Here is a 109,603-nt window from a genome sequence, read left to right on the forward strand (position 1 = left end):
ACATAAGCTGCAACAATGGGCTCAGCCATTTCTCCCAGCCATCGTTCTACATGTGCATATGTTTTGGTTGAGTTTACCCACAATGCCCTGCGTTGTTGTCTGCTTTCTGCTTTTGATACAAACTGAAACCCATGTTTGTAGGAAGACCAGAGTTCACTTCTTTGGTGCGCATCAGAGTTCAGTTGCGCATTAACACCTCCCCAAAGGAACTACGGTTCGATTAAGAAGAGGTGATGTGAATGCACCCTTAGTCAGACTAAGACAATAATCCGGTTTTCTTAATGTCATGTAAACATGTTAGTCCAACACAAGTGAGCTAGTCTTAGTTGGACTAAATATACCTGGATAATGTGATTCATAGTCCGATTACTCCTGCATCTACAGCCTTAGCTTGATTAAACTGTGCATGTAAACACATTTTGGCATTTAAAACATGTTACTGTAATCCCAGTTCACAACATTTATACCCAGCATTACACTGTGTTCTTGCACATACATGACTCTCCCAACATCTGTTTTATTTAATATGCACTGAAACTTTTTTGGCATGACAAAAATAAGCATGAGCAAAAAATCAGCTCAAATGCAATTTTTGTGCATTTTTAAACACTTTCAATTGACAATTCATGCAGTGGGCCACATAACAAAATGAATATGAAAATATGAAAAACAAAAACTACTTGTCTTTTAAAGGGGACCTTTACCGAGTCAGAGAACAAAGGGACAGGTGCTGGTCTAATCTGTGCACATCCATGTCCTTTTATAATTATGTTGATCCTTTAGACAACACCAAATTAATGATATTGTTATTTATGCTAAATGTTTTATTCACAAACAATCCTTTAAATCACTTCATCGACTCGCTTTCACTCACTAAAAAAACAACTCTATATCAGATCTCTAGATCTAATAGACAACAAAATCTAATGATCTAATGAGTTAAAATTGCTTTTGTAATAATCCAGTGCATCATGTCTGTTAATCTTGTTTTGTTTGGTACACCTTCCTTTATATTATATTTATTTTCACTATTGCAGTTTATTCACTACTCCCCATTTCTGTTTTCAAACTGGTATATTATTTATACTCAGGGCTCTCAAACTGTGGTACGCGTGCTTCCTCTTCTGGTATTCTGAAAAATTATTACATGGAAAATCACATGGAAAATCAGAAATACTGTTCTACTGTATAGACCAGGGTATGTGGTCAGAGCGGAGCTGAGGATTGCATATAAAATGAAACAAATAACAAAAATAAATAAATACATTAAATAATGATAATTCATTATTTTTTTATCTCTTGCTCCATCTTAATCTAATTCCACTATACCATTGTGTGAAGTATATATGAGGAAGAGGAGGGGGGTGAGGAGAGATGTATGTATGCATGTATGCATGTATAAAAATATATATATATGTATGTATGTACAGTATATATATATACATATATATGTATGTATGTGTACATAATCTATCTTTATTGGAGTTACTGACCAAATAAAACTAGCAGACAGACCATCAACATTTATTGCAGTTCAAGCTGTCTTTGTGATGTATATACTGTATAGTGTTTGCCAATATGTACATTGCACATGTTCATATTATGGTGGCAATAAATGCTTGATATATTGTGCATTCCCAGACAATGATGGAGCTTGTTTTCCATTGTGATATCACACAGGCTTGTTGAAGGTACCAGATAATCTTTAGATACACCCAGAGGCAGAACAAAGCACAATAATGTTCCTCTTTAAAGTCTCTGGTCTGACACACCTCATAAATAAATAAGGCTAAGCTAAATGGGGGTTGATACATATGAACTCAATTCATTTCATAATAAAAGCTCTGATTCATCCCAAGAATGTGTGACAGTAGCCAGCAGGTACCTCTGCATGCGTTGGCAGAAATATAACATTTTAGTGACTATGATAAATGTGCTCTTTTACTTTTGGACAGCCTTGGCCAGAATAATCCCAGAAACACTAACAAGGGCTTGTCAAAAATGTACGACTGTGCTGAATTCAGCAATATGTGATATGTAACTGTAACCAGTATGGTCAGTGCTCAGCATTCATAAATGTATGGTGTGTTCCAAGCAAAACAAATGTGTTTAAACAGGGTGGTTCTATTTAATGTTGAAGTACTCGGTGGATCATGGCAGCATAACTCATGGGATGGTTCAGGTTCACCTCTCACTGTGTGATTTATCAAAGCATGGGCTTCTGAATGTGTGGATCGTGGGGAAAAAAGGCAGAGAAACGGTAGCCAAAATTCTCACTTCTATTACAGACAACATCTTCCAGTGTCTTGGAGACAGAACTTGGCAGCTGTGTTTTACAGCAGTTGGCATCTGTAACGCTGCACTACTGCATTCTTCTGGATTTAATCAGCCAACAATTCTTCTGTTTCCTCTCCATCTTCTCTCAGCGTGTGTCTTCTTCTCTGGGGGCCAGAGCTTTGATGAGAAGGCTCTGTTATGAAAACTAAACTCGCTCTAATACATATTTGGGAGAATAAACTGTTTGCCAAAAACAAATAGAATAAAATAAACATGTGAGATGGGTCAATATTATTTGAAACAATATTTTGTTTGACTTCCACTCACAATGTCAGAGTTTATTGCAGGACAAGGTTTTTATATTACACATTTTTGATTGAATAATTGATCATACTACATACCTAAATTGTATTATTTAGCCTAATAGTAAATTCCTTGGGATTTAAATAGGCATTCGGTGAAATTAAAAATGTGAATGTAACACCCTCAATTACACATCAGAGGTCGCTGTTGGACACTCAGCGCCAAATGTCACGCACGTGTTCCCATTATCTGTCCAATGTCGCCCTCTAGCGTTCACCTGTCCTCGGTGAACAGGTGACGTTGCTGCTCCTACAGGTTTGTCTCTGTGTTGAATACAAACAAGTGCAGCACCAACGGTTATTGCACACATGTGACACAGGGACTGGTACCAATCCTCAGGCCATACAAACACACTGTGAGACACACTGACACACTGACACAGCAGGAAAAGGTCACCACATATTACTGCTGACCTTTTCCTGCTGTTTGACCTTTTAATGTTGGCGAATATTTAGTCCTTTACATTATATTTGCAAATTATACTGTAGTAGATATATTCAAGTGTAAATGTGAGGCAGTACTTATTATTATTATTATTATATTTACTACTATATTATGTATTACAATATATAAAGTTATTATTTACTACTTGCTAGATTTCACAAATAAATACTGTTGTTTTATAATAAATAGGGGTACATGAACTACTTAACAACACAACAGATCTCACACAGAAAAGAATAACACATATTTGCATAGAATAAACACAATGCAGGTATGATATATGATATAAGGTGAGGAGTTGATGTGAGAAATATAATAACTGTTGTATATCATGTAGTCTGCTGTACACTGTACTTATATCTAGTACATTAGGGAACACAAAAAAGACCATCATTATGATTGCCTACTTATTGCATTTGACTAACTACAAACCATTTAATATGGGTTAAGTAATGAGTGACTAGCATGATTAGTTAATGATTACTTAATGATCATGTGTCATTTTTGCCTTTCCCACACTGTATTGTTATATGGACAATTATAACTGAGACAATGGTCACATATTTGTATGGGTGTGTGTGTGTGTGCGCGCATGTGTTCTTGGAAGGGTATCTTTGTGAGGACCAAAACGCTTATAAACCTAAGGGAGTGGGGACATTTTGGGAGAGTGGGGACATTTTGGCTGGTCCTCACATCTGGTCACCATTTTAAAGACTTTTTGGTGGTTAAGAATTGGGTATAGCTTCGTTACAGTTAGAGTTAGGGTTAGCCATTTAGTTGTGGTTAAGGTGTGTGTGTATGTGTGTTCTCCTTTTTGCTCTTTTCTCTCCTTTTCTGTACAAACACAGACTTTTTCTGGGCCAAATAAGTCAGAACCTCTTTCTGAACTTTCTGGATAACTGATGAAGTGACTGGGTTAATCATTATTAACTAGTTATGGTTAACGGCAGGGATAATGCTTTTTGTTTCGGCGGTTGAAACTAAATGGAGTCCCTAAAAGGATAGATGCGCGCGCGCGCGCGTGTGTGTGTGTGTGTGTGAGAGAGAGAGAGAGAGAGTGTGTCACTCGCACCTTTCCTCCCACAACACGAGAGACTCCACTTCCACTGTTTCGCGGTCACCTGCTGTACTGTAGCGTTCACTCGTGTTTTTAGTCGCTTTTTTTAAAACGAGTTTGGACGGATACTTTATCCCTGTGCGCGTGGGTGTGTGTGTGTGTGTGTGTGTGAACTCAGCCGAACTTTGTGTGTGTGTGTGTGTGTGTGTGTGCGTGCGTCACTGAGCCTCACGACTCTTCTCTCCCGGTCACACTTCTCCAACAGCGCTCGTGCGGGTCGTCGCGCGGTGGTGAATGTAAGTAAACAAGACTTTTTACATTTTAATGAGCGTGTGTGTGTTCGCGTGTGTGTAGCGTAGTGTCTGCTTTCACGCCGGTGATATTTGTTGTCGTTGTAAACTTTACTCGTTTCTTCCTTCATCTTGGCTGTTGTGTGGTGAACGTGCGCAGTCAACAGCTCTGTGGATCAACACTGAATTAAAACTCACATGGAGGGAAAATAGGAATAAACGTGATATTGTAGTAGTGGTAGCTCTCTACCGAAGACAATCCGCAAACCAACACCAGGGCTGCATCCAATGATTACTTCCATCATCGATTATGTTCTCGATTAACCGTTGTTTTGAGCACACAACGTCACAGTAAGTATATCATTGTCAGTCTGTGTTTTCTAATCTTTTAAAATACGGTGTCCTCAAGGAAAGCAAATGTAAATGTGTGTGGTTTGTTTGGCAGCAAAGGAAGACAGAAAATATACACATTTAAGAAGTTGGAACATCGGAGACCATGTTTATTATTTAATAACTTGGTGATTCATGCAGCAGTCTGTTAATAACAGAACAATAACTGTACATAACAGTACATTTGGGGTAAATAAAGTTTGTCATTGTGACAGATATTGAATTATGATCTTATAAGTGAGATAATGTTGTTTGTAGTAGATGATAAAATGTCAAATTTGCAGCATTTGCGTTTTGCTAATTGCATTGTTTCAAATTGCGATTTTATCTGGAAAACTATGAATTATTCAGTCAGAGACAGAAGAGCTAAAAACCAGGTGCACTGTCTGTTTGACTCCACACTGTTGGGACAGCACATTACACATGTTTAGTCATTGTTCACCCACTGACCACACACATGTGAATGAATGCAGGTTACACTGTAAGTTTGTCAGTAAGTCTGCTTAGCCAAATGACCATTTTCACCCCGATCAAATCCCCTTTCAGGAGATTATGGGGTGAGTCTGTGCCCAGTCTGCTTTATTTTGTGTATTGACACGTTTCTGCTTTTTTTCTTTTTCTCCCAGAGGCTTGAGAAGCGAACGGTGTGAAAAGTGTTGGAATGCAACAGGATTATCATCTGACCTTAACTCAGAGGAGGTGAACCGACCAGACCATTAGATCACACTCTTTTTTCCTCCTCCTGATCTTTGCACTACCATGCCTTTGAGGTTACGATGTCTACGCTGAACCACATCATTCTGACGGACAAGGACGACGACGTCGACAAGAAACTGGACTGGAGTTACATTGAATGGGCTGAAAATGAAGTTGTCACCACAGGTGTGGCACACGCACAGACACAAACAGACTGGGGACCCGTCGAGCACAAGGGGAGTCAGACCACCAACCCGGTATTAATGCACATAGACCTGATACGGACTCACTCCAAGCAGAGACACTCGTCTCTGCCGGATGGCGACGGTTTGGTAGCGCCTTTGTTCCAGTTCGACCGACAGGCCCCGGCCCGCATCTCCACATCTCCCACTCTGAGGAGGATGAGGAGCACCAGACGTCCACTGATGGAGTCCGTGGACCAGCTGATGATCACACAGGAGGAGCCTTCGCCTGCATGCACGGCGTCCTCCACAAGCACTGTGTCCCCGTTACGCAGAGTCATATCTCCCCTCGTGGAAAACCCTCCCTTTGACGGAGAGATCTGTCACCATCATCAGTCTGTTTCATCATGTGGCCGACAGAGAACCAGATCACATAGATCAAAGGCGTTTGAAAATGGTACTGCTTTCCCAAGGCAAGAATGTTGCAGTGCTCATCCTATTCTTACTAAAGAGTTTGGATTTCCTGACGTGGAAGTGCAGGTGAGCGCTTACTTGTGGAGTATAATAAAAATGGCCATAGTCTGATATTAAACAAATACGTCTATTTTTCTCTAAACGGGGACATATTTAAACATATAAAACGGGTAATATAAAATTGGTTATTTTGAAAAAGATGTGAAAACAAATGATTGAGACTATTTACTTCCATTCAAACTGAGTTTTGCCAACCTAACCCTACGGTTCACATTTCTAACTAGTATTAGCATCATAATTACAGATCATGGATCTGATCCAGTGATTTTAGGCGGTATCAGACCAATATGTCAAGGTGAGACCACGAGTCATGCGTTGTGGCTTGGTGTGGAATTTTTATCCAGACTCTCAAAAAATTAAATGGTTCCACATTCCTCCCTTTCCTCGTGGAATCTTTCTCTCCCTCATTCTGCGTTGCCTCCCGCGGTGGTCACTCACAATGCAGGCTTTTGACAGCAAATGAATCAGCAGTTACATGCACTGACAGCTCAGGCCAAGCCCACTGCCTGGAGAACCCTGGGAAGTGCTCTCCTCGGGCCCCCATTCACCACAGTCAGCAGTCACCCAATAATAGAGGGGTCAGTGAGCGATGGGAAAAGATAATGGGGAGATCTATTCATCATGGTGGTATTCAAGCCAGCACATTCTCTATAGAGTCCTGACATTCTCCTCAGATATCAGAGGCTTTTGATTCCAAGCGGCCACTTAAAACAAGGATTGAAATTTGAATGTCTTTGAAAATGATATAGTGGTGTTGTTAGCAAGAGGAGGTGCTTTCACTCTCTCTGTTATATACCCTCTATATACAACGCTGAGTGTACAGTAAAACACCTCTAGTCAGTGATTTAACTAGTATAATTAGAGTTTTGGAACTTGAGGATACCAAACAAAGTGTAATGGTATGTGTTTATCTTATTAAAGAATATTTTTTTATAATATAATCAAATATTAGTTACAGTTAATCTGAGGCCGGATGATTTGGGGAAAATATCTAACAGATTTTTTTTCTGCCAAATATTGCAACTTTTGCAAGTTTTTAGAAGTCCAATGTCAGTTCAGTATGTACCATTCAATTAAAAATGTGATGGCGCAATTAAAATATTAGCCACTATAATGCAAGAATCCTTCCATTGTCTCCCGCTTTATCCTCCACATGAGGGTCACGGGTCACTGGAGCCAATCTCAGCTGACACAAGGCGAAAGGCGGGGTACACAGGCCCATCACACAGAGACAAACAAGCATTCACGCTCACATTCACACCTACAGGAAATACAGGAGTGTCCAATTAACCTCTGCATGGTTTTGGACTGTGGGAGGAAACAGGAGAACTCCATGCAGAAACACCCTTGTTCCGAACTTCAAATTAAAGATATGAATTGCTCACAATATGTATATGTTACATAAGACAATAACTTTTAATTGACATTATAGTATAAACTCTGAGCCGGCTGCACTAGACATTGTAGTATTGCCATAATTGGCAGTTTCATATTGTGATTCTTACGATTTTCAGCCTTAATTCAAACAACTGTCAATTGGGTCCACACGACGCTGAGCTCCACATGGCTCTCTCTGTGTTTAGCAGCGTAGTAGTGTTTCACACACAACAAACCATCCCTCAGTCAGGTCTGATAGTATTGCTTATATGGTATCGGTTCGATATTGGTCAAAATCACAGGATTAGATATCAGACAGATAAAAATCTAAAATCCAGTACAATCAAAAAGTCTTATGTATTGCATCCTTCACGATGCACAGGCTGTAAAAATGTAAATAAAAATCAGCGAAGGCATTTTAACTTGAGTCATGTTTGGGCTGTTTATTTCTTCTCTTTGGCAAAACAATATTTGATACACATTTGGAGAATGATGTCTTTGAAAATGACTCAGTCAGCACAAATGTGTTGTTCACAGCGTCATAGTTCACACAAATGGTCTTAAATGACTGATGTATCGGACTAATATCGGTATCGGTAGATATTCAAGTTTGTGATATCGGTACCAGGCACAAAAACGTGGTATCGTCCCACCCCCCCTAGCATTACATGACAGAGCCTGTTTTTAGATGAAGAAAGCAACACATAAATAATGTTACATCCTTTCTCAGACGCTGAATAATAACATCAACACCAAAAACTCCACTGCACCGTCTCCAGCAGCTGTGCTGTAATTCACTGAACAGTGATGTTCAGTGAATTAGTTTGAATTAGTTTTCCTATGACTGATGCAGTGTTTTCATCTCTCTACAGGAAAAAGACAACTGCTATACACGGTAAGTGTACCCTGGACTGATTTGCATGTTGTCTGTGAAACAGCCCGACTACTGTGAACATGTTTGCATGACGTGACTCTGGCTGATGTTTCCTGTATCTGATAGGCGCTCACATTTGTATTTTTGGCCACGTGATTAGAAATAAAGTGTCAGTAAAATCCTTTCACTGAACACAAAGATCCGCACTGTAACGCCTCATCTTCAGCATCGTGTGCCTCTGCCTCGTGTGCCCGCTGGACACTCGGGAACCCCATTGTTCATTCATCGTCATTCATGCCTTTGTTAATGGAGCATAAACATGGTGTGTTAAGTTTTCAGAGTCCCATGGTTATGAACATGCTAGACAAACTCTCATTAAGGGTGTTTTCTCGTACTGCCAGCCATACCCCGCCTAATGGGCTGCCTGGGCTCTTCCCTCCGCTGGATAATTAGGCAGCTATTGTCCCAGTAATTACATCCTGGCAACGTGGCTCCTACAGTGACCAGGCCCTGTAAGCCTGTGGTTGGGAGAGTTTTGTTTTGGAGCATCATTATTTCTCTTCTTATGCGGGGAACAAAGCACCCATTTTTTTACAAGTGCTCTCCGTAGCAGAGAGGCTGACACAGATAAAGCTTCCTGAGGGACCACAAAGCGACGGGATTGTTATTGTGAAGATGCTGTGGACTGAACCTGCAAGGAAGCACTGACCTGGTTTAGACGAGTACCTCTCTCATTCCCTGTTCCCATCAGTCAATAAAACAGTTCAAACCTGCCATAAAATGGGGTTTTGACCACCAGTGTGTCAGAATCGTTCATACAAACAGTCCAGAGTTCAAAGCCCTTGAATGGTTTTTAAAATCTCAGTTGGCGCTTTCAACAAACCCACCAGGTTTCTCCTGTTCACCAGATAAACTCGCCGTGTGGCCTGTGGGAGAACTCCTGTGCTGACATGCAGGATGAGAGGCTTTATCATTCAGGCAGACAAAAGCACTGGCTGACCTTTACCTTGGTCCTCTTGCTTGTTCTTGAGCTGTGGTTTATTGTATTGTTTGGTCAATATAAACAGGGATGTTAGCTGTGAAGCCAAACTTCCTTATGATCCCCTTTCATGTCCTGATAACTTTAATCAGTCAGACAGTGTTGTCATCTACTGTAAAGACAATCATTTAAACAATCATTTACTGTCATGGTTTATCTCTCCTGTCTGGCTCTTTCCGCTTCCCAACTTTTACTTTTTAAAAGCAAAGACCCGTCAAACTGCAGCGCATGACGGCGCGGGTCACCCATCAAGCTGTCAGTCGTTGCCAGTGTGCAGAAAGTGAATTTTATCTTTTGATCATGTCCACACAAAAGTGTCTGTTTGAGCTTTACCTGGGGCCAAAAGGCAGGTCTGTGTTTTTGTAGCCGCAGCAATGCCTTGGTCACAAACTATGAAAAGGACACCGAGAGGATTAGAACCGGCAAACTGTTGATAACGCCTTCACACAAACCGAACGATCCATTAATCAGCAGCTATTCCCCCGTAAGCCCGACACATAACACTTATCCTTTTTCATTTCTGCCACTCGTGTTAATCACCAATTTGCTGCACAATGCAGATGATATTTCAGTGGCATTTCAGCCACGTAACGTGACAAAAGAAATGATGTTGTTTCCAGTGGCTTCTGTTCCATTTGTGCCGTTTTACAAAAGACTTTCACCTGTCTGCTTCTCTCCCATCAGGCTTCAGGAAAGACGACGCAGTTCTGTGGTCGTCAGTTTGCCAGGACTGGATGTTTCACCGGGAGACTTGTTTGTATCTAATGGAGCAGCTGGAATATTAAATGGTATAAACTTTTTATTATCCCATGTAAAAATAGATATAAACTCTAACTTTCTGTGATATACTTTAATTAAAATAAAGACATCTTACACAGCAACATCCTTGTGTGCCACAGGAACAAAAAAACGTGGCTTCTTACAGGGTGCAAAATGGTCGACTGTTATCAGGCAAAACATTTTGATAAACTTCTATTCTTTCATTGTCTACCACTTTATCCTCCACATGAGAGTCAGTCCCATTAGACGCGGGGCGGAAGACGGGTTCACACAGCACCAACACACACAGACAATTAACCTCTGCATGTTTTTGGACTGTGGGAGGAAACTGGTGTACCCGGAGAAAACCAGCGCACACCCACACACGGGGTGAACACGTCAAACTCCACCTGCACTACATTTCCCCTCCAAATGTATTAAATCGCTCTATATTCTGTGTTTCCAAGAAACCTTTCCTCAACACCTTATCTAATCAGGAGCCAGAACTCCAACTCTCTTAAATAAATGTCCCTTATTCACAGAATACGTTTTGCAAGTGTATGTAGTGAGGAGGGCGGGGAATGCCTACAGTAACAACAAGTGAGCTGTAACCCGCCCTGAAGTGTAACTATGGCAATCCAAGCAGCAGGTGCACAACATAGTGACTACTATTCATTCTGGGGAAAACGGCTGTAAAGAGTTCAATGATCATGATGTTTTGTATAAACACATAAGCCTGTTGTGAGTCTGTAGTGATGCCATTTTCATCACAAACTTCTTAGAAACTGTCAGTTGTTGGGCACTCGAGCAAAGGACCCTATCATGAAAGCATGTATTTTCCAACTTCAGACTTTTTGTTATGCTTTTAGACACGAGACTGGAGGACTCAAATGCACGACTCAGAGTCAATGTAAAGTTTTAACAAAAGGTTTACTTAATAAGAATATAAAAAATAAACACTCTCAAGGAGGATCAAAAGACATTAACAAAAGGCACTCTTCAGGAGGATCACAACAAATCTCATTTCAAGTAAACTAAACCAGGAACACACAAACGACTTGACAACGTAGCTAATAGACCAAACAATACAACTGGTGACATGACAGGGGAAGACCAGGACTATTTATACAGGAAGTAAGTGGTAACAGGTGAAAGCAATCAGGGGCGGGGCAGACAATCACAGTGAGGGGAAATCACACAAGGGGAGGAAGTCATGGTCTGAAACGAGAAGGAAAGGTGAATACAAAATAAAACAGGAAGTGCATATGAAAACAAGACTTGAGTGCCTAAACTTAACAAACTTGACGTGATATTACACTTTTATATGATTTTCTGGGCAAAGCCATGAATATTTTGAATGTAAATGCACTTATTTATTTTATTTAACATATGTTTGACAGCTATGACTACTTTTAAAAGTATAACTTGAAAACGTACATGTTTGTCTTTTAGGCTCAGATAAATGGGAATTAAAGTTTAAACTTAAAACCACCAAATACATCGAAGAATTTGCAGTATCCTTGTGTCTATTTGTTATTCCGAAACAAAGTTAACACATGGACAAGTCATACACTGTTTGTGTTCTTATTTTGTGTTTAGCCAGCGATGTTTTTCAAAAATAACTGAATTACTTCCTTGTCTATCACAGTTTTTATCCCAACACACTTTTGTTTGTTTGATTTCAAAACTTTCCCCCCTTACCTTTGTTATTAATCGCCATTATATGTTTGATTTCGGCAGATAATAAGAAGACCAAGTGGCCTTTTTCTCGGCGAAATACGGTAGGTGTGCTGGTTCTTTTCCGTTAGAGGAGGATGTTGTGTGATCGCCGCTGTTATGCTTGCATTTTGTGATGCACTTTGTTCTAGCAGGGAGAGCAGTTGGTGTGGACATTGTTCCCTGACCCACTTCTCAAAGCAGATTAATGTGGTTCCTCTTATCCCTTTTGGCCCTTTTGTAATTGGTCAACACTTGAATTGCGGAACTTCAGCCAAATCCAGTTGGTTTAAGTTATTGAGAATGTGAGACTGTTACATGTTACATAATAAAAACCACAACAACGTGTTTAAAAATCCATTTGCCTGAATCAGCCAATGTCATTATGCATTATTTTCTTTGATGTTTTAGACTAAAGGGAAGTCGCAGACGGGCACAGTGTCAGATATTGAAAAATATCTGTCAACAGCACAGATTCAAGACTGGAGGAACAATGAACTTCAGAAGTATAAGGTGAGAAAAGACCTCTGTCAACAGCGAAAGCCCTTAAGCATCCTTTCAGTTTCTTATGTAAATCTTCATGTTGGTTTAATCTACAGAGTGGAGTTTGAACAAATACTGTACGATATCCAGATTTCCTGTTCAAATAGCTCAGTGTTTAACGAGTGACTCAGAAATAACAGGACGACAGTCGGAGGGACGATGTGCAAAAACCAGATTTTCTGGGGCGAAATGTTTCAGGTCAACTCTGAGCACAGATATAAACAAACACTGACACACAGCATGTGATGACGACTTTTCTCAAGACTTGATGAAAAGACACTCCGAACTCAAAAGGTGCTTGACTGTGAAGTTAGTTCCAAGCTTCATCACGGTCTTTGTGAGGGAGGAAAAAAAGCGTCAGTGTTCCTGCCAAAACCTACACAACACACAATTACATTTTACATTACAGATATAATAGGAAATCGTGACAGAGCCACTCCCTTAACCCCATTTCTGACTGAAGGAAATGCAGCAACACACACATCTGCTGCTGGTTTTGTGACAAAAAGAGATCTGGAACTGATCTGAGACAAATCACGTCCCAAGTTACTTTTAAATCACGTTTTTTTTGTTATCGAAGCTTACGGGAATATTTGATTTGCTCATATCGATCATGTCAAAGGTCAAAGGAAGCACAGCCTGCAGCAACCTAAAATAAATAAAAATAGACACAAACAACAATTACAATGATAGAAACACGACAGGCAACGACAGAAATTATTCAACGACAAAACAATTGTTGTGTCTGTACCCCGGCAGTCATCTGCCACAGGATGTCTGGGGTTGAGCAAGAATTGACCTGTCCTTCTTTAAACCCTGGACTTGTACATGTGAGAGATAATTCAAGGTTGAGCGTCTGTCACTTTGCAGCACACCTTTACAATGCCATCTAAACTGGTCCTGTTCTTCTGGTTCAAGAGGCCGTACCAACAGATAAAAGTGAAAGTTAAAGCCGATTTAATAAAACACCAATAAAACATTTCAATTCAAGTTCTGTCAACACCAGTGTGGCAAAACTTGCAAAGAAAATACAAAAACCAAACGTGAAAATCATGTCATTTTCATGTTTCTTCATGTATTTTCTTCAATTTAAATTTTTTATTTTGACACATTTTCATTGTGCCCCATGTCCTTTGAGTCAGAAAATGTGCACTTAATTTGTGATTAATTGTGAGCTAACTCTGGACAGTGAGTCATGCGATTAAATATTTGATTAACGACTGACAGGTCTGAGTGCCCTAGGTCACGTACTTTGTTTTCTTCTTGCCGCCAGATGAGTGATTTGTTTTTGTGTCCAGGACTTCTCTCTGGCAGAGTTCCTGCGGGACCAGTCTTCCCAGGTGAGCGCCACCTCTGATCCACAGGGCTTCAAGACACACGAGGCCATCTGGGAACTCTTCACCAGTGAGTGTGTCTACTTCCTGGATCAGCTCATGGTTCTCAAAGAGGTGACTCAAAATACACACACTCACACGCACACACGTAAATAAATAGACCAAAACCCAAAATGAAAGCCAACACCCTCTGCTTTGTGTTTGTCGTCCTGTCATTGAGGTTCATGTAAAAAGTCCTTCGAGGCTTTTTCTTTTCTTGCAGTGGGTTAAGAAATGTGATGCTTGCACACAACACATAGCCTCAGCCCATTCTGTCTATGACCTCTTTTGTTGCCCTCAGGTGTTTTTGGCTACGCTCACAAACCTGCAGATAAGGAACTCCCTGGCTGACGTTGAGACCTGGAGATTGTTTGCAAACCTCAATGAGCTTTGTCTGGTGAGACACAAGAGTTTCTAATCAGCAGCACGAGCCCTGTCGTTTGTTGATTCACTCACTCACTGTGTATGAATTAAGGCCGTTGAGTAACTTGGAGATAAATGTTGATACACCCAAACATCAACTGATTATGCAGAAACATTGGAGCATTACATGGAGTTAGCATCTAGCAATGAGGAGCAGGTCATTGTACTCAATAAGAAGAAGAAGAGAGGAGCTTAAATTTAACCACCTCAGGAAGGAGGAACATTTGGAGTCGGAACCCGGACACAGTAAATCAATCACACTGATTCAGTATTGATTCATCTCAACTGGTATTGCTAACAACAGCTAGCGAGGGATACGTTTCCTACTTCTCAAGTGGAACGTGGTGAACCTGCCACGTCCAGTTCTGACTTCGGCGTTTTGAAGTAAATGGAACGCAGCACATACCACTTAGCCCTACCCCTCCATTTTGTGTGTTCGTGTGTAGGTGTAGGGTGTCCTGATATTGGATAGATTGGTAGGTTGTGTAAGTGTAAGCGCTAGCTAGCCTTTGAAAAGGAAACCTTTCAGGAGAACACGTTCCCAGATTAGCCGAGTCCAAAGAAACAAACACTACCATCATTAAGTTAACATTGTCTATCATTTTGTGTTGCTATTCTAACCACAACACAACACATAAACTGGTCCACAAATATTCCCAGGTGTTGAAGACATGTTCTGACATGTCTCTGTTTTGATGCACACGAGCGCATAACAACAGCTGTAGTCCAAGGTGGAGAAATAGCAACAGCTGTCAATGGTGTTTTTGTTTATCTTTTGTTTGTTTGTTTGTTTGACAACAGCGTCTTGAATCGCCAGCAAAAAACACTGGCTGCTTACGTGTCGACATCACGTATTTGAAGGGGTGTCCTATTTCGTCAGGGTGGATTTAAACTTGCTTGTAACTTGAGCTCCAAGGGGAAGCCTGGGTAAAAATGAGACATGGGATTTTGGGGCCTTTTGAAGTTTTTGTAAGAGAGTTAAAGATTTAAAGGAAGGTCACAGACTGAGCTGTGTGTGTTTGATAACATTTTAATGTCGTGTCGTCAACGGCGCACATTCTGATTGGTTACAGAAGCAAACGCTGTTATTATTGTGCGAAAAAAAAAACAAAAATGCCTTTAGTGACATCTAATGGTGAGACTGCAGATTGCACCCAGGTCTGTCAGGAACCTACGGTGTCCTACGCACGAGTTGTCTGTCAGCTTATGAGTTTCCCATAGACACAGTGGTTTTAAAGTTTAAAGTTTAGGAACATGGCAGTACGAAGTTTGCTTAAGCCACATATGAAATCTTTTTTTTAAGGCTATACATACAATTACACACTTATGGGAAATAGATTACGTCTCAGCCAATAAACACGCTGGACCTTTACTGTACCGTTTTACAGCTGTCTGCTCACCTCTGCTCTTTTACATAAGGGTTTTTTTTCCACTGAAAGTGTGTGAGGTATGTTAAGTGTCTCGTGACTCAGCCTGTGACACTTGACACTGAGTGTTGTCTGCTGCAGGTGAGCTTTGGTTTCCTGAACAACCTCCTCCGCCTCATAAAGGACACGTTGGTGATGTCAGAGGGCGGCGGGTCCACCCTGCCCCAGCTGCTGAGCAAGGCAAGTGTGACATGTGAACACACACACACACATACACTGACACTTAAAGCACTTCTAAGTATTTGCTGTAGAGGTGCACACATAGTGTAGTAATGCGGAGATTACAGATTAAACTGGATTGTATTTTAATCAAACTCTATTCACTTACAGTCATGCTCAATACTAATAACTTATTTATGAATTTGTAGTGTAAACATAAGTCTTATTAATTGATATGTGTTGGGTTTTTGACAATACAATATGAATGGTTGAATGTTAATTAAGTGGTGCATTTATTCATTTGTTATATGATTTGATTAAAACGTAGTTTCAGATGTATTAATGTACTGTTTTCTTGGTTGTGTACTTGTCACAGAAAGTAAATATGAATCTTAAGAAATTGCGCGCATTATTTTAAGTCCTTGAAGAGTTTGTTCTTCCTTTGTCCCTTCTCTACAGTCCTCGTTTAATGTTTTATCCTTGGATAATAAATCATTCATAACTACAAGTTTCAGCAATACAAGAAATCTCCTGAATGAAAGAATTAAAGCATCATGACAAAAAACATAAATGCCACACACAGGTGTTTTTTTGTGTGTGTGTGTTTTCATTCCGAATAGCATCGTCTTGTTTCCAAGTGAAGTGACTCAGCATTCTGCCCCGTGTGTGTAAACTGCAACTGTGCACCTCTGCTTTGTGTTGGCAGGCCTTCCAGGAGAGCATATGTCACTGTCTGCAGAAATACTGCCTCAACTACTCCACTGCTCTGCTTTATCTGGACAGCCTGAAGCCCAGAGAGGACTTTAGATCTTACGTGAAGGTACAGGAGGGCAAATGACCTGTGCGTGTGTGAGTCAGTGTGAGTGGTGGCAAGGACACTGTGTACCTTGACAACAAGGAAGGCAACTTTAAGCCAAGAGTGAGAGAGGACACGCGGCAATATTATAAACAACAACCAATTCAGAGGCACCAAGGTTTGAGAGAGGAATGTGACCATTTGTCCCTCTTATGTAACCATCTGATGTCACACTTATTTACAGTGGTGAGGACAACAATGTGAACCCTGTGGAAACACCTGGTTTTCTGCATTGGTTATTGACAGAGTGCTTAAATCAGTGATGCAGAAACAACTAGAAAAAGCATTAGAGCGCAAACCTCTGCCAAGGTTGCTCAGTTTCCCACGGTGTCAGCGCTCCACTATCTCATGACAAAGTTTACAAATGTTTTAAAAGAATCCTCGTATCTCGGGGATTTCTATCACCACAAAGAACCCTTTTCCTTATGCTGCTCACAGACACACAAACTCAGACAAAGACAATAACCTCCTTGGTGTGGTTGTGTATTGAGCACCAGCTTCCACAGCTTTTTTTTTTTTTGCTGCATCACCCAGAATGTACTGCATGAGCTGGCAGAGAGCCATCCTGACATCACTGTCTCCACCAAGGACGTGCGTGTGTGTGTGTGTGTGTGTGACTTTTAGAAGGATAACTCAAAAGGAAAGAGCATATTTGGATGAATATTCCTTGGGATGTAAATACTGATAAGAAATACTGATTCAACTGGTGAACAGAACGACTGTTAACTTTGTGGCATCTTTGGAAGTCAAGTCAAAGTTTATTTCTAAAACAGCCAACACAAATAAAGGAATTAACCGAAAATAAGTAAAATATATACAATGAGATAAATAGAAGAAAATAAACAATAGAAATCTGTCGAGAACACAACAACCAGGAAAAACAAGTGTGTAATAAATACACTTAGAACATAGAGCATAGTTAACAAGGTGCAGGTGCAACAGGAAACTGAAGAGAAAACAAACAATGACAGGAAGTTTAACGCTCAATAAATGGGAAGAATGATTTCAAAATAAAAGAAGAAGTCCACTCTAAAGACTTTCTAATTTTGTGTGTGTTTAAGTTGAAGTTGTTCCAACCTCCAGCTCCAATCTTGTTTCATTAACTTTACAAATCCAATAAGAATTGAGGTTCAAATATTTGTTTTTTAATCGACAGTGAATATTTAAATGATTTAATATGAATAAGAACAATAGGTGATTTTTGTGTTATTAGTTAAACTAGTTTAGTTTAGTTAAGATGTGATTGTGTTTTGGTCTTGGGCGTCATTTCTCTTTGCTCTCATTTCACCGCCCATCCCCCCAACTCCCCTCTGTCTCAAAAAATACACCGTGACGAGCTCTTTCACCCCTTTGACCTCTCACCCTCTTTTTTTGCCTTTCTCCCCCTCTTTAAGTGGTGTGAGAGGAACCAACATTGCCGGAGGCTGCAGCTGCGCGACCTGTTGGTGGCGCCTTTGCAGAGGCTCACTCGATACCCGCTGCTGCTGCGGAACATCGCCAAGAGATACGAGACGGAGGACGAGACCAGAGGCCTGCAGACTGTAGCCGAGCAAGTGGACACGTCGATATGTGAGCAGCACACGGCACAGCCTCTACCTGAAGTGTGTGAATGTGTTCCCTCACTACTACTGCGTTTAAACCAGGAGAAACTAGTGAGCAGCGAGGAGGAAAATCCCTTTATGTCCAGGCACTGGTGGCGATGGTGGTTGGTGGCGAGACTGATAGAGAATGATATAGGTGCAGGTGCAGGGTGTGTGAGACAGCAGAGTGAGAGAATTAAGGCATAGAAAAGACAACAATGAGATAATCATCTAATGACGCAGGCAGGTTGACACACTATTGTGACAGACAAGACTAGCTGATAAACAGCCGATTGCAGTATTGGCACCCTGGGAAATAACAGCTAGGAAATGTTGATGCTTGAGGAGATGAATACAGGAAGTACTAAGAGACTATGATCAACACATATGATCAGCAGACAGAGCTGGTGAAATTACTTCCATTCTCTACTTAAATGCAGATTAAAAAAAAGAGATGCAGGTAAAAGTAAACACTTCAGTGATCCATGATATCCTTTTAGTTTAAAGCAGCAGTGTGGGACTTTGAGTGTTGTTTTTGTTGTTGATGTTATTCTGCATGTTGAATGATGTTGATGATAAGACCTGACTGAGGGAGCATTCTGGTGTATACAGCAACAGGTTCATGTTTACTGCTGACAACATTTGGGTGTTTTTGAGTAGCAGAATTGACTTGTTGCAATTTCTTTGGTGGGTGCTGTGTTTTCAGTCATGCTCCAACCTGTTTGCAGTGATGCTGAATGTTACCTCTGCCGTATCAGCGGCAGAATCACAGTCACAGTGAGTGAGCGTGTGTTGTTGCACGGACAGTTGTATGACTTGAACCACTTCACACAGGTCGCGTCAGCTAACTGAAGTCTGCAGGTGCCTTTTCACACTCATTGCGATCCTGGCACGGTGTTTAACGCATGTCAAGAGAGACCATCTCTGTCAAATGAAAACACAGCAGCTTCATGCCTTGGACGAGTGCCTGCAACCCTGACGGTTTACTCACTGCACCGCAGCCTGTCTCTGCTTGAACACCTGTTTACTCTGGACAGGCAGGCGGGCTGTGGGAAGCTGCGCTGAACCGATAACGAAACTGAACAGCCGTCAGAAATTATTAATCACGCCCCGGTTTTTTCCTATCACCGTCAACAAAAGGCGTGGCAGTGCAGCAGAGGTGACAGAGCACAGAGATGAATGGGCCAATGTCCCCTGGGTGTGGAGTTAAAGACTTCTTGTGAAAGCTGCGATCGGTAACGGTACAATCACACCCCGTGTTTGGCAAAGCACCATCGTTATACAGGGAAAGACAGATAAAGCCGGGTTTTATGAGCTTCATTATCACACTGAATAATCAGTCAATAAAAATGTGTCATTTTATGATTCACGTCTGTAAATATACCCAGGTACAGAGCAACTTCACCTTAAAGGGATATTCTTCCATTGTTTAGTAAGTTACCGCACGCTTGTTTTCACTCGGGGTGCCATAGAGAAATGGTGGAGCAAGATGACGGTCTCTACAAAGCAAGGCACCTGCTTCAAATACATATAAAACTCTTATTCTAATGCTGCAATGGCCAAAGTAATTATATACTTAAACATATCATGGGTAGTATGATCACTCTCACTCGTTGCAAACTCCACACAGAAAGACCGGGATTCAAACCGATGACCTTCTTCCTATTAAGGCAACAGTACAAGCTTTTAATCCGCGCTGTGACCCTCAGTATAATCGATTTCGGACTAAAAGGATCCTCCAAACAGCCAAATCATGTGTGTAGTAGGGCTTTAATGACTTGTCATTTTTTTAGGATCGACTTATCTGTCAATGACTTTGAAGTTGAGCTGACTCGTCGTTTGACGGCGTCATCGCGTAGACACAGGGGAGGAGCACAGCTGTACAACCATGAGCAACTTTTATTAAAGTTCTCTGTAACATTAACTGTCAACATGTAGCGTAAAACTAAAAAAGAACACGACCTTCCCAAAGACATTCAAACAAAATACCTTGAATTTTCAGGTCATTTTAAGTGCACAATGGCTCTAGTCTGAGCTACATTCACACCATCCAAGGTGTGCTCGATCCGCTTGTCCAAAACCCCCGTCCAAAGCTCATCATCCCTGGTCCCTAACCCTGGGGACACACCCCCACTAACCCCAGCGCAGTGTCGCCTTGTTTCACCGACGTCAACACATCAGCTTTTCTCTTAAAGCCCTCGTACTGTAGTGAATGCGCCAAAGCGTTGCTGAGCTGCATTGTGGGTCCGGTTTTTGCTCACGTTGTGTGCTGCAGAAGTTGTGACATTTTTATTTGAACAAAGTGCAGCTAACGGTTGGCGACATCACCTCACCATCACTATGGCAACTGTTGCTGTGCTCTCCTCGTACACCACCATCAAGTGTTAACCGTGAATGTTACACACTAGACCTTTAAAACCTCACATTCCTCTTGTCCCTCATGTTCCAAATCATCCCTCTCTTTTCCAGGTGATTTAGAGGGAAAGGTCAAATGGTTGGATAACTACCAGAAGGTGAAACAGCTGCGAGACGCCCTGGTGTGGCTGCCTGTGTGGGAGAGAGACAAGCGCTCCTTCGTCCCTGAGGTCTGTCTGCTTATCAATTATCCATTGATGCAGCTGGTTTCAGATCAGTCTAAGCATACGTCACATTTTTCACAAAAGTTAGGACTCAAATGCAGGTTCAAACACAAAAATGCCTCGAAACAAGGGAAGAGAAACAGTGAACAGGACCAGGAAAGCATGAACAAGTCAGGAACTAAACCAGATGAACCCACGGAGACACTGGGAAGCACAGAGACTAAATGCACGAGGGAGGCAGGTGAAACTAATCACACACAGGTGAAACACATCACAGAGGGAAAACAGGACAGGAAGTAAAACTTACAAAATAAAACAGGAAAACAAGGAACAGAAAAGCAGACGCTTAAAGGAAACAGAACAACAAGGAGGTCACGGGGTTCAAATCCCAGTTGGACTGTGTGTCCTCCTTCTTCCTCTCACAGTACAAAGACATGCAGATTCATTAAATTGACACTTGTTTGTCTCTGTGTTGCAGTGGTGACTTTGCCTTTTGCCCGACATATTTGTGCAGTGCTGAGTCATTTTATTGATATATGCTGCTCTTAAACCAATTAAGATCAAGTGATATTTCATTTGTTATTGCTGTGGGGAATTTTTATTTCACTTGTATTTTACCAGGAAGTCAGACAGGGTCAGTGTCCGTCAGAAACTGGCTACTAATAGTTAAGATGCAAGGGTAACACATATTTCAAAATACGAATAAAATACTTTATTAGTAAATATTAAGCACGTATTAACATCTTTTTTAGGAAAATTCTTATCTTATCCAATCTCACGTAGAATAAGGTGTAGAATAATACGTGCTAGTTAATAGTGAATATGTGTTCCCTGATATAAAGTGTTACCGGTGCGAGATCTTTGTTTACAGAGCAGATTAAATACCTTCTATGTTAAGTAAGCTGATCCCATCTTTAATCTCCATGTAAAATCACATCTTAAGAAAGCACTTGTTACTTCAGGATCACAAAGTCACATCACGTATCACCAGGTGAAAGTGTTTTTGTTCTCTGTTTTTATAGAATCTCAAGCATCTGTTAAAGACGGTCACTCTGGACAATCTGATCTCTCACAGAAGTCTGCTGCATGAAGGGAAGCTGCTGCTCATAGGTACAGTGTGTGCTCAGCACACGGTGCTTGTCATTCTTCTACTAATGGGTTTATCTTTTTATATGTTTGGACTAAATAACAATAAAATAACTCACTCACTCACTATGTTTTATGTGCTCGCTGATACGATCTGAATGAAATCTGAAGTCTCCTCTCTTGAATTCCTCACCAGAGAACACAAAGCTGATCGATGTTTATCTCTTCCTGTTTGACGAATTCTTGTTGATCACGAGGCTAAAGAGAAGCAAAAAGGTGCGTCACATTTTCTTACTTCTTACGTCCTGCTTCCACAAAAAAAATCTGCATTTGTCATATCCGCACATCCAGATCATTCTCTAAAATCTCTATAATTCTAACTCTATAATGCTCAGTTGACTGGACTGTCAACCACGCCACACTCAAAGTGAGTTAAATCGCTGTGTTTGAACTTCAGCAGGTTGTCTTCACTGTGTCTTCGTGCCTTGAGTGGCTGACATGCGATTGACTCATTAGATATTTGCTTTGACAAGCAGTTGGACGGGTGTACCTAATAAAGTGGCCAGTTTATTGTTCAGGAAGTGACATGGCACACTTCCATTTTCCTCCATCCACTTTTCTTTGCTTATTTTAACCATAAAAGGACCAGAAAATGTCCTGTGAGTAAGTGCTTTTGCCCATTTGTCCACATTAACTTTGAATATCTGCATGTTTGACTGCATGTTAAAATAGTTTACTAACAATTTGAAATAAAAAAAACCAAAACACCAGATTTTGTGTTTAGTGTTAAATATAAATAATAATAATAATAATAATAATAGTAAATATTTAAAATAACATTTGTTTGAGTTTTTGTTTCAATTTCCAAAAATGGGCGTTTTTCCAAAGACGCTGATTCTCAGGCTTCCTGTAACAGCACGAGTCAAATCACCGTAATAAGCAACTTCTCAGCTTTCACAAACCGTCGCATCATCACAGTAATGCAAACGTGTCGTCAGCGATGAGCTCGGTGTTAAAGGTTCTGAACCAAACCACAGACGGACAGTGTCCGAGACTCTTAAAGGATTGTCGCTCATCTTCCCGTACAGAAGTCCACTGGTCCAGAACAGAATCCTCTGAGGCTGCCACAGAACCTGGAGCTGGATCAGCTGCTGAAGGAAGGATGCACGTTCACGGTTCTTGACCAGCCCGTCTCTCTGGACCGACTCCAGCTCAAGAACATCGATCAGCTAAATGCCTCAAGTAAGTAGAACACATCTTATTTACTCTGACACTGGTCGTGCCTCCGTCTCAGATAAGACCAGAGTGTTGAGTTTGATGTGAGTTGAATCCACAGCGTGTTCTCTCGTGTTTGATGTGTTTTTAACCGAGTTGTTATTCTGTGCAGCATCGGGGCTCCCTCACTCTTTCATAATCATGCACCAGAACCGCTACCAGCAGTGTATCGGTGCGTTCATCCTCCAAGCCGCGTCAGAGTCTGTCAAGGTAGATCAAATCAAATCCATCACAGCGAGACTTTCTGAGAAGCTTCTCACACACGTGTTATGGAACATCATATGTGGATATGTTCAATACGATAATTCAAATATGCAGGTGATATGGTATCAGGTTTTGGGTCCAAGAACTTCTTCAGACAACAATAAAAGTTATTGTTTTCTTAATAATATATAATATAATATCTGTGAGAGAAGTTTGTTTGTGTGAGTTAATGAATTTATATGAAAATAAGGTTTTATATCCGAAAGTTATTTCCACATAAATTAAGATTTGTGTTAAATGCTCAGTTACACCAAATCCCATTGAAAATGTGTCATTTTTCTTTTCTCGTAAAATGTTTTCTATCATCAAAAATAGTGTGACTTTTAATGTTCAATGTCTTAAGTTCATTGACTTGTACATATAGATTTATTTTGAATGCTAAATTGCACCAAATCCCATTGTACTACATAATACTGTAATATTTTAAATGTTTTATATCATAAATGCATTTATGCACAAATTTAGATTTAGTTATGCTCAGTTCCACCAAAACCCATTAAAAATGTTTTATCTCTTAAATTCAGTACAGGAGTTTATATCTTACCTGTCATTTAAAATCTTGTAAATATTCCATTATAATGAGATTTCTGTCTTTAAAGTCACATCTTTACAGAAACAAATAATAAACAGCTGCTTTTAACCTTTGACCTGTGTGTTTTGCAGAGAGTGTGGGTGACAAAGATAGAGGAGGCTGTGATGGCTCTGCTGAAGCTGGACTCTCAGCCACCGCGAGTAAACAGCGCCTCACTGTGGCTGGAGTCGTCACAGATATGAGTCCACGTCCACGTCCTCCCTGTCAACTGTGCACTTCATCATCATCGTCATCATCGTTGTGGTCTACCGGAGTCTCGTCACTGACTGTAGAAGCACTTGGATCGTTTTGTAAACTCAACGTTTGCCTTTGAGGCAACTGCCGCATTAGTGTACATTAATTGAATTAAATGAATTGTAAAAGAAAGTGTTTTTGTTTAAGAACGCACATCAGTCTCAACACAAGGACACACGGTCAGTCAAATAAAATAAAATAAAATACACATCCATTTGCTTCATTAAATGCCAATTAAACACAATTATCACAAGCCTGGAAATAACATCAGGAAGATTCATTTATTTAATATTATTTGTCATTTATTTAGGTTCTTGCTTTGGTTTACTGCTCTGTATTAGTTTCTATAATCAGTCGATCATATATTTAAGACATTGTGGGCAAGAAGTCCTTCAGTTGAACAAAAAGGTTTGTCTCCATCTGCTGACAAAGATCATGTGACGTGACTTTAACAACTTTAAAGGTCAAGGGTGTAAAAATGAGTGACACCTAATGGTGACAGTGTAGATTGCAACTCCTGCGCTCAACCCTCCCTTTCCTGAAGTACATCAGAGAACTGTGGTGGATTTGTGCACTTGTGGTTCCAAGTGTGTTGGAGAATGTATGTAACCTTTAGTTAGCATCAAAACTTGTTTATCGTGGGCTGTTGTGAAAACATGATGGTCCAATCCCGGATTCATGAAAAACAACAATTTATACAATCTGATTATTGTACAGAAAAGTATATTTAAAATAGAATAATTCTATTTTATAAAGTCTTATTATAAGCAAATACTTTTTTTTTATTATTATTTTTATTTTAAAGCAATTAGACACTTTAACAGGGCTGAACAATTTTGGGGAAATATCAATTTGTGATTTTTTTGGACAGATATTATGATTTGCATTTTTTTAATAACAATAGATGAACAACATGATGGAGCGTTACCACACTCAACTCGAGTAGTATATACAGGGAAGGCCCAAGCTTTTATAGGGCCCTAAGCTAGTTTGATGGGGAGTGGCTGGTGCTTGACTATTATTGATACAAATGTAACTTGTGTTATTTACCTAACTATTGTCACTCATTTACATTGAGGGCAGTAAAATCACAACAGTGGCCAAATATAAATTTGCACTCGGGTATTCAAAGTGAAGCACTGAGTGTGGTGATACTGAAGTGGAATTAAACAAGTAATCCACTTTAATGTCTTTGCTTTTTAAAACAGAAAAGTCATCAACTCCAAAATAAAACCCCTTAACTTAAGCTCAACCAAGCTCTTTCCATTACACAGTTCGAACACTACTCGACTCGACTTTTGTTCAGGCTGAACTGATACTAAAATGCGACATTGACAAGCTGCGGACCACCGATCGGTCAGAGAGTGTCGTCACTGGAGGAGTCATCGTATCTGGAGAGCTCTAGGGCCATCTCTGAGTGTACAATATATACTTTGTGCTAATAAACCCTGCTCAATGCCACACAATGGACTTTTAAATACTCTTTCTTGAAATACACACAAAATACACTCAAGAATAGAAACATACTGTGGGTTTTATTTAGGTTTTGTCATGACAATATTAGAAAATCAACTGGTACATGTGAACATAAATAAAGATGATCTCGTCCCTTCAGGTGAACTGAACTCACCGCCACTCGCCGGTAAATACGCCAGCGGAGCGGCGACGTCCACGATGTCGGCCTAAGGCACGCCTTCACAATCACCACATCTGACTCCAAAACATGGAGAGAACACGAGCCAGTAAAAGTCATCATGCACGATAACTGAAAACGACGCCAAGCGAAGCCACGGTTCACCGTCTACATGTCTGCAGAGATGAGTTAAGACGCCGGAGAATCCAACACACGCACCGTGGTATAGATTTCAGTTTTTCTCTTTCATTACAAACATTTACAAAGATCATTTTGACAGACTTTGTGTGGATGCCAAGTTAAAGAGATGAGGGGTAGAAAAGCTCAAGCCTGAATAAAATTGGTGGTCCTACATTTGAGGCTGGGTTCCCATAGGGAGGAGCCCAGATTAGATTAAGGTGCAAATCATCTCTACAGATTTAAGCGACTGTACAACTTCAAATTCTTGATCAAATGCAGGTGATTTTCTTTTTTCTTTTTTTTACAACGCATGTGACATCTAAGGTTTGGTAATAGTGCTTTTCCTGTGCCAATCTGAGGTAGACATAACAAAACTAATGCAGTGGAAAAACAAACAAACACGGCTGCATCTGCAAGTTTGCAACAGAGATGGTGAAGCATAATCAAGCTACTTTGGTTTAGCCCGAGTCTGAAACAAGCTCGCAAAAGAAAAGTGTCAGAACAGCACTGCACTGTCACCTGGCTTTCAGTGTTAACCCCTCGCTCCAGTCTGGAGACGATTGCACAAAAGATCTTACCAATATCCCTCAACTAGTAGAAACTTAAACAAAGCAGGAATGAGGTTTTACAGCAGTGTTTCTCAGTCCCTGGTCCTCAAGACTCACTACCCTGCATGTTGCAGATGTTTCAGCTCATCATCGAGCTCATCCGTTTGAATCAGGTGTGTTGGAGCATGGAAAAACGTCTAAAACACCGTCTCAAGCTCATGTGTAGTCTGGTTTTTGGGAAATAAAAACAGCTGTCCAGTGGGGGGGACATTCCGTCATGTAATGTATTCCACATCATTTCACAATAAAAGTGTTTGTTTTGATGTTTCTTACGATAAAAACAACAATCTAGGATGCAAATGAATCTATAAAAATCATAACGATACTGAGCGGCAGGTTTGAGACATCTGCTCTAAAACATGCAGGACAGTGAGTCCTGACCCAGACTGAGGGACCCAGTGTTCTCAGCTGCAGGCAGAGAGGAGACATGAACGGCTGCACCTGAACGCAGCACTAACATCCTCGCACACGTCCAAACACACACACACACACACACACGTGCAGCTCAGCAGACGCGTGCACGTGCACACACACACACACACACACACACACACACACAGACACAGAGAGTATGAGCAGCAGTCAGTGCTTTTGTATGGATGATAAAAGCAGCAATGGGAAAAAACAAAACACAGACACAGTCAATGACGCATCGACAGGCCGCAGAAAGCACCAAAATTAAAAAACAAAAACAAACATCAACAAAAATCTTGATATAAAACAAGCCTCTCAGATCGTCACACGTCTGTTCCAGGTAAAAATGTGTGACCCTGTGATGATTTAAAACTCGAACAGCCATCAAAAGAGACGCTTAGAAAAATACTGAAATATGAAAAAACAAAGCCAGGGGCGTTCGTCTGGTCTGTTATTCCTGCTGCAGACATTCTTTGGTCATGAAATAGGCTGAACACGTTCACATGAACACGCTGCCGCACAAAGGAAACATGCAGTAACTGACGTACAAATCAACTGAAGGATGAAGTGAAATGTTAAAATCGTTCTTTTTTTTTTTTACAGTTGGAGATTCATAATCCAAAAATAAAAACCGCTCCATTAGGTGAGTTCTTCCCACAAACACGACATTAACGACATGGAACCACGTTAAGTTACACAACAGAATGCAGCTCTAAGAAATCCTAACTCTAAAGTGACAGGTTCTGGTCGTGAGTCTTAAAGTTTCAGAAACACAACTGCATCCACACGACAGGCTTTAAACGCAGTCTATCAGCTAAAGAGCTAAAAGCTGAGGAATTTACAAAAATATTTTTAATACTAAGTTTCTCTTCCTTGGTTATAAAAAACTTTTCCTTTCTTTTTTTTTTAGATCTATTTGATGTATACACTGAGTTATGGAGAGGAAAAAATGTGTTGTTATGTTGGATTTACAGATGGGGGGAAAATAAGTTACCTGCATTTAACCTTTGTTAGGCAGCAGTGATTTTCAACATCACTGACCACGTTCAGACCTGGTACTAACACCTCACCCATCCCATAATGATCACATCTGCACATTATTGTCCTCATGTGTCCACATTCCTGAGCTCAGGACAGATTAGAGACCGCTTCTTCAGCTGATCTGAAGTCTGACCTGTGGCAGCTTCATGTATGAACTCTGACTATTATATGATTAATCGAAGGGTTAAAACGCAAACAGAGCTTTGATTCACACAACGCTCTTCTCACTCACACACACACACACACACACCAGGGTTCCCGCAACTTTGGTTGACATCAAATTCAAGGACTTTCCAGAACCGACTGCTTCAAATTCAAGGACGGAATGTGCCGACAAAGCTCAAGATGGGAGGGAAACTTGTAAGAGCCGCCTCGCCACTTTTCTTTGTCCAATTTCATCGAGTTGCTCTGCATCTGGACAAGTGCTTGTCCTGGGAGTCAGTTTTGGTGAGACAGAGATCTTGCTCAACTTTACTCGCTCACTGTTCTACATGGAATCTCACGTCAGCGGGCGGAGGGAGAGAGAGTGGACAGTGCCTCGTCTACTTACATCAAGCAACGCAGGGCGTGAAACAGTAGGTGGCGCTGCGACAAACAAGGGAGTCCTTGTTTACCTAAATATCAACTGGAGTACTTTCTTGCTTTCAAGGGCTTTGAAATTTCAAACTTTCACGTATTTCAAGGACCTGTGGGAACCCTGAGACACACAAACACATCTGTATCGTCATTCACTGTCCAACACTTTATCCTCCACATGAGGGTCGCAGGGAGCTGGAGTCAATCCCAGCTGACAGAGGGTCAAATGCGGGTACACCCAGGACAGGTCGCCATCAACAAACCCATCGCTCACATGAAGAGTAATGACATCTATGAAGGGACGTGAGAAGCCAAATCTAATCTCACGTGGTCACTGCAAACACATCCAGGACACATTTCACTGCCAGCTGTGAACAGTCGTACTTAGCGCTACCCACATGGGATCAGATCAGGACGGACACTAAGACCAGGTCTGAACGGGGCCACTATCAAAAAAGGTTACTTCCCCATCCTTCACTCACACCGACCTTCTTCTTCTTCTTTTGACAACAGACACCAAACGTTTCACAAAGCAGCCACTGAATGACACCAAATTATGATAAGAGATGTGAACACAAACTCAGAGATAGATGGTGCGTGGTTCTCACTGTCTCTGCTCTCTGGCAGTCCACAGGAGCAGCAAAGGCACAAAAACAGATACAGACAATCCTGACCAATCCCCAACCACCTCCTCCTCTCCTCTCCTCCTCCTCCTCCTCCTCCTCCTGTCACGTGGGCTCTCTGTGTCTCTGCCATTATTTCCCTCCACACCAGAGCCACTGGCTGGACTGGGGTCTGTCCTTTATAGTGCACATTAAATATGACAAAGACGCTCCTTCTGCTCGCTGGAGTAGGAGGGGGGGGGAGCATTGGGGGAGGTGGGAGTGTTGGGTTTAGGAGAAGGGAGGAGTGGGAAGTCAGCCTTGGAGCTCCTCGAAGCATGTCTCACACACCCGCACTGGTTTTTTGGAGGACGGCGTTAGGGCGTTCCTTGACGAACACTCGGCACAGAAGATATTTCCACAATGTCTGCAGTGGTGCTGAGTGATCACAGAGGAGAGCAGATGTCAATCAATCAATCAAACATGCGGAGGTAAAAGCAAGATGGCTGAAAGAGGCTGGAGTACGTCTGTGGATGCCGAAAAGCTTCTATGAAAAGTTTCAGATATTATTCTACTCTGGAATACACACCTGTAGCAACTTGAAGGGGCTGCGCTCAAAATAAATAGACTTGAATATGCGTGTATCGATTCATACGTCAATGAAGAAAAATGTCAGCAAATGCTGTGAAGGTAGTCTTGAGACATTAAGGTACAGCGTGAGGTCGACTGACATGACGCAGAGCACATAGTCTCCTTTACTCCTGGCATTAAAATGTGTCTTCGGGAGGTGTTCGGTCACTCACTGTGACCACACTGAACAGAAGTGTAAATGCAGCGCGTCTCCGATGTGTCTCCGCTCCACCAGCAACATCTATGTGAGTGGAAATACTCCACACAGCTGACACACGTGTCAGTTTTCCACTTGTTCTTCCTTTGCCTCGAAAAGCAGAGTCAATACAATAGCATGTGTCGCTAACGTTGTTGATACGGAGGCACAAAGGATGTGACGCTGTAGTCTGCTGCTGGAAGATTACGGGGGATAGCCGTGATCGGATAGCAATCGGCAGTTAATGTGGACACGGGAGACGCATGTTAATGCCCGGTGTAAAGGTAGCCAATGACAAGACACTTGTCATAGTGTCACTTGAAGTCTGAATTTTATTTCCGTGTTATTGATTTAATTTAATTTAATTTAATTTAATTTATTAACATATTAATTCTGATATTAAAAGAGAATATGTATTCAAATGTTTAAAGCATTGCCCTTGCTGTTAAATATTAATAACGGCTGTTGTAGTAAATTCAGTGTAGCATATGGCGATTATTAAAAATAAGTGTGTATGGCAGTGTGCATCATATCATGGCTTCTGTGTGGTAATAAATATCACATTTCAGGGTTGTAAGAAATACTGTCAGAGCACTTAAAAGCACAGAGGTTTAAAAAGAAATACATTTTCAAGAATGTTTTATATTTACCTTCCTGACAGTGACAGTAAAACCTTTCCCACACGCCATGCAGTTCTGCACTTCGTTGTCCTCAGTCCACTTCCTGGTCAGACTCTGCGACTGCTTGATCTAAACGCACCAACAGAGACAAACTGACTTCACACTGAGGAAATCAGCACCGTCTTCCACACGTGTACAAGTTTGTTTTTTATGTCTTTCTGTATAACGTGCGATATACTCGTGTTTGGTGACCGACCTGGAGCGACTGGTTCTCTCTGCCCAGCTCCTGCATGGCTGCTGTCGTATCGTCCAGCTTCCTCCTCAGCTCCACCATCTTGGCCTGCAGTTTCTCCATCTCACCCTCACCCTTCACACACCTGAGACAAACCACACGGTGCTGATTATGTCTGTGCTCTTTATCTACGGCAAATTACTCCATTACTTCACTTTTAATATGTTATATGACAAGTTAATGTAAGGAACAAGCTTAATATTTCTAGAATGAGATAAACAATGAAAAATGCCCTGAAACATGACGACATAACAGGTTTGCTAAGTAATACTTTTCAAGGCTCAGCGCTATGAGGAATAATAATGATTTTTATTCACCACAACGCTCTTTCAAGGGGTTTCAACATCAATTCAATTGCATTTTACACAGAATGAAACAACGTTCTTCAAAAACAAGATTATAAATGAGTGAATTCAACGTTGCAGGCGATATATACACATATGTATGTATATAATAACAAGCTCAGACACACATCAGAACAAATACCAAGTCACCTTTCCAAAAGAGCGCGTCTCTCATCCTGGTTGTTCTGTACTGTGGCCTCCAGCACAGCGATTTCTCCTCTCAGCTCATCCGTCTGCTTCTCCAGCTCACCCACTCTCCTCTGGCTGCCCTGCCACTCTCGCTTCAGCGTGGCCACATTCTCGTTCAGAGCCGTCACCTGCAAACCCAGCTTAGCTTCAGCCTCCTCCCCGAGCTTCACCTGCTCCTCTTTGGCTCTTTTCTCTGCTGCCTTTAGGAGGAAACGCAGAACAGAAACACAAAACACAAAACAAGAGTCACGACGGTGAGTGAATGACATTGAATCGGTTTATTTCAACTAGATTTGGTTGGTGAGTGAGTGAATGAGTGAGTCTACCAGCTGATCGTGGACTTTCTTGTTTTGGGCGTGGAGCTGCTCCTCTCTGTGGCTCCTGCTGTCCCTGGTGGCCTGGTGCTCTTTCTGCTCTTTGTCCAGTGCAGCCTGAGCAGCTTCCACCTGACCCTGCAGCTCCAGCTTCTGCTGGATCAACATTTGTTTGGCTTCCTGCAGCTCACCCAGCTCCTGAAAGAAACCGATAATAACCACAAGCATAACAGTTGGTTTTGGACCAAGAAAGAGGCAGCGCCTCACGTTTTTAAGATTAGACTGTAACGATTTTACACAGCGTAGTCAGATCTTCACATGGAGTTTAAGATTTGTGCTCAGTGCTCAACTCAAGCGTGCTCAGTTATGCTCCTGAAGAATGTGGCCTCAATGACCTGCGGTGTCCCTGCATTAATCTGTTTATGTCAGACACAATCATGGGAAGCAGGCCATGTCAGTATGACAAACACAAGTGGAAAGATCCAGTGTGTAACATTTACGAGGCAGAGATTGGCAGAGATTTAACATGCTACACATTAGCCTGTTTGTATAAGTGTATAATCACTTTCATAGTCTTAGAATAAGACTTTTGGGAGACTTCCGGTTGATGATGTAAGAGAGCAGACGTCGGCTTCGGATCTCCCGATCACATTTGCTTCATTTTTTACTTAGTCATCGGACTTTTTTCTATCAAACTGTCACGGCGCGTTACAAAGTCATTTTGATACATTTGACGCTAAAATGAGCTTCTCTAAACACAAGAAAAGTGGCACTCAAACTCCAGTTGTGACACGAGCCACCACTAGCATAGCTAGCAAACTCTCGGCCATGGCCGCTAGCGCAGCCCCTGTTAACGTTACCAGCGAAGGTGCTAACGCTAATGCTGACGCTGGCCTACCTGTCCGAGGGGACGCTACTGACACAATCTCCATGTCGCAGCTGGTGGCCGAGCTGGCGAAGCAGAGAGCTGGTTTGAAGAATGATGTCTCTGGGCTGATTCAAGAGTCCTTAAAGCCACTTCAGACAACCATGGATGCCCTCAGGGATACGGTCGGCTCGTTCCAGACCCGCCTCGCAGCCACGGAAACCATCGCCGGAGAAAACTTTGAGCGACTGACAACAGCCGAAGCCACAATTCAATCTCTCCAAACCCAGAATCAAACTCTGTTGGACCGTGTTGACGACATGGAAAATAGATCACGCAGATCCAACCTGAGAATAGTGAACATCCCGGAGGGCAGCGAGAATGGTAAGGACCCGGTCAAGTTTATTTCTGAGCTCCTGGAGGAGTGTATGGGTCCTGACGTGTTTACCAGTCCGCCTGAACTGGAGAGGGCTCACCGGTCACTGGGTTCAAAACCGAAAGAGGGGAAACCAGCAAGACCATTCGTCGTGTGCTTTCTTCGCTTTCAGCAGAGGGAGACAGCCCTACGGTGGTCCAGGAACCATGCGGTGAACTATCAAGGGACAACTTTGAGGTTTTACCCCGACCTGAGCCCCGCACTGGCGAGAAAACGAGCAGCCTATAACGGTGTGAAACACGCACTCTTCCAGAAGGGAGTCCGGTTCCGTATGATGTACCCGGCTCGCCTGGTGGTAACCTTTGAGGCGCAGACGTTCACCTTCGAGTCACCTGAAGACGCCCAGGAATTCTACAACCACCGAGTAATTAAGGAGTGATAAAAACGTCCGTGACTGTTGGCGCTTACTATTGAGAAGAATGGCCTCTATACAGGCACTGGACTTAACTGGACTTCACACAAACAATACTTTCACTCACTCTCATTGGTGGACTCAGGTATCCTTTTCCCTCCAATTTCCTTATTTTCTGTCTCTTTTATTGCCTGTTTATGGTTGTTTTAGGCATATGTGTTGAGACATTCAATGTGGCATGTAAATATTATTACTTAGGAATTCCCCCTAAAGTAAGCAATTTAATACCTGATGCTGGGTTAATGCCCTTTTATATTTGTTTTTGCTCGAAGTGTCATGTGCGCTTAATATAATCATTATGATTATTATTATTTTTCACCTTTCTTCTCTTTACCCTGACAACTTCATCAGCCATACGTTCATATAGCGATGTTATTACTTTTGCACAAAATGATCGGGAGTACCTAGAGCGAAAATAGAGTTAATTAGGATGCACTCCCGGAAGAACAGGGGAGATTTGGCGAGCCTGCAGTTTTCCTCAGTTGGGGAGGCAAACATAGGCATTGATTTTTGGTTTTATTATGTTTTGTTGTCATCATGGGTAATTTGGGGTTCTGTTAGAGTTGTAAGGGTGTTGGGTGTGTGCATCCCTGGATTTCAAATCCATTTCAACAGTTTTATTAGCTTGTTTCCATCATTTTACTATATACTTTTATGTGGAGGCACTCTCTCTATTCTTCAGAGTGGATGCTGGGCTGTGGTGCGGCGAATCGTGTATACAAATACAAATATTACTGATCGATCTAGTAGACCATGAACGGGACACAGGAAAGTAACCAGGTTACAGGTGGGACAAATATAAGATTTATTTCATGGAACGTCAAGGGTTTGAATGGACCTGTAAAGCGAGCTAGAATATTTGCACACCTTAAACTTTTAAAGTGTGAAGTTGCCTTTCTGCAAGAAACGCATTTAATGGTCAAAGACCACTTCAGATTAAAAAAACCGTGGGTTGGCCAAATTTTTCATTCAAGTTTCAATTCCAGGTCACGTGGCGCAGCAATTATAATTCATAAAAAAACAATCTTTAATGCCACAAACATTATTTCTGACCCACATGGCCGTTTTGTTATCGTTTCAGGGTCCCTCTATCACAAACCTGTCCTACTGGTAAACGTGTACGCGCCCAACTGGGACGATGACAAATTCATAGAAAAATTAATCTCATCCATACCTGACTTAAACTCACGCTCTCTAATTTTTGGAGGGGACCTAAACTGTACAATTAACCCTTCTCTGGACCGTTCCAGCCCAAAGTCTAAAATTCCCTCCAAGATGGCTAAGACACTATCATCATTTATGAACCAAACTGGATGTTTCGACCCCTGGCGGTTTCGCTTTCCTCATAGTAAGGTATTCTCTTTTTTTTCACATGTTCACCATTCGTATAGCAGAATTGATTATTTTTTCATAGACAGCGTATTACTCCCCTTTGTTAAAAACATAGAATATTCCACCATAATTGAATCCGACCATGCCCCAGTAATATTAGATTTCTCCTTTCCACTTAACTCCTCTGACCGGCCTCCATGGAGATTTGATACTGCACTACTGACAGACGAAGGATTCTGCCAAATGATTTCAACAGCCATTGATAACTTCCTAGAAACCAACAACATAGATAATATCTCCCCCTCCTTGCTGTGGCAGACTCTTAAAGTGGTAATAAGGGGGGATATTATCTCTTACACTTCTAGGGTGAATAAAACTAGGAAGCAAGAACAAGAGCGACTTCTCAGTTCAATATTTGACATAGACCGTCAATACTCTGCCTCTCCTACTCCGGAACTCTATAAAAATAAGCTGGATCTTCAAACCAAATATGATTTATTATCCTCCGAAAAGACGGAACGTATGTTGCTGAAATCGCGAGGTTTTGTCTATGAACATGGCGAGAAGGCTGGTAGACTGTTAGCGCGTCAATTAAAATGCAAGTCCTCCGATCAACTGATCACACAAATTCAAAAAGAAAACGGGGAGCTTACCACAGACCCCCTTGAAATCAACAATACCTTCAAGGCATTTTATTCAAAACTCTATACCTCGGAAGCACCTAATGACAATACCGATATGCTAAACTTTTTTAAGAATTTAAACACCCCTGTTATCAGTCCCACCTATAAAGCAGATCTAGAACTACCCTTTCGTTTAACAGAAATCTCAAATGCGATTTCGGCGATGCAGAGTGGCAAGGCCCCGGGTCCCGATGGATATCCTATTGAATTCTACAAAAAATTTTCAACCAAATTAGCGCCACTTATTCTTGAAATGCTTAATGATTCGGTGGGTACTGGGGCCTTGCCGCGGACGCTAACTGAAGCATCCATAACACTTATACCAAAGCCCGGGAAGGACAAAACACAATGTGGATCATATCGGCCCATCTCATTGTTAAACAGCGACATTAAAATTTTAGCTAAGATACTTGCTCGACGTCTGGAATCGGTTACAGGTGAGGTGATCTCCCCTGATCAGACCGGTTTTATGTCTGGTCGTCACTCCTTCTCTAACATCCGGAGCCTTCTTAATATCATATATTCTCCTGCATCCGGGGGGATACCAGAAGTGGTTATCTCCCTGGATGCAGAGAAGGCTTTTGACAGAGTGGAGTGGGCGTATTTATTTGAATGTCTGCGGGCCTTTGGTTTTGGACCAACTTTTATAGCCTGGATTGAACTCCTTTATGCCTCACCAAAGGCATCAGTGGTCACGAACGGGAAACGATCTGAATTTTTTTCTTTATCAAGAGGGACACGTCAAGGGTGCCCACTAAGTCCACTCCTGTTTGCATTTGCCATTGAGCCCCTGTCTATCATGCTAAAATCATCCCCGGAAATAAGTGGAATCTCTAGATGGGGGAGGGAACACAAGGTGGCTCTATATGCCGACGACCTTCTGTTGTACGTGTCTGACCCGGTGCGGTGTGTTCCCCACATAGTCCAGGTGTTGCATAGATTTGGTGTTTTTTCAGGATATAAGACTAACCTCATGAAAAGCGAGTGCTTCCCAGTGAACAATTTAGCACTTGAAATTCTACAAGAGGACCTGCCATTCCATCTGTCTAAATCTGGTTTTAGATATTTAGGAATCAATATTACACGGACTTTTCCTAAATTATTCAAAGATAACTTCACACCCCTCGTTGATAAAATAAGAAACGATTTACAGAACTGGAGGTCCATTAATCTCTCATTGGCTGGAAAGATCAATTGTATTAAAATGAATGTGTTGCCCCGTTTCCTCTATCTTTTTCAATGTCTCCCTATATTTCTTCCAAAATCCTTTTTTCAGTCCGTTGATAAAATTATATCATCATTCATTTGGGGAGGTAAAGTTCCTAAAATACAGAAAAGGTTTTTGCAGCGACATCGATCCCAGGGCGGATTAGGTTTACCAAATTTGCTTCACTATCATTGGGCGGCTAATATTCAGAAAATCATATACTGGCTTCATGCCCCAAAGCTGTCGTGGTGTGAAATAGAAAATGAGTCATGCATTTTGACATCCCTCCCTGCCTTGGTTACCTCGAGTCTCCCTTTGCCTACTCCATCTCATACCTCTAACCCTGTTGTTATCAATACTTTACGAATTTGGTCTCAGTTTCGAAGACACTTTGGTCTAACAGATTTTTCTCTTCTGGCTCCTATCTGTGATAATCATCTATTTGTCCCGCCTAGATTAGACAACGCCTTTGCCCTGTGGAAGAGACTTGGCCTCTCCAAATTTAAAGATCTCTACAGCGAAGGCGTATTCTCTTCCTTTACTAATCTCTCTCAAAAATTCAACCTCCCCGGCTCAAGTCGTTTCCGATATTTCCAGATCCGACACTTTATGCAAAACCTAGATTTAAACTTTCCCAATGTACCTCAATCTACCGCTATGGATGGCATCCTCCAAATTCCGTCCAATTTAAAAGGCTTTATTGCGAGAATCTATTCACACATATCATCTCTCGGAGACACCTCTCTCAATAAAATTAAAGGGGAATGGGAGGAGGAGCTTGGGGATGTAATTCCTGAGGAATCCTGGACCGAAGCTCTGAAGAGAGTTAATGGAACTACTTCATGTGCTAGGCTGGGTGTAATTCAGTTTAAAGTCTTGCACCGTTCCCACCTCTCCAAGTCTAGGTTGGCCAGAATTTATCCTGAGGTGGATGAAAACTGTAGTAGATGTCATGTTGCCTCGGCTACACTAACACATATGTTCTGGTCATGTTCTTCCCTCTCAGATTATTGGTCAGATGTCTTCAGAATCCTTTCAAAGGCTCTATCCTTAAATTTGCAACCTAGCGCCTACTCTGCCATCTTTGGTATAGTGTCAGCTGACCAACAGATTAGCAATAAGCATAAGAACATTATTGCATTTACAACTCTATTGGCCCGCCGAAGGATTTTGCTGCTCTGGAAATCCCCCAAACCACCAAGCACCTCCTCATGGATGAGTGACCTTATGCTGCATTTAAGTCTTGAGAAGATCAAATACACACTTAGAGGGTCAAAAGACCTCTTTTATTCCACCTGGAACCCAGTAATATCTTTCATAAACAAACTTAAAACCCTTCCTGATAATTCATGAATACACAAGTACTAGATCCTGAGGAGTGATGCATGATGTCGCACGGCGAGCTCGGCCTCCTCTCCTACTTTCAAGATTTACTTTCAAACAAGCTGCCTCCACTCTGTTCTCTTTCTTCTTATTATTATTATTTATTTATTTATTTATTTTTCTCTTTGTCCAATTCTTTATACATGTTGAATGATACCTTTACCTATCAATATCATAACCTTTATTTATTTATCCATTTATTTGATCTCCATAGACCGGGATGCACTAGATGTTGTAGGGTGGGTGGGTGGGGGGTGGGCATTTGTGTATTTGTTTGTTTGCATATGTGTTCTGCAAAAAACTCAAAAGCTTTGTCCTTTTATATAACTGTCTTTATGTAACTTGTCCTTAATAAAAAGATCTATAAAAAAAAAAGAATAAGACTTTTGTGTGCACTGTAGACAGGGGACCTAGCATTATAGAGGACACGGTCAGCAGCCTGCACAGACAAATACTACAGAGCGTTTATGTTATGTTTTGAAGCAGAAGCTTAGTACAAAAACAAAGAAGAACGACATCCTTTCTGGTATGTGACGGACACTGTAGCTCAACGACACTCTTGGGAGAGTGAGCAGGGAAGCAGAGGAGTCAGAGTCTCACCATTTCACACCTTTAACAGTTGGATTATTAAGACTTTTGAGGTAGAATTTAAATTGTGTCCCCTCTTTTCTCCCTGAATGAAAGGGAACCTGGCGTGACTGACCTTTTCACTCTTCTCTGTCCGTGCTTTTAAATCCGATGTTAACTTGTTGTTATTCTTTTCCAGGACACTCTTGGCTGTGTTCAGCTCTTCCACTTTGCTCTTCTCCTTCCCCAGCTCCTCCTTAATGTGATTCTGTTCAGCACAATTGAAAATGAGTGATCCTAATCACATTATGTCAAATGCATGTGTGTGTGTTCTTTCTGACCTGTTGCTTCTGTAGCTCTTTCAGTGTTTGCTCCTGCTGCTGGTGCTTCTGCTCTCGTTTAGTGAGCTTCTGCTCCAATGAGCCGAGGCTCGTCTTCAGTTCCTGGATCTGAGCCTCCAAACTTGTCTGATGGGTGTGGTTAGCAGCCAACTCCTCCTGTGCTAAGCTCAGCTTTTCTTCTGAAGCCTTCAGTTAAACAAAGTTCAAAAGAGTCACTTAAGAGTAAGAAAATAAACCTTCGTGCTCCAAAGAGTTTTATATCAAGGACAGAATGGCACTGGGCAATTTAGCAGCTTTTAATGTTTCAGACTGAGGTTGAGTTTTGCTTCTGACAGGTACACCTCTAATCAAAGTGCATGTTGTTGGTGATATGGTGTTAAAAATATTCAAAAACGCAAATGTTTTCAACACACAGGGTCTTTCCTGAAACAGAAAAGTGGAAAAGTTTTACTGGGCATTTACAAACCTTGAGGTCTTGACGCAGAGCAGAAACTTCTGACTCTTTCCCGTAGAAGTCAGACTGAAGCTTAGTGAAATTTTCCTGACTTTGCACCAAGGTCTTCTGCAGCTCTGCAGTCTGGGTCTTTTCAGAGCTCAGCTCCTTGCTGAGCTCAGACATCTGGGCCCTCAGTTTACTCTCCTCCTCTGCCTGAAGACAGATGTGCACATTTACTAAATGTATACACAAATACATCTGAGCCTAGATGATTATCTTCATTATCAAGCCTTTAAAAAGGATGGGCACAGTATTTACATAGTCAAGTAAACTGAAAATGAACGTGGTCTACAAATGGCTATTTACCTTCTTGACACCGACTTCCTGTAACTCTGTCACTTGTCCCTTCAGTTTCTTCTGCTCCTCTTCAAAGGACCCCTGAGTTGTCTTCAGCTGTGCCTGCAGCTTCTCCAACTCATTCTCCCTTTCCTTTAGTGCCTCCTGAGTCTTTGAGTGCTTCTGCTCTAATGAGCTCAGCTGTCCTTTCAGCTTCTTCTCCACCTGGACATTCAATAGTTGTAGAGGGGTTACATTCAAAACAAAAATACACGGTGTTTTATTTTTAGGAGCTCACCTCTCTAATCTGCTTTAACTGCTGTTTTGTATCTTCCAGTGATTTTGTACTGGTCTCATTATTCTTTTGAAGTTCCTGTCGGGCCTTCTCGTTGGACTTTTCCTGAAGATTTCAGACAAAACAATGTGCCAGTGATGTTATTTTGTATTCCAGAAAATCTTCACAAGTTCTATTTATCTCTGTCTTAATTTTCAAACCTACCTTTTCCTCCATGGCTGACTTATGGCTCTTCCTTTCTGTGTCCAGTTGACTCTGATTCTCTTTCAGTGCCTTGTTAGCCTTTCCCAGGCTCTCCTGAGTCGAGATAAGCTCCTTCTTTTGAGCTTCTTTCTCCTGCTGAGTCTTTTTTAGGTCTGCTGCCAGACTCTGGGCTTTCCTGTCCAGCTCTGCATGCTGAGTCTTCCCCTCTTGAGTCACCTTGTCCAGATTCACCTTCAGAACAGCTTTATCTTGCTCGCAGTGCTCCAACTGCTGCTGGATGTCATTTAAAGCCGCCGTCTTCTTCTTTAAGTCCTCCTGTAGTGCTGCAGACCTTGACAACAAACAAAATGTTTGCTACATTAGGAATTGTAGTTATAAATATAGCCTAATTGAATGAAGACAGTCATGAAAGAAGCACACCAATTCGAAAGATTAATCCGTTCGATATACAGAGCATGTTTGACGGGTGTATTTAGCAGCTTAGCTTACTGAAAATCTATCAAAGTCCATTTACTTTTGAGTCATTTACGTGTCCAGTTTTTTAGTAGTAGCAACAGTGCCAGGTATTGTAACTCAGAAAGACAGTGTATAAGCATAATGCTTCTGGCCACTAGCTGCCACCAGCATTAAGGCATAAAAAGAGTGCACACTTTATCTTACCCGGTTTTCTCCGTTTCTAGCGAACGATGCAGCTCCTTAGCTTTCCGTTTAACCTCGGCCCCTTCCTTCTGCAACTTCTGCACCTCCTGCTGCACCTGGTCTCGAGCGGCCTGCAATTCCCCAACCTGCGACTCCAGTTTCTGTCCATTTGAAATGTCAAATTAAATCAGTAAGTTTGCACAACTAACAAACCTGAAGAAACACAACACAAACAAGGTGTGGATACTGTGTTCTTAAGAGGGTTAACTGGCAGAAGTTAAATGTTTGTAAAAATACTGCATTAGGGGTGCAAAACCGAACTGTAAAAAGGCTAACCGTTCAATACACAATTCACGATTGTGTGATCTTTAGTCCTAGCTCAGCTGGTATACAGCAGCTCCTTAATGTGTGTTCTGTGTATGGGGAACAACATAATATAAAGTACAATGAGTCAAAAAGTGTGATAATGATTTGCAGAACCGTGGAAGATAGACATATGACTTTTCCTGACTTTAAACTCTCAGGCAAGGTTCTAAATATCTGCAGTGAAGTGAAATATCTTGGTCATGTGATCACAGACCAACTGACAGATGATGAGGACATTTTCCGTCAGTGTCGTATGTCGTATGTGCGAGCAAATGTATTGGTATGTAAATTCGGTTGGTGCACTGTTGGTGTGAAGCTGACTGTTCAAAGCGTACTATTCACCTATGTACACTGCACATCTGTGGTTGAAATATAAAAAAGCCAGCCTTCAGAAGGAAGCATTGAGGATACTTTTAAAAAGGCCCAGATGGACCAGTGCGAGTGAGCTGTTTGTGAGCACTGGAGTGAATACACTGCAAACGGTTCTGAGAAATGTAATGCACAGGTTCATCTGCCGGTTAAATGATTCTGAGAATCGAAATGTTGTGGCAATGGTGAACATTATGTATAGTGACACGCGCTGCACGTCTCAGTTTTGGGGGCATTGGTATAAGTGTCTTTTAAAAATGAGTCATTAGATTATTATGTTTTTTGTTTTTTTAATTATTATTATTATTATTATTATTATTATTCTATTGTGTGATTCTTATTCCTTTTGTACTGTGTGTCTTGTTGTTTTACTTTTTGTATGGACCTCAAGTCTGAAAATAAAGCTCATCTATCTATCTATCTATCTATCTATCTATCTATCACAGTTCGCTGTGGGGGAGTAAATAGATTCAGCATGGATTGGATTGTGTGCCCAACTGTGTTTTATCCCACATTTATGAACGCAACACGAGCAATTACCGAGCAATTACCGAGCAATTAACTGTCACAATAGGAATGACACGTCACACAATGTTAGGGGCGATGGAAACGAAGCAGAAGCCAAAACAATATAGTGTTAGTGTCAGCAGAGAACGGCAAATGGAGGAGAAAATCAAACGTTTGAGGAACCGCCGTCTATTAAATCCGCTGTGTGGCTCCATTAACGTCAACTGTGGCAGTGACGGAGAGAAAGCTTGTCAATAAAACACAGACCCTCTGCAGGAATTGTTTAACGCGAGTCAAGTCTCAGAGTCTGCTCAGGAAATGCCTGGGTAATGCCCATTTATGCCGGCGTCACCCAGACATTTACGTGACAAGGAAGGAGTTGGACTGAAAGAAACAAGTTCACTTTCCCACAAATTCAGACAAAGAAATAACAAAAGCTGTTGGGCTGCTCATGGCCAAATATTTAAAGAGATTAGCAGAGTTGCAATTACAGTTAAGTCATTTAAGACAGAATGTACAGTGTATTGTGAAAAATGCAGCCATACTGGAGGTATTTTTGTTTGGAATGAACAATAAACAATGTGACTTTTTTATTTACAAGTAATGCCATTACTGGCTGAATTTATTCAGCTTTTTATGTTGCAAAAACAGGTGGAAGTATTGCCGAGTCATCATGTCTGAATAGAACATGTTATGTTTGTGCAGAACTTTTCAAAAGATGTCACTAATTGTCACTAACCTTATTAAGACCTTCGACCTGCTCAACGCGCTGCTCTGAGGCCAGCAGTTTGTCTTTGCATTCCTTCAGACAGGTTTCCAGCTGTGTGCACTGCTCGTGTCTCTCCTTGAGCCTTTGAGCTTGCTCGTCCACCTTCTTCTGAACTTTGTTCAGCTCCTACACAAGAAGAGGATACACAAAGACGTTAAGGCTCGAGTGATGTGACGGGTGAAGGAAATGTGATATATTCCACGCAGCGGGGATCACCTGCTGCTTGTCCTGCAGTGCATGCTGGGCAGTCTCCAGGCTGTTCTCCAGGTTGGCCTTCTGTGCAGCCTTTGCTGCCTCTGCAGAGAGCAGCATCTCTGTCTTTGCCTTCAGCTGCAGGAAACCAGGCACAAATTATCACCATCAAAATGTAATACTCTTACTATATTCAACATATTTTATGCCCGGTATACATTGTGTGACTTAGGTCTGTCCCAGATAGAGCTGAAACAACTAATCGATGAATCGATTACTAAATTAATCGACAACTATTTTGATAATCGATTAATCAGTTCAAAGCTTTTTTCATGATTAAAACAATATTTCCGAATCGTTTTGGTTTGTGGACAAAACAAGACATTTGAGAACATCATCATTTCAAGGTTTGACGGCAGCTTAAAAAAATTGTCCGACAGCATTTATGATGACCATCTCACAGTGTGTACTTCTACGACATATATACTGACGAGCCAATAGAAATGCAACCTGATATTACCAACTGATCAACACAACATGGTGTAGGCGCTAACAATTTGTGCTTTAGCTGTTACTACATCATTAAAAATACTATATGGAAGCAATTAGCAGCCAAATTGCAGCTGCCGGGTTTTAGCACTAGCTTATGCTAATGACATTTAATCTTAGGTGTCATCATCATGATCCTTATACATTCTTCACACATCATACTTGACATCCAAGTTATTAGATTGATGTCACGCATGAGTGATTTATATAGAATGGCTTGACACAAACATGGTTGTGTTCTCCTCTCCTCTCCCCACACACACACGCTTATTTACAGGCTTACCTGAGTGTCGAGCTGGCCAACTTTCTCCTTGCTGTCTGTGAGCTGAGTAGTGAGTTCAGAGACTGACGTCTCCAGGGTGAGGGCTCGGTCCTGGGCCGAACGCAGCAGCGTCTTCTGCTCCTGTACCTGCTCATGTAGATTATCCTGAGCTTGCTTGTTGCTCTCCGACTGGTTCCTTAGTTTGTCTGTCAACTGTGTCACCTTTATGATGCAGAAAAAGTAGGGAATTGGTGTGTGTTATTTTTTTTTGTTTCACGTCTGCACTAGAGACATGCAGACGTTTTAAGTTACCTGTTCTTGTAGTGCATGGTTTTTCTCTTTAAGCTGTTTAAGTACAGCCGTCTCCCCCTCGCCGGCTTGGATCTTTGCACACAAGTCTTCTCTCTCGGCTTCCAGTTGGCTCACAATGTCTTTGCTCTTCTGCAACAGAGCCTCCAGGTTCTGGATCTTCTGGTCCTTATCACCAATCTGACGCAGCACTTGCTCCAGGTCATTCTACAGCATGACGACAAGCCAATAAGAGAGAATGGTTAAAATATGTACCCCACCATAGTTTACTGCACTGGGTTCAATCTATTAAAGCACTGGCACACACAAACAAGCACTGCATAAGGAGAATCTTACTGCAGAGCAAAGCTTCTACTGGCTTCATGCTACTGTTGTTACTAATGCCTCTGATGTGTGGAACAGACCTGTGCCTCGCGGAGTTTGCCATTGGTGTTTTGCTGCAGCGCCTGAAGCTCCTGGTGCTGCTGCTTTGCTTTCTCGAGCTGGTGCTGCAAGTCTGCGCTCTTACTGGTGCCCTCCTTCAACTGGAAATGAAAACCATGTTTGTAGTTTATATACAGTATATTTGAAACCCATCCAGTTGGACCATCTACAATCCTGTTTCCAGTCTCTCCTTTAATGTCTATATGCAAATACAGACAAAATAAGGCAAAAAAAAAAATACTTTAACTGTTCATTGTAAAACTTTTTTGTGCAAATGTTGTGACTCTTCCGTAGCATTAACTCCCCTTGCAGCGATGAGTCATATCCTCTGATGCCTACCTGTTCTTCTGCGCGTGACAGTTTTAGCTGCAGGTCGGCCGCCTGCTGTTCGCGATCTTTGAGTTTCTCCCCAGAGAGCTGCCTCTGTTCTTTCAGACGACCTTGCACTTCTCCCAGCTGTCTCTCAGCCTCCAGTAGTTTGGCATGAAGCTGGAAAGAGTGCATTTATATAATTTGTTATGCTGTGCTGCATACAATAGTCATCATTTGTGTCAGTCTTACTCACCTGACTGATCTCAGACTGCTGCTGAGCGCCCTTGCTCTCTTTTTCTTCCCTTTGCTGTTCAAGTTGTTTCCTCTCGACCTTCAGCTCTGCGTGTTTCACCTCAAGCTCGTTAATCTCGCTCCTCAGCTTTGCTACCTCCTCAGTCCTCTCTCCGAGCTCTGACTGTCTCTTTTGCAGGGAAGTCTCTGTCCCTGAGACCCGAGCTTGGAGCTCCTGGACTTCCAGCTCCCTCTCCCTCAGGCTGTCTTGAACTTCCTTCTTGGCAGCTTTCTCAGCACCCAGACTCTCCTCCAGCACCTGATATTCCTTTTCCTTACGCAACAGTTTTTCGGACAGGCTCTGACAGAAAAAGGAGAGGACAACATCTGTCAGATGAGCACCGTCTGCTTGAAATACGGGTAAAAAGTTTTGTGAGAAAAGACTGATAGGGGGAAGGGAATTAATTAATCCACACTGGGAAAGGGAGCAAGGAGTGTTCTAAATTAAAACAGTTGGCATGGTAGAATCTGCCACAAGGCACAGACACTCTCACCTCATGCGATATAAGCTATGGAAAAGAACAGACGCCTGTCAAGAGTCAAGAATAAAGTGAGGTGTGGCATTTCTAATGGGAACTTGATGACAGAGGAATACAGTGGTATGTATGCAGCACTTGTCCTGATGTCAGCTCTGGCAGTAAACTTGGCAACTAGGTGATAAAGAACAAAATGTTGTTCATAGTAGAGCATGCTGCTAACTAAGGAGTATGACAGTTCACCCTGCAGGCCATCGGAGCAGCTGGACAACATTAGAAACCCTTACTCTAGACTTTGTTCACTCATATCCTCATCTTCCTTCTATTGTGTTAACATGAAATGCCCAAAGGTGGAAAATGACAGATTACATTTATTTGCTTTACTACATTTAAGTATTTTGTTTGTGTAAAATCTGTAATATTTCTTTTACTTCTCCTCTAACTTGTTAGTGAATAAAGGTAAAATGGTCTACACCAGTGTGACAATTCTTCATGACCCAATTAATCAAATATTTTCTAAGAGATATAAGTTCAATAAAAAAATAATAATCACAAATTGTATTATATAAATAAAACACAAATGTTTTGTGGGATGATCTCCACTAAAAATGACATATTATACCTCCCTAAATGTTTTAAGTAAAAGTTCATCAAAGAAATAGTTCTTTGACTTGAGGAGATTTTAGTCCTCCCAGTCTAAGGGTATCCTGTTGCAGGGGGTAGTGTGGAGTGGGAGGGGTAATGCACTTGAGATTCCTTCCTGTAACACCTACACCCCCATCCAGTAAATTACTTGTGTGCCTCCATTCTCCAGTTCCAATTGCAGGGTGCAGGTACCTATATTTATATTTCACCCTAACTGACATATTGGCACAATCTCCCTCCTGCTGGTTTAATTATAGCTGCCTGTAATTTTTAATTTTAACACGTTGAGAAGGCTGGTGACGGCAATGCATTGTGATCAAGCCACATGCTGAGCATCAGAAAACTAACCCTGTGCTTAAAGCTCCTGTATGAAACATTTAAGAGGGAAATTGACAGAAATGCCTCTAAGTGTATTTGTATATGTGCATAATCTCTATCAAATAAAAATAATTTAGGTTTTGTAGCCCTGCAATAAGCCTTATCATATAAGGGCATATGTACTTTGGGAAGGGCCTTGCATTAGCCAGAGTTTGCTTTATGGGGCACCTGATGAGACTTACACATTTACAAATTAAAGTAAACACTGCACAATACTCATAACAGACATGTTTGTGCCTGCAGTGATCTGTTCAGAGTCATTTAATTGTCACATGATCATTGGCAGTGTAAGCTTGTCCTTTTAAGGTTGTGAGGAAATTCTGACCAGTCCTCTCAACTTCAATGGATTTATACAGGATGAAGACTTAAAGTTTTAGGGTTAATGATGGTTAGGGTTATATCTAGAAGTGGCCTCAGCTTTAGAAACTGTGTGTGTGTGTGTGTGTGTGTGTGTGTGTGTATATGAGTTACCTGGCTTTGCTGCTGCAAATTATTCAGATTGCTCTGCAGCTGGTGGATCTCTTGGGTGTAGACAGCTGCTTCTTGAGGACCCTTCTCCAGCTCTGCTTTCAGTTGTGATATGGTCATCTGCAATACAACAGACAGGAACATTAGACTCTTTGGTAAAAAGATTGCTTTACAATCATGGAACAGAAGAATCACTGTGAAGGACTGAGATTAAAGTAAAGCAAAATCAATCAAAACAACATGGATTAGTAATGAAGAAGTATGTATCAAACAAAAAAACAACAAAAGCAGGATTGTACACTACTACAGCAAAAAACAAAAAATTATGTCAATTTGGGGACAACTTGAATTTTACCTCCAGTTTACGGATCTTGAAGAGGGATAGAATATGTGAGATGCAGAAGAGGAAGAGGAGGGAAAGAGACACATGACCAGGGGTAAGTCACCACATAACAACAAGAGGCAAGTCTACAACACAAGTCTTTACACCCACTACTTAATAAGGGGACATGATGCAGAATATTTTACAGAGAAGAAAGGTTGCTGTGTTAAGTTTCTTGTGTATTGCTGCAGGGACAGAAAATTCACATTTCAGAAGTCTACTGCTGTAGTTGTTGTTCTTGGTGTTTCACAGCAGTTGGCATCTGTAATAGTGCATTACTGCATTCTCCTCTTTCATTTCGACCAGAAGACTTGCTAGGTCATTTTAAAATGTGCTCAAAAAAGTGCAGGAAAAGAGAAGAAAGCTATGCCGAGTGAGAGGTTCTGGTTCTTTAGCTGTATGATGAAACACAATAAAAAACAAAAACACAAGAAATTAAGCCGAATTATACCTCAAACATATACTAATAGAAATTTGGCACATTGACATCAGATATGACATGAATACAGTCAATTATTAACAAACTATTCCATACATTTTGAATAAGAATCTAAAACTCTTAAAAACAATGCAGTGTAAGGTCTGTGTAAATGACAAGCAAAATGGACAGATGCTAAAATCAGACCTAAGCTATATTTCTATTCAGCAATATGTTGTAGATGATTATTTAAACTGTGGTTAGTAACGAGCCAATCGATGTGCAACAGGAAAATCAGGAGAACTACATTTGACCTTCTGCAAGACATAACACGGTGAGCAGCCTCACCTCTGCGGTGGTGTAATTGGCCTGCAGTTGCTCATAGTGGTTCCTGAGGCATTCAGACTCATCCTCCCTCTCACGTGTCATCTGATCCATCAACGTCTGCACCTGCACCAGCTCTGTCTTCAGGACGTCCACATCCTCCACTCCTGGTCGCTGCAGCTAGAGGGCAGTGCAGAGGTACTTTGTTGAGGACATGGAGACCAGTGTTGAGCAACAGATGCTGTGATACTACTATATATCAATTATATTACAGAATAAATCAAAAGTCCAGACAGTTTTGGGAACTAGCCCGTCCAGTGTAAAATGTCAGACATCACCAGCTGCTCCCCTCTACTACAAACTACAAACCTGAAGGAAGCTTTTTTAAACCAGACAAGTTTACAGGTCAACAATAGCTTAAATGCTATTCTTAAAGCACATCATTCAGTTATGTAAATCTCAAGCCGAGTAAGAAGAGAATAAATACCAAGAGATACTTAAGTATGGATTGTACCAGCTCTGTTTGGAGTCTCTCATTCTCCTGCTTCTCATTCTGCAGTTGTTCAGTCAGTTTTGTCAGCCTCTGCCCAGCTGCCTCCCTTAAGCTCTTCTCCTCATCATATCGGGACTTTAAATCTGTCAGATTCAATAATAATAATAATGATAAGACATCCTTTAATAACAATTCAAAACAGATATGCCTCTAATCCAATTTTCCCAAACAGATCAAAGGAGTTCAGTTTGAAATAAATGAAAAAGAAAGAAAAAGGAAAACACTCTCTAACACACAGTGGGTGGATTGAGCTCAACAGTTCATTGTTCACTGTGTTAAATGATGTAGACAAAGATTTTAATGTTTCCTGGCCCAACACTAACCTACTATCTCTGTGGCCAGCTGAGCAGCCTTCTGCTCAAACAGGTCTTTCATCTGTTTGATGTTGAACTTTTCTGTCTCTGCTTCATTTAACTTCTTTTCAAGGGCTGAGAGATGGAGAGAGAGAAAAAACACATTTACAGACATTGACATTTTTGTCTCAGATACTCTTAAATCAAAATGTCACTGACCTGAATCCTCTGAGCTCTGCCCATCATTCTGAGAACACAAAGAAAAGACAGGTACATGTACAGTAAGAGGAGGCATCACCATTGTGTTTTGTTAAACAGTGTTACATTTAGAAACTCTTCGCAATTAATCGAGTTAAGTAACTTGAGGGAATTACTTGCTTCAGATGTCCTTGGACTTTGTCCAACTCCTTCTTGAGTTCTCCAGAGAACCACCTTTCCTCCTACATGAAGTGAAAACACAAATGTGCACACACAGAGTGAAGTCACTGAATGAACCTTCCATTTTAACAGCCACAGAATTAAATCTCAACTACACCTTTAGAGAGGCATGCAGGTCCTGAACTTCTTGCCGCAGCATTGTGAGGTCTTCCCTAAAAAAGGAAGACAGCATGCAAAGACAAAAATGAATGAGTAAAAAGAGGTCAGAGGTCAGACTCTATGTCATAATTGATGTAACTTTAACAGCAGTATCACCGAGTGGGCGCCATGTGAGCTGGGAGGTCTCCAGTATCATGGAACAGCTCATAGTGCTTGAAGAGCTCCTCTGCAGAGTTATGAGACTTCATGCACTGAGGACAGATGAAGCCCTGAACATGGAAACACACTAGGAGAGTCAACCATGTGACAAACACTTATCAGACAGCTTCAATTCAGCACCTCTGCATACAGAGTACAATCAGGTGCAAGTTATCAATACACAAAATGGAAAGTTGCTTGTTACCTCAGACGTCTGGTCGTGGTTAAGGTCTGTGCTTGGCTGCTCCGACTCTGCATTCTGGGAGCCTCCCTTTCCAGGAGTCTTAAAAGGAGAATATAAATTGAAATATAATGAATGTATGTACGTACTCAGCATATCCAATTATGCTTGCACTCTTTCTCTGTAGAGTTTGCAATGATTAAAAGTGGGTAATCACACTCAGAAAAAACACTTCATAGATCCCTGCAGGGAAATTTCATTCAAGTTGAAAAGTACCACAGTCTCTGCAGAGCTGACATGGCTCCTGCTATATGAAATATAAAAGGCTCATTCAGGGGTAATGAAACTCATATAATCAGATGAGTGCACTAGGGCTGCAACTATTATTCAATTATTAATTGATTACTAAATCAATTGTAAACTATTTTGATAATTGATTAATCTGAGTGTTTTTTCAATAATTAAATCAAGTTCTCCGATTTTTCAGTGAATATTTTCTGGGTTTTTTTGCTCCATATAACATAAAAATCATTAAAACTGGATCATTTTGGTTTGAGGAGGACATGATAATTTTTCAGGTTTGGTAAACACTGATTGATCGAGGAAATAATTGACAGATGAATTGGTTATGAAAATAATGGTTAGTTGTAGGCGTAGACTTTACGCATTGGACCTTTAATTCTTCTCCATCAGCACATCCCCAGGGCTATGTATGAAGATGAGCTACTAAGCTTCATAAATCCTATACATATTTATGTATAGGACACATGACTTCATGATTTCAATTAATTGAAATAAAAATGGATAATTACAACATTAAATGTGCAAAACCTGGCGTGTGATGTAGAACCCACTAGCGTCATTAGCTGGATCATTTGAAAGATTGGTCTTTTTTTCCAAAAACCACAATGATGCAACTGGTGAAACACCTAAACATAAGTCTGTACAGTGTCTCCCATCCACGTAGTAACCAGTCGTAAGGTCACCCGTAACAATCTGAACTCCCAATTTGAGATCGATATGAGCTCACTCGAGATAGATGCATACCATATTTGAAGACACTGTAATCAGATGTGCACATCTGTGCCATGCATTTTTATAATACTCACTACACTACTTCCCCTGATCTCTTCAACTCTGTGACTGAACAGTCTGTGACATTTGAATTTAATAGGCAGCATTTCAGTACGTAGTCTTTGGCATAGAGTTTACTGCAGCACTCCAGAAGCTGTTTAGTCATAAAAGAGGCCGTTGGCAAGACAGGCTATATTAAACAGCACGCCCAGGCATTGAAAAGGGAGAAGGTAGAAGTAATCTCTTAGCGGCTCAGGAAGAGGTTGAGAAGTGGTCACTAGAGATCAGCTCAGTCCATTGGACAGAAACACACAGACTGAGTGGATGTGGAAAAAAAGGGGTGTTTGGGCTGACAGTTGTCTGCATGAATGAACTAGGTCAAAATACAGGAGTGAGTGTGTATGTGTGTGTGTGTGTGTGTGTGTGTATGCGCGTGTGTAATAAGATAAGGACTTTGAACCAGTCAATCTACGAGCATATTGGAGGGCTGATCACACCACTTTAAAAGAACACTGAACATTCACATCATGGAACAAAGTTACACTATTCAAACAAACATAATGCATAATCCAGCACTGCACTGATTTTCCCACAATGAAAATATTACTAACCTTTAAATAAGCTACGGTTCTACTATATAAACCTTAGCACAGCACCTATATATAACTGAGCTATTAACACTATCAAAGGATTTACTATACACCCTTGAAAGAAGTCTATCTAAAATATATAAAGCTTCAGTTTGGAAATAAATATCATTGGGAACAAGCAAATGTTAAACAAACGTATAGCTCCAACTAAGCATTATAAATCCGAACCAATATAATTGCGTTTCATGTAGTCAACAATTGCATAGATGCATTTTAATTATATGACTATGTAGTTATCTTTCAAATAATTGAGATAGACCGTTCAATAAAGTTATAGCCGTGTTTTTTCCTCTGGAATTTGTGGTTTAAAGGGTTTTTGGTCTTAATGCAAACTGCTCGAATGTGGATTTCCCTGGTTTACAGGCCGAGACGTCAAATATGCGGCCAATAATGCACCGTGGGAAATGTAGTTCCACTCAGAAGCTAGCCAAGAAGCTAACATCTGTTAGAGTCACTTTTCACTTGAATGTCAGGCAATGTATTAATCCCTACAAAAACGCAACTGCTCAAATTGATATGACCCCGTTTGAATAAAGCATGTAGTGTAATATTACATGTTTTTGTTGACAGTGGACTTCACAACAGTCAGTGGCTAATGTCAGTATTAGCACATGATAACTGGATGATGTATTAACCTACAACATAGCTAGCACACGGCAACCACAAAAACGAAACGATTCTCGAACAAATGTATTTAGCTGGGTAAACCAATTTTTCCTTCGTTAACCATGAACGACGACACATTAGCCAAGCATGTACTAATGTGTTATTCAATCGTTACATCTCGGTAGAAGGTGGCAACCATTAGAAACAAGCTAGCTTATCGTGGCTAGCTGTGTCAATCCCACGTAAAGGAGCGTTTGATATGTCCACTAAAACCTGGCGGGGTGGCGGGACTACGCCAATGGAGCGAGCCTTTCGCTTACCAATAAGAACCCCGCCCACCAAGGACACTCTGTAGCTTTAAAACGTACATCCCCAACATGGAAACAGACAAGGATAGGCCCCGTGTTTCCAAGGAAAACGACTGAGTGAAACTAAACAGCAGCGATACGGTTACATTTGTCGCCTTAAAAGCTTACCATTTGAAGTATCCGCCTGAGCATGGCCGCGGCTGTATCTGTCCGCTCACTAAATACAGTCAATTCCACAAATACAAAGCGCCCGTAGCTGCAAGACTAACACCTGACCTAGCTGAGGGAGCAGCGGCGAATGGGCGGGTCAGGGACAGAATGGCAGAGCGGTGTCTACAGTCAAGATAATACTTAACAAGTGCTCCCCCTGTTCTGGAGCACTAAATAAAATACAGATAATGGTCAATAAACAGTTTATTTAAAAGGAATTATATACAACACAGTGATGGACAGTAGAATATTACAGCCACGTGCACAAATAGAAATCAATGCATGATACTCCCCATGCTCCACAGAACAAGAAGCACTCTGAGTAAATAAACTGGAATTATAAATTGTTGACCATAAAATGTTTGACCAAATAAGGATCAGGCTTTGTAACTGACAGTTCATTGTTTCTAACAATAGGAGAGGATATTATCCCATGAAACGTGAATTAATTATTTGTTGGTATGTACTAAATTATAACATGAAATGTCCTTAAATAAACTTAAATAGTTCACACTTATCCAATGCTGAAAAATAAAATAGGGTTGGTTTCAACATTGTACACTGCTTCCGGTCAGTGCTGCAGGATGTATACTGTACATAAAACCTAACTATTGTGTTTGAAGGCACTTAGAAGAATTATATTGTAGCACAACACATTATAACCCTCCTCTAAAACCTGAGGATCCTTTACTTTTTTGAGTTAAGCTGCTAAACAGACAAGCATAGCTGAAAATAAAACTGGGCAGAGTTCATAATTATAGCATCTGCAGAAGACACATATTTTTTTTATTTAATATGTCCTTTCAACTGTGATTTTTTGTTTTGATTACTTGACTGAGGCTCTGTTCTACTCTGCACAAGCTGTCATTTAAGTCTCAAGCTAAATGTAAAAGTCAGCCTGACAACATTAACAATATGAACAAACAAAAAGATAATGAAGCAGGACTATCTAAGGCTTTGTTTCCGGTCAGTGGCTACAAACATTCCTCAAATCTTTATTACAGTGTTACTAGTACTTCATGATGATACTGTAAACTGACAGTGGTGAAGTGACAGTCAACTTTGCGTCCCAGGCTTCATAACAGTTCACAAAAAAAATATTAATGTACATAAAGCTCATCCTCAGGACCGATAGGAGTCCCTCTCCCCCTGCGACACCACTTACAAGTACTGGCCTCCAGGAAACCAAACCATCATTGTGTGTACTGCCAGTCAATTATTCAGCGTGTAAGACATCTTCACAGTCCATAAGCAGTACACAGAGAAAAATCCATCTAAAGCTAATAGATTTGGGACCAGAGACAGTTGGTAAAAATATACATATAAAATCTTAAATATACTTATAAACCTTTGGCACTCTTTAAGCCCACTTCAATGTGGTTTCACATCAACTTTAAGAAGTCTTTGCTGTGCATATTAAGAGGCTCCATTAGTGTTTTTCAGAGCATACGTCTTCCAGATATCCTTTCAGAAGAACGGCTGCTGACGATCCTATCTGTTCACTTGATCTGTGCTCTCTGTGGAGCAATCACAGTGAGGAGGGTTGTTGTCAGTAATTTGGGAGCTCAGGTTGTTGTTGTTAGTGGGGTCACACACGGAACTGCAGGTTGGACTGCAGGTGTTTGGGAGTTGGCGTAGGTATTCTGCATGGACAGGCTTGTGGCGCTGCAGAACTTTGAGGGCCTCATCAACCGGGAACCACTTCCTCTTTCTTCCTGCAAGAACAGCAAAGAGCAGGACAAAGTGTAAATTGTCTGCATTCGGGGAAGATGAATGAACAAGTTCTTTCCAGCTAACCGTCGGATGAAAGTTTGACCTCATCCTATTCATCTCCAAACAGCATTCGCTGTGGCCTCCTGTGATAATCAGAGGGTGGTGTGCGAGAACAGGATCTGTCCGCTTTATGTCGGCACACTCAAGTGCACCCTAGCTGGCCTTGCAGCAGAGGGAGGGAGCAAATTAAATGAGGGGTCCTGAACTCTTCCTGCTCAGTGTCAGCAATAGTGCTGGGAAAAAGAGGACAAGTGAGGAGGGGGCTGTGGTGAGTGGAGACAACTGGAGAAACAAGTGATCACAGCAAACTTCCCTGCCCCGTCTGAACAAGCTCAACTCTATCTAACACTATTTCTGTGGGAGAAGGGAATACATTTAATGATCATGACAACTATTTTCTATTCCATTTAGAAATACATAACAAATAATGGTCATCATTTGTGGACTTCAAATACCTCACTTCATGCCAATAAATACACAGTGAAAGCGAAATTTGAAATGCAGCGGCATATGGTATGAGACACTGGAATACTAATTAACAATTCATTTTGTCAGAGTTTATCTGCTGATCTTTTCATCTTTAAATGGCTGAACAACAGTGCAAAATGTTTAGATTTTAGTAATAAACAAAAGTGTTGCATATTCCTCATAACTAAGAAGTTAAAATCTATACACACACACACAATTATGCACTTCAAGATATTTGACAGAACAAAAACTGGATAACGTCATCAATGTGGAGCATTATGATAAAGAGCACAGGTGGAGTAATACCTAACTCAAACAGGTAGTTCAATTATTAACTTGTGTTTAAGGGAGGAAAACAAAACACCATGGGTCAGGTGGTTTGACTTCATTGATAAGACTGTGCGCCAGTTTCCTATACTACAGAGGCCCAAATATTAATATATTATATTAATAATTAAAATAAATCGTCAGCAGGAATTATGTACTGATTTCAAATATGCGTGTTATGATACACAAATAAAGCAAAAACCATTAAATTTACACTGTGAAGTTGCTTCTTACACACACGCCTTGTTTTATGCAGAAATGCTTTAAACATAGCGGCATACCAATGTTGACTGAATCCTCCCAGTCCTCCAGTGTCTCTGTCACTATGAGGGTGTAGACGTATGTCCTGTGCTTTCTGTCCTGATTATACTGCAAAGATTTAGATGAGGAAATAAGAAATGAGTCAAAGCATAACACATTTAATATATTTTTTAAACAGTTTACTCATGGTTTCTTTTTAAACTATATGAACAAAAGGACTTCCCACTCTCAGGAGTGGTGTATGATAAGACAATAGCAGGTTTAGCAGCTCAGTTGACACAGGATTTCGAACGGTTAATACCATTGTTAATACCATTTGAGAATCTTTATTACCTTTTTATGGCAGTATGACTATCTTACCTCAAAAATCCCAAGCAGTCTGCCAAGCTTCCCCTTAACACCCGCCTGTATACACATAGAAAACATACAAAGAATAATTTAACATATTTACAAACCAGATACAGGGTTGTATAAACAGTTAGGCAGAAATTGAACATACTGTGTGTATATGTAAAGCCTTTTAAATGTACTTTGCTTTATGGAGGGCACCATAGTGCGACGCAACATTTCGACAGCAGCCTTTTTCTTGCCGTTGTAGTTCATAGGGAAGGATACATTTGTCCTTCCAAAACAAGCAATGCAACATTTTCATACAGCTAGAACAACACAGCAAGAGCTTATGACCTGTTATTCGGACCATGCACATTCTCAAATAAATATTTTAGAAGCCTAAAGAGTATTAATTTGGTCCAAATTAAGAAAGTAAATTGAATGTTGTAGGTCTATTTGTAAAGGAGCAAACATGTCTGCTTACCTGTCCCTGTGCAGGGGATACAATGCATAATCATATAATCTTATTCAGGTGCACGAATTGAAACTATCACATGGATGTAATGTTGATGAATGTGTTCGATTTTCAAACACCACGTTTTGACTGAGTGTCTTGCTACAGTCTCTGGTTTACAGCTCATCTATATTGAGACACATGTCTGGTCTGGGGAGCACAGCAGGTGGGTAACAAGAAACCCTTCCCAAATGTCACTGCCATGCTTCAAAGCTGTCAGCACACAGGGCAGAAGCACACACTCCACTGTAGACACTACAGGCCAACTACCAGTGACTCCTTTACTACACCACAGGACAATTACGCGGCCTTTTATGCATTACTGCCAAATATTTTTAGCCCTCATCAGGATGTGGCTCGCAAAACATTGTATGTTTCCACACACAGTTAAGCTACAGTTGCAGCTGGACCACGCCATCTATTAACAAACAAACAAACAAACAAACAATTATTTAAGCTGAAAAAGCATAAAACTGGTCTCCTCAAAATGTAGTGGCCTGAATTGTGCAATGTTGTCTTATTCTTCTGTGGACCAGCTTCTTCTGCTTACTATAATGAGTCCTACTGAAGGTATACAGTATGTGCAGTAGTAGCTCAAATTCCAATCACAATTCAGTGATTGGATTTCAGTCAAACAAACAAGTTTATGTGTATTTTACGTGAAACTCTGCTTTTCTAATGTCAACATTAGAACTGTGAATCTGTGGCTACGACAATTAATTTTTGTGCCGAGAACCAATATATGTTTGTTTATATTTGGTCAGAATGTGCAATCATGGTTTGTAAATGATGTCACATAAAACAAATGGTCAAGTAACAAGACCAAATAATCATACCAGTGTTTGCTTCTATGTGAAGGTTGTAATCACATGGCGATGCAGTCCTGAGAAATACATTCTTTAAAAAATGATTAATGCATTCACATGGTTGTGGGAGTTTTCACCATGAGAACAACTGCCACACCACATTTTCCCGCTAGAAAAATAGCGATAACAGAATGAGAGGAATGACGGCGGTGTTGTGGGTATGGTAACTGTGCAAATAAGGAAGCTAATTTCGTGACTCCGTGTTATGAAGTGGTATTAAGTCCATAGACGAGACGCCAGTCGAGTTAAGTAGCGGACCAGAGTGTGCCTGCTTGGGTGTCGCAGAGGATCGGTGAGAGATCGGTTTGTGTTTTATTACCTCCGTGCCGAGAGTGGATGCAATACGGCAGCGGGTCAGCGTAAGTCACTGAGAATATGTATTTGAAATGATTGGGATCGTTCTGTCGTCAGGCATTGTTTAATTCATAAAACTGTTTATTTTGTTTGATCTACCTCACAGGTAGTCTCATTCATGATTTGGCCACGTGTATGTGCTTTAGGCAAAGGCCTTGCTGTATAAATGCTGCCATCTTGCACTGCCATATTTGTTTCTACAGCAGCCCAAACCAGCCATAGTGAATGATTTGCTTATATGCACATTAAGAAATAAATCATCCTTCCCACTATGCTAAGGCCATTGAAGCTCCATGAGGTGTCTGTGAGTTCTCAATTGTCCTAGTCAGCAGTCTAGATTATTAGATAACACTTATTGTTACACACTGGACCTTTGAACAGAAGAAGAACTCCACTCAACTCAAAGTCAATCTAAAGTGTGCTTCTGAAACCAACCAGTCGTGATGTGAAATATGTAGTAAAGCATGCAAATACATCACTGTGTAATTACAGACTTAACTAAATATTTGTAATTGGTGCCAACCACAAAGAGGGAACCGTGCATGCCAACACTTTGTAATGGTGCACGATGAGCTCACCTCCTCAAACACCTCCCTGACAGCAGTCCCACACGGCTCCTCCTCTGGCTCCATTCCCCCTCCAGGCACGATCCATTGGTCTGGATGTCGACTGCTGCTCACCAGCAGCACCTGCCAAGTAGGAAGGCGTTTTGTCAGGTATCTGTGGCGGAGTTCAGGGTTTCAAAGAGTTTATCATCACTACAGGTGTCTGGTGGCAGTGGAGCATGATGTTATTCATTGGCAGCACATGTATTGAATGGCTCACATATCATTCACTTCATTTACTTAATGCAACATGAGTGTGGTGTGAATTGGTTCTGTGGTGCCTGTCACACTCTTCACCCCATAATTAAAATAAGTGAATGTGAGAAACTAGTGTGATTTTTTTAACCTATTAACTTGCTGTTGCATGTTCCCATATCATAAGCACTGACTGACGACGCGTTTAGCCGCCTTTGCTATTACTGCGAGTGAAAACACTATATTTGATGTTATTTTAACTCAAAGATAGGATCATTAGTAGCTACAGCAAAGGCAATGTTTTAGGCCAACCTTAAGCATAACAATTACATTTCAAAATGAAACAAGAGATAACACGCCCCACAGCGTAAAGATATAATAACATTTCTACATTAAACTATCTATAAAAAGACAAGACTAATGTTATATACATTACTTTTTTGAGTAGTGTACTTGCATAGCAACTTATTACACTACAAATTTCATACTATGGAATATAAAGGTGCTAAATATACAGAATTTATAAGCAAACCTAAAAGACAGGGGCAATAAACTGTTGTCTGTGTCACCAGTACATAGTCCTTCAGGGCTGGAGAAACGCTGGCCACACTCTTATGGGCAATTTTACACAAACACCATGTGAAACACGTAGGCACTAGCAAATACACAAGTACTCAGAGCCAAAAGGCTTTTCAAAAACCACTGGATCAGCAGCTGCCTTTCTGTATGAAAACAACAGAGCTTAGCAGAGAAGGTTAATGACCCCAACAGGCATCACACACTTCGGGCATGTCCACATCCGCTTTTAGTGATGGCACTGATCACAGTCCAGATAAAACACTGTTGACAGACATTATTCTCACACAAAGTAATTAGGTATTGTGGTGTAAGAAAGGTAAACGGAAACCTGTATGAAAGTTGTTGGGGTTTTTTTCCACATTATTATTGTCAATTCTGACATGAGTGCTTGCAACCACTGATAAACACCTGCACAATATAATGCAACATGATAGAAATACTCAAAGTACAATTTTAGTGGAGTACAAGTACAAGATGTTTTATATCTAAATGTAGTAGTTTTTGTAAATGTTCTATGGAACAGTTACACAACACTTTATTCTCCAACTCCAACATGTGTCAATAAAGAACTTGAGCAATGTTATTCTGAAAAATGTTATATGCTGGTAAGTGAACTAAAACTTTTTTTCATCCATAAGTGTTTAGTTGCATTTAGTTTAGATATAATTACTGCTTTTATTTATAAATTATTTTATATAATTATTTTTATTTTATTATTATTAAAATACTTGTTATTAAAGTATTATTAAAGTACACTGATGTGTAAACACAAAATGCAGAATGGAGAGACATACTAAAAGTGTTGGTGAACCGTTGTTAAAGGAGTTCACACAGTAATGATTAAGTCTATCAGCTCCACACAATTGTCCGTGTTTCTCTCTATAACGGTGTTTAGATCTTGTGTCACCTTGTGACATTCCCACAGTGCACACAGGAGGTGATTCGTTTTATGTCAACACAAGCACAAGTAACATGAGATAACACTCTAGTCAGGTCTGATAGTATTGCTTGACAGAGCCTGTTTTTAGATAAAGGACACATCATTCAAATAATGTTTTGATGTTTATGTTCACAAGAACCAAACAGAGGCAGAACAATAACATCAACAAAAATTACCATAAGTTTAATAATAACATTTGTTATTATTAAACTGGAAAATAATTTCATCATCCCTCAGCCCCGATTTCTAAAGATTAGAGTCAGCCAAAGAAAAAGCTATACGTGTCCAGCTCTAAACATAAGCTGTAAGGTGAGAACAGACAGATGACATCTTTTTCTTCAGACATGTTCCTGTCCTCCTAAACTCCAGCTGACATGATGAGGAAGTGACAGTAAAGCAGGTATGCAGACTGGGTGGATCGTTGACCACATAAAGCCTGTCTCACACACACAAATAAAGACAGTGAGAATGAAGGAAATCAGTGTTGTATACGACACAGGAACCTTTCCATTTCCAGTCTGACCAACAATAATCAAAAGGTACCGTTTAGTATATGTCAGCACATATATCACACATGGATTGCACAGAGAGAGAGAGAGAAAGAGAGAGTAGAGCAGTGTATGGGAAGGAGGAGCAGGAAAGCATATCTGTCAGGGGACAGCAAGTGCCTGCACCTTGTTTCTATAAATTGCAGCTAATAGGTCACTTGGTGTTTAGCACTCAGTGTAACACTCAACCCTTACGACCCCACTCCCCTATCACATGTGATCCTGAGATGGGCTGCCGTCACTAGGCAGACACGTCGTGATCTAGGACACCCCTGTGCCCCCCATGCACTCTGTCACTGCATGTTGTATGCAGTGGGCATGGGACGACACAAACAATTACCAGATAAATGTGATTCTTAAATATAAAAATGTACAAAACGTCCCGAAACTATCTTAATCGTATCCGTAAGCTTTCTGAGAATGGGCACAAAAGAAAGATCAAAGGAATTGATGTAACCAATGTTACAAACTTCACCCTAACATTGTGTTACCAAAAATATAACAAAAACATGTTTCACCTTAAAAGAGATCATGAAGTCCTGGAATGACTGAAACAAACATAGGTGCCCCCTTATGGCACTTCAAAATAGATTCACTAGGACTGTATGTTTACAAGCTAGACAGCATTTACAAGTCACTCACTGATGAAATACAGTACTGATGATAGTCTCCATTCATGATTATTGTAATAATGAAAATTCTCGGCAATCAACTTATTGTAAGGGCTTTTTATCATGATGCACGATAAAATCGCATGTGTCCCATTCCTCGTATGTAGCAGCAGAAGAGTGCAGGAGTTGCAGAGGAGTGGTGATCCCAAAGGCATGTGTAGATATTGAAATAATCTTGTAATTGCATTTTCCACATCAGCTCATGTCAGTGCAAGTGTGAGTGAGTTAGTGAATGTCGATGGATTTTTTAATGACAGGTAGTAATTACAGGCCAAGGTGTGTTACATTAATGCAACTGTGCACCTGTAATACTTAAAGGGGACATATTATGCAAAATCAACTTTTTAACCATTTTAATAGTTATATTTGGGACTCCGGAGGCCCTACCAGTCGCCAAAGTGTGGAAAAAGAATACTCAGTCATGTTTTCGTGGTCCCCCTTAGTGTAAGTATAGGCGATAAAACACTCGATGTTGCGAGAGTGCAGGCGAGGGAGGAATAGCAGAATTATGACAACACGGAGGGACAAGTGTGCTGTTGGTGGCTGCACAGTGGAGCACAGTGTTTTACAGAGGATTTTATATATGAAGCTAATGTGCCGGATAAAGTCAGCAAATGTGTGTTCGTGTGTTCGCACCACTTAACATCAGACTGCGGCCAGCGGTCACCGTATTTAGTCAGCGACTGTATTTCACAGACGTACAAACACACACATTTTTAACAAAAGGTCACATAGAGCTTATAACTGACCATTCTGACACATCCTAATTAAAAATATTTGTTCAGTACGTCCTCCATGACCGGAGCAGACTCAGTCTGATACAGTCACATACAGCAGCAGTTTATGCAACTTGCCGTACTGTCCCTAAGTATCCATGTGTCGGAGGTCTCTTCCTGTGACGGCACTCTCTCTGAAAATCAGTTAAAAAGACATAGGGACAGCACCGCTGATCGCCACTGCTGATCGCCAGCAGCGAGCTGCCTAAACTGCCGCTGTGTGTGACTGATCACCAGCATACAGTCACCGGTCTGATACAGTCACATACAGCGGCAGTTTATTCAGCTCGCCGCGCGCTGCTGGTGATCAGCGGTGGCGGTCAGTGGTGCTGTTCCTAAGTGTTTTTAACTGATTTACAGTTCGGCAGCATTCGGCTCGATCCTTATGTAGGACGTCTCTTCCTGTGACGGCACTCTCGCTGTTTTCTGCGCACGCTGCCATGTTAATATTGTCAGAGAACTAGTGGAGGGAGGGGGAGACGAATAGAGCTGTAAAGCACTGTAAAGAGGACAAATCAGCAACCCCCTGGAAGAAGTGGCTGTGTGTTTGCCTGTGTCTCATTTGCATATAAAGGGACCATGCACGAAAACCGAGCGTTCTGAAAGGGGCGGGTTTAGCAGGGTTATTGAACTGCTATGATGCTTCATCCTTATGGTATTTTGACCAAAGCATGTCACTGACATGTTCATAAGGACACCGGGGAACTATTTTAATGGGGGAAATAGGGTATAATATGTCCCCTTTAACTTATAAAATGCATCAGAAATCAACTACAAAATGACGATTGTTGTCATTGGCATTGCACAGTTAATACCGGAGGATGCCTAGTCTTTAGGTGTTATGAGCCATCTGGATAGGAAATGAACATGATGGTGTCCTGCAGCGAGATCTGGTTACAGTGGGTGCAAGACCTCATGTAGTTTAATAGGTCGAATATTTGGCACTTTAGCTGGGCCCGGCGCCATGAAGGGGCATTAGGGGGCTTAGCCCTCGTCAGTTGTATCTCCTGTTCCCTCTGTTCAAGCCTACTGCATCTACAGCAAACTACAACAACAAACAACAAAATGATTGAATGAGAAATGTGTGACAACAGGAAGGGAATTGGGCTTGTTACCTGGAGGGTCAGTGGTTCAAATTCCGGGACAAGTCAAGGGTTGTTGACTTGCTCCTGCATCTGGTTTGTGTGTGTGTGTTCACTACTGGTGTGTAAAAATGGATTGATTAAATCCAGAGGTCAAATTCACAAACAGTGCCTCTCCCCCTGCTAATTTTGACTGATTAAATTCACAAATAATAAAAGAATATTAAGTGCTGGGCAGGGACATTGGAGGAAGATTTTAAGGACCCAGCACTGAGAGGGGCCCACCTTCTTATCAGTAATGATGTCATAGTGAAACATGGCTGTTGTTTGTTTTGCTCGTTTTTTTACAAAGATGCAATGATCACCCTTTTTCTTGACCTCTCTGTACTCACATTTAATAGTTCAGTCTTGGTTTGCTTTCTGTCACAGAGCAAATCCTAGCTTCACAGGGATGTTATTATATGCTTAAAGAATCAATAATTTGAATGATAAATTTACTCTGTCATCCTTAATTAATTCAAACTATCTAAAAAAAACATGGCAAAAAGCTGGGGGGCAGTTGGTTATCTATTTTTTAGAAAGAAAAAAATGGCTATTTGCAAACCCTTATTTAATAGCTGGCTAGATGAACCACTCCTTAGACTTTAGTAGTGCTTCTACAAAGAAGTTGTAAAATTGGGAATTGGATATATTTAGATTTGGGTGTTTCTATTTTCTAGCAACGCCCCTGGTGCTGCGCTACGTTTTTGTTCTTTCGTAGGTTGTCTCCTCTACTTGGTGTTTAATTAACTCTGAAACTATAGGTTGATGTTGTTTAACCTTTCTCAATCTGTTGTATGGTTGAATTAATTAATTTAAGTTGACTGAAAACACAATTTTAAATTCCTCTCCGCCAGGACAGCCTTCCACCTCTGCCCAAAATGTGACACGTGAACGCACCATGTTGCACACATAACCGGTGAATGTGTGTGACTGAGGTACACAACTGTATGATGGTCAGCGAAAATTGATAGCATAAGAAGCTAAAAAGAAAACAAATGCCTTCTTGGTAAATGTCATCAAACCTCAGCCGTAGACAGACTCACAGTCGGACAGTAACGGTCAGACACACTCGGCTCACCTCGTCCTCTTTTTCGTTTCTGAAGCACAAACACGCCGCTCTTCTCTTGAATCCCTCGCCGTCGTACGTCCTGGTCTGGTTGGGCTTATATTTCATCATGAATGTGTCCTCAGTCGTCCAGTGCAAGGAAATATCCCGAGGAAAAGCGAAAAATCTTCTTCAAACAACTGGCAGGAGCAGTTAAGTCTGCTTTACACTACGTCGCGCGACACTTTTAAAAACGTTAAAGTAACTGACATGGACAGAAAAAAAAACCCGTCCCTCACATTTCCCTTTCATGTCGCGCACCGGTGGAATTTTCTTGTACCGCGGACACCGTCACATTTTGTGGTCGGCAGTCGACGTGTGGAGACGTTACATCTTCAACTGTCCGACCAAAACATATTGTCCCTGCTGCTCTCCTGACGGATCCAGTGACGCAATGACCACCTCTCACTGAAGACCTCTCCCTCTTTAATGATATCAATATCTTCATCATACTCATCCACTATCAAAACAAAGAAAAAGTAACATCTACCTGAATGTACAACTAAAACATTAACAGTGTTTACTGTTTACACATACAAGTATTGCTGTTATTTATGACTGCATTTTATGGGGAAATTGCACGTTCTATATACCAATTAGTGTCACTCAGTCATGTTGCACCTGTGCAAGTATAAAGGGTCCTCAAGTTACATACTAAATATTTATTTTGTTACCTTTTGTGCTAAATGTCTTTGCAGAGTTTATATAAAGTTATTATAAAACGTAAATCAGTTACTGGGACTATTCGTGCTATATTCAAAAACAAATGAACAAATGTTTTATCACTGATTGTATTTAAAAGCTTTCACTTATACTTCAACACCCACTTAATTTGTTGTGCGCCTATTATCACAGGGTGGCAGGTTTACAGAAGTGAGGACATATAAGAGATTTCTTGAAGACATTTTAAAGCTGCTCCTCTAAGCTCAACACTGAAGATCACACATGTGCAAAATACGGCACTGGGGCCGGCAGCAGCCCACAAACCAGGTTTTTCCGGCCCAGGGCTCCCTTCCAACATTGTGATATTAGCAGCTGTGATGACTTTCCATTGTACAGTTCTAGCACGGCTTTACTCAGTTTGGAGTTTGGTATCAGGCACATAATTTTCCGCAGTCACTGAAATCAAAGCACTGGCTTTCAGCAGTGCTGTCGCTAAAAACACCAAACTCCTCTGTTAAATGTTGAGATTTTAGAAATGTCCCTGCTAACTGTTTTTTTAAAGTCTTTTTAACTGATCTACAGTTCAGCATTGTTCAGTTTGATTCTTGTGTTGGACGTCGTGCTCAAGACTCTTCCAGTGATGACACTCTGACCAATCAGTGGCCAGCAGTCGTCGCATTTTAGTATCAGCTCAGCTCGCTATGAACCTTGCCTGAGCAGGTACAAGCACAGGTTCTATCACTAATTGAAAAGCCAGACATTTATTTTGAAAAGATGGGTTTAATGATTATTATTTCTTTAAAACCTTGTATTTGTGGCCCTTCTCTTGCTTAATGTATGTCCATGTGGCCCTGTGGAATTATTTTTTTCGCCTAGCCTCCCCCTGCTTTAGATCCTGCAGAAGTGATGACATTTACCAGGGTCTTTGAATGCATCTCATTACTTGCTCCCATTAGGTCAACTCACTGTGAACCCTGCATTACTGTTACTAGCTCTCATGTACTGGAGTTCAGATTATTCTGCTGAGCCACAGTTTATATTATGTTATATCTTGATAAACTGTATTGTAAAATGTAGCTAATTCTGCCTCTTGTTTCTTCAGGCATGAATCAGGATGCTCTTCAAGCAGGAAGTATCAGCAAAAAACATAAATCTGTATGTTTATATTGACATCAATAAATTGAGAAGGTTCATTATGGGCATATAAATTGTCATCACATTCTGTCATGCCCAGCTCATCCTGAATACCTCACCCATCATTATCAGCAGAAACTCATACATTAGTTTACAATAATGTTAAAAAGCTCAACAAGGACTCCCTCTAGTGGATGACAACCGACATCGACTGACCAGCTGGCAGTCGTGATCTTTGAAGACTGATTGAACACCATTAATTTGATTACAGTGAACACAGAAGGTAGTCTAAAATTACTGTTATTATTGTTATTTCTATTATTTATTTCTCAGCCTATATTTAACTATATATGTATTTGTACATATATAGTTCTATTTGTCAAAAATGCTTTATTAGAATGATAATTCTCTAATATGTTTGATATTTTTCCTCTTTTTGTTTCAGTCTATTCTCATTTCCTTCACCATTCTATTTTCACATGTTTTCGGAACAATCTTTTCCTTTTCATTCCAGGACCTCTCCATTGAAACTATGTACCTTCTCATATTAGAAATTCGACCAGTCTGATGTTATGCATCTTTTTGTTCCAATATATTTGTATGTATTATGAAGCCATTAATTAAGAGGGCCTCATATGAAGTTTTGTTTGGTACTATGTGCATTTATGTTCCTTTTATTCCTTTAATCTTTCATAAAAAACTATGATGGAGGTGATGCTGACCTTGATCCAAACAGGGTTACATTAATTACCTCAATACAATTTAATGTATTAGCAATATAACAAAGTTCAATATCTAGCACTATGCTATTTTACATAATACTAACACCTGTGAGACACTTAAACACATGGTTTGACTAAGGAAAAAATATACTCCATTAGATCTTTTTAACTGAACCTTGAACGAAGAACTTTAACTACTCAATTATTTCTTAATAAAAGTACTTATAACAAAACAAATTTTTCTTATGGGCATTCATACCGTGGTCTTAAAAGCCCACCTGCCACCAACCTTATCCAAATACCAACACGCATCAGCAGTACTTGTCACATCAAGATTTACAAACAGCAAGTTATTAATCAATATATTTTATTTACACAGCATGAAAATATGCGGGTGAACTGTTCCAAAGCAATCTGAGAGCAGCACATCATTTCCTCCCCGGATTTATAGAAATAATTTACAAATAGTGAACTGTACACAGACTTTTCGGCAAAAGACCAGTTTACACCATCGAGTCTCACAGCCTTCATTGAACTTTTGAGCGTTTGTTAACTTTATGTATTTTGCCTCAACTCCCCTGACACCCAATGTTATCATAAAACAACCAACAGCTTACATACTCCTCACTTTGTGAAGTTAATGACAAAGGAAAAAGTAAAACCTCTGTCTTAGAATTAGACTGTGATGATGACAATGGGGAAACAAGCAGTTAGTATAGCAACAGTAAGATTTATTCACCTATAAAAGACTGGATATGGCCATAAAACATACACTAGGTGCTAAAAGTAAAGGTCCAAAATGTCTATCTAAACCCTCCACATCTTTGCAGGAGAAAAAAAACCCTAGCCCAACTTCAGGTGAGTGTCTACATACGGTGGGTTAGAAGTAGCAGTTAGCTCCGTTTCATAAACAAACAGCAAGACAATAAAACAAAGTTAAAAAAAACAGTCAAACAAACAAGATATATACCATATTCACCACGTCTCAACAGTCTCCCACACACAGGATACAGGCCCTTCCCTGTGAACGTATCTGTTCAAGCACAAGTGATAAAAGCCTTCCAATAATCAATGGACAGAGAAAGCCAGGTGAGAAAATCTAAAACCTCGGCCCCATGCATTTTTCAACAGTAGCGGGTTAAGGACAAAGACAAGCTATTTCATTACTTAAGTGCATTTAAATCACCAGCTGTCAACAGTTGTGTTTTCTTTTACAATATACTCAAGTTGAATGTTTCATAAGTGTGTGTATACCGTATAAGAATGTGTCCTTTAAATGCAAATGGAGTAGGAAGAACATGAGGAGTTGTGTTCACACACTTGACTTCCATTTTGCGTCTCATTGCACTTGGGCTGCTCTATATTTCATTTTTGCTTCCAGCGTAAAGCCTGGTCCATGACTTGGCTGTGGAGAGACAGAATAACAACATGAGTCCAATTTAGCAGCAATACTGCTTAGCTTGCACTGTGAAAAATTTACTAAAAAGACTTAATACACAAACACTCAACAACAGCAACAATCCTCATGACATTATTTTAAAGGTCCAGTGTGTACAATTTAGGTGAAATTATTTCCATTCAGTTAAGATAAAATATTTATATTAGTGCACAATTACCTGATTGTATGAGTTGCCGTTTTTTATTACGCTAGAATGAGCCTTTTATGTTTAAAGTAGAAGCCGTACGGAGGCTGCCATATGTTTTTACAATAGCCCACAATGGACAAACTAAATATTTTAGATTTCTGACGCTAACTGAAGGCTACATAAATTGTTCAACACATTTGAGCCATGTTTCCACTGAGTGGAATGGTTCGGTAGATAGTTTTTTGCTATTGCATTAGGGATAGTAACAAAATAACCGGCCTGTAACGGTTCCATTTTTCTGTACCCTACCCTTGGGGTACTAGAGTAATGGTGCAGTACAGGTGGAGCTAGACCCACAACACTCAGCTGATTAGGCGACAGAAAAGTGTCAATTCTTATTCAAAGCTTGACGTCTTGTTGAAAAAAACAACAACAGCAACAAACCGAGCAGGAAAAAATTAGCTGCTGGATGTCCTCCACTGTTGTCTGTTGTGACAGATTTGATGTTGTTCATTGACGGCGCAACGTCGCTCAATGTATATCGCTGACACGGCCATTGAGCACAGCGCACACTCTGCCTACTAAGTATGTATGTACGGTTCGCAGTTAAAACGCAAGCCTGACCGAGGGCTTCACTCTTCTAAATCGAACTGGACCATAATAGAAACACGGCACTGGAAAGGAAGGGTGAGGAGGACATTCATGCAACTTCACCAATAAATGTTGCTAAATTTGACACACTGTACTGGTAAACTTCATTGTAAAAACCCATTAAATTAGCTGCTATGAATTATAAATGATGTCATCAAGTGAGAAATGACCACAAGGTACTGCTCTTATGGCTCTTTTATGACCCTGTATCCAGTCATAAAGAAGTATAAAAGATTATTCATTATATTTCACTCAGTGAATATTTTGTAAAAAAAGTGGAATAGGGAATTCTCCTGAAAAAGCAAAAAATAAATCATACTTTTTGTTTTAATTTTGTGTAGGTACAGTATTGTGTGTTGTGGCTGGATATTGGTTTGATTTAAAGTGACTAACAAAGTTAAAAACTTTAAGTGGTTTTCACCTATTTCTATGGCTTCAGCTTCATTGTTCTTCCACTTTTCTGCAACATCATTTGCTAGAGGATCATCAGGGTTGGGTGCACTTAGTAATGCCTGGATTGAGAGCAGCACTGTGCGAATCTGCAGAGCTGGTGACCATTTATCTAAAAGGAAGGGGAAGGGGAAAAAACAAAGCTGTTAATGAGAGTAATTGATGCAGCAGCAGTTAGAGGCTACATACTGCTGTTTTTCTCTTAAAACACATACATTCTGTTCTGGACACGCCTGTTATCCACCATGTAGTATCAAAAACATTCAAAAGTTCCAAAACATCCCTGGCTCTATTTTTGCATGACAATGCGGTGTTTGAGCACAGATGAGCAAAAACAGAGCTCTTTGTAAACTAACCCCTAATTATCTGCAGACTGTTTCTTATCAGTCGAATCAATTTTACCATCAGCTGTGAACAAAAAGCTTTGTTAATATTTCAGCTTCACCTGTCATCAGTCAGATAAAAGTAATCATTTTATTACTTTTCATCATTGTTGTTTCTCATCAGCAATACACTTTTAAACAACTGCAGAGGAGAGAGTCAACTTGTCAACCTCTCTACACTTGCATACGCATCTCCAGTGTATCTGAATATTCACTTGATATACATGCATACATTTTTGGAGATTTTAGTATAGAGGCAAATTAATTCTGAAACTGAGCGCTTGTTTGGTTCACAGATCATTTTTATGTAACAATACTGTTAAATTAAAAGTAATAGTATGGATGTAGTCAGAAGCTACGGATAAGGGTCAGTGTTATGTAAATTCCTTTATTCACAGACAAAATATGTAGGCTGACTACCTTTTCTTCCCCCCAAAAGGAAAAACATTGTGCATACCAGACATAACTAATCTTCTATGTGTCTGAGCAGTGAACAGTGACATGAACACTTAACTGACTTACCTTTCAAAATGTCTAGACATATTCTCCCCAACTTGTCTACATTGGGATGATATATTTTGGTCATGAAACGCACTTTAGGAGCTGCCATGGGATATTCCTCAGGTAAAAAGAGTTCAAGTTTAAATGTGCCGCCCTCAAACGGTGAGTCCTGAGGTCCAGCAATGACCACGTGAAAGTAGCGGGCGTTGCTCTCATCGGGCTCTGCCTTGATGCCTGGGACAGGCTCTGCAAGCAAACGCTGCGTTTCCTGGAATACAAAAAGGAACTAAGAAAATTGAAGAGAAAACAAAACACCTATGACACAACAGTTTTCAATGATACAATATCCAGTGTTAAAGCAGTCCAGCAGTGTAATGAGTGTTGGCTTTTTTTAAATGACAAGTGTTATGCCAGTTCAATAAATGGCAGCAAAAGAAAAATACCTAGAGTCTTACATCTTATATTAACTGACTAATAATAGAAAAACCAAAGGGAAAGGAAAAAAACCCCAGAAACAATAAACACAAGAGCACATTTAAGAGCTTGTTTTTAGTTATTGTAATAATATATGTTTATGTTGGCAAATTAATTATTCTACTTCATCATCAGGCTAGAGCAGAATGGATGTCTTTTTCTACACATGATAAAAATACTGGCATCATATTAAAAAGTAACAACCAATAATAAATTATTATCATTATTGGTTACTGAAATTTGAACACTAACATTTAAGAGGGAGGCAGACTTTAACTGCATATGAGTGACTCAGTGTTGTGACTGAGGACACACTGTGCAGCAGGCAACTGTCTATCTCTAAAGGTGACACTGACTCAGCCACCCACCCGCCCCCCCACAGTAGACAATTACTGTCATTCCCATCAGCCACTGCAGTAGAGCTACTCCCATCTACTCACCGCTGAGTGACCTACAGAAACACACACACTCTAAATGAAGAGCAGATACCTGGGGTGTGACATGCACGAGGCAGCACAAGTGACACGCACCTGACCCAAATGATGCCTTCAACAAGGAAACACATTGTGCCTGTTTGACATGGAGCCTTTTATTTATAAACTAATAGGTATTAGGCCGATACTGGTCAAAATCACTGGGTCGGATATCAGACAAAAACATCATTAAAGCATCAGCACATGTGTTGTTAAGCTTGGCAAATTTAAAGATGTTAAAATGACTGTATAGCTCTGATATTGGTATGAGTAGATACTCAAGGTTTTGATATCGGTATCAGAAAATAAAATGTGGTATTGAGCGATACCTGTATGTGTAATACAAACATTAAAGCTGCCTACAACAGGACAATAAATAAACAAATCTGTAAAATGAACTATAAACCATAGCATATCCAACTGCCACCACTCTTGTTGTTCTCCTGAATGCAGCTGGGAGTGAGATTCCTGAAATATTTCAGATAACCCACAGACAAAACCATGCAGTGAAAACACAGACACAAGAGGGGCTCCCAGTCCCAGTCACACGCTCTGTTGTCTCAAGGGCTCTGTCCACAAAACTTCAACTTCCAAACTTCCCACCTTTTCCCACCAACAGCCTGTGTCAGTCTGTGGTTTGCTTACTCACCACCTGCACAAACCCCTCTTAAGAATACATTCATGTTCCTTTGATATCAGCCTCAACATACTAAGTTCAGCTCCTTACAAGGTGCTTGATTCAATAGCAGAGAAAATTAACAAAAAAAAGGTATTTAACAAATACACATTTCAGCTAATATATATCCTGAAGAAAACCAAAAAGGTTGCATGCTCCCCCTTGTGGCAATTGGAAATAAATCATTAGGACTATATGGAATTGAGATGGACAGTCACTTTGTACTGAAATATTGTGTGTAACAATTAGGACGGGTAAGATAAATAACATGCACGAGTATGTTTGTATAAATTGTTTGGTTTATATGTACTTTAGGCAAGGGCTGCCATCAGGACAAACCAGCCAGAACATTTTTGAGTGAAAGCTTGCTACACTAATGAAGAACAATACATACTTTCTGGTATGTGAAGGCTACCGTAGTTCCCTGATCCACTTGGGAAATAGAGTGGAGTCCTCCTCCATTGTTACAATCTGCAGTCTCAACATTAGATATCACTAATGTTTACACACTGGACTTTAAATTATTTTCTCCATTCATGATAATCCCAGTAACGTAAATTTGCCACAATGCATTATCGGTGGTGTTTATTATATGTCTCATGTACAATATCCTATATTTCCCTGTCTCTAAACATGAGTTACTGATGCTGTCTCATTCAGTCAGGGGCCATAAAATTCCATCCTCCTGCTTTTCTGCTGGAGTTAAAATTCTAATAGAAATTAAAAAAAATTAAAAAAAATCCCTGTCAAATGAATAAGTAAAGAACTTTATGAGAAAATAAAAAGGTTGCTTTAAACTGCAGGTTCGGCCATATCTTTAAATATAAAAGTGAGAATGTGGGATTGACAGGGCAGCGTTATCTTGTCAGATGCTCAACACAGAGCTAACACAGAATAAGCTATCCTGGCTAGCCAAAAATTCAGTTAGCACCAAACAGTAAAAAGTTCAGAACACAAGCGTATTTATTACGTGTATTAAAAACAAGACGAGCTCCACATAGAGAACATTAACGTCTTATCAACACGGCGCCCTTGTATTATACCTATACCCCTGCGCTATGGGAGTGAAACGGAAGTTACTTTAGCACACTAGCGTTAGCCAGCTGGATGCTAACGTTAGCGCAGAAAAGTGCACACCAGCGGAGCTTTGGGAGTTCAGGCTGTGCGTCTGACTGTGTGTGTGTTGTCCAGCTGTTACTGTGAGTCATACACGCAGCTGCATAAATGTGAAATAAATACTTGCCTTGGTTATCCTGCGGGGCAGTCCTGCCATCTTGAATTAAATGCGGGCGTTTAGCTCTCTCTCGCTCCTTCTCTCTCTCTGAGTGTGTGCGTCGTTGTCGTCGTTGTTGTTGTTGTTGTTGATCTTGTCAGCTAACACGCGTTTTCCGGGTCCTTCGGTGTTGACAGATGATGGAGGGCAGAGCAGCGACTCGCGTGATGAAGTGGAATGATTTTCTGCAGTTGTATTAAGATTAATCTCTCTATTAATGAATTCAAGGATTCTCTCTCTCTCTCCCTCTCTATCCTACTGTCTGTGGTCGCGTCTGTCAAAGGCAAGTCCTTTGATGACTCCTCCGCATGCCTAAACAGAGTCTGTCCCTCCGTCTGTGGTCAGTTCAGTTTAACAGTTTGCTTGACCGCAGTCAATCATGGCAGGTGACTCATTAAGGTCACCAGTGCTTGTAGTGTGGTGGAAATGTGACAGATATAAACAAATAGTTCTGTCTGTTGTGTTGTAACAGGTACATGTTTTGTGTAGAATATAAATGTGTTTGAGAAACTTTGTCAGCCTTATTGTATTTGTGTTTTGTTGAATAATGTCTTAGGGGTAAATCATATACGATTATTCTTCTTTCTGCTCCTTTTCATTCATGTTTTGGGATTGATTGATTTTTCTGCTTTGTTTGAGGCAGCCATTCTCAAACTTGAAATGTGAAAATCCTCTGAGGTCCACACCCAAACCTTAAATCACAACTCTGATTAAGACTAGGATCAATAATTCCCATATGTATTATTGTTTTCTCGTGGGGATACAAAAATTCAACTTAATTTCTGAACTTGCATCTTTCAACACACGTGTGGTTATTACAGCTGAGCTCCATGTCATATTTGAAAGGTTTGGCTTCACAACAAAGTGCTCTCTTTCAAAGTGTGTAATTATCTATCAATATAACATAACAAATTACAGATTAAAATTAACATTGAGTGCAAATACTGAAATGTTAGGCTTATATGCTGACTGGCAGACACTGGATACTTACACATAAAATGACACAATATTGCTGCTATACTAGTTCAGATAAAAGAAATATACAAATAATTCAAGCACCATGGCTTTTTTTAAATACCTAAGTATTTCTTAAAATCTATTGTACATTCTTAAAATCAATTTAAAACTTAAATACAAAACTGAAAATTAAAAACATTTATTTATATTAAAAATTAATTAAATTCACAGCCCACCTGCAGTACATCACGGTCGACCAGGGGGCCGCGAAATGAAATGAAAGAATTAGATTAGATAAATAAGAAAATATGCAATGCATTGTGCCTGTCATGCACGTACTGCACTAGAAAATGAATTTTTCTGTGAACTAGTTATAAAATAGTATTTTTTGATTTTGGGGAAAAGTAAATGGACACTATGCTTCCCTCTTACGTATTTGTACTTTATATGGAATGGGAAATATTCAGTAATCCAAGACGTCCACCAGTTTCTAAATGAAATAAGACCTTAATTTCAATCACTGAAATGCTTGACTGAACAATCCTCTTTAAAACTTATATTAAAAATAATTTTTAATGTACATATACCCTCCCTTTTTCTGTTGTACTTCATCTCTGCATGTTTGCTTTTCCCCCCTTGTTTCCTTCTGCAGTTATAGATCAGGAGCAGTGAGGAAGCTCCTCCCTGACATATTCATGTGGACAAAAGCTTTGTCTCTCCGAGTGTCACGTCTGTTACGTGAACATTAGCTGTGCGCTAAACTAAGAGGAACTTAGGAAATTTCTAATTTTCTGTCCAGCATGCAATTTCTGCTTCAACACAGCTCGACAGGTGGGTTTGATTATTATTATTATTGTTTTGTAATTGCTGAATCTTTCTTTAAATTGTTCTGTGGTATGATCAATTTTGTGTTTTCTACTGCAGGAGTGTAGAGATTCTTTAGTTTTTTTTCCCAATTTGCCAGAATAATAAGCTATTATATGATCTCTTTCATGGTGCTCACAATTCTTTTCACATTTATGAATTGTGCCATGCAGTAAAAATAGAGTATGTCTTATTGGAGATTGTTTTGGAAATACTTTATTTATACTTTATTATCATTTTTGACGAGTATCTGAGTATGGGCTATTGTGGCTTTGTCAGTGATAGTCACGGCTAAACCTTGACCCTGCATTCCCTGCCACTACATGGCATTAAACATCTGTCATTGACTTTTTATAAAACACATGTATCACAGTCAGCAGTACACAATGTGAGCCTGTTATTAACTCATTTACATTGAAAAGGTTTCTGCTCATTTGGCCTTAATCGGCCTTAATTTTGACCTTAAAAAGACAGAATTATTGGAATATAAATACAGTAAAACCCTAAAAATATGATTCATATTTGCAATTGTGTCATTTATGACAGAACAAAATGATTTGCGGTCACTTATCCACACATTCATTTATTCTTTGCTGCAGTGTCTTTTCACTTTCTGCCCCTCCCCACTTTACCATCCCTCCAAAAAACTTTCCATTGTTCAACGCACACAGAAACAGATGAACCAGCGCTTAATCTGGTGCCGTCTCTCAGTGCACAGAGAGAACAGACAGTATCAGCCACATTACAGGGGCTGCTGCTCACACTCACACACGCCTTGATCTGAGTGTGAAGATCTCTTCTGACAGGGATTAAACACACTGGGAATAATTTACTTAGAGACATTAAAGTCAGCCTGACACCAGAATTACTCTTCAAACAACTAAATATGTAACTTACATGTAGTTGTCAATATTTTAGCTTATTTCTTCTTAAAGTCCCATTGTGTAAGAATTAGCGATAACAAACGCATAACAAATTGTATTGTTTCATGCATGGACAGTATATAAAAAAGTTGACATGGTCTGGTTTACTAGATGAATCCAACCTGGAAATAACACTATACTGAACAGCCAGCAGGGGGCAGCTTCACTGGCTGCAAAAAGAATTGAGCTTGAATGGGAGTCTGTGGGGGAAATGAGTCTAACTCTCACTTCATCAATCAATAAATTATTAATATTTATATAAATGTTGAATTCATTCATTCATTCATTCATTAATACCAGTGAGGAGCTAATGGTCTCAATCATTCGTTTCAGGTCTTTAATAGAACATGCTGTCAAGTTTGTAAACCATGTTGTTAAACCAAGGTGTGTGCACATGGGTGGACACCAGTGTGATTGACAGCTGGTATGTTTTTGTAGTTATAGATTCATTTTGTATTATAAATGTGTTTGTATTGTTAACAATATATTATTCGTCAACACAGACACTTTTATTTTGAAATTCTGCGAAATATCATCACAGATATTGTGATTGCAATCTCACGATGGAATATTGTGATATCATTTTATGCCCATGTCGACCCTGTCCTGACCAGACGAGATGCTCAGTGGCCCCCAGGTTATTTGATGTTGCTACTGTTACTATAACAACAAAACTCAGCAAAATTGTGGACGAATATTTTCAAATATTTTGACTTATTTATTAAGTCATCATGTTCTAACCAATATTTGCAGTGATGAATGTCTCTCATATATAACGGTTATTTCCTTCCTTCCATTTTCTTTATTCTTAGCTCAGTGGAGCACACGCTACATCCTGCCGTGCATATTCATCATGATCGCCTCCTCTGGACCAGTTTCTGCCTTTCACGCCCCTCCAGTCATGACAGGTCTCCGCTCAGCTTTCTCTGCCACACAAACCACCAGCATAGTGGGAGGCAGGCAGAAGGTCGTGACCTTCGACAGGCTCATGGTCAACATCGGAGGGGATTTCCATCCGGACAGCGGCCGCTTCCACTGTCGCATCCCTGGGGCTTACTATTTCTCCTTCTCCGTGGGAAAGTTTCCAAAGAAAATACTGTCAGTCATTCTGGTGAAGAACGGGAAGGAGGTGCAGGCCATGGCGTATGACGACTACCTCAAGAAAGGGAGGAAAGTTCAGAGTCAAAGCATCATGATAGAGTTGAGGGAGATGGACACTGTTTGGCTGCTCTTACAGCCGTCTCCTCAGTATGCTTTGTACAGCAATGCCGGGCCTTACATCGCCTTCTCTGGTTACCTCATTTACCCCGATGTCTCCACAGCGAGCTACATCAACAACCACCTCGCTCCACCAGGCCAGTCCTACCCACACTGCCCTCCTCCTGCTGACCCACAGGTCAGAGGTCAGACGTCGGAGCAGGCACGGTCAGCTTTCTCTGTGGCTCGGACGTCCACGCTCATAGGTCAGAGCAGCAGGCAGCAGAACAAGCGACCTCTGACCTTTGATGTGGAGTATATCAACATTGGGGGACATTTCAACAAAACCTCCGGCCTTTTCACATGTCGCTTCCCGGGCGCTTACTTCTTTGCCTTCACTGTGGGGAAACACCCTCGCAAGGCCGTTTCTGTGAAGCTGATGACCGGGAAGGGAGACGTGCAGGCGATGGTGTTCGACGACGACACGTCAAAGAGACGGGAAATGCAGAGTCAGAGTCTGCTGCTGTCTCTCAGGAGAGGCGACACGGTTTGGCTGTACAGTCAGCAGGATGAACGTTACGCCGTCTACAGCAACCAGGGCAGGTACACCACCTTTTCTGGATTCCTGGTTTATCCTGAGGCAGAACTCTTCACACCGTCGACCAGCTGAGCTGAGAACTCATCTCTGAATGTGTTTTTGTTAAAGTAGCAGAAAAGACAAAATAGAAAGAGAAAAAAAAAGATTCTGCATCACTGTAGAGCGAGAACATTCACTGCTTTTTGTTTGTTTGCATTTTACGTTATTCTCAGTAAATAATTGAATTCCAAATTACACCACAAGATGGTGCTATGACACAATTAAGCACATTAACCAGCGTGCAACATGGTTATATTTGTTCCTGCCCAAAAACAAAAGGATGTATGTATTATTTGTGTTTATGTATAAATTATTGGTGAAGTCCAAATTGTTTTATTATTGTTTAATTTTATATTTAATAGTGTGGATGCTCTGTATCTGTGATGTTGCTATTTTATGCTCCAGGCTAATCTAAAAATAAATGTATACACTTAATTCAATTACAAAGTCGTATGTTCCTTTTTTGGCAATTAATATAAAATGTTTTGAGTGGCTTTAAAAAGTGTTAAATAAGTTCAATCTACTGACTACAGTGAAAAGTTTACTGCTACAACTACATTAATAATAATTGGCATTAAGCAGATAAGGAAGGAAGGAAGGAAGGAAGGAAGTGGTACATGAAGAAAAGACGGAATAAGGAGGAATGCAACATTTTGGATACCAACTGTCATAAAACATCAAAGAAAAGAAGTAGTAGAAGGATTGAAATCTCTACACTTTTTTAAAATAAAAAAAAACGGGCTAAAACACGGGAAAGCACATTGATGGTGTTTTAATTAAGACTGTTTTTCTCAGAATATAAATATTGGCAGAGTGGTAAATACTGAGGCATAAAAAGTCAATGCTGTTATAGATATTTAAGTTACATAATTTAAGTACATATTGGACAATTGAAAAATTGAAATGAAAGCTTTCAGGTGCAGCTGTTTTCTCTGTGCTGAAAACTCGTAGCTCATATCTTTTCCCTTTTAATCAAATGATTTATTTAGAGGAAGAACACAACACTTCAATGCCACACATACAGTAGTATGCAGACTAAACTGTTACAAATGAAAAATAAAAGAGGCCATGATTCCATTGAACCTCACACTTTGATTGTGTTCCAGTGTTTGTACTTGACTAATTGCATTGGGTCTTTGAGGTGTTTTTACATGATGTTCACAGGTCTGGTTTCCTCTCTGTGCTGTAAACACTGTCATTTCAAATGCTTCTAAAAGTCTGACACAGGAAAATGAACACACTGATGGTGTGAGCCATGAAGAAAGTCCACGAGCGGCGTGATAATCTTAACTCCTGGAGTCCAAACATGACTAATGTCATCAAGGTCAAACAAACTTGAGCAGGAATTTCATTCCAGATCATGCAGTGAGACCATGAATAATATGTTTTAGAGGTCCTTCCTGGTGCTCGTTGTGTTACTCCACGTCCCATATCTCGCAGAGCAGCGGGGTGAATTTGTGGTCGTTCATTCTCCATGATGTGAGCATCTCTGCGTGGTAATGGTTGAGTGTTCTCAGCTCCGTCAGGCGGCCCAGGAGGCGAGCAAAGTACTGCGGCTCCTGTGGATGCTGCAGGACACACAGCTTCCTCAGCACGTCCAGCATGGGCTCCTGAAGTCTCTCAACAGCCTGCTGGTCCTTCACATAGGGCCGGTCTGCAGAAGTACATTAGTCTTTCAGGGCAGTTGTTCCCACAGACCGGGGTCAGGAGACATTTTTTGCGGTCACCAAATATATTTGCCGGTATTTTTTTTCCTGAATTTTAATTAAAGCTGCAGTGTGTAACTTTTGGTGATTTTTTTGTTTTTGATATTATTCTGCCTCAGTTTGGTTTTTGAGAACAAGGATTATGCATCCTTCATCAGAAAACAGACTCTGTCAAGCAATACTATCAGACCTGACTAAAGGCCCTGATATACTTCCGTTCACAGCGCCTGTGGACCCGTAAAATGCGTCATTAACGCGTGTTGGGTGCGCGTTGGGTGCGCGTTGGGTACGCGTGAACAGCTTCTTTAATTTAAAATACTATAGTTTATGTTACAGATTTAGCTATATTTATGAAATAGCACATGCATAAAAGTAATGACTTCAGAACACATTTTCTCTTGTCTCTCAGGTTGTGATAGATTGTCATAAAGTTTGGGAAACACTGTTTTTTTTTTGGGGTATCAAAGATAATGTACCGTCAATAAAATACCCTGTCTGGATCAGGTAGTTGTTAAAAAGCTGTGTTACCTGGTGTCAAGATGGCAATGGCTGTGAGGAGAGCCTGTTCCTCCTGCATCATGTGGAGTTCACCAATGCTCTTGTAAAAGTTGAACATGGGCGTCATGAATTCTTCTGAAATACCTGCAGAAAAATGACAGGAAGTATTATTTTGGCTTGATATACAGTCTAAAAAAAAATAAAAATAAAAATAAAAATATTGCTGGAGCACTGGCTTCGCAAGCTCTTCTCTCTGATGGTGAGACTGCAGATTGCAAAAGAGACCTCCCTGTACAGAATTAATCACCATTCATCTCCCCTTCATCAGATGTGTGCATTTTCAGGAGGTAGCTCAAGATGTTGCTAAGGAATCTAGTCAGTTTGCTCTTAAGAGTCTTAAGAAGACTGACTTACGACTTCAAACTTGGCTTAATGACCATTGGGCTGAGCTGTAGGTGTTTGTCTCTACATGTGGCCCTGTGATGGACTGGTGACCTGTCCAGCGTGTAGCCCGCCAGCGACCCTCATGTGGAGGATAAAGCGGTCAAAGATGAGTGAGAGTGAAACACTAAACTATGAAATGCTAGTGTTATTATTCAGAGAGTCACTGAGGTGAGCACTATCAAAGAGGAGGAGTAACTGTGAGAGGAAGAAGAGAGAACAAAGACAGACACATGATTCCTTTATGAATATTTTGTGCTGTATATTCGCAAACCACAGCCATTGTAAAAGGAATAGTTCAGTTGTTTTTTTTTGAAGAGTGGTTGGAAGAGGCATTGCCTAAAGCGTGCCACTGTACCAGCCTAGTATTTGGACGCTCACTCTCAATGTTTGCATGGCTGCCTTCAGGGACACAAGGAAAAACAGATTTCAGCCACAGGACAAAGGTCTCAGCTAATAAAATCTACACTTGCTTCAGTCTATGCTTTCTTGACACTACGGTTTTCCTCTCTGTAAAACACTTGTGGATTAACAACTCCTTTTGTCCTGTGATGCAAAATCCCTGATTTTCTATGGACTTTGGTGTGAGGAGTCAGCACTTCATTAACTTAAGTTTCCAGCTGTAAAATAATGGCATTAAAATTGGCCAACATATTTTTAAGTTAACATAAATCTCTGCACGTTTTCTCCGAGATAGCTGAGATACACCTTATACAACCACAGCTATCCCTTCAAATGAATGCATTTCACTTTTAATGCAGTTCAAGAGAAGAAAAAAGGGATTGCACTTCAGATAAAAATCATTGACCACGTGTTTTCATACATTCGAGCTTATTAAAACACTGTAGTTACATAGTAGTAGGCTCTGCAAAACCCTTCAGATACATATAACAAATATAATCTTCTCTGCTTTTCTTCTTCACAATATTATTAATTGATAATGAAGAATCATGAGCACAAAATACTCTCTCTATGATTTGCACTGGGGGAGAAGACATTGTCTGTCTGCCTGTCTGTCTGTCTGTCTGGACACATCATCAAGCAGAAATCAGAAATGCCAGTGAGGTTCAGAGGCAGAGAAGTGGACAATAGCACTCTCGATGTTTTGATAAGAAACAATGGTCTCCTCAGACAGCTCTGCTGCCTTATACTCCCAGACTGGCCTTTAGTGTGAATATCTCCCATCGCTACTATTCACACCAGCGATGTACCGAGGGACCCACCGAGGCACTCACACACACACACACTGCTACAGTCTGTCTAACTGTCCAGACTGTTGACAGAATGACACCTCAGATACTTATAAATAATGTTTATTTTGCCACCAGTCGCCCAGCCTGTGGGACTTCACATAACAATGTATTTGTGTTGTAAATTCAATTTACAACACAAAGAGTGTATGAGACATTTATTAATTATCTACACTGTCAACAATTTCCATGGGTCCACCAGAGTCGGAAACTTCTAAACCTACAACATCTTAAGAATATGTTTGCTGTTTATTCTCACTGTCAGACAGCCTATTCCAGCTGGAAATGTACGTTTGTATAATGCTCACTCTGCCTGCACCAAAACCCATAAAGAAAATCAGCGATATTACATCACAGCACACAGGAGTTTTTTAATCCACTGCTGCCTCCATCAGTAAACTCAAATGTGTTATTTCATGAGTTTGCTGTTTGAAATCTTTTGTCCAGATTTACCTAAGACTTACCTCAGCGACACAAGCTGACCAAACAAGGCATCAGTAGACCAGTAACTCGATTCAAAAATAGATTTTCTCGAATGACTTTGGTGCGGGGGAGTGAAAGGCTGTCTAACTGTAAAAACAAAACAAAAAACGTAGCAAACTTATTTAAGATAATGTAGACTTAAGCAGGCCTATATTTTATTAGGTGAGTCTTTTGTTTAGTCTTTCTGTGCGTGTGTGACTCCCGAGTGCTCAGTAAATACAGAGTTGATCACTGGTCAGTACCTCATGAAACCATACTTGCTGAAAAACCCTGAACTATGCCTTTAAGTGGTAAGCATGCCAACACACAGACCTTAAAAAAGAGTGAAACTCTACACATGTGTGTGTCGGTGTAATCTACACCAAACTGGAGATTAACAGGCCAGCACGCATCTCGCAGCTGCATCACAAAGATCAGGCCCATCAATTATTAAAAGGAGGATCTGACTGGATTTGGCTGCAAGAGGAACTACAACCGAGTGTCGTAACGATGCAGGTTCACCAGCGACAGGTGGAGCAAAGGCCCAGGACTCTTGAAGGTCAACAGCTGTGGTTATAATTTAAAAATCGAGAAGAACGTCGAAGACCACAGCATTTTCACCAAGTTAGAATCCCAGTTTATTTTTGTCGACTCACCACTCTTACGTATCCTCTCCTCTAAAACCTCCGTGTGTCCGTTTGGCATCTTTCTGCTGAAGACCTGGGCTGAGCGCAGAAACATGGCCTCCACGGCTGAGCCCTTCAGCAGAGCGATCTGATCTTCATGATTCAGAGACAGAAAACCTGCCACACACATCCAGAAAATACTCACTGCAACATGCAAGGAATGGAGTGTTTGCTACCATGGCCCCTATATAAAAACATAAAAATAAAAACAATGATACCTGGAATATTTTTTGTAAACTCCACCAGAACTTGAACTTGACTAGTTGCCATTTCTGTCAGCAGAAGGAAGTTCTCCTCTTCACTGTATTGTTCTTGTAGCTGCAGAGGAAGAGACGTAAGTCGTTACTTTATGCAATTGTTTCTGTCTTCATCGTCAAAAGGTTGCTGAGGAACAGAAATGACTGCAAGTTCCCAATTTTTGGCAACCTCAGCCACGTTTCCATCAAGCGGAACGGTGCAGTTTTCGGTCACCACGGTGCAGTTTGAAGAAGTAAATCCTAATCTGCCTTTTGTGGTGGGAGCTACATAAATAGTGTAACAGAAGCTGGATTACTGTGCTTGGTTCGCCGCCAAAAAGGTGCCAAATCAATCATTTTGGTATTCTTCTCAGTGTTTGAGTAACATGTTGAACCTCTTGGTGGAAACAGGGCTTCTACTCAACTCCACTCTACTCAGTTTGGTATCAGTCACGTTGTTTTTCCATGACTATAGTACCTCCTCAACGTGGGCAGGGTGGTCATATCATGCCCGCGACCGTCACTGAGCTGAAATACAGATGAACGGGTTGTGATTCGGCTCAATTCAGATTTAGTGCCGTCGCTAAGTAAACCAGAAATAATGTTGAATAGTGAGATTTTAGAAATGTCTTGAACACGCGGTTTCACCATTTTTAAGTCTTTTTAACTGATCTACAATTCGGCATTGTTCGCTTTGATTTCTGTGTCAGACGTTGCGCTCATGACTCTTCCAGTGATGACGCTCTCTGACCAATGATTGACCGTCTGTTGATGTCACATTTTATTAGTGGCTCAGCTCGCTTGGAACCTTGCGAGAGTAGATACTAAAAAGCTACCATCACTAATGGAAAAGCAAAAAAAAACAACAACAACCAAGTAGAGTAGAGTGGAGTCTTGCTAGAACTGTAATGCATTTCTATTATGTTAATTGTGCAAACCAGCTCCGGGTTTGCTGCTCTAAACCATACAGTGATGAACTGAAATGCACTGAAAAGCCAAACACTTTGGAGAAATATTAAGGTAAATGTACCAGTTTTTTGGCCACATCTTGAGGAATTTGATGTCTGTTATAAGCTTCTACAACGACTTTCATGAGCGCTTGCTGCTCTTTGGTGATTTTAACTTTTTCCTGGATTTGAGAAAGCAAAAAAACAACAACAACATCAACACGTGTATGAAACATTCAGTCACAGATCTATTAAATGAAGGCGAGTGTGTGATGATCACCTTTGAGAGTCTGGTGGTTGAGGTGACCTGTTTGTTGTCTGTGTTGTCCGCCGCCTCTGTCTCGTCTCCGGTGGACTGTCCCGGGGAAGCCTTGGTGTTCTTCCGTAGCCTTTTAGATTTACACTGGATCTCTGTCAGCAGGCCTGCCGGCGGTGACAGAGCCCTGTTTAATACCTCACAGCTCATTTTTCATTGTCATAAACCTGCACACACTGCTGAAATCTGGAATTTTTTGTTGGACATGATCTTGAGCTGTGTTTCCCAACCCTGGTGCCTGGCATGTTTTAGATGTTTCCCTGCTCCAACACACCTGATTCTAACGGTCAGCTCATCAACAAGCTCTGCCAGAGCCTGATAATTACACATTTATTTGAATCAGGTGTGTCGGAGCAGGGCAGGGCAAGTTTTTGCAGCATAAATATAACAATTCAAGAGGGTTTAGAATTAAATTGTATTAGTTTTGGAGAAGTAGTTTACTGTATAGCCAAGGAAGCAATGATTAGGTTGTGTTTGTAACCTATAGATACAGATCTGGGATTCAGGACTTTTTTTAAAAAACAATTGTTAACCTTGCAAGACATGGGACTTAATACAGTTATAAAATCTTATCAGTCTTATTTCTAAGTACCTATTTACATAGAAGGAATTTGCTTTAGTGTTTTGTCCATAAACAAACACAGTAACAAGAAAATAAGAATAAAGAACAGTCAGAATCAACATTAAATAAAGACATTAAACTGTACACAAATAAATACTTAAATAAATGAAAATAAGACTTGAACAGTGCAGAATATGAATATGTGCAGAAGCTGTGGTACACAGCGTCTGGTTACACATATGCTTTACTACAATAACTCTTATAAGTATTGTATGACATTTTGTAATCGTCATAATAATAGTACATGTGTGAAAATCTTTATTCCGTCCCATTTCTATTTCTCTGTTTTGTGAATGATGAAATAAGGCTTGACAAGACAGTGGAAAGTCATCAAATATTAAAACAACAACTTCTTCAGTAAATTAAATATGTGTCTTTTCATGCGCTGGTGAAAAAAAAAGGGGGTTTAATATGTTGAGCTGTGGTTGAGCCTGCAGCTTCAGCGCAGCCTGCAATATTCATCGCAACATCACTGCACTATTGATGAGCAACAGGAGTCCAGTCTTTCCCTCTGCTCATTTTAGCCGCCAGCTCGTAATAGACTCTATAACTAAGAGTGAGCACATTTATCACACACACACACACACACACACATATGTATATATAGATATATATATATCTATATATACTGCTATTTTTTTCACATTATAGTTTCATATTTAAAAAATACATATAAATCCTGACATTCCAGAAGACACATAACTTTTAAGACAAATTACTTTGTACTGGCAACTCTTTTTTTTCTTAAATGAAGCCCTTGGTGTCCGCCTACTGCTTCTATTCCTGTAATGGCAACAAAAGCTGAACCTCTCCATTGTCTGGTTAGTGATATTCAATCCACAGTAACAGTCACCGGCCCATGTCAGAATGGAAAATGAGGGCTCAGCAGTGCAGGCTCTCTTGACACTGAACAGACATGTAGGTGCTGCGCTTCAGTTTCAATGACTGCATGACAATTCGTTACCGTGTTAATCACTGATTGACGCTTTAATGCAGCGCCTTGAGTTTTGATACTTACATTCAGCCAACATGCCCATCTCTTTGCACTTCCGTAGTCGACACTCCTGGCATTTCCTCCGCATGTACATGTCCATCTCACAGTTTCCACCGCTCTTACATTTGTACACAGCGTTCTTCGTTATGCTCCGTCTGAAGAAACCTGTGCATTGAGATATACAAGGTGCAGAAGGTGAGATATTCTATACGCTTTGCTATGTACATAGAAGACACACAATTCAGGATACTTTTGATATTTGGACCCAGTTTTTAGAGATGGCAAACTATCGTGACCTCATTTTTACTTCTGTAACACTTAGTGTTATTCTGAATAAGAAACCAGAGCTCAACAAGAAATAAATGTGAATGAATAACAAATGAATTTACATAAAAGTCATTTTCATCTGCAAATTTATTTGACAAACCAAAAACAACACATTCATCTTTGTCCTCACTCAAGCAACCAATATACATTTTTTACATGGTCATATTTTGATAGGTAGTAATAAATACAGTACATTGCTTTAAATAGTGTATTTAAGTATAGTGTAACTAACAAATGCAATTTAATGCATTTGTTAGATATAGATATATTTTTTAAGTTGGATAAAAGAGGATCATTATTTATATAATGATCCTCTTTTATAATAATATAAATACTTTTTCTTAATTTTAAAGGCTACCACAGTGTACCTTTAAATTTTCTTTTTTTCCAAAAAACAAACAAACAAAAAAACAACCTTTGTGACATTATTGCATTGTGAAAGAATGACACACTGAGTGGAACAAAGTTGAGACTGAAGCTGTCACTTGCTGTAATATGTTACAAAGGTCCCAGCTTGGCCTTGAACCACTTATTACAAAACTGCATTTTTAACATTTTGTTAATATTTCAGCTGACATATACTCAACTATTCAAATATCTACAGGATAAAATTAGCTCCTACAACCAGCTAAAAAAAGTGAAATGTTGCTTACATATGAATGCATTAATATGCATATATTTTGGTCACTTACTTCCTATACTGAATATTCTATTGTATTTTTTATAATCTTAACTTTCAATATCTTATCTTATCTTATCTTATCCTACCAATAACAGTGACAATCATAAAATAATTGAAGACACACTGGATACTTGTAAAATGTTTCCCAGCCAAAGGATGGTGGATTCAATTTTCTGGGAATGTTGGTCATAACCCAAGAAAAAGAACTATTACTTTATGGTGGTTACTTGAGCTTGGTGGAGGTTTGTGTTCTCTGAGTGCTTTCTCTTATATTTGAATGTGCCTTTAATTGCAGTGTCTTGTTTGAAATGGTGAATTCTGCATTTAATATTTTTCCCTGACAATTAAAACTTAAATGCATAGAATTATAATTGGACGTATGAGTGAAACAATGCTGTTCTAATGCTGTTACGGAATCCTGTGAACCCCGCTGGAGCTGGATTCTGAGCTACAACATTTAGCACAATGCCATGCATTAGCGTAACAGAGCTCAGGTTGCTCCTGCATTGTACGGCAGAAAGCTGAGAGGGAACCAGATCTGACAGCGGCAGCAACACCAGGTTAGACCTGAGCCTCTTCTCAGTCAAATGGCAGGACGGAGCAGCTGCTGCACTCCAGCCATTGTCCTAACCTTACAGTGTGGAATTACACTCATATCCATTCACCCCGCTGTTGGCATGAATCACAGCAAATTCACAGTGTCGTCAAACATGTGGAGGGAGGAGCAGCTAAGGGTCACGACGACGTGGTCCCTGACAACTTACACTGTACACGGAAATGTGTTTTCCTGTTATACAGTATATTTAGATACATATGCAATATTCTCTATAAAGCTGTCTGAATGAATATGAAGTATATATTTGAACTGCATGAATTTCCTGTTCACTATGTTCAGAGGTGGTTGGGGCAAAAAGTAGGGTAACTGTGGCTCAGTAGGTTGTGGCGGCTGTGCTGCCAGTGTGTGAATATACAAAATATATAAAACTGTGTATAGGCTTACATCACATTAGCATTACCACAACATAGCAGTACCCATTCCAATTTAGTATCCAAATCAACACAGATGAGATTTGATAGTTCACATTCATAACTAAAGACACATGGACCATATACAGACATAGGGCGAAAGGTGTGGTTCACGCTGGACAGATAGCCAGTCCATCACAGCACCAAATAGAGGCAAACAACCATTCACTCTCACACCTAAAGTCAATTTAGAGTGTCCAATTTACCTAATCCACAAATCTGCATGTTTTTGGACTGTGGGAGGAAACAGGAGAAAACCCCCGCACACAAGGGGAGAACATGCCAACCCCACACAGAAAGACCCCTGTTACAACTGGGGTCGGAAAATCTTGCTGCACAGGCAACACCAACCGTGTGGCCCAAGTCACACAAGTTTGATATCAAAATTCGAATCGACCATCAGATTTCTTCCGTGTCACTTCAGCCTGTTACTCTGCATCTAGTCATAGAAGTGCTGTTTAAATGTGAGTGTGAGTGGATGGTCGTCAAAATACATACAGACCAGTTACCATTATTATATATTAAATATTGGTAATCAAACCATAGTCTGTCCTCACCAGAAAGTCTTAGCTCTAAAAGTACATTACACATTTCACAGGATACACACTCACATACAGCTGCTGCTGCTGCCGTAGATATGAGCAGACCCTGTCATGTGTGGCTCTTAAAAGTCAACATCTAAAAACAAGACCTTAATCTCTGAATGTGGGCCAAATGTCACTCTAAATCAGCTCAAATGTATTCTGTCATATCCAGAGACCTGGATATACAGTTGAAATACAGCCTTGATTAAATAAATACACTGTCGGAATATTTTAAAAAGCTGATCAATTTTCTTTTGAATGAAAGTAGTTTTTATTGCACAGGACACATTTCTCCATTGTGTGCAATGACCAACAGTCAAATTGTAATAATTTGTGGCCATAATGAAAATAAATGACCACCGGGTGATGCTTCAGTGTGAAAACAAGCAATACCGTCAGACTGAGGGAGCGTTTGTGTGTATGCAGCAGCAGCAGCAGTAGGAGGCAAGAAGCGTTTATCCAATCAAACTGCAGAGCACCAGTTTTTGTTGTTTGTATATTTTGTTTTTTGAGCAGTAGAATTCATTTCTTTGTGTTTTCAGTCAAACTCCAACCTGCTTGCAGTCGTGTCGCTTTACTAGCGCCACGCTGCTGTTGCCTCCATCTGTCCTAACACAAAACAAAATCACTTCCTCGGTGCAGTACTGGAATGTTATCGGGCACGTTTAAGCACTGCAGCTTTAAATCCTATTTAGGATGTTGAATGTCTCTGAAAAGCACATTACAACGTGGATTTTACATATTATTAACACACACATTCTCATATTTCTTTCATATTTTAGGACCTCATACATCCTCTCATACATTTGGACAGTCTACCCAAGGCCTTATCCTTAATCTTAACCATAACCAGTTAATATCTAACCCAAATCTCAACTACAATTCAAATGTTAGCCCTAAACTCAACCAGTTCCTCAGAAATGAGGTTCTGCCGGGAAATCTCCTACATAGGTAACAAACCCACTGAAATCACTGTAACTACAGGTGAAATGAACACAGTGTGGATGAAAGTATGATCTTACCTTTACATCCCTCACAGGTGAGAGCGTTATAGTGGTATCCCGAGGCTTTGTCTCCACACACAACACACAGTTCCTCCCCTTTCACCCTTCCAGCTTGTGACATGTGCCGGGTCCTCTTGCACACGGTGGGCACCACAGCAGACGTCTCCTCCATCTCAGCATCATAGCTGACCTCCAGAGATCCTTTCCTCAGTTCATAAATCCCTGTGTTTGAGTACCATTCGTCTCCATTGTACTGAGGGTAGTAGTTCTGACTGGAGTAGTACTGTGTGGACGACATGGTCGGCTCCATGGACTGGTACTGCATGCTGGGATAGCCGGTGAAGGGTAAGACGTCAGGATCCTGCAGGAGAGGACTGCCGTGATCTGCCAGAATATCTGGGACGAGAAGAGGAGAATGATCTCGCAGATGTTTGAATGAGAACATTTTATATGGAAGTATAGCTAATAACATCCATCCGTAGAAAACCCATGCACACACGGGGAGAACATGCAAACTCCATGCAGAAAGACCCTTGAGCCGACCGTGCCGCAAACCCAGGTCTTCTTGCTGCAACGGCAAGAGCGCTAACCACTACACCAACCGTGTGGCCCTAATAACATCTAATGTAATAATAATAACTATATTTTGCATGGCTTGTCATGGCAACAATTTAATTTCTATAGCACTGATAAAAATAACAGGTTGAGAAAAAACAGGGATCTTGAGGTCTGGAGAGAAACAAGAGGAACACAAAGGCAAAGTCATGAAATTTCTCCTGAACAAGATCATAAACTATTGTTGAGAGCTTTGAAAAGACTCATAAATGGACACTGAGTTAAGATTATACTGCACTTTTCAAGGTCAAGGATGAACTTTCTCATGTAGATAACATACGCAGTAAAAACTGAGTCTACGAGCTGAACAGTCAAGTACTGCAGGATGTACAGTAAAAATCATGTTTAATCCAAATGTTTGCCTCGTACTTGTCTTGGATTCTGTTGGATGTTTACTCGATTTCTTTCTCTGTCTCGATCAATAGAAGACTTTCTGGATTTTATATCAAGACCACAACTGACTGCTTTTGTACAAATGGTTATTGTGATTGGATGGAAAAACCTTTATCTTCAAACGCAACCAATAACACAAGTACTCGAAATGTTTTGTCACAGATATTAGCTGCCACCACTCTTTCACATAAAGTCTGGGAGAGAAATGTCACCAAATTGTTCAAATCTGCTTTCCTTAAAACACAAATAACTAATTTGCATAACAACATATTCAGGAAAAAACTGAAAACGGTACACGGTATACATTGCGGTACCATGCTCTCACTTGGGAGAGAACGCTCATGATATGGGAGCAAAGAATAGGTTTTGATTCATTTGAAGAATTACATGTATAATTACGTTTTTAATAACATGCATAAAATTAAGTTGTAATTCATTTATAAAATAATTTCTTTACCAATTCAAACTGATATTAGGTGTTGCAGCTATAATAGTATAATTAAAGAGTACCATCTTTAAAAATGGGTCCCCACATAAAAACTTTGGGACACTGAATTACTTTATTACTTTATTATCATTGCTAATAATGTTATAAACCAAATAGTTCTCTGTCATAGTGTCCGGTGTGTTTTCAGTGTTGTGAGCAGGCCCAGGTTTTGGCATGGCTTCTGTTCTTTGTAGGAAGACAACTTCAAATACAAAATTCAAGCATTAAAACATTAATGCATTACAACCTCTTGAAAGGCAACCAATCCTGGTTGCAATGCAGTGAGACAAGTAGATCAGTATTGGCCTACTTACTCAGATATACCTCTATATGTCGTCTGATATTGGCAGAACATAATGCAAAAAAGGTAATGGTGCGTTATAACTCTTAAACACTTCTAGTGGCTTTTGGTAAATTAAACTTAACCAAATATCTATAAAATAGAGCCCAACCAATATTATATAGTGCTTGGTCTAAGCTCGTCACGGTCCATTAAAGCAATGGTTTGGTCTTTGTACACACTTAGACTGCCTTAAACACTACAGCATTTATAATCTGTATAAAACACAGCTCCTTCTGTCCTTGAACTTCAGTTTTATTGTGGAAAGAAATCTCTGTATCAGTTTTGTTTGACGTCTATTGAAGCCGGTGAGAGTAGAAACAGTCTCAGCAGTAGTCTGCAATGCACACACCACATACTATAAACATGTTAATGATTAACAGCTTGCTTGCACAGAGCACACTGTGTCTTTTAGACCGACATCGTGTAACTCCACTCCAAACAAGTTACTTTTGCAACTGATGCAAGAATGTCATTAGGATCCTAATATTGTGCCATGGCATGTTCATCACATTTCCTTTAAAAAATACAGTTATAAGAACACGCTATAAAAAATAATCCCTTTACTGTACATTTAAAGCAGACACTGTTAATACAAACAGAATATGTGTAAACCACTGACCTCTTGAAGACTTGCTCTGGACCATGGCCATCTCAGTGTGACCAAACACGGTATTCAGAGAATTTACTGTCTGATCTCAGTCCAATTCTGTATAATAGGTCAATCCTTCTCTCCATGCCTGACTTTAAAAAATCAATTTCTCTATTCTGATGGAAACGTTTCCTCTAAAGACGAGAGAACCGATGAAGAACCAAACCTCTTGGTGTTAGCTTGAGAAGTGCCAAGGGGAGCAAAGGTTGCGACAGCTACTCATTAACAGCCAAGATGCACGTTCTTACATAATTACAAGTAGCTGACAAGTGTGTAAAGTCATTGTCAGATTTGGACAGTGGTACCGTTTGGCTGCTACTGTTTGGTGCGTTTGGATTTCTACAAACGTGCACTTGCATGTGGAAACATCTGGAGTTGTGTAGGCAACTGGCCTTGCTTGAGTTCCTTGAAGATATTATCAAGAAAGTTTGTCTAGACGTCAAGCTTTGTATGAAAATAGACTGCATGCTTTTGCCTCGAATTCCATGGAATATTTACACCAATCGCAAGGGAGTGACGGTTTTTCTGTCACCCAATCAGCTGTTGTTGACCGTACAGTACAAATCTACTCTGGTACCTCTGGTAGGGCAGGGTGCCAAAGAATGTTATGGTTGGGGCTGGTTATTTTGGTACTATTCCAAATGTAAACGCAAAAACATACATACCGTACTTACAAAGGAACTGTTCCACTCAGTGGAAACTTAGCTAATGACTGAAACCAAGAGAAGACAAAAATCTCTGAAATGCTATTATTAGCATCCAAAAATGGTAGCCCAAGATGGTAATTATAGTCAACATTTACCTCCAGCATGATGTTGTCATTGTTAGCATTTAGCTAACATCGCGGCAGCTATGTCGTTCCTTGAGCTAGTTTCTGCCTGGTAGACTCACCAAAAAAGTGGGCGCTCTCTGAGATGGAGTATTCATCGTTGGGCGGGATTTGCAGTGGTCCCACCACATTGATGTCGGGGCCCACCCACTCATTCATTCAGGAGGGTCGTCGGGCACCAGCTCAGGGTTAGCAAAGAAATGGTGTGCCTCTGTTTACCTCTGTAACAAGCATAGAAATAATGTGAGTTGTGGGTCATAATGAGAGGAGAGCTTGTAAACTTGCACCAGATAGTAATTAAACGTCATCATGGGAGTCTCTGCATCAACACACCTGACAAGTCTTCTCTCCCACTCAAGGATAATGTATTCAGGAGCTGCTAATGAAGAGGTTGGAGGTGGAAGTCAGGCTACAACACGGCCTCTGTGAGAGCACATCAGGAAAGAAAATCCGTTACAATCAGTTTTTTAAATGTCCTGTCCCATTTCATATTCAAGTCCATATTAGTCATCAGGGTGGACTTGACATGATACATGACAAGATTGGTGTTGTTTTTTTTTTTAGTGTAACTAATCATAATCTATGAAAACTTTCTGGCTTAGTTTGAATATAAAGCTCATTTAACAATATCATGAAAACGTGAAATGAATAGCAGTGGAGTTAAAATCTCTCAGAAAATTGTTTTAACTTTACTTGAAACATTACTTTCATAAACCTCACAGGCCACATTTCCTAATTTTAATTAGCTCTGTGTAATTTCCCCTGAGATTAAAAAGCAACCCACACCTATACAGAAATCTCCCGTCCACGCTTCCAGCCCACACAACGGTCAAACATAACTCTCTATACCTGTCAAATACATAAGCTCTCTGTGGGCTAATATAAGAGGGCACTGGCTCATGAACATGAAATACATCAACACTCAGTCTTCTGGCTCTTACCTTATTCTGGTTGGTTAATGTTTTATTCCTGTGTGGTAATAATTCTCTTCAGCCGTTGTTTTTGAGCTCCATTAATAGTAGCTGATGTGCATCAAGTTGCATGTGTCTGGACTTCAGTGAGAGAGCATGTGTGACCAGTTTAGGTCAGGGAGAAATGGATGGTTATTAATTAAACTGTCCATTCCTGTGCATGCCAACCCCCTCCTCCATCTCCGTTTAAAAAAAATCCCACTTTATCATAACAAGGCCTGCCTCACGAATCCAATCCAGCAGACCATGGTCAGAAATCCCACCCACATACACAAGCATCACGCATGCAGCATACATGCAGTCATTAGTATTACACAAACATCTGAGCAAGCAGAGCTGCTATCGCTCCAAAGTCCACTTGTTTCTGTGTTAAACATTATCTTCTATTAGTTTGCTCATATACATATATCATATATATATTTTCATAAGCATACCGAGAAATCGGATATCATGAAACTCCTGAGCATGTGTGGTGATCATTGCCATTCGTCCTTGAAAACCTCAAAGCCATTTCACCATGTGATTGTGATGTGCAGGGACCAGTTTACACCAGATTTGTGTACATTGGCACACTGATACATGAGTGTACCTGCCCTGATAGCTTTGTGTATTCTAAGATTATCCGAAATTCAAACCCCTAATGTCTTTATGATCCTTGATTTGTCAAAAAAAATACAAACAATAGTTTAATCATTGATAGGTTGTTGCTCCATCCACAGGCCCTTCTGAGTCAACAGATGTCTCTTTGAAATAAACAGAACCTTTGCCATTGGTTGTTTGTGGACTATGTGGTCTCTGTTTGACACAACATGTGAGGAATGAGGTGACAGCGGTGGCTTCTGGGAAAAGACAGACACGTACAGTAGTCAAAGTTCTAACGAGTGTGGATCAGGTTGATTTCAAACGATTTTAAATCTGTCTCACTGTTTGTTATTGTGAAAAGTAGAACAGATATTAGCTGTTGGTTTTGGGCTTTAGTGTTTCCATTCACAGGATTGTGAGTGACACGCACACAATAAAAGAAAACAAAAAAGTGACATAATCAGAGACACGCTCTCGAGGACTTGATGGCACTGTCAGGACAAATGGTCAGGATGACCAGCAACAACGTCTGTAGCCTTGAAAACGTATCATTGACAGTGTAAGAGGGAATAATCACGACATCTCATTGATAATTACTAAGTTGTTATATTTAGACATTTTTTAGTTCTCATCTCTTCTAGTGGGAGTAGTTTGGAGGAGTGAGTTTGACACTCATGAGGAATATCCTGTCCAGTAATTATGTCCTGTGGTGAAAATGAAGCAGAAGGGTAAAAAGCAGATAAGACAAAGGATGTTTACCACAGGGTGATGGGAAACAGAAACAGCCTTAGTCAGAATATTTAAAAATGTCTAATTTAAGCATGCTAACAAAAACAGGCAGTGTTAGGGACAGCTTAAGATAATGAGAATGTACATCATCATGCCCTTGTGACAGACAAGAGTGGAAATCAGCTACAGAGGGGGAAAAAGTGTAGAAGGAACAAAGTACTTGATTATTTATTTTCAGCATGTTTTTATTTCTTTCTCTGCAGCTGCAAGGATGAAGGCAAAATCCTTGGATTGCCGTCTTGATTTGAGACTGAAATACTGTAAAACAGTTATTATATACAGGTATTTATTGTCACCCGAGGATGGAACCAAATAACATTTTCGGTTTATAATACTTTTCTCAGATGGAATATCACAACAGCTCTTAAACATAGCCATGTAATTTACAGTTACAATGCTACACTTCTTCATGTTAGCACTGTTAGCACGATATCATTAGCATGTACAATCTTACAGAAACCTGCTGTACACTCTCGGGGGGGCCTTATCTTCCACTTAGAATCAAGTAGGCACCTTCCCTTGGTTCAAATTAACACTTTCCGTCATGTAAGAACAAAAATCGATGCACCTGTGCCATGTAAGTAGCATATGTTGGTCTTAAAGGTCCAGCATTTAAGAATTAGAGACATCCAACAGAAAGACTGCAGATTGTAACAAGTCAGGGAAACTAAAGAAAGGACCCCATTTTTGTTTCTGTAATAAACATGTGCAAAGGGCATGCTCTGGCTAGTTTGTCCATTCAGGCTGCTGTACAAATATGGTGGCACATATAGCCAAGCCCTTGCCTAAAGCACATATATAAAAGGCTTATTCTAAAGCTATGACAACCAAACAGCTTGTGTCAACCGCTGATCTGAGATGGGGGATTCCTAGCAACATCGTTCAGCTTTGACTGGGGGATCCCCAAGCATTCCCAAGCCAGTGAAGAGATATAATCTTTCCACCTTGTGCTTGGTATGCCCCTAGGTCTCCCTACAGTCACCCGTCTTAGCCATTTTTTGCCGCTTGTACCCACGATCTTGTTCTTTCAGTGATGAGCCATCGCTCATGACCAAAGGTGAGCTTCGCCTTTTGGCTCAGCTGCAACAACTGCTTTTGTTTTAAACAAATTATGCACATATCCAAATATACTTATAACTTCTGCAAATGTGTGCCCTAAATGTTGCACAGTGGACCTTTAAACACAGGTTTGGTCAAGCTTGTTTATGCATTTGATGCAGCCAAAAGCAGAGATGAATTTTTTGTTACTACCTGGCAAATGCCCCTTGTTGCGATCCACCAAGGTGCAGGTGTCTGGTTTCATGTGTGTTTTTAACATTACATTACAGCAACTGAACAATTTGCAATTTGATTATATCCTTTTATAATATGTTTTTAATACACAAAATAACACATTGAATAACATCATTCACATTACTCAGTAATCCAGAACAATTGTATGTTTCTAAATGATCATAATACAGAATAGAAATGTAGTTCATTCCATCTCCTGTGTGTTCAAGTAAAGTGCAAATCAAATCAATGCTCTCTCACACCATATGATAATAATTGACTGTACAAAATTGACATTCTCTTCTTTAGCAATAATGAACAGTGTAAATTTCTAAAGCTATTCCGTTACCCTACATTGTTTAGCAACAAACTGTACTCCGTGGGTCAAACATTGGAGGAGCTGCAACAAGGACAAACACCAAAAAAATGAATAGAGTTCCACTAAAAGCTACACAGAGTAATGTCAGCACTGAACTCAGCCTCCATTTTGGCCCATTATGAGCTCAGAGCGCTATAAATAATGGAGGTGAAATGACGCTGGAAGACGTGGCTCACAAACGGATGGTGAACTAAGCGCTGCTCAGACAAAGGGGAAGCCAGCAAAGCAGTGACAGAGCGGTAATCATTCGGCAGCAAATACATACAAGGAAAAAAAAAACATTAACACTGTCATCTGATGTCAAAGCCATTATTACATTCATGTTGCATAGCTGACATAAAAAAAAGGACGTGACATGAAGTTGAGTCAATGTTTGCGTATGATCAGTGCAGTCTGGTTTGAAAGCTGATATGTGTCATTATCACAGCATTAGCTGGTCCATGGATTTTTATCTGTGGGTTACGTTCTTTTTTTGGTAAGGATACTAATCTACAATGCACTGTGTGGTTGTGGGAAATATAATTATTGTTCTGATTTGATCTTGTTTTTGAGGATGATTCTTTTTTAGTTTTGTTAATTTGTTGTGCCTTTCATGTTTAATTTTAAGATTTTCACTTTCAAAATCCAGTGTGTAACATTTAGAAAGTTTTGCTGGAATAAATTGTATTTACTTCTTATAAGTATGTATGTAGAAGTGTATAATCTTTTTCAATTAAAAAAAAAAAAGTTAGAATAAGCCTTTTAATATTTTAGGCAAGGGACTGTTTTAGGGTCTTTTTTCTGGTATGCAAAGGCCACCGTAGGAGTGAGTGGAGGACTCCTCCATTTGTTACAATCTGCAGTCTCACCATTAGATGTCACTAATTATTACACACTGAACCTTTACAATATCTGTTCCTATATTATATTTTGTTCTGCAGTCTTTTGATTGCAGTGCATTATAGTTACACTGCTGTATTGAGCAAAAAAAGGCAGTCCTTCGGTTCTTCTGACATTTCCACAGGTGTGAAATTCCTTTTCACTAAATGTGATCGTTTGGGAGGATCCAGTCTCACTGGTACTGCTCCTGGTAGTCCCCATTCCCACAGTGTTCCTCCTCATCTTGCATGGTCACACCTCTCTTCTTTTTCCAGCCATGTTTTCGGCCAGATGAATTTTCCGTCGTCCCGTAACTCTTTTTGGGAGCCACCATGTTTTCGCTGGTGAGCTCTGACTCCTCGGCCAGCTCGTCCTCGTCGATGATGCCACATTTCTCCTCACTTGTGCTCTCGGGGTTGGCCCACTCCTGCTGCTCTCCTGACGCAAAGATTGCATAGAAGATGACCCCAGTGTAATGCACCATGGACGCAATAACAAAGACGTTCTGCCACTCCAGACGTGTCTGAGGAAGGATGAGGAGAAGAGTCAGTGATCTTTCCAAGATATGCCACTGATGAGAAGCTGTAAATCCCCTGAATTGCTCAAGGCAGTAGGATTTTAACAGGTGCAATGGGTATAATAAATTCTGCAGCTCTGTAAATTACAGGTCCAAGATTATATATAGAAAAACTCTGTTTCACCAGAATGGAAACATGATACACAATATTTTACATGCGACAAATATTAAATTATTTCAGTTTCTTTCAATTGACAAGGTCATGATGACTTAAAATGGGCATGGCTTGATATCACTTTTTCATGTCAGATAACAACATTACAGCCTTAAGTAAGTCTGATAAAGTATTTTTCGCACAGTAATTTTTTTTTAATTATTATTATTTTTTAATGTCATCTTAAAATAAGCTCACACCACTGATATGATCCGTGCACTATGACAAACATTATTGGCTCACTTGTAATAATAAATACATGTTAAAATAATGTACAATTGCTGTACCTTGTGTATAGTCAAAGCTCCAACAATCAAGGGACACACCATTCCAGACAGTGTTCCCACCCCGTTAGAGATACCCATCAGGATGCTGGCATAGCGAGGAGCAATATCCAGATGATTCACATTAAAACCTAAACACAGCAAACAAGTATTTCATTAGTTTGAAAGGTGAGAAAAGCAATTCTGAACATGGTTCAGTTCTACAGGCACATTGAAATGCTTTACATTGCAATGACAAAAATGTATAAAATGTTCAGGTGATGTGTTTGTGGAAAGGTAAAACACATTTAGAATGCATGACACCCCAAAAGTTGAACTTTTAGACGGACAAAACCCTAATATAACAGCTTGTGAGTCACTGTGATGGTTAAATAGCTTGTTTTACGTGGAGATTGGGGGCTTTCTCCACCCCCCATTACTGTCTGTTAGCAGGAAAACCATCCTTACAAAATTAGGGCCACAGAGCTGGAGTCAGAAACAGGAGGTCCCGCAAATTCTCGGGTCTCGCTTTACTGCACACCCATTAACATTATTTTAGATGTTTATTGTGGCAGAGCCGGCGAAAAAGAAGCAGAAAAAAACGCTGTTGGGGAAAGCGAGGAAGAGAAAACGACACATGAGTAAGCATCGTCCTGGCTTTTTCAAATGGCAAGAATTGAAAAACACAGAGGCAAGAAAAACTGTGAGTATATACGACAGACAATGGATGGATGTTTATGGGTGTGTCATGTACTCCGAAACTGTAGGGGGCGCTCCGTAGAAGAAAAAGTCGAAAAAGAGACCTGACTTGCAAAGTTCCGCTTCAAAACATAATGATGTGGTGATACCTGAGATGGCAAATCCACTGAAGCCCACGGCCAGAACAAGGAAGGAGATGGCGACTCCTCGAGTGTGAGAAAAGCCAACCACCAGCAGCAGAGTAGCCTCCATACCAAATCCTGGGAAAACACAAGACAAGAGAATGTGTAAAATAATAGCATAATAACCTATGAACAACAAGAACTCCTTGGTTTTTTTCCCCTTTGTTTTACATTTAATGAAGGATATTTTTACAAAACATGTGCAATTTCAACAATTTCGTGCCTAAATGTGCTATTTACACATCACACTGGATCTATAAAGGCACAAACATTTAGTCACAGATATCTGGAAGAGATTTAGATTATAATCGTTTACTTGAAGCTCTTACTTACTTCTAGCTCTTATTTGTACCCAAATGTTTAAATGCACTTATTGTAAGTCGCTTTGGATAAAAGTGTCTGCTAAATGACATGTAATGTAATGTAATGTAATCGTAGTGTGAAATTTTAACAAATTCATCCTGTGGGCTGGATTGGACCCTCTGGCGGGCCGGTTCTGGCCCCCGGGCCGTATGTTTGACACCCCTGCATTAGTGGCACCTGCTTCTCCTCATCCCTACATATCACTATATATTCTCCACAAAGCTGTCACTGTCTGTTTCCTGCAAGCGTGCTAGGCATTTTTGTCATGCCATCCACATTGTCTCATGATGAAATTTGCAGTGTCAGTATAATTGCGAGTTCGCCTTAACATACCTCCACAGTTCATGAGTTTCCTCACGTTAGTGGTAGACATGATTTTGTTGCTGCGTAAATAGTCAGCCAGCTGACCCCCAATAGGGACCACGATCGTCATCACCATGTGAGGGACAGCAGACAGGAGCCCCACCTGTCGAGTTCAAACATTCAGAAATCAACTAAGTAAATCAGTCCTTTGAGGAATAATGTGTCCTGTGAATTGCTGAAGTGAGAGTTTAAGACAAACCCTGCTGATGGGGAAACCGAAAACTTCCTCAAAATATGCCGGCTGACTGATGAGGAGCAGGTAGAAGGTCCAGCTGCGGCAGAAGTTAGCCACAATGATGGCATAGACGGGCATGGAGGTGAAGAAACGACGCCACGGGGTCTTGAACTTCTGTAGAGACAGAAATCAGCGTAAGCCGCGTGTGTCTGAATTTTAACCATCTTAACCGACAAGTGGCCGAACACAAACCTCGGTTGCACTCAGTTGGTTCATCGTTTCACCAATAGCGGTCTCAATGTACAACCTCTCCTCGTCTGTGATTGTCGGATGAGCAGCGGGACTTCCATACGCCAACAGGAGCCACAGAACATACCATAGGATCCCAAACACACCTTTCAAAGCAAAGACAGAGACAACATAGCAGATTAATCAATACATGTGCACTTAAAGATCTTTATCTCAGTGGTGACGGCTTTTTTAAGTGTCACAGAGCAGCTTGAGGGCAGCACTGACTAATTAAAATAAAACAAGCCCAGACCTTCTGTGGACTGCAAGAATTTTCATTATTAAAATTAAATGAGTTGGTCATTAGTCACAGAGTCCAGACAGGAAAATGCAAATTTACACAGATAAATCAAAAGATAATATCACAGCTGAAGCAGAGTAGATTTTTATTAAAACACATTCGGCAAAAGCATGAATCATATGTGAGTGTTAATCATTGTAATCAAACTCAAAACCAATTCAGATAACACTTATTGTGCAAAGTGTGTCAGTAAGGGATTAACAAAAACACTTAAAGGACACTGGATATTTACTGACACGACATCTGATGAACATCCTACATGTAAACATGTACATGTAAATTAAAATATAAGGTTAAGAATTTGTTATCAATATTTCTACAGATGGATTACAGATGAGCTGTAATCCATCCTTTCTTTTTGGTTCTAATGTTGGTGAATTATTAATAAGTACTTATCTAGAAAACAGTCAATCTGCAGTTATACATGTTAAGAATTACAACATGAGAGAGTCTTTGTGGGGAGTAAATGAAAAAAGGTGGATGATATTCCACAACCTGGCAACTCACACCCTGTTTTATTAAATGAACCAAATGATTGATTAGCCATCAGAAAAGCGATCAGATGAGTTTGAATGTGATTTAAATCCAACTCACCATAGATATAAAAGACAGAAGGCCAGCCGACGTACTGAACCAGCACTCCAGCTAAAGGCATGGCAATCACTGCTCCTGCATACGATCCTGTTCACAAAGACATTTTTGAGATTTAGCATAACAGAGGATCTTACAGAGGGATTTTCACAAGTTTACATACTGTATTATGTATTACTGTATTAGAACTGAAATGCTCTTAAATCCCCCCAAAATGAATCCAGGATTCAGAGTTCTGTCTATGGTTGAGCAAGTTACTCAACAACAGCAACATGAAATGTGTAGTTCAGTTTAAATTCAAATCACTCTTTCTGCATTTAATATTTTATTAAGATATTAAACTAAAATGTTATAGCAAAGCCTGCCGGGGCTTAGACATACATATAGTATAATCAATATTGTGCTGTCATGAAAAAAAGAGAAAAATTCTTATCAGTGCACTATACGTACATGATTACATATTAATATGAATAAGATAAGTAACTATAATAATTTATGTTCATGACGGTGAAAGTGGGTTGCAAACCCAACTACATTTGTCTGTATGTTGCTGTCACCATGTACATGGATCTATATATTACATTTTGTTGGTGTGAGTGTGAGTCATTGGCACGGTCTTGATGGGCGAAGGTGTTTTAATGTGTTTCCTATTATCCTACACATTCATGAATACAGTGGTTTTGAATAGAGCGGGGAGAACGAGAGTGTTTTTTTGACAGTAAGCCATGAGACACTTCATTCAGGTGAATGGATGAAGATGACACAGGTGACCGGTGTTCATTAATAAACAATGTTAAGAGGGTTTGGATGCATGCGTTGTCATGGCATCGGTGTAAAAAAAAAAAAAGGCTCTGTCACAGCTCGGACTGATCAGCCCCATTTTAATGTTATATTAGGAGCATTTAAATGTGGATTTATCAGTTATCACTACAGTGTTACAGTGTTATATAAAAATATGTTACTAACATTGCAAAAACAAACTTACATTATGAAAAATGTTGTAATCTTACAAAAACAGCTTATGAAAGGTTCATATTTCTTATTTCTTATTCATATTTCATTTTTCAATACTATGGCACTTAAATCACCGGGACTGTACAGTATGTGGGTAAACTGAACAGCAATTTAAAGTCATACGTGTGAAATATTAACAATTTTCACCATTCATGATTATCCAGAAAAAGGAATATTGCAGTGTGCAAAGATACCTAAAATACCCTATAGTCCCATCCCTACTCACCACAGAATGAGGTGGTGGCCAGTCGACTCCGTTCAAGAGGTGGCGCCCATTTGGACCACATCCCATGGCAGGCTGGGTAGGTGACACCCTAGGAGGAACAGGTTGTGGATGTCAAGGGTCAGAGACTGAACACGGGAACCATATGGCAAAGTTGAAAAATATAATTTTTAGGTCATTAGATGATTGAATGTTTTTTGTTGTAATAAATAAGCTGTGCTTTAACAAAACGTCAGAATGTAATATGTCAGACTATATTCCCACATAAAACTCATAAAACCCATATCTTACCTCCACCAGGCCCTGCAGGATGCGAACAAACATGACACAGCCATAGTGGACTCTTGCTGCTGATGGGATGAACATATTCAGCACTGATGTCAGGAAAATGGCCGCCCCAAACACCCTGGAGACAGAAATGATGTTTTTTTTTTTATTTTTAATATCCAAATTTTTTAAAACCACCCCGGCGCAACTCAAATGCTAATACAATCCACCAGCCCGTACCACAATATCTTATCAGTTAATGTGTGTTCCCACATAATTTGCCGTGTTATGAATGCATACATTTTGTTGTGTAAATTAGACTAAATGTGATTTTGTTGACTTTTTTGGACAGCTGGTAAACACACTGTTCCCTTCAGCTAGCTAGCTATAGTCTTCAGGCTAAGCTAGCAAGATAAAAATATGCTAGTTTCAGTGCAGATTGAGTGTCATTGTTCTCATATAATTTGGCAAAAAACTATTTTTCTACAAACATTAAATGGTTTTTAATTCCTTTGCTAGAGCAAATATTTTCATTTGATAGAGAAAATGTTATGTAATAACACTTTAGTGCTTTGACTGTTAGAATTATATTCTATTATTATATTATAGATGTATAATATTGGCTGTCAGTCAAAGCATCTCAGTCAGTTTCATAATGAGACAGATCTCATGCATCTCAGAGATAAATACATCCCTTGAAACCCACAAGTTTCTCCTTCATCACCACCACACGACTGAGCTCCCCTCTGTCTTTTCTCCTTCACCTCATCCCCCCCTTCCTTCTCTTTTTCCGAAACAGTGTGTAAGTGACACTTGTAATATTCCAGTGGCTGGTGTTGGAGAGAGAAATCAGAGGTAGGATCTTTCATTATTAACTCTGTCAGTGGCGTGTCCTCTTTTCCTGTGAAGCTTTTATTACAGGACTCCTATCTGCTTCATCAAACCCGCTCACCTCACCGTACAGATTTAACCCTTTAACTCTCGTCAGCTTCCCACAAAACCTATGTTTTCAGATACTTTGTCATGGCTGCAATGATTGTGATCCACATGAAAAGAAAAAAACAGCATCAGTGTTTGCAGTTTCTGTCTCATTATCAACAGCATCCAGTTTCTGTGCAGTGAGACTGGAAGTGTTTTCAGTACTGTTTAATCACCTGCTAATTAAAATGTCAGACAAAAGTAAATTATCATGAAATGTCTTGGTTTCTTGATACGCAACATTTTTACAGTAAATTTATGGGCTGTCATGATGTCATTTAGTGTATGTGACTATGTGACCTGTTGGCAGAGAGCTTGTTGGAGATGAAACCACCGGGGATTTGTGTGACAATGTAGCCCCAGAAGAACGAGCCGTGGATGAGCCCCACTGTTTCTGGATCCCAGTTAAATTCAGCTTTCTGGCGAAAAAAAGAAAAACGTATTTCATTACAACAACCATATTCTGAGAGTAATTAGATACAACTGCTATGCATCTGTTCCTGTTCTTTCTCTTCTCTCTCCACCTTTCCTCTGCCCTCTTCCCCATTTTGTCCTTTCACCCCAACCCGTCAAGGCAGATGGCTGCACATCTGAGTTCTTTTCTTTTTCTTTTGTCTCCTTTGATGCCAAGTGTTTGTGTTTTATTGTATGAACTGTTGGATTCCCCTGTAATACTGTAAGGTCTTGGCCCTACCATGAAAAGTATATTGAGATCATGATGCAAATTAGAGGAACATGAAGAATTGTATGTGCCATTTAATAGAAAGATAGAAACTCAGACGTGTTTTGCATTAAAAAAAAAAGTTTGAAATACATAATTCAATGAGCCTTTTGCACAGCGGCCATTTTAAAGGGTCACAGGTCCTCCATTTCACAGTGCAGGCTGGTTCACTTTCGCACTGTCCTGACTTGCATTACCTGAACAGAGCCATCGTTAACCTAACCACTTACACCTGTGCTTTTCCTGCTAAAACATGTAGCTGTTCACCCTGACACTGTAAGCCAGGGGTTATACGGTCTTCTAAAGCTCCACATACCTGAAGCACTGGAGTCCCATTGATATAGACAGTGTTATTGTTCACCATCTCCACAATGGCCACACCGAGGTTACAACGAATGCCAAAGGAGATGCAGAATCCCAGTCCACTGAGGATGGCGATGATGTAGCGTTTAGGGAGACCACCACAGCTGCAGTCCAGCAGCGGTGCAGGACGCGGTGCTGATGCCACTGGACGCCCGTCCTCCGTCAGCTCAATGTGGTCCTCTTCCTCTACATTGCTACCATCCATTTTCCTAAGGAGCAAATGGCAGGGGGACATTTGTAACTGTGTACTTCATAATCTTCACATAAAAAAATGCTCATCTCTTTGGTAGAGGGCAGGAGGAGAGGTACATTTTTCTTTTCCTTTTCCTTTTTTATAGCCATTGAGTATACTCCTATAGCATGTTATATGCCCTCATATTGTCACATTTATATTGCTATTTCATTGCTTTTATTGTTTTGGATTTTATATTTGAATATGGTCTGTCTGTATCTACAAACCAGAAGAAGCTGGACTTGTTTTTTTAAATGCAATCCCTACCCTTTTCTCCTCAGTCTTTGATAGTGTGGTTTATTGTGTCACATTCAGTTTTGTGGAATAAGAAGTAACTCCACAGTCTTCAGTGATATGACCAAACTGGACAATGCTATGATGGAGCAGAGTATGTACACTGTTAACCTTAGTCTGTTTTGTCTGTCTTTGAAAGAATGACCCTGTAAAGAGTTGCTTGTTGTAAAACAGCCTATAGATGGCTGCAGAAAGTATTATTTAAAGAGGTAATCCGCATTACAGGTCAAATAAATGTGGTTATTGTAAAATTCAAAATTGTTATGCATATATTTTTGACGCCTGGTGCAACAAGTTTGTGATCAACGTAAAGCTTTTGTACGTTATTTATTTTATGTGAAGGAGGGAACAATGCAGGAATATAAATCACTTTAGCAAATAATAAATTTTTCATGTGTTCACTGCGTTGCTACTCCACATGAATAACATACACCCATGTAAATGACACACTAAATATATTCTTACAGGAAATTGTCTACTTGGTGCTTTATCTCCTGCCTTCATCAAGACACACACACACACACACACACACACATGCTTATGTGAAATATGTATCAGATATGAAATATGTATTATGTCTTAAAATCAAATGTGTGATTACATCTCTAGGATTGTGGGGCAAGCACGAGAATCAAATATTTATTCAATGTCAAAATCTATGAGAACATGGTTTGTTTCCAGACTCTGTGACAGCAGATCTTTCTGCTCACTTGTTTTAATCTCTGCAATATGTGAGAAATGAGAAAAAACATTCATAAAATAATTAAGCTATATAAAAGGTGTGGATCACACATCCTGCTCACACACGTCACACCTCATGCATCTCCATATAAACCAGCCCACCTTTGCAGTTTTCCTAGAGAGTTGCCTACTGAGCTCTTCACTTCGTCCGTCCCAGGTTTAAAAACCTGCTCCTTCAAACCCGTTAAGCCACCAAAAGGCATTTTTATCTAGGTTGTCTCTGGATTTTCTTCACAATTTATGTTAAAACTGTGTTTTCCTTGCACACTTTGTTCTGATAAAAGAAAAAAAAAATCTTCTAGAAGCTGTTCTTCATCCTCCCTGAGTTTGTAGCACCAGTGGTTGGCTCCACCTTTCAGTGGCGCCAAGAGTTCCTCACAGGTAACAAGGGCTTTCTATGCTTTTCAGTGATGAAGTTGAAGTATTTCTCCGTTCAAAGAACCGTTCAGTCAGAGCCTCAGGAACTTGTTTAATCTCCAAAAGATCCATCCAAGGTTGATAAAAAAGGAGAAGAGCAAATAAAAGTATAGGATCCAGTTTTTAAAGTGCGAGCATCATGATCTTTTGTCAACAGCTGAACTGAATGATCCGCTCACATCTCCTCTCCATCTCATAACTCCTCCGACCCTGGTGAGGAGGGGCAGGTGTAGCCGTCTTTTCCAAACCCAGCCCCTTGCTTCACACATCGTCTTCCCAGTCAGCATCACCATCATCATCATTATCACCACCTCCCCCTTTCTTCACAGACTTATGTTCATCTGATAGCAGCCCAGTGGACAAACAATTAAATATGCACGAGCTTGACAAGTCGCTTTGAGGAAACACAGGAGCTGCAGAGCTGCTGAGGTGTAAAATGTGAAATCTAAGACAGAGCCGTGAAGTTTACAGGTTTACACTGCCTTCTCTGCTCGGGCTTTTCACACTGGCTTTTCGTGTTTTACTGTTGATGTGATGTTTTATTTGTGGATATATAAACATGAAAAATTGATTTTTGCCAGCAGGTGGAAAAAAAAAATCTAAATTTCAAATGTAGATCATTAAATATACCGTTTTTAAAAAGGTAACCATGCATGCATGGTGTTTGTCCGAACACTCAGAGTCTGTTTTATCAATGACTGCTGTAGAGAGACAGCTCAGTGCTCCACAAACTGAGTTTGGGCCCAGATTTTTTTAATTCTTGCTCTTATTTGGCATGCATTGCTGCCAAACGCTTTTATGATATAATGATGTCAGTTTACACTTTTCTATAAATAATTCTTTATAAGAGATAACCTTCTCCTGGCTTCTCCTTTTGTACACAGTATGGAAATGAGATATCAGTCTGCTGTTTCAGCTGCATGAATATCTTTAATAATGTTTTTGATGAGAATGAATGTTGACGTTGCTGCTAAGCATTTGTCACTGAAACACACTGAGAGTCATTCATAAACAATTAAAGAGATGAACCCAAACAGAAGCGAGGGAATCAAACTCTCACACATGACTCTTCACTTTAAAATACTGTCTCTGCAACTTGGCAGTTTTCTGGGTTCACACAAAAAATAAAAGCTAATTTAAGACCCACATTTTCAGCCTGGCTTTTTTTATTCATTTATTTGTGCATTATTTTACTCCACTTTACTCCTCAGCACATTTTTTTTATTCTACTACATTTAATCCACTTGAACAGCATGTTATTTATTTTCTCTACTCTTTGACACGTTTTTTGCTTATTTTACAGTTTGTTCTCTAAACTGAACATTTATTGAACATTTATTCTTACTGTATATTACTGTTTTTGCCATTATTTTTTGTTTATTCATGCATTCCTGCTGTTTTCGGTTGCTGATGGCATTTTCTCAATTCTGTTTCTTGTGTTTAAATTTGTTTGTTTAATGTGTTGTTAGTGGAGTGTTATTTTAACTTTTTAGTGTTCTTTCTTTGTAGTAACATTTGTTTGCATTAGTCTCCAAATCTGAATGTCAAACTTAATTTTCCACCATGTGTAAAACTCTATGAATGGTATTTGGCTTTTTTTGTGCTAAATAAATCTTATGTTGGACTGAATTTCATTGATGTGAATATGAATTTTGGTGTTCTAAGTAAGACATGTCCGCCATCTAGTGTTTGGAATGAGGAGGTGACACGTGATCGTTCAGAAACGCATTCACTCCTGAAAGTGTTATTCTGACATTTGTCCTGTGCAGGTTTTACTTTTGGATTTAAAAAAATTATAGTGGTATTTTTGCTGAAGATCTATGTATGTGTATAACACCAACTATAGATGCGACCATTGAACATAGGTTTCCTCATCCTGTGGTAGATCAACACTGATTCCTAGGGGCAGATGTGTGCTGGAAAACAAACTATCTCAGTGAAGATATATCTTTGGATTTTGAATTGTGTAACAAAACATAACTTACTGGGTCAATTAATAGATGGATAAAGGTTTGTTGGAATTAAACAAACAAATGTACAACAATAATCTAATATGGTTTACTGTATATTTAACTGAGCTCAGACATGGTGGTATAAATAGCAATTGAGAGAGTGTTCTTTGCATTATAGGGAAACATACATCAGTTTATGACTGAGACAGTTGAATAATGTGCAGGAAATGTTCACAGTAAAGATAAGTTATGGCGCTGAAAATATGGTGTGTAGACTTTCAAT

At 40.2% G+C, this 109,603-nt stretch overlaps 7 protein-coding genes across 11 annotated transcripts; 2 read left to right on the forward strand and 5 right to left on the reverse strand.

Annotated features, from left to right (window-relative positions):
• Positions 1-4,148: 4,148 nt before the first annotated feature.
• Positions 4,149-24,595, forward strand: plekhg7 (pleckstrin homology domain containing, family G (with RhoGef domain) member 7). Of its 2 annotated transcripts, XM_044036193.1 has the most exons (18): positions 4,149-4,437; positions 4,592-4,782; positions 5,448-6,239; positions 8,483-8,505; positions 10,208-10,311; positions 12,023-12,063; positions 12,410-12,511; positions 13,840-13,989; positions 14,216-14,311; positions 15,846-15,944; positions 16,630-16,743; positions 18,174-18,348; positions 20,829-20,944; positions 21,961-22,048; positions 22,221-22,300; positions 23,113-23,266; positions 23,412-23,509; positions 24,227-24,595. In XM_044036193.1, the coding sequence occupies exons 3-18, from the start codon at positions 5,598-5,600 to the stop codon at positions 24,335-24,337; spliced, it is 2,193 nt and encodes a 730-aa protein (XP_043892128.1). In that variant the 5' UTR covers positions 4,149-4,437; positions 4,592-4,782; positions 5,448-5,597; the 3' UTR covers positions 24,338-24,595. The 2 variants fall into 2 exon arrangements, with proteins under 2 accessions (XP_043892128.1, XP_043892129.1); XM_044036194.1 differs by lacking the exon at positions 4,592-4,782 and having other exon boundaries at positions 5,450-6,239.
• A 1,310-nt stretch (positions 24,596-25,905) lies between these two features.
• Positions 25,906-53,309, reverse strand: eea1 (early endosome antigen 1). Of its 2 annotated transcripts, XM_044035556.1 has the most exons (30): positions 53,173-53,309; positions 50,391-50,468; positions 50,144-50,256; positions 49,986-50,040; positions 49,825-49,890; positions 49,670-49,697; positions 49,481-49,585; positions 49,119-49,240; positions 48,629-48,784; positions 47,836-47,850; positions 47,484-47,600; positions 45,476-45,814; positions 45,250-45,399; positions 44,892-45,011; positions 44,491-44,694; positions 44,200-44,400; positions 43,392-43,505; positions 43,146-43,301; positions 41,186-41,325; positions 40,526-40,856; positions 40,325-40,426; positions 40,057-40,251; positions 39,721-39,903; positions 39,255-39,440; positions 39,050-39,181; positions 32,041-32,226; positions 31,676-31,914; positions 31,146-31,266; positions 30,920-31,018; positions 25,906-29,881 (listed from the first exon to the last, which is right to left on the reverse strand). In XM_044035556.1, the coding sequence occupies exons 1-30, from the start codon at positions 53,194-53,196 to the stop codon at positions 29,759-29,761; spliced, it is 4,200 nt and encodes a 1,399-aa protein (XP_043891491.1). In that variant the 5' UTR covers positions 53,197-53,309; the 3' UTR covers positions 25,906-29,758. The 2 variants fall into 2 exon arrangements, with proteins under 2 accessions (XP_043891491.1, XP_043891492.1); XM_044035557.1 differs by lacking the exon at positions 47,836-47,850.
• Positions 53,310-53,400: 91 nt separating this feature from the next.
• Positions 53,401-65,055, reverse strand: nudt4a (nudix (nucleoside diphosphate linked moiety X)-type motif 4a). Its single transcript, XM_044035295.1, has 5 exons — positions 64,624-65,055; positions 58,686-58,796; positions 56,404-56,448; positions 56,064-56,151; positions 53,401-54,929 (listed from the first exon to the last, which is right to left on the reverse strand). The coding sequence occupies exons 1-5, from the start codon at positions 64,720-64,722 to the stop codon at positions 54,706-54,708; spliced, it is 567 nt and encodes a 188-aa protein (XP_043891230.1). The 5' UTR covers positions 64,723-65,055; the 3' UTR covers positions 53,401-54,705.
• A 3,132-nt stretch (positions 65,056-68,187) lies between these two features.
• On the reverse strand, positions 68,188-73,998 carry ube2na (ubiquitin-conjugating enzyme E2Na). The gene is made up of 4 exons (XM_044036116.1): positions 73,607-73,998; positions 70,762-71,008; positions 69,828-69,968; positions 68,188-68,574 (listed from the first exon to the last, which is right to left on the reverse strand). Exons 1-4 carry the CDS (start codon positions 73,634-73,636, stop codon positions 68,528-68,530), a joined length of 465 nt encoding a protein of 154 aa, XP_043892051.1. The 5' UTR covers positions 73,637-73,998; the 3' UTR covers positions 68,188-68,527.
• c1qtnf13 (C1q and TNF related 13) lies at positions 73,477-78,654 on the forward strand. Of its 2 annotated transcripts, XM_044036114.1 has the most exons (3): positions 73,477-73,562; positions 75,246-75,424; positions 77,193-78,654. In XM_044036114.1, the coding sequence occupies exons 2-3, from the start codon at positions 75,394-75,396 to the stop codon at positions 78,245-78,247; spliced, it is 1,086 nt and encodes a 361-aa protein (XP_043892049.1). In that variant the 5' UTR covers positions 73,477-73,562; positions 75,246-75,393; the 3' UTR covers positions 78,248-78,654. The 2 variants fall into 2 exon arrangements, with proteins under 2 accessions (XP_043892049.1, XP_043892050.1); XM_044036115.1 differs by lacking the exon at positions 75,246-75,424 and having other exon boundaries at positions 73,478-73,562.
• A 317-nt stretch (positions 78,655-78,971) lies between these two features.
• On the reverse strand, positions 78,972-94,324 carry nr1h4 (nuclear receptor subfamily 1, group H, member 4). Of its 2 annotated transcripts, XM_044036113.1 has the most exons (11): positions 94,253-94,324; positions 93,645-93,734; positions 93,374-93,532; positions 90,014-90,391; positions 86,397-86,537; positions 84,721-84,863; positions 84,524-84,622; positions 83,476-83,575; positions 83,228-83,374; positions 80,449-80,562; positions 78,972-79,868 (listed from the first exon to the last, which is right to left on the reverse strand). In XM_044036113.1, the coding sequence occupies exons 3-11, from the start codon at positions 93,468-93,470 to the stop codon at positions 79,630-79,632; spliced, it is 1,458 nt and encodes a 485-aa protein (XP_043892048.1). In that variant the 5' UTR covers positions 93,471-93,532; positions 93,645-93,734; positions 94,253-94,324; the 3' UTR covers positions 78,972-79,629. The 2 variants fall into 2 exon arrangements, with proteins under 2 accessions (XP_043892048.1, XP_043892047.1); XM_044036112.1 differs by lacking the exons at positions 93,374-93,532; positions 93,645-93,734; positions 94,253-94,324 and adding an exon at positions 92,453-92,674.
• A 3,844-nt stretch (positions 94,325-98,168) lies between these two features.
• Positions 98,169-107,553, reverse strand: slc17a8 (solute carrier family 17 member 8). The gene is made up of 12 exons (XM_044036554.1): positions 107,054-107,553; positions 105,638-105,893; positions 104,901-105,019; positions 103,647-103,761; positions 103,359-103,446; positions 102,122-102,208; positions 101,191-101,333; positions 100,963-101,112; positions 100,734-100,866; positions 100,005-100,115; positions 99,181-99,308; positions 98,169-98,685 (listed from the first exon to the last, which is right to left on the reverse strand). Exons 1-12 carry the CDS (start codon positions 107,152-107,154, stop codon positions 98,356-98,358), a joined length of 1,761 nt encoding a protein of 586 aa, XP_043892489.1. The 5' UTR covers positions 107,155-107,553; the 3' UTR covers positions 98,169-98,355.
• Positions 107,554-109,603: the final 2,050 nt, after the last annotated feature.

Source organism: Solea senegalensis, linkage group LG10 (assembly GCF_019176455.1).
Source record: "Solea senegalensis isolate Sse05_10M linkage group LG10, IFAPA_SoseM_1, whole genome shotgun sequence".
NCBI classification, from domain to species: domain Eukaryota; kingdom Metazoa; phylum Chordata; class Actinopteri; order Pleuronectiformes; family Soleidae; genus Solea; species Solea senegalensis.

Excerpts from the sequence above, each read along its gene's own strand:
- slc17a8 (XM_044036554.1), bottom strand. The coding sequence starts at position 107,154 with ATGCCTTTTGGTGGCTTAACGGGTTTGAAGGAGCAGGTTTTTAAACCT. Across the intron at positions 103,447-103,646 it reads TCCTGCAGGGCCTGGTGGAG|GGTGTCACCTACCCAGCCTG; the intron begins GTAAGATATGGG and ends TGTTCCTCCTAG. Across the intron at positions 102,209-103,358 it reads GGCCACCACCTCATTCTGTG|GATCGTATGCAGGAGCAGTG; the intron begins GTGAGTAGGGAT and ends CTTTGTGAACAG.
- plekhg7 (XM_044036193.1), top strand. The coding sequence starts at position 5,598 with ATGTCTACGCTGAACCACATCATTCTGACGGACAAGGACGACGACGTC. Across the intron at positions 14,312-15,845 it reads ACCTCAATGAGCTTTGTCTG|GTGAGCTTTGGTTTCCTGAA; the intron begins GTGAGACACAAG and ends TGTCTGCTGCAG. Across the intron at positions 23,510-24,226 it reads CCGCGTCAGAGTCTGTCAAG|AGAGTGTGGGTGACAAAGAT; the intron begins GTAGATCAAATC and ends TGTGTTTTGCAG.
- ube2na (XM_044036116.1), bottom strand. The coding sequence starts at position 73,636 with ATGGCAGGACTGCCCCGCAGGATAACCAAG. Across the intron at positions 71,009-73,606 it reads TGCCCCGCAGGATAACCAAG|GAAACGCAGCGTTTGCTTGC; the intron begins GCAAGTATTTAT and ends TTTGTATTCCAG. Across the intron at positions 68,575-69,827 it reads AGCTGAAGCCATAGAAATAG|CCAAGTCATGGACCAGGCTT; the intron begins GTGAAAACCACT and ends GTCTCTCCACAG.
- nr1h4 (XM_044036113.1), bottom strand. The coding sequence starts at position 93,470 with ATGAATGAGTGGGTGGGCCCCGACATCAATGTGGTGGGACCACTGCAA. Across the intron at positions 90,392-93,373 it reads AGAGAGCGCCCACTTTTTTG|ATATTCTGGCAGATCACGGC; the intron begins GTGAGTCTACCA and ends TTCTCGTCCCAG. Across the intron at positions 86,538-90,013 it reads CACCTGTGAGGGATGTAAAG|GTTTCTTCAGACGGAGCATA; the intron begins GTAAGATCATAC and ends CTCAATGCACAG.
- nudt4a (XM_044035295.1), bottom strand. The coding sequence starts at position 64,722 with ATGATGAAATATAAGCCCAACCAGACCAGGACGTACGACGGCGAGGGA. Across the intron at positions 56,152-56,403 it reads GACTGCTTGGGATTTTTGAG|TATAATCAGGACAGAAAGCA; the intron begins GTAAGATAGTCA and ends AAATCTTTGCAG. Across the intron at positions 54,930-56,063 it reads GGAGGATTCAGTCAACATTG|GAAGAAAGAGGAAGTGGTTC; the intron begins GTATGCCGCTAT and ends CTGTTCTTGCAG.
- c1qtnf13 (XM_044036114.1), top strand. The coding sequence starts at position 75,394 with ATGCAATTTCTGCTTCAACACAGCTCGACAG. Across the intron at positions 75,425-77,192 it reads GCTTCAACACAGCTCGACAG|CTCAGTGGAGCACACGCTAC; the intron begins GTGGGTTTGATT and ends CTTTATTCTTAG.
- eea1 (XM_044035556.1), bottom strand. The coding sequence starts at position 53,196 with ATGCTCAGGCGGATACTTCAAATG. Across the intron at positions 43,302-43,391 it reads CACTGCAGGACAAGCAGCAG|GAGCTGAACAAAGTTCAGAA; the intron begins GTGATCCCCGCT and ends CTTCTTGTGTAG. Across the intron at positions 40,427-40,525 it reads AGTCAGCCATGGAGGAAAAG|GAAAAGTCCAACGAGAAGGC; the intron begins GTAGGTTTGAAA and ends TGAAATCTTCAG.